The 144179-nt window shown below is 39.7% G+C and overlaps 2 protein-coding genes across 4 annotated transcripts; both read right to left on the reverse strand.

Moving 5' to 3' along the window:
* Nucleotides 1-60974: 60974 nt before the first annotated feature.
* Nucleotides 60975-80167, reverse strand: kcnj3a (potassium inwardly rectifying channel subfamily J member 3a; the record flags this gene model as incomplete). Its single annotated transcript, XM_079170945.1, has 3 exons — nt 60975-61570; nt 78339-78555; nt 79490-80167. 3 exons carry the CDS (start codon nt 80165-80167, stop codon nt 60975-60977), a joined length of 1491 nt encoding a protein of 496 aa, XP_079027071.1.
* A 10247-nt stretch (nt 80168-90414) lies between these two features.
* galnt13 (polypeptide N-acetylgalactosaminyltransferase 13) lies at nt 90415-120070 on the reverse strand (the record flags this gene model as incomplete). Of its 3 annotated transcripts, XM_079170530.1 has the most annotated exons (12): nt 94888-95073; nt 97504-97533; nt 97816-97950; nt 98612-98710; nt 100780-100919; nt 102670-102850; nt 103899-104016; nt 104744-104914; nt 107121-107328; nt 107730-107896; nt 110210-110378; nt 119929-120070. In XM_079170530.1, the coding sequence occupies 12 exons, from the start codon at nt 120068-120070 to the stop codon at nt 94888-94890; spliced, it is 1746 nt and encodes a 581-aa protein (XP_079026656.1). The 3 variants fall into 3 exon arrangements, with proteins under 3 accessions (XP_079026658.1, XP_079026656.1, XP_079026657.1); XM_079170532.1 differs by lacking the exons at nt 94888-95073; nt 97504-97533 and adding an exon at nt 90415-90555; XM_079170531.1 differs by lacking the exon at nt 97504-97533.
* Nucleotides 120071-144179: the final 24109 nt, after the last annotated feature.

Below are 144179 nucleotides of genomic sequence, written 5' to 3' on the forward strand. Positions count from 1 at the left end.
ACAGGCCATGGAATGTAATGCACCTGAGCGCACTAATGGTCAGTGGGTAACTCCTCCTCCCCAACACCACCACTGCAGACACCAAAGGAGTAGGAGCCATTTATAGATCATTCCCTCGTCTCCTCTTGCCAACATGTTCACCTGCACTTGCTAAGATATGCGCGGCTCTACTTGCCAGAGATATCACTCCAATTGGTACGATTTTCCTTCAGAAAGAACATAAAACCTTGTGATATATATTTATATTAGAGCCAGTTATTGTGTCTTATTAATCACAGCAAGAGGGTTTTATTTTCCACAACACAAAACATTTATCATGCACATGAAATATGTTTCTTGTTAGCATTAATATGATCGTAACACAGCAAGTGCAGTCGATATGCCATGAGAGAAAACGAAGCTCCAGAGGAAATAAGTGATTCTAAACGGTGCTCTACTTTATGAAACTGTGATCCAATATTGCATCTAACAAAGAGGGAATACATACCCTACCCTCCTCCTCCTCATCCCAGTTTTAGATGCCACAAAGGACTATGCTCGTGAAGAGAAACATACTCACAATATGGGCTTACAAGTTCCTCTGGGTACAATTATACCATATCTCTCTAGTAACAAGTGGCTTAGGTAAGGGGGACAAGAGGACAACCCCTTCAGTGGAAACAATTTAGCCGTCATGACTGTGTGGCAGGACCCAGTCCTGTTTGGGAAGCAGGCTGATCCCCAGAGTCAGAGGATAATCTTGTCCAGCCCAAAGAACCAATAAATCAATCTGGTTTAACAACCACATTTCACAGACCTCTGTTTAGCTCTATCAAAAACAACAAAATGAAACATTGGTGTGGGCTTTTAAAACACATTTTTCACCATGTGACATCCATAAACACCAATTCACAACAGGAAAAACATCTAATCCGATTACTTCTCTGAACATTTCACCGTCTTTAATTAAGCTAATTAAAAATGGTAAATTTGTCATTGCTGATGATGCCAAAGAACTATAACAGCTGCTTGATAAAAATGGCCAAAGACAGCTCAGAGGATATTATAACTAAGTTTATTCCACTATCACCTCCAGGATCATACACACAAAAGACGTGTTTATTCATTAGACTTTTAATAAGCTGAGGTATCAGAGCAGACACATGCTGGGGTTGTTTGTGACTCACTAGGAGGTAATGTAAAGCTAACAGGGGCTGGCAGCACCTGTGCCCCCACGTTCCAGCTGCCAGCGCTGTGCCGCGGGGCCCAGGAGAGGCACATTAGCCGGGGCTGCGACTGGAGCTCCACTAGCCTGGTCATGCTGGGGAAATGTCAGCCGCGAAACCAGCCAGGTCCACTGAGCCCTGAGCCTGGCTCTGGCGCCCAGCATGACTCTGACATGATCATGGACGGCGGTTGTGACACATGTAAGCAATGACTCCACACAGCTATCTGATCAGCATTACGCCACTGTCAGAAGGCTCTGACTACGGGAGCGTGATGAGAGCTGTGATAGGGCTCCCTCTCTCAAATGGGTCAGAGATAGAGGTGGCCGGTCCACCTCCCTGAAAGTACGCAGCACTAAACACTACCTTCTGTGTAACAACAGCATTTGATGTGTATGAAAACACTCAAGGAGTCAGACGGAAATATCTGGTCATAATCTAATTCATTCATTTATTTTCCATTAATCTATTTGTCTTTCTCTTACTTGATGTATTTATTTTTAATGAACACACAAGTCGGATTTAAAATACACCAGGAGTAAAACAAGCATTATTTGTCATAAGCCTGTGTGTGTGCATCAACCATCAATCATTGCCATCAGAATTGCCACAGTCTGCTGTCAGGGCCTATTACTGCTGAATTCATTTCCCTCAATTAATTCAAAATCTAACCCCTTGGCAGCCACCAATGTATGCTTTTTTTTTATATCCATCCACCCACCTATTTGTCAAAATGGACTCAGTGACAGTACAGTCATGCATTCATTATAAAAATGAGAAACAATAGTGCACACATATCATTAATTAACTCAGCATTTAGAAAAGACAAATATACAGCGACAGCATTTCTGCATACACTGTGGTCTGGACTCGAGTCAACATCTCAGACTACGCACTTGGATATTGCCAGAAACATTCTATTGTTCAACATTTTTCCCAAAACAATCTCGATTACAAAGAAGAACCGTTGTCGGATAATGATGTTTGCTGACCCCACTCATCTTTAATTTGACTATTTTTCTGATGACAATGAGCATATAAAGCCAAAGCCCACACATGAGATCCCATCAGTTAAGTAAGAAAAGACAAAGAAATGTCATCAGCAGTGTAATATTGCTTGATCATTTGTCTTATCTAACGCCCCACCCTCTACTCATACACATAGACATGAAGATAAACAACAAAAATATAAAAAGTACATAATTAATAAACAGAACAAAGGGCAAATATCCTTATCACCAAGGCTACTGTATCCGTTTTGTCTTGACTTTCATGCCTAAAATGTAGCGTTTAAATTAATTAAGCTTGAACAAGATTTAACTTCAGGATATCATTTGAAAGTATAATTGCCCAGAGGGATTAAAATGGACTCAGTGGGCTGTAGTGTCACCCCACTGAGCTCCCCATGTTGGGAAATGTCCAATTTTAAAGATTAATTTGCATCTTTGAGGAGAAAGTCTTAATCTCAATCTTTCTCAAACGTTAAAAGATGAAAAAGTAAAATAATTTGCAATCAGATGCCACTTGACTAAAATGTTCACCATGCAGAATTCTCGATTACATTCTTTCCTGTGCATGATTCCAATCACTTTAGTGGCTGTGCAGGGAGCATTTCACCGTGTATATTAATTACACAGGGACTTTGTCATGTGAGGGTCACAGCAGCCATGCTTGCTAAGCTGGGTCATTTAAACTGGGAGTGCAGCTTTGTGAGCCTGCTGTGCACATCACGGCCTCAGTCAGAAGGCAAAGAGCTGCAGAGATAGGTTGCTGGTGTGATTACCGGTTCAGTAATAAATACCAATTTTTCAACGGCACCAGCAGAACTCCTGCGTCTAAGCAGCTCACAATAGGATTAAAATACGCCTATTAGACTGTGTTCATTACATATTAGAAAGTTAGGACCGCCAATTATTCTGCCCACTTGTAGCATAAATTTATCATTTATTTATTTATTTTAAAAACTGCGAGGGAATGTAAATCACGGTTATAAAACCTGCACTATTGGTTATTTAGCACCACATTATATTTTCCAAGTCTGAAACATGTTTTTTTAACAAATATATCACTTTTTTTGTGTAAACCAAACTATTACATTTGCTTCCCGTGCAGTGCCTTTGCCACAAGTGTTGGTTGACATGAGCTCATGTGACATTTGGGAGGAGGGACGGGCATTCGTCGTGGATGGTTAGGCTTACAGCTATGACTCAGCTTGTTGACGTGTGGGACATTTCTCACATCTCTTTAGGCAAACACACCAAACAGCTCCAAATTGCTCCTAACAACTCCCAGACCAGAAGAAAAGGGATGCTCCTCCTGTTATTCCAAGAGCCACAAAGTTTGCACGTTTTATTTCATGCATTTCGTACATTGTTTGGAAACTGATGCATGTTTCAAAGAGAAAAGGAAAAAAAAAAGAATTCTACATTTTTGACAAACTTCTACAAGTATAATAATCCAAATGTTTTGGGCTCCTTTCTTTCTGTATTTAGGAATGAAATCTCCCAAAGTTGTGACCAGACATAAAAAAGATGATCTGCACAGGGTTGATTGGTCATGTCATGCGATATACATATGTCAATACTTGCGTGTCTAAATGTGAAGAAGTAAGGACTGTTCATTGAGATTTTATATTCGTGTATGAAGAATGATAACTGGGCTAGAAATACACAGCACAAATACTATTTTCCGAGATATTTGCATCAGAAAGACACACCTGGAGCTCTATTTCCTTGAAATAATTACAGTTGTACTGTTATGGCGGTCATAATTCATCCTCCTCGTCCTAAAATATTTCCTGTGTGAAAGAAAAATCTCAACACGCTCATTCTAACGTCCATAAAGCATTTTATTGTTCAGTGGGAAGCATGAATTAGGCCCCACTCAGTATGTAGAAGTGATACCCAAATCATGTGATGTGTCCTTTTGAGGCACACCTAACAAGTTTCATTTCTGATTAGCTCAGCAGAAACTGTGATAGTTTACCTTGATAAATTAGAGGAGGCAAGATTTAATGAACGGAACATGGAGGTCACCTTTGTTTCTTGGGGTGATACAATAAGAAAAAAACAAACAGATTTTTCTTACTGCCACATGCCTCTCCTTAATAATCAGATTTCTCATCCTCCTCGTAATAGAGGGTGCACAGAATCTCATTACCTCCTCTAGCTGAGGGGAGAGAGGCAACACTTCTTCTTTGACTTCCTCTGTAAACCGGGGAGGGGAGGGAGAGGACGGGGCGGCGGTAGAGAAAGCATGGGACACACAGAGTTCTGCTTATTTGCACATACATCGACATCCCCTTACAGATATGGAAATGATTCAGGCAAAACCCAAATGCTAAAGTCGACACCATTAGTTTTCCACTTCATAATCTCCACATGGGGCCGTTAGAGGGATAATGTACCATACAATACATGGTTTACTTTTAATTAATAGGGAAAACGTATTTTGAAACAAATATTAAATCTAGATTAATGTGAAAAACCTCCCAGCTCTTTGTAAATGTAAGTCTCTGCTCCTTTTAAAGAAAGAGGGAACACAGCAAAAACAGTCCACTTGAGGACAAAACAAATCTAAATTCAAGCGCCATGAAATTGTTTGATGGAACAATGGGAGATTACAAGTTAATTCTTTTGATAAATAAAGGGATAGGGTTGTCATCCTGTCACCAGAGAAGAGACAAAGTCATGCTGGAATTAGAACAAAATATTCAAACTGAAAATATAGGGTTCATATTGGTGTAGCTGCTGTAAATATTGTTCTTATTTGTGAAACAATTAATAGATTAGTTGATCAACTAATTTGTTGATAATAGAGTAATTATTTAAGTAATTTATCAAGGAACAAGAGTCTACAGCCACACTAACTGCTCTTTGAGGCTGTACTTATAGGCACAGCAACGTTATTATGAATCCAACTGCTTTTTCCACACCCTGCGTAGTATTCAAGCGCTAGGATTGGCCATGCATCATGCTCGCCGACATACTGGTAGCCCGATTTGTTCAAGTCCTTTGCCCTTACCAATGTGCTATTCTGACCTATACTACTCAAACTCAATGCGTAACCTTAACCAATCGTCTCTGCTTCAACTCGCTTCACGCAGGGCGGGTCTTGCCAAGAAATGCACTGGGATTTATTGTAAGGCGGCAGAGCAATGCTTTAAACTAAATGCTAATGTTGGCATGCTAACATGCTCACAATGACAACGTTAACATGCTGATGATGATCAGTTGTAATGGTTAATGGTTGTAATGGTTAGCACAAAATGTTAAGTGCATCTGATGGGAATGTCATTAGCTTCGCAGGTATTTGGTGATAAACCATAATTGAAACTTGGCCTGATGATGGCACTAGAGGAAAAATGTCAGTATTATTCATCAATATATGAATGTCTGCATTAAAAGATTCTTAGCAATTCATTCAAATAGTTGTTGAGTACAGTCTGAAGCAAAATGATGGACCGACCAATATCCTAATCCCTAGAGCCACATTGCGAGCATGGCTTCACAGTATAGTTTTTGCGCTTCTCTTTTTTTAAATTATTTAAATTATTTAAAAAGATGTATTTTTGTGCTTTCGACTGTTGCTTGCACAATTTGACAACGTGCTGTCGAAACATGTGTGTGATTATGACTGTTATTTGTAGACTAAACAATAAATACATTTGAAAATAACTACTACCACTACTATGCATTAATGGATAATTAAAAGAATCACAATTTACAGCCATAGTCGGTTTATTTTCCCACCTTTTATTGTCAACTGAATACAAGGATTCATAAACGGTGAAAAACAGATTATAAATGTCCAATCATTAGCGTCTTTTCCCCCTTAACTATTTAAGATATGTTAAACACAAATCCACATAAAGCACATAACTTCTATTCTAAACTCCGACTGTCTGCCCTGTAGTTATATAGGTTTCATACATCAGACTTCTTCTAGGTTTTAAAAAATATGTTTGATCTCCTTTGATCATTCTTCCATGCGACAGACCACAAAGTAAAAGCAAAAGGAACAGCTCCTCCACCACCCAAAGTGGCACAGTGCAGTATAACCCTCTGCATGCTCTGCTCTCTCCAAATGCCAGACTTTATTGCCAGGTTGAGCCCTGGTTACACCAATCTGCACTTCTTATATCCCCTCTCCCCACTTCCTTTGTCATAAATCCATCTTTCCAACATCACAAACTCCCTTGATCAACACACTGCTCCGTTCCTCCTTTAACTCACAAGCATACATGTCGGCCAAGCCTTCCAGCTGAAGGGGTGTTTGTTCCGTCACCGATGGTGCTTCATGAACACTGTACAAGTGGCTCTTCTTTTCTGAGCACATGGGGTGTTCCCACTCCCCTAAGCAGGAGGTGACAAAGCATTTAGCAGCTCCTCTACAGTAAGTGACACATTTGGCTTCAGTTTGCATTAAGCACAACAATTAATGCATGTTAATTCTTAATTATGCTAATTCCATTTGAAACGGGCTGTGAGGTTCTGTGAGGGTGGCTGGGTGAGAGCGGACGCTTTGGCGACATGGAGTTGTTGTTTTCTCTGGTAATGCTCCTAGCACATTCACATGTCCTCTGGTGTTAGGGACCCTTAATGAGGATGGAAGTTCAAACATGACATGCTCTCGGCTCATAAAAATAATTGGGCTGTTTTTTTTTTTATCTGCCAAAAAAGAAAAATAATCGGAAAACAATGTAATATATTTGCATGAATCCCTACCAAAATTTACAAGAGCACTTTAAAACACCATGACTGTTATTTTAACACAAAACAGTGGTGCAAACAGGACACTCTGAATGGCTTTTAACTGCTGTAATAAACATAAACAATGAACCGCTCTGTGTATATTGTAGTTTTAAGTAAAAAATTACAATGTAGCTCAGGAACTTGAGATATTCTTGTAGGAATATGCTGAAATGATTCTAACTTGACATGAATTAATGGGGGTTTAATGTATTGATGGCTGTCTGTGATTTTGGAAAGCAACAAAAGGGTTTCGCTGGGCAAATTACACTTTTGGGAAACTGTACTCTGCCTTCAGGATTTCAGTTTACGACCAATCTATTTGCATCTATCTAAAACGTACTGTAACACATGAAAACCAAAACAGGTCACCAAAGAGCAGGTTAAACCGTCTCCGTCTCTACTGTTAATACGCTTTAGGTCACTGATGAATCTCAGAGACATCTTGCTTATTTCGGCTCTGAGATTTTGTATTTTGGGGTTCGGCCTTATGCCTGGTCAGAGCTTCACACTCAACATCATAATTCCCCTGAGGAACACAACAAAGCCATCTATCTGTCTTGTGGGTAATGTACTGTACACATGTGCTGTAATGAGATACAACGAAATCAAACCAAATTGTGTGAACAAATGAGTGTATCTAATTTTCTAATCTTTTTGCTGTAAGCAATTTTAAAGCAAATTCTATCAGATCTTTGTTTCAGAATAAATGTGTCTGTGTCCCTTATAAGCGTGCCATCTTATTAGGGCAATTCCCCAACCAGAAACCTGCAAAATGTGCACTTTTGATTTTACAGTTCCATAAAATGTCTCTAATTCTCTTTATTCTCTTGTGCTTAGGGTATTCAAGGAAAATGAACAAGACATGGTTCGCACTGTTAAAGACTGTGGCAGTCGGAATATTTCACCTGACACGAGCTGTGCAAGTCGCATGGCACAGCCAACCACAACTGGGCCATTAAATATATGTAAATGAAGAGAAACACAAGAGAGCCGGGTATAATAGCACGCACAAGGGAGAAATGGATCCTGGGTAGTGATTAATTTATTTGATGATGCCTCTAGTGAGGAATTTTAGGTCACAAATGAAGTGACAGGATGACAAATTACCATTTTAAGGAATTTACTGGGAATCATTAATTGTCAAGTAGTTTACAGCAGGCAGAGAATATGGAATAAATGTAGATCTCTTTCCTTATCAAGGATTTTATTCTTTTTAGCACTTGTATTATATAAGATGTTCTAACTGAACAGCAAATATATGTAGAATACAAAAAGACACAATTAAATAGTCGTTTGGTGCGAGGTAAAAAAAATTATGTTTGAGGTACACAAGGAGCGTCAGCTTCTTAATCTGGTTAAACCCGGCTGTGATTGCACATGAAAGTTTGTTATCTACAATGGCACTCTTGCTCTTAGCAACACGAAACTTTGTCATTTGACTTTTAGTCTTCAAACTTCTATTATTACCGCTCTGTCACCAATTCAAGGAACGCCATCAAGCCAGAGCAAACGCAGTGATTTAGCATGCCCTGTGTATCATAATCATATCATATTGTTTCTAACTAGCTCAACAATAATTCTGATTCCAGTGTAAATCAACACCTATGATGCTTTATAGTTTCAAGCACATGTCTAATTAAGAAAAGGGTTATACAGAGTGATGTAAGGCCTGGCATATTCTGTAAAGGAAGAAATGTATAGATTGCTTCTGGCATCTTTTAAACAGTTTGGCTTTGTCACTGACAGAATAAATCAATTCATTAATTAAAATTAAGCTCATGTGTAAAAGACGGTATCATAGTTTATTTAAGTGTTAAAGGAGACAGATGCTCTTTCAAGAGTCGCTGTCAAGCTTGTCTGTCCTGTTCACTCTGCTGCGTTTAAATGGCTTTTAAAAGCCAGTGGTAAAAGAGAGCCGAGATGACAGGAGGAATCTTCACTGCATGTATTAATTCGACAGATTCCTTGATTCCCCTCCTGGGCTCCTCTGGAGGACCCAATGCTTCAGCGACTCGATGGTGCATTACAGTAGGTGTGACAAATATCTTTGGTTTAGAAGTGCTAGTGGTATGTTGGTTCACAGATGACATTTCACTGGGACGTCTAAAAACACTCATAATTGTACTTTCCAAAAGGGAAGCAGTGTCACAATGTGGTCCCAATGATGTGTCCCTAAGAGGAGGCCACTCTGTGTCTGATATCGTTATATTTGTTTTATGTGGAGCATTATACTAGAGGAGCAGATTTCACTTTGATTAGAAAATTTAAATAAAGCATTGCATTTGAAATGGCGATATAGTGACACAAAAAGCTGCTGAAAAGGTTAAATGTGTGCAAATACCATTAAATGCAATTTGGTTAAACAACATCTACATTTAAACAACAATGTGGAGCATAGCTCACCATTCCTCAATAGCTAAAGTCAAACTGATTTTTTTTTTCTGTTAGAAATCAGTATTTTTGGCCGTGGTGTTAATGCTACTTGTGTACTTATTTGGTCGAAATGGTAATTACCAAAAAGAAGAAAAAGAAGTTGATAGGGTTGAAGTTGTGTTAAGTTGATTGCTATTAGTAGTTTTGATGTATTTTATGCTGGGAATTAGGAAGTTAAACAGGTCATAATCTCTAGTGTGTATTTTATATTCCTGTGACAACATCTCCCTCAAACTGTATTGAAGTTTCTTGCCAAAAACAACATTTTACAAGATTATATTTGAACACATCATGACAACATTATTATTTACCATTGCCTTTTATTTTTACTGAATAGAGCTTCAACGCATCATAGTGTAACCTCAATGGAAACTCCTTACCGGCTCCCTGATTATGCCAAAGAGGACTGTGCTGCTCACAGGCTCCTAACAGCTAAACAACTAATGTTAAGGAATCTGCGACTAGAAAGCATTAATGACCTCACTTGAACTTCACAAATCAGTCATTCCTCATCCATTGCGGGGCTTTCGAAGCGAGAAAAATAATAACTAGAAACAGGGTGTTCGACAAAGGGTCAGTTGCGCGATGCAGCGCTAGTGGCCAGTTAGGACACACTGAGGCTTGCTTGATGGCATCGCATTCAGTTTGAACACGGACCCTATCATCTAGAGACACAGTCTCATTCTCAAGAGACCTGATAAAACTTGGTAGCCACAAGGGGGCCACCTGCAAGGGATATTTGGTGACCACAGAGTAACTTTGTGTGGCCACAGGCCATCAGGCCAAAGTTAATGCCAAATGTCAACAGTTTCCACAAAAATAAGTTAAAAAAAAGATGTATCCTCTTTTGAAAAATAGAAAGATTATGCACAATAGGTACAGTATCATTATAGTTTAGATTTTATAACACAAAAGTGACAGAAACTCTTATTTCTGTTGAACTTTAATGTCTGCTTTAGATTGCATATTGAGGCCTTGTTGCCCATTATATTGTATACACCAGATGGTTTGTTACACAGAACCACCTGAGAAGCCATCATTGGAAAATGTTTGGGAAAGGGCCGGCACATAAAAAAAAATACTTTGTGGGTGATTGGATGAACCACTTGCCAAAAATTCTTGCCGAAGCCAGTAGGGACAAGAGCCAAACCTTATTTTGCATCGAGAAAAGCCTTCAGTTGTTTTTCTTTACTTTTTTTTTTCCAATGATGAAATACCATCCAGTTCTGATATAACTGATGTTATTGCAGCATCTACAGTATGCAGCCATTGCTGTCGATTTGAACAGTCGCCTTTCTGCATCGCCTCGCACACACCTAAACCACACCCGTACCTGACTCCTCACAGGATGCCGATTGGTCAGTGCACTGGCTTGCCGGACACAAATGCTTTACTCGAAGCCCGACAAGATGGATTTTGGTGCGATATGTGATCCATAGATTCACATGTGATTTAGTGACATTGCGAGAATCCAGCTGCCGTGCGAGGCTTTGCTTGTGTTTGAATTTTCAGACCACTGCAAACCAGGCAGAGATACAAACAATCTATATGATACAACCAATATCAATAGGTACAATTGCCCGACAACTTTCTTACCCATAACATTTCCTGGACGCACTACTCTTGAATTATATCACAGCACAAAGAAGCAGTGCACTCTCTTTCTCTGTCCCAGAATGCATTAAATCAAATATCACAGTGGACCGACTTAGTGTTTCTACCATAGATCTGGGTTATTTTGCTCACACGTTTCCTCTAGATTAATTACATGAATGATTACTTTGCTCAGAAAAGCAACACTCCTACTGAACATAAGTCTGGCAATAACACAACAGCCTATCACAATTCACTGGTGCAGACACAGCCTATTTTTGCTCACTACGCAAGTATTGCATTAGAGGGAAACGTGGAAATTGGATGCTGAAATTGAAAAGTCTTTTTTGAAGAGCTAGCTCCGCAGAAGAATGAACCAATTCTCTTGTTCTCTTTCAACAGTCCAAAAACAAAAAAAACTGATTTATTGATGATCTTATGGGGTGGTTAATCATTTGTCAAGAAGTTTGTAGAAAGACTCAGAAGAAAACAATGTACGTTTCTCGTAAGTGTTTAATTTGAATATTTCAGTTCTGAGAGCAAGCCTGACTGCTTTGAGCTGAGAGGTCATCCATTTAGAGTTGTACTTGACTGCAGTTATTAAGCTGAAAAAGGAATTACCAAAAAAAAAACAGTTTTAACCATTTTAACTTCAGGCTGTCATGATTTTAGCAGAAATCTATGAGAGTGTGTAGAGATATAGACAGATACGGTACACAGAGAAAGGTGACACATAGACAGTATATATGTAATCCATTTCTCCACTGCAACACCTAGTTTATTATTTTGTTTTTAACCAGCGAGACATGGGATACTCTACCTCTGCATAACCTCTGACCAAACCTCTTTGGTGTCACAACTGAATGCATGAGTGATCAGGGTAATGTTCACACTCTGCATTGGATACACATTGCATGTACCATGAAAGTGACTATGGGCTTCTTTCCAGATTGTGCCCAATTTCATGGTGCTATACACACACAGCATCAGTTGATCAGTTGTGGATAGTAACGGCAGCAATATAATGGAGCATTTTGCATTTTAAGTTATGCAGTGAGTTCTGTAAGTAGGACTTGTGGCACCAATATTTTTAAATAAAGACAGTAAAGCATCACAGACATCCTGTGTGTTTTAAAGATGGGACGGTCTATGTACACATTTATTGGGAACCTGAGAACCTACTGAAATCATCTCTCCCTGTGATGCAGAAGAAAAAAAATGGATATTCTCTCTCTCTCTCTTCCCTCCTCTCCTGCTCTTGGCCTTTGTGGCGAGAATAATAAACTGAATGCAAGTGATGTGTGTGGTTGTGGTTTGATTAACCTCTGCTCCAAGCTGTTGCTCCACACAACATCATTGCCTATTGACCCGCAGGTGCTCAGAGGTAGGGCTGGTGTAAAGGTCTGGAGATGTGGGACTAGCAGTGGTAACAGGCCCCGGCCTAATTGTCTATTCTTTGGAAGCTGAAGTTATTGGCAGCTGCCACTGTCTCAACCGTCTTAGCTCTAGCAAAACGAACCAGGGCCTGCTAATTGCAATGGCCTTTTCATCATCTCAAATCAAACACTTTCATAGAAGCCAGGAGAGGCAGCATCCTCTCAGACCATTAGTGAAGTACTGTAAGTATAGCACTGAGCTGGACAGGCGCATCACCTACACCACTCCCAGGATGTTACGCATTTTCCCTCACTAGCTATGGGAGTATTTAGCACACAGACCCGTTGACCTCCTCTCTCTCTCTCCTCACCTGAAAGCCATAACCCGATTTTACCAGTCATTTAAAAGGGTGGTTGGCAGGAGGGCGGATAGCAGCTCGGATGGCGGGTGTAAGTGAGGGGTGTGATGGCGGTGTTCGGCAGTGCTGGATTGTAAGGGAGGGCAACTGGTCCTCCTGACAAGAGATCAATACTGTCCTCAGAGTGGCTGGAGTCAAGCTGCTGGGTCTGACAGGGGGCCGTGTGGCGTAATTGGATCAGGGGGCGCAGCAAGTCGCCGGCCCACCCCCCCTTCAGTACTGTCACAGCTGTCACATGTCATCCCCCTGCACTGCTGTCACCCCAGGAGGCTAGTGGTTCTCTCCCTCTCCCCTTCCCCTCGCACCCATGCAAATGTCCACTTAGCAGATGAATGCCGCCAATATTAGGCACATTCTTCATGCTTTTATGCAAAAGTAAAATCTATGTCATTTGAGAATTTCATGGAAATAAAGTCACCATTTATTCAGAGCCGAAAGGGTGAATCCGCCTGTAAAAAGTGAAAATGGCTTGGTTCAGCTTATTAATAATGGAAAGAAAATAAGGCTTTGGAAAAACAAACAATGAGGGAGTTGAGGATTAGAGGGGGGGGATGAAAAGCGAAAGAAAAAACTTTATAGACAGCATAATGAAAAATCACTCACCTGTAAATTACCTCATATAACTCACCAGCAACACTTAATCCAAAACTATTGATTGACTGATGTGTAAACCCAGCCGAATGTCTGTAAATTGAACCCTGCATTGTGAGGTGTGGGTTGTTTTCCAATAAATATTGTAGCACCATTGTCAGATAGGACTTAAGTCGATAGATCCTCAAGCAGAAGAATACAAAAAAAAAAAAGTCCAGTATCTTAATTATCTTTATAAAACAATGAACTGCATGATCACTTTAATCTGTCATTTTTTCAGCGCGGCACAAGGGAGATGATGATTGATTTCAATAGGGACGACTGTGTGCTGCAAAAAGACAATAATGGAGATAATGATTGTCTGCTGTTAATCTAGTCCTTTAAAAGCAGTGCTCTATTAAATTCCTGAAGGATACTGAGCATGTTTTGTCCACGTGACTAAAACAGTTCTTAAATCTGTTTGAAAGCTTCAGTAATTGTTACCATTTCATCAAAAGCAGCCTGAGCGTATTTGGGATAATCACACATCTTGTGACAGACGCTGATATTTCCGACTGCAGACATCACAGAGCTAGGTGGATTAAAGACTAGTTAAACATTAAACAGGAATCCATATGTAAATTTACAGCACTAATTAGGAGATGCTGTCTGTGATGTTATCCTCCAAGAGACTCTCTGCCCTCAATTTTCACACACTTAATCAAATTAAAAGCTTAGGAGCAGCATGATTATCGGATTATCACTGATACATGTACATTTCCTTTTAGTTTGGGCAAATAATGGGAGGATTCTCGCACAATCTATCCGGTGGCTTAACTCACTGTTTGTTTTAGATGTCTATATGGTTTGTGTCATACTGAATTCATCCCATTTTACATCCTATTTTCTAGAAACAAAATCTAGCTTTTATTTTGTATTTTTAAACATATATTTACACAGTGGCTTGATTTTTTACAACAGATTACACTAGACTACAGTTAAGTCCCATTTTTGTACATTTCTGTCTCTCATGAGGGGATTCGATGTAGACATTGGTTACGGTACAGTTCAGATGGCACTGCTTTGATCATGAGGCCTGAAGACTTATGGACCTGAAGGCTGGAGAGGCTTTTCACACAGGCAGAACACGTTTCATACATGTACACGCACACGCTGTGAGGTTAATACACTGAAAGAACATGCACAAGTGAACTCACATAAACACACGGGCGAAGCTGAATCACTGTTTCACTGATCTATGACAGCAAAGCCTCCTTCTGGGACTGCACGTTCACCTTGGCAGTCTCAACGGTTCAGCGGCCCCAAGGATGTGGTTAACAAATAGGGAGAACGATTTCCAACTTCAGGGCGGTCGCAGACTTGTGCTAAGTGATCTGTATTCCCTGTGAATCTGCTGTTCCTTAACCCTGTGAAATTAAGAACACTTCCTGAAACTCGCCCCCAGACCTCTCACATAATACAAAATTCTAAAAGCACAATGCATCAGTGTCCTAGTGTAATGTAATATGGAAAAAAAAACGGCCATAGCAGAGCAAGGAATTTTCCTACCAAACATTTCTTATGACTATCTACATTATATATGCAGGAACCGCCTACTGTGCCACAATATGCCAAATAAGATGGCCGTTTAATTTATGTTTTTTTTGTTCTTCTGTCTCTCAATTTTGGAGGCTTTTCTCCACAGTAGGAATTCCACAAGGCTATACCCAAGTTTTGTCAAAGTGTTTTGTGGATATAATTTACCAGATACCACCTGCTGTAAGACAGTTAACAGTAAAAAGAACAAGGCTCTCAGAGTATCGAGGAAAGTAAAGATTGGCAGGTGAAAGTGAGGCTTACAGGCTGACCTACACACAAGACCTCTTCATCCGTGACTCATAATCACTACTCTGGGGGAGTCACATGGTCTGCTAAAAGGCAGCCAAAGCCATTATGGGGGTGCTTAAAACTCCACTTAAAGATCACTTTATAGCCTATTACTTTAACTGTGGTTAGGTATTTACATGACACCTCCAGCAGCTTTTTGGTTTGGTAATACATTTGCTTGTGGGTAGAGCATCTTATGTGACTGTATGCTGTGACAAAAGTAGTCAACATCCAGGCAACAGCTATATAAAAGGTGCAGTGTATTTCTGATCGTCTGCTGAAGATCGCAACGCTGTATTAAAGGATAAGATGATAAAAGGCCAAAGATTCACAGATGCGTGGGACAAATATATTTCAATTTAATTTCATATATTGTTAGAAACAAAAATACATTGGCTTTTTTTTTTTTATAGAGCAAAGCCTGAAATGCTCCATATTTCTTAATTTCTTGGAGGACGTTTGTATGGTGGCATGAAACGCTGCTGCTGTTACACTGTGTATTACATGACCTGGGCCTGGTCCCCCAGCAGGGTAAGCTTGGATCAGTGGAGACAGCCCCTACCCTGGGGTCAGCTGCGACCGGCACGACTACACCACTGCAACGTGACGTGGAGCCGGGGCGATGGTGTGTAAATAAAAGGGAGAGAATTGCGAATCATGGCTGCAGCGAGCGGAGCAGCTCAAGCAAAGATGGTTGCCCGCAAACCTGACTGGGAGGTGGTTTGTATGTCTGTGTGGAGGTGGCTGGCTCTCCGGATGGGGAGGAGAATGACTACCATCACCACGTCCCTCTCACAGCTTCCCTCTGGCCTGACAGCTCAGGCGCAATTCACCCGGCTGCTCACTGCTGACATGTGGCTTAATCAACCACATGTGCACTAATGAATGGCCATATGAAAACAATTAAAGCTATCAGACTGGCCATGGCAGGTATTCAGCTGTTAATAATTCAAGCTTTTTCTCAGCTGTTTAAACATATCTGAGAAAGTATGATTTCATATACTCACAGTAGTTGACTCTGGACACTTCCAATTACAACTTTCATTTTTCCCTGCCATTTTAAATGTATGGTAGATAATCACGCCAATTAGAAGGCCATTATCAGCCATTTTCTGAGAATTAAGCTACAGATGGATCAAAATTATTATTTTACTTCAATATTTCAATGTCCTGCTCTGTGTGAACCCCATGCATTGTGCAAATGTCTCCTGAACAAAGGATTACAATCAATTAAACATTTATGGAAATGGCATCGCTTCCTGTAATGCCGGGCTATTTCCCTTGACATTTTGCACCTATTATATTTTCAGACATTTGATGATGTTCCTGACTCATACTTGGACTTTTTGATAAACAATGACATGTACAAGACTGAGACAAGGTAACCGAGCGTCTGTCTCTATTTGAGACAGTATCTCGGTTTCCCCACAGTTGGAGGATTACAATGAGCCAATCCTGAAGTTTGTCAGAATCTGTGAGAAATGTCAATAATTAACAAATCATGGGCTACTCAGAGAATAATTACAATCATTACCTATTTAAGTTTCTTTAGAAAGGTGAGCATTGTTTATTACTTTGAAGCTTGTTGCGTGTCAAAAGTGGAACGGAAGCAAAGAGAAATACTATATACTACTATATATTTTGCTTTAAAATGCTTAGGTAAGATTATTGGTGTTTTTGTTCTTACATTTCCATTCCTTTGTGAGCCATTCTTTCAACCTCCAGCTTGAAATATGCAAACAGAGTAAAGGAGAAATTTGAATTTGTGTAGGGAAAGAGCTCATGGGTTGAACTGGCAAACACCTTTATGACTGAAAAGATTCATATCCTCTGTTTATCATTCATATCTGTGTTTATGCATAATACCGCTTCACATTATATGACTCAGTTTAATCAACAGGACTTATGTGAAGCAGACTCCTTTTCTGCCAGAGTTTGTCTAATATGAGTGAGGCCATGGGGAGAGGTTGTCAATGTTTGCCAGTGGGTTTGCTCATGGATGAGACTGTGATGAACATCTCCCCTCTCTATATGCAGCTGTTTTAATTCCCAGTAAAAAGCAACTCACTTGCCAGTCAAAACTTTGACATTTTTTTGAATATTTCTCACAAAAAGTAGTTTTTTACGCATTTAACATACAATGTCAGTAAGCGTTCAAACTCCATATTTGAATAGCATATAATCTTTTTGCTTATGATCTAGCAGCGGTCGTTTCCTATCTTAAAGAGGGATGATCAAACAGTACTCCTTCTACATCTCCCTTCAGTAATGCATTATTTCAAGAGTAAATCTTGAAGTCTTGCTTGCCTTTGTGCACATTGACAAAATGTTTATAATTCATGCCATTACTCAGAAAAAAGAAGGTTTTGAATAAACAGCATGGTTCATTCCATCATAATTCTTTATTCAACTGGCATATCATGGGAATTTCAACAGTCATAGCAGATTAACCTTGTGTGTGCTTTCTAAGGGCCCCTCTTTGATACATTTACATGCATCCTGATCAGAACCCTATTTGGTGAATTATTTCATTTCCATTTTTTTCTCACCAACTTGACCTTCCTCTTGCAAAAATAATCACAACTGTAATTTTGGAATATTTAGTCATAGTAATTATATAAATAATGAATCCCCTGAGGTTGGAATATTGCCAGTGGACCATGTGCACAGAGCATGTCCTAGCCACCTCTCTAGTAAACAGTGTATGTGTAGGACAGGCTTCATATATCCAGAGTGAAGAATCACAACTGGAAGGTCATATTAGGTAACATGAAATAAGGAAAATGGGTATTTTCACCTCCCACTGTAATGGAACGTGAAATGTTTGTTGCACTGGTGTAGTGCGAAAATGTCACAACTTCAGTTCTGGTGAAGCTCACAAGTCCACCTTAAAATGAAACGGATGTGTTGTACAGATTGTTGAACTGGATTACATTTAAAAGTCACGGCAACAAATAATAGTGACGATAATACACTGTAAGTCATATGTTATATTTTACAGCTTAGTCTATTCAACCAGTAATCTGGACAGCATACAGATGATTAATGTCTACAGATAATTTGTAATCTGATAATCCACAGAGAAATCCTGGAGATGTTGCATACGCGTGAATAAGAGGAACATATGGAAGAATATTTGATCAATAATCTGATTTTTCCAGAAAAGCAGAATATTCACAAAACAAGTAACATTTGGAGAAATGTTATTGCAATTTTGACTTCTATATGACTCTGCAAGTTGTGTTATTTAAGAAGAGATAATCTGTTTGTATTTCCTTTTTAGTTTGAGGTGAGTAATAATGACATTTATGTCTTTGAGCTTTGAATACTGCTGAATATGTAGTTGAGCCGTTTCTCTTTTGCTTCCCTTACAAAGAGCTGTGATATCCTCTATGTATCCCTGACGGTAACAGTAGTAGTAGTAGTAGTAGTAGTACCACTTTACATGACGTGGTTTGTCCTCTAAAAGGGAAGTTACTGACATTGTTGAGGGATAAGTGAACACATAACAGAGCAGTGCTTGTGATACTGCTTCACATTGGACTCTATTCACACCACTTAAAAAATGCGTAATGGTATCTCCAGGTGTAGCGCACAATATACAACTGTGTGATTACAATATCCATATGCACTGTGGTAACCACAGTATGTAGAGGAAGATAGGAATCCTCCATACAAATATGAAAATCAACAGTGTTCCCCTATTCCATATATAATCAGTCAGCCCACTGCTGGAGGAGATATCAGCCTAGCTTTCCATTTGCTGATAGTGGCATGCAGCGGCATTAAGAAATCACCCTGAATGTGCCGGGGTAGATAACTGAACATGTTGGGTGTCTACAGCAGATATATTTACACAAAACAGGGAGCAGACAGGGTAGATCTAATTGACTAGGTAGCAGTTTGCTGAGGTTGGTACGGCAGGTCTCGGAGTTGAGTGGATGAGGGGCTTACAGAGAGGCCGTCAGAGAGCAAAAGATTAGTGCTGACGTCTCTGCCACATCAATTACAACCCGCTGCTTGGCTGGGGAAAATCCCCACCACTGTCTCTTCAAGGCCACCAAGCACAAACTGGGTGTGTCAGAGGTCATCCAAGGGAGGAAGCGCAAGGCCTCGGCCCTCCCAGTGGGAGTCACTCCTGTGGGCTGGAGGTTCAGAGTCCCCTGTGGAGGCAGGTGCCACAGAGAGTTTCACAGCAAACACAGTACAGCACAGTAGGAGGGGAGTGGCAAGGATGGAGAATACAGCCCGGGCACTGCTCTACTCATTCCGTTTTCATGGTGTTGCATTAGACGTGTGACAATGGCATTGTATCATCGTACTCTGCTTTTGCATTCACTTGTAGCTAACAAATCATTATTATGTTTTAGCTCATTTAATAGTTCTAAAAAATGTTCAGTTGTACACATACGGTGAATAAAAATAGTAGAAAGATAATGAAAGTTCAGTTGCTCAATATGCGAAATATTATTAAATTCATGGGGGAGTCGTGCGGATGAGAGATTTTAAACGTTTTTTCCCTTCTTAAAAACAATGCAAATAGCATAGAAAGTCCTCTGTCATTGCCAGGCCACACAATTGTAGTAAAAGGTTTAAGCTACGCTGCTGATAAACCCAAATGACCTCTAATTCCAAACACTGCTGACTCCAAAACATATACGAGTCTCCGCTAACACGAACACAATGTGTTGGTGTGCTGGCCACCAGGCCGGAACTGCATGAGGCCATCACACAGAGTTAGCCTGCCTTCTCTGTCTGCCTTTTGTTGTTGTTGGACCAGTCAGAACCCCCACCCCAATACATCTAGATCTGCATCTCTGTCAGTGGGGGGCTGACACCAGGCATTAGCCAGCGGGGCCTCTGATAGCACCAACACTTCACCTTCGGCTTGAGCCCCTACCAACCTCCACCAACAAGCCCAGCAGCACAACGACTGGGGTGGCCAAAATCTTTACAGACCACTAAACTCTGTTTCTTGATATCAGCGTTATTTTAGCTGCGGTGTCAAGAGAGGATTATTCTTACTATGAATAAATAAGCCATTGCTCTGCTATTTACTACTGTGGTATTACATTCATTTTATTTTCTGCCGTAACCAGTCTGGGAGTCAAGAGGATTATCTAATTATGTTATATGTAGGCCTACAAATACTGCCATTCAGACAGTCATATACATAATCAAGCATAAAGGCAAGACATAGTGATGAGGCACTAAGAACAACAATCCTTTAGTTCCCTAAAACATCTATATAACAGGACTTCAGAGACTGAGAGAATGGGATCATAATCCCATTAACTTTAATTAGATCTATGTGATGCTCACCTTTCTTCTGTGACAACAAATTAATGATAAGCCAAAGAGAATTAAAACAGTGGTAAGTGAAACCCTTTTCTTCCCCCCAAGGCTCTCTACTGGGTCCCAGCCTCACCTAAAAGCTCATGAGAATTTAGATCAAACCCCTCCTGCGTAGAGCTGAGTGAGACCAGCCATAAATTGCTAATAGACTAAATGAAACGAGGTAGGAGGCTCCTGCTCTTCCGCAATTACCCCTTAGATGTAGTCATTCATATCCCTGCATGTCTCGTTTCATCAGGATAGTGCCAGCATTTTGTCAGGCTGTCTTTGTTGCACAGCCCTGGGTTGGTTAGAGGACTGACCATGGTATCGATATGCAGGGGAGCATTTGAAACAACAAAGTGCCGTTTGACTGGTCGGTCGCTCACAAGAATGGCACCTCTTCCTGCCTTTCATGTAGGATGGGTTCATATAATCAATTATTAATCAAAGTCAGGTTTTGAAACTCAAACTCAAAGTCACGTCTGCCAGACTTAAGTATCTCCATGTGTTTTTTATTTGCTTGAGCACCTTTTCATGTCTTTATTTATGATGCTCTTACAGTATGTGTGTCTGATGAGCTGCTATTAAGGTACATCTTCATGCAGCGGTGGGTTAATTTTTTGGGGGGGAGATTTATACTCGACAAAGGACACATATTATGACCATGAATTACTACAGCTTAAATCAATCGGTACAGCACATCCAATCAGATTATAGGATTTAAAATGAAGGGTTGTTCTTTTTATTAATGAAGCTATGTCGGCAGTATACCATACAACGTTATATTTAGGTGTCTATTTGGTCAGAAATATTTACATTTTTTTTAATTTTATTTTACTTACAGCAAAAAAAACTCAAATAATTTTAAAGAACCAATTAATAATACAACATCTTAAATTAAACAATATAATAAGATTAAGGACTATGAACTGCTTTTAATATGTGACGAATGTTGTCTTCTATGTTTTTAGTGTATAGCTTTTTATAATGATTTTAATATTTGTAAAGTGTCTTTGAGTATTTTGAAAAGCGCTCTATAAATAAAATGTATCATTATTATTATGAAAAAAAGACTAAAGTATACAATCTATTGCTACATCAATTACATTGTATTAATGTAGAGCTGCCACCTCTGAGTGTGCACGGTACGCTGCTGGCCTTCACATTGTGTCTTTACAAAGATTATATCAGGATTAACCCAACTTTATTTAGAGCCTCTATCTTTTATTGCCCCAAGTGTAAAGATATAGTAAGCTCACCTTGTACAAACATTGATAATCAGGAACATCTGACATGTAAATCATGATTCATTTATCTTGTTTACCCATAACTAGCACAGGATAAGGAAAATCTAGCTCTTATAAACCTCTACACTTGTTGTATCGTTCACTTTTCAATAGAATATCTCTGGATAAAGACCTATGAATAAATATTGTGCCACTTGCAACTCAATTTAACCATTTTGATAAAGAATTCATCCATTGTTTGGGAAACTCCAACTTTTCTGTCCACCTTTTATTGTCAGACAAATTGAAGTGTGCACTGGGAGGAAGACCAGCGGTAAACACAGAGAATCTATTTAGCCATCCCATTCCAGGGCTGAGAGGAGAGCTGGGCCCTTCAAAGGCAGAGGCAACAATGTGAGTGACATCAGGTCATCCGGCCTCCTCACAGTCACCTGGCTGATAGAATTGTTCTGGGGGGAGATAGGAGGGACCTGTGAAGCACAGCTTTTTTGTCATTGCCATATCTTGTGATTGATGGCTCCATGGCCGCAGTGAATCTGCCCTTTTTAAATAATGTATGTTGCCCATCGCTATGGACAAGTAGTTTATAACCGGGTTATTTTTCCATTGACTGGAGAGATCAATACTTTAAAGACATGACATTGCCACTAATGAACTACTTAAATGGCTCTCTGGAGTGCAAAAGAATGGCAGTGTTTACTCAAAGCAAAGAGTGAAAACAGTTTTATTAAAAGCTGCATTGTTCTACTTTGATGGATAAAGTGTGAGCAAAAAGAAAGGTGCAGGCTAGAATTGAGGCCAATCACTTTGAATTCAACATGTAAGTAGATTCTGCAATCCAAATAAAAACAATAGCCCCTCCATTGCCACATTCTCAATCATTTTAAACAAAACATTATAATATAATATTTAGTATTGAATCGTGATAGGAATCCACATCTTGATGGGACAAAACGGTATGATTAATTGCAAGGCATCTCTGCTAGATTGAATTAGACCGTTGTACCCAATAAACTGATAACTCAGTTTATAATCCAAGAATTAGGGCGTGTAATTCCCTAACAAAATTGTTCAGTAGAGTTATGTGTTGTAAATCAAGAGGCCCTTGTTCATTCTCCCTCTAGCAAAGTGACAAATTAGCCAAACAATAGTGTTTGAATTCTTATTAAAGTTGATTAATTCATATCATTAGTTGATCACACAACAGCTCATAAAATATACTAAATTAATTTCTTTACTGTGATTAATACATGAAACACTTGAATTAACATCAATAAATCAATGTGTGAATCAATTACATTATCATGTTTAAATACAGAGCTAATAGTGTACATTAACTAGCAGCGTAGAAGTGATCATATATCATTTGGCATTCCAAAGAGGAAGAGCAGAGGAGCATCCTTAAATGATCAACGATGAAAGAGATCCAACTCTGACCTTAATAGGTCCCAATACATTCTGCATCCTGTTGCTACTCTGAAACCAGGGTAAGTTATCTAACACCAGGATTCAATGCAAACCATGCTTCCTTTAATCCAAGATTTATTAAATAGGACTGATTACACGGTTCCTATCAAATAAGTAGCAATGAGCTGCTGGAACATGGAAAAGATGTGAAAATGACATACATTAAATGCAAATACTGCAAGTATGGCAGGACATCGTGGGATGGATCAAAGCTCATCCCCTAATTTGCACATAACCAGTTTTCCTATATACTACACTACACTGTAAGTTTAACTTTTTTTTACATATATGGTAAGTGTACTGAAAGTAAAGTAGAGACCCTTCAGACAAGAGTCGTCATCCAATTTAGCACTTGGAAAGTGTCTTGTATAAGTGACTGCCTGCTGCAATATGAACAAGGCAGCTATGAAAAGCATGTCAAGGCCTCTTTGTGGTTGCACTGCGGAGAGCTACAGACATCGCTGCTCCATTACAGGGCTGCTGCAGATGTGAGAGGTCCTCTCAACCAGGTGTTGTGTGGATCAGTCAACAGAGTTAACGTGACACACTTTGTAGAGAATTACACCTCTACCACAGCGAGCTTTGGGCCTATATGGTCTTGCTAATAAACCTGGACCTTGTAATGGCTGTCTGATCACTCAAACGTAGGAGCAGCAGCAACGGGAGGACAAGGAAATGTCAGCCAACACGGATGGAAAATGTACCTCCACCTTTGTTTAAGGTTCATGTGGGCTGAGTTTGATTGCTCTCTGTGTTTGTGCCAGGGATTGGCTTGTTACACGTTATATGGGCACAAGACTTGACTGTTTTTTGTAACCACTCGGGCTGCTTAGGAACCTGGCTCTCCAATATTGAGTTTATGAATGAAGCTATACTATACCTTAAGAAGCAGCCCTGCACCTGAGCTGAGCGCAGGAATAGTGCATGGAGTTGTATAGAACTGATCATAATGACTCAAAAGCAATAGCTTGCAAGAACATTGCTCTTTTGCGAAAAATGCAGACAAGGACGGTTTAACCGAAAGGATAAGGCTGGCAATATTCTATATTTTGGTTATTGTCAACAAATCTCGCGAAAGACCAATAGTGTGTTAGTCCATCTCCAGTGTTTCCCACACATAGACTTTACTTAAGCAGGCAGCCCAGGTATATTAATGGGAAGCAAAGTATATTTGGCGACCCATTTTAGCGTTTTTTATGATTATTTATCCTTCCAAGTGAACAATGCCATCTGAGATCGATTAACTAGTTTACAATTCCCTGAATAGAATACATTTGAAGTTCACAAATGGTTAGTAGCCTATCATGAACTCCTCTGCACAAATAAACAAAGTCCCAAACTGATGCATTCTGATAAGTTAGGTTATCTATGTTCTTAACACAAAGCTGTCAATCTCACAGACCCAACTTTTCAAATAAGTTATAAGCAAGCATGTAAAGAGTCTAGCTTGTAAGGACAGCTAGAAGTAAATGTTTAAATAAACTCTCCAACTTCCAAAGCCCATTTCTTCCTACTGAAGACATGAATTCTGAAAAAAAAAATCCACAAACATTAAAACAGATACTAGGCACTGTATAGTTTACTTAGAATGGATTGAAATCTGCATTTCTTTTTTTTTTTGGGGGGGGGGGGTATTTTCAATATCTAACAATGAGTCTATTGCAGACACTATATCAGGCCTTGGCTACACAGGCAATCATTCTTTATTAGGGTCAATATATTGTTGGTTTTGGAAAATTATTGAATACCACCAGATTTAACCTTTAAATGTCCTCATGGTTAGTCTGTGGTTATCTATTGTGACATGATATCATGTGGCATGACATCTATCTTTGACATTGAGAGGCACCATGATGACATATGATTAATAATGTAACAGTCTATTATTTGAATATTACTAGAATAAGTTCCCTGGGTCGATTAATTTTAATTTTAGGCATTGATGTGTCTAAATGTTCCTCTTTTTGAAGGCGGACTCTTAAGATCATCTTATAAAAGGCATCTTAAAATCTCCAGGGCCAATTCAAACGCCACTTGACAAAAGAACCGTCTTTGCTACGGATGTAACAGCCAGTGGTCTCTTCTAATCTTCTTCCATAGCTGCTCCCATTGACTCATATATATCTTTTGATATCATAAAAGACATACTTACAAATGCATAACTGAATCCAAATGCTTACCAACTTGAAACAATCCATTATTATAGAGGGGATGGCATTAATTCCTTCTCTTGCTCTGAGAATTGCTTGATGCCTCAAGATAATTTGCCATGTAATTCTTTTCACCTACACAGATGCGCTGACATAAAGTACATGCTTTTTTTTTAAAACCCTGATAACGGCCGTTAATTCATCAAGAGTAAATAAAATGTTTAGTTGGGAAGGGACATTAATTATCACATTCATCTGCTTGCTGCTTCCAAACTGGGCTATAATGAAATGTGTTGTAATAGAGATTGCTGTTGGGGAGGCAAGCCGTTTATGAATCGCTAGAGGTGCAGCAGCTGCCTTCCCCCTTGAGAGATAGAAATTTATGCCGTACACCCCGCTGATTGTTGAGAAGGTAAAGAACCAATAGCAGCATGTTCAGAGGTTTAATTTAAAGTGTGTTTCTCACTAGGCTGCTCACAACACTTAATTAAACTCTGCTGTTTTGGCAATGACAAATGCTGTGGTGCAGGAGGAAGCTGGGCTGCTGTGACTGAGAGGCTTTTGTAATTTCTCTCATGTGCAGCGATGGCCAGATTCAGGTCAGAAACTGTAGAATTAGAGAACTAAACAAGATTTAGACATGGGGAATGAGAGGGCAAGGGGGTGGGCGGTTACAGTCATTTCTTTCTCAGGAATACATCTATTTTTCTCTCTCTTTTTTTGTGTCCTCTTACTCATTTTTGGAAAGTTTTGTCATAGATTTATGAGGGTTGAGCTTCTGAGCCTGGTTTTCTGCGCTTATTGCCTTTCACACTGATGTTTCCTAAGGCATGTGTCTGCTTGATGGAGACTTCAACATTTTACTGAAAGGTATGATGAATAAAATGAATAGTAGGTTCCTGCACAGCATATTGTTCCTTTTGTTTTATGACAGTCTGATCTTTCTATTAAGTCTCTTGGCATGATTTTTGATTTGCCAAACCATATTTTCACCAAAGGAAGCATTACGTTTAAAATAAGCAAGTGTGAAATTTAACTTCAGAGGTCTTGCACACAAAAACATCAAACTGGAGGCAGTCAACAAACTGACAGGGAGTGACTAATAGCTTTCTTTCAGGGTAGAAATCCAATTCATGCCAAACAAAAACCTTATTTTGTTTCTGTAATGGTATGACTGTATTACTGTGCATTTCATGAGATCCATTTAAAAGGTGGAGCCAGTCTAGCACATAGAGACTGCAAAGCCTTGCCTGCTGCTGTGTTATGAAGTCGAGGAACTCTGGCTACACTACCAGGAAATAACCACAAAGATGCCTGCGAGGCACAAACAGGAGCTGGAGCATTTCATTCAATAATGTAATCCATACTGTTAAGTAAAAGACCTCAATTCTTATGTCCTGTTTTATTACTTGGAGCGAATGGTACCACACATTATGTTTTCTGTCACATGCCAATCTATTTGCACACCGCTTTATCACAACAGTATAAATAAGTAGTGGTTTTACAGGCTGTGTAGGCGAGAAAATACAAAAGTTGCAATTATTCAGCTTGAAAATGTATTCCCAACAACACAATCACCGACATCATTCAAACATATCAGAAGGTTTAGATTTGATTTGATGTCATTTAAATATACGCTCTTGGTATAACATAATAATAACAACTAACATTAAATGTTCATAAGCTACAAATCATCAAATCTGTTTCTTATTAACAAATCTACTCCCTATCATAGGATTGTGCTTTTTATAAAAAAAATTGAATTATTATTATTAATTAAAGGGAGCACAATTGGTCATTTACATTGTACTAAACTAAACTGTGAACACTGACTAGTGCAATACATTAATATACATGGACAGGCAATTATAACGGTCTTCATTATCATGTAAAAAAATACATCAGTTCACTTTGAAATGAAGTAATTTCACTGAAGGTGAAAATGTGTGCTAATCCAGAGCATTAAATAATAAAAATAACAGCATATGCATATAGGAAAAAAAACATTGTATTTACCATGTTTCATATAGGGGATGCAAACAGCTCCATATGTATTTTGGTGTTCTGTAAATGCCAGGGAGACACAGCAGCATCCGTTGGAGTTAACGGTGCAGCACTTTTGTGTTCAGTAGCACAAATCATTAATCATGAGGCCGGCCATATTCTTGTAGTGCCTGTGCTTTCATTACTGGGCCTAATTAAACAGTTCTGTGAACTGGAATCTCAGATTCCTCTGTTACAGATTATCATTAATTATGGTGAAAGTGCTCAGAGATGTTGGACTCAATTATATTCTGCTCAACCCTGGCAGCGGGGTGATTCATTGTTCTGAGCACTCCACAGCCGTACTGTCTCTGCTTATCACCAACCTCCACTTTTGTAAATTGGGCTCTGCCAGCCAACAAACTAAGAATTATGTGCTGCTTTTTTCATTACAAACATGTTGGAGGAGCACAGACCAATTAAGGGTGGGATATTTTGTGTGGAGTGATGAGGCAGGCATTGGTGCAGGGAGATGGGGGTTGGAAGGGGGGATACTATGGGAATGAGCTCACCAATGCTGAAGTTGTGGCTTTATTACCATGCGTGGTGCAGCCCTCCACCAAGTGTATTGACTGATTATGCTCAGCATACTTCCTCAATATCTCATAGCTCTCCGTACTGTAACGGTAAAATTAGAATTTGGACTGAATATTACGTTGATATTTCTATGCAAGTGCTGTACACACAGATTTCCATTGTCCTGTAGGAGGGTTTAAATTGAGATTTCTATTAAACTGGCAGCTATGAATGCCTATAGCTTGGAGGAGAGCGTTAACTTTTCATAATATCTGTGTATGACATGCAACTTTTTTTTTGCAGCTGAACAATGTCAATATTACTTCTATGGTCTTATGTAGAGTACGTGGGGTCTGTGTGTGAATGAGATTATTGGCCACCTCTTTTTCGGGTCAGAGAATTGAAGAGGGAAATCTGAATTAAAGAGAAGCAGAAGTTCCAATGGTAAGCTTAGGCTTTAGCGGTTTGCACAATTTCATATGCCGCAGTAGGTAGTGATTTTAATATATATGAAAATCAGCTGGAGCAGTGTGCATGTTTCTTATAAATCACCGGAGGGAGATGTTCACATGCTATACAAAGCAGGACTGTATTCGTTTCCCGTTACTACAGTGTAGTCTCAGTATGGCTCACAATAAAAGATCCGTCTCAGTTCCATTGTTTTCAAGAATTGAGAGAATAATGAAGCTTGCAGTAAAATGGATACATGTGAGAGGAAAACAAAGAAAAATCTGACATCAAAATTGTATTTAACAGTATTTTTGTTTAGTTTCTTAAAACTATGGTTGGTCTAATCCCATAATTCCCCAGTCAGAGGAGGAAGAAATGGGATTGTTTCTTCTAGTGACATAGCGGCAGCTCATTGAAAATGTAATACACTACTTCCAAGTCACAGGTCAGCTGGCAATCTGAATTTTAAAAGGACTGTGAATAATATTCTATTTTATTTTGAAAATGAACTTTGTGGCCTCCATCATGAATCCAATATATGTCTTAATCTTCTGGGCTCTTGAAGCTTGAAGCTCTGGAAGAAGGCCTTTGACATCTGAACCTAATAAGGAAATCACTTGTTTTCTCATCCATCTTCACATTTTTACAGGGGCTGACACGTAACAGTCCTTTATTTTAAAAGTAGCTGATGAAGCATAAAATATGTTAAATATTAAGGCTTTTCCTCTCTTTTTCTACTTACAGTACATTAAACGACTGTGTTATGCAAGAGGTATGAAATACGAATACAGAAATATACACAAAAAAATCATTATTAGTATTAGTATAATTATTTCTATGCAGTTGTACAGTACAGGTTAGTGTGCACAGTGTATCCTTAAGATGAAAAGATTAACATCCAAGCTTCTATTGTTATTCTGAACTGAACATGGCTGGCAGTGGCAGTGAATTTAAGCGTTAATTACACACTAACCTTTTCAGAATGGATATTTAGACACGCTGTGTCCTGCGACTCTGAATGTTCAGGAAATGAAAACATCCAACGACCAATCAGTATCTACTCACATTAGCATAGCCTTTTAAAGCCCCAATGCCCCAAAACATGCCACAGAAATCCTCTCCTATTTATCTTAAAATAGCCACTTAACTTTGACTGACACTAATTCTTACTACATGGAACTGTAGAAACCCCTTCATTTCCCCCTTCTGTCTCTGTCAGAAAATTACAAAAGACAGAGTTTGTGATGTCCCCAATGTGAAAATCCCTTTATTCTGTCAGATTACAGCATTTGATATGACGTAGTGCGGCATTCTGGCATCACATGCCTGCCAGAGAGAAGGGACCTGTCAGCAGCAGAGGAGAGCAGTGCAGATCATCACTCTGACTGATCCAAAGGCCCAGAGACTGTCATCTCCTCCGACTGTACAAGTCAACACAAATAAAAGTGAGGAAGCAAAAGCCATAATGGCTGGGAGAGATCCAGGCTCATTGTGGCCATTACTTTTATTCAAACCTTACAGATGACAAGATGTGAAAAATGAGCCTGTGTCTAGTCGGGTGCCCATTAGTGAGTGAGCACATTATCTCCCCTTTTTCACATTGAATCTCCTCCCTGCATGCAGTGGCAGATGCTCCAGAGGAGTCACTCACTTTTATGGGCTTTTGACTGCCGTACTCTTTTAAATACAGGGGCCTGCACCAGGCAGAGATGACGTATGGCTGTCAGCGCTCTTTACCTCACTGACATATGCCTTCAGTGGATCCCTCCTTAAATCTTCTATCTAAAACTAAGGGGGACAGCTAACCTCCTCCCTCACAGAGCAGACAATCATGCATCAAATTGATTATTACAGCAAAAGGACGTGATTTCTAAAAATCTCTATTACCAGATAATTATAGTGCAATTTACTTAAGTACAGTCTAAAGTAAATCATGAAATACAATTCCCCAAAGCCTTTAAGAGTTATACTTACAACTTCAGAGGTACTAAACCTATGAGGATTTTGGGGGACAATAATTGTAGATTTGATAGAGTTGACAAATATTCATACTGCAGTATACATTATATATATATATTTTTTTTTTGTAAGTTTTGATGTTAACAAACATCAAGTCCAAGGCTCTTTTTCTTCACACCTCTAATAGTCGTTAAAACACCTCCCCCAGCTGATGAAGGAAAATCAATTAATTTGTCAAATCACTGTGTTCCTGTCACATTGTTGTGGCTGTAACTGACATGATGAACAAGTGCTTCATCTGTGCTTCGTCCATCTACATTGTGAGAATTTCACATCACATAAAAAAAATATATATCAACTTAGAGACATTTTAACACCTGGACTTACATCTTTGACTCAATCTCTACTAAATGAAGCTAAACTAACTTACAACCATTTTAGTTTAAGTTTGTCATCCCTTTCTCTAATAATATTAGTGAATGAATACAGTGAGACTTCCATTTACTCCATTGCCAACAACATACAGCTGATCTTTTCACTGCTCATCAAATCACCAAGCAGACTAATTGGGAATGTGTGAAATAAATACAAATATGGAAAAACATGTATACACGTAGAGCCTTTTCTCCATTCCGAATGGCCGGAAATGCACCAGTGCCACAGTCAACAAATATTCAACAGCATGGAAACCCCCCCAGGAAGGTTGAACCTATTTGAAAATAACTGCATTTTATTCTACAACGGCAAATACATCTGGATGCAGTAATACAGAACAAAGCTCAGAGGTTGTGGTCAGTGACAGAGAATCCTGGCTTCTCTCAGGCATGAGTATGAACCAGACCCGCTTGGTTCAATCTAATCTCTGACAAGAAACAACAAGCCTTTGGGACACCCCTGCGGTCCACCTCTATACCGCACAACATCATAAGCAGCTCAACGCAGGGGGTTAGATCTACTGTAGCTGTCAGGGGAGAAATATGTTTCCATTTTACAACTTCAGTGGCAGAGAAGACCATACAAATGCTCCTCTATTTCCCTGACTATTGCTCACTCGTTTGAATCTCTCCCCTCTCTCTTCTGCTCCTGTCAGTTTTCCCTCAGTACACACACTCAAGGGGTTCCCTGGTGACTGCGTCCCATTACTATCCTGAGAATGCTGCACAACAGAGCTGCACCGCCACAATGTCCCCAGTGTTACCACTCAAATTCCCACATTGCCAAGTCAAGCACTGTGCAGGGCAAACTGGATTTGTTAGCCAGCACAGTTTTAACTCCTCACTTCTGTCATATTAAAACTTCAAAATGGAAAATGCGCGCACCATAAGTGACTGACTACTGGAAGGTTTGACTCTGTTTCAGATCACAATTTAGACAAGCTATTTCAGCAACCAGGTTCAACACTGGGCCCGGGCAAACATCAAGACACTAATTCAATTAGAAATCATTTGTATTCTTTAGTGATGCAAATTACTGGGTACAAAACATCCTCACAATTTTGATTAGAAAAGTAACATAACAGTCAACTTTCATTTCAGCAGCTATTTCGAAGTAATCTTGTAGAGCAAAGCTTACTGAAATGCTAAGTCAGGTTTTTTCATAAACCCAAATCCCAGGTTTGATATATTAAGTTCAATTAATTACTTCTAGCATTGAGTTCGAGCATTTTTAGTTTTTCTCAGTTCATCATACCTGAAAATATAGGCCTGTTTATATTCGGCTAATGATAAAAAATGACATCACAGATAGATACATGTTGGCCAATAAGATATTGTAGTACAAAAATGATTTACCAGAGAGCAATAACATGTTTATTTTCAACCGTTACAAAGGGCACACATATCTTATCTTGGTCACATTTCTTTAGAAAATCAAAGTTTATTATGTAATACCTTTACTGTTGATATCATCAAGGCCATGCTTGGTTATGCACAGTTAAGTACTGTAAAATGGTTTTAAGGAGTTTTAGTTACAGATACAGCATGGTTCCAGCTATCGGTACAGTCTGTGTTTATCCAAGTTACAATGATTCCACGAGGATCTCAGGCATGATTGTGCTAATCACCTGACACACCTGATTTCCTGATTCATTTTCTCCATTCATCTTGAGCAAATGTAGCGACAGCTTGCAAACTGTTTGTTTTGAGTTGTCAAAAAGGAACCAAAGGCATGTATCAACATGGAATAAATGCTACTGCAAGATGTCACCAGCTGCACATGATATGATGAATTACAATCATATGTTAATCAGCCGGAGTAGCAGTAATGGGTTGTTTACACGGCGCTCCATCACAAACCTTCTTGGACTGTTTTCTCATATACAGATACGGATTCTTGAAGAGACAGGAGGACACTACCGCTTTGCAATACTAATGTACAGATTTAAGTTGTACTGTGTTTGTTTTCCAGCAGCATAGGAGCAACTAAAAATGCATTTATGAAATAAAATGTCTTTAATTAAAAATTAACCGAGTTTGTTGATGCGTTTATAATTACTTTGTTTAAATCTGCCTGCCTGTTTTTGTTATTGTTACACAATATGTAAGACATTTGCTGCCAAGACCAAAAAAAAATGTCATCCTTCATCACTCAGTGTATTTCTCTCTGACATGCATGCAAAGTCATTTAATGCATGTGTGGGTGGGGGTCTGTTGTGGACGGTTGGCCACAGAGCAAACAGCAGTAGGTCCAGCAACAAGGTCAATACTAGCGTAAATACCTTTGTATTTCCCCAGCCACCAACAGTGTTAGATCCTGCAGTTTGTCCAGCAAACTTACTAATGACTGGAATAGCCTCACTGCTTCACTATTGTTTTCCTTAGTTGGGTGAACGAAAAGGATAAAGCAGGTATATCAACAGTTATTATTGATGCTGTTATTAAAATACATACATGATTTGTAGCCTATTCAGTAAGAAAATCCTTAAAGAGTCTTAGAAACAGGGATGTCTTATTCCAAGCCTGTTCTACAAAAAATAACTGGATTTTCTTTCTCCAAAAGAACTTGCATTTATTTTGGAAAGTGTTGCTTCCTTACAGTATATTATTTTGATAGTATTGGAAAAACCCAACTGTTTTTTTATATGAGAAAATCCCCCCAAAAATGATACTGTAATAAAAAAATTTAAAAAACCTTAAAGTGGCAATCTTGACAGTTTTCATGTAAATAGATATCTGTTAATTATATCTATCGCCAAAGGAGGAAACACAATGGGGATTGAGCCTATAGCCCAATGATGAAAGTATTGCTATATTTATACATTTGCAATATTTCAAACGTGTCTGTAGCGACATTCACTCAAATAGAAATTCTAAATCAACCAGGACTAAATACAAATCTGAACAGTCAATATTATTATCAGCAAACATCTTCATGAACATACATCCACAAATTAATATTAACGGCAAACGTCTTCGTAACCTAAACAAAAAGCATTATCCATCCGGTCATATCCCAGTTAACAGTGAAGTGGATTCAGAGTTGTCCACAAAAGAACCTACTCATCAACTGACACTTTTGGTGGTGCTATCTAACCTGCATCCTCTCGGTACAACATCTCAAGTATAGTGACGTTTGCGAGTCTTAGCTGGAGGGACATTTAAGATTTCATCAGCGCTTCTCAATGAAAATAGACATGTTCTCTTAGGAATGTATTAAACAAGTTAAATTCCAAACAAAGTCATATTTTCAGGAAATTAGAAAACAACAAAATCACTAAAGTAATCATTGCAATTTATGAAATATGTAGAGGGACGCTTATGCTACTTTGTGTAAATAAATGAGAATGAAGAGTAAATAGAAACATCACAAGCACAGACAACCTTATAAACTATACTACAACTAAATTGCTTCCACACTCCATGGACTCAATATGCGATTTAAAAAGAGCCTGGCGGTGGCAATATTCCTCTGATATGGTGTTTAGTTTTAATAGGAACCCTCAGCTCAAATATGAGCTGACAAACACAGCAAGACAAACACAGTCTCTCTCCGGCAATGAAATATACACTATCAAATAGACCTGTACCTTTTTGAATCCGCTGTGTGGGTGAAACTAAAGCGCAGAACAAACAGCATTCTGATATGGCTTTGAGGGTGATAACAGCGTCTGACAGGGTGGAGAGAGCAGGCTTTGGGCTCGGTGCGAAAACACAACCTGTGATTGACATGATTCCCTGGCCTTAGAGAAGTTTACCTTTTAATAAGAGCTCAGAGAGGCCCTCTCAACAACCTGGTCCAGGCGCTCACCGACAGCCGGCGACGGCTTGGGAGGTGTACGTGCATGCATTTATGTGCGTGTGGGGGTTGCTTTTGTGCATGCATGCGTGCACATGTGTGTGTATCGACGCACACGTGTGTCTGTGCCCACTTGTAGCAGATTTCAATCAAGGATTTCAGCCATGCCCAAATATCCCTTCTCTTTTGGGCCAAGTTGTTTGAAGAAAATGAGTGGATTCAGGATCAAGAGCCTTTCTGGAGGAATTTAAGTCTGTTTGAGGATTATGACTTCTTCATCCTGTACAAAGCCTGCAGAGAGAGCTATATGCTAGCCCTTGGAGGCAAGGCTTACCAATGCATTCCAGACGGTGATATAGAAGTGATAAAACCCAGGACAGATATCATAGTTTTGGGCACAGATCTTCAAAATAAATAGGGGAGTTGAAAACTTTCCAGTTTAACTATAAGAGTTATACAGTGCAAGACTATGCATGATGAAAACGTGGCCCTTAAACATAATTGCAAGCCAGCGTACTGCCTTTGTGAAATTATGGGGACATATCTTTGTACTTCTAACTTCTTAGTTTCTTGTGGATCATCTCTGAAGGGAGCTCTGATCAAATCTGTCATTATTTACCCTGTTTACAGCGTAACCTCAAAGCAAAACAAGAAATCAATAGAAAATGGGGACAAATTACTGTAAGTGTCAATATTTAAGACAGCTGAGATAAAGGGCTCTCAGCCTGTAATAGATTCTTTCCATTTACTTTAAGCTTATCGAGCAGAGGGTTCGTCAATTGCTGATAAGACCATTAGTTAGTTGTTGATAAAACAATTTAGAATCATTACAATGTTAAACATAATAAATGGAGGTTGTTCAAAGGATAAAATCAACACCTAGCAATTACACTGCCTGTTCTTTTAGAGTGTATTCATTTTCCCTTTGCTTTACCATAAACTTAAGTATCATTTCTGTAGCCTCCGAAAGATTTAAGATATACAGCAAAGTCCACCATGTAATGTGAGTGGGTCTGAACGTGTATTGCAATAAACAATAAACATTCAGACACCAACTTACCTTTCTTGGCATAATAGACTAACCCACATCTGTGTGAAAAGGGACAGCCAGCACAGCGGAATGGGTGGGACATTTTGATGATGTGTATGTGTTATTATCACCAACAACATTATTATGTTGTTAAGCCCATGAAAGTTTAAATGACTAAATGCCTGGAAATATTCTGGGCTGAAGGGTTGTTATGCAACATGCTACACAACTCACTTAATTCAACACTTTTAAACAAAGACGAAGACACACTCATCTCAGCTATCTCCCAACAGTACGAGTCTCAAGAGAGTCGGCTTTGTTGAGAAGGTTACAGGACTTCGTTTGACCCCAGAGCAGTGTGACTCTTGGAACTGGGGCTCTGCTGTACTTCACACTTATATCTTTTGTTCTTGATCAAGTGCACCCACCCCCATACAAAATACAGCCAAACAGACCCGAGTGAGGTGATCATCCCGGGCAAAGGAAGCCATGAACAGGCGGGAGAGAGGAAGTAGCATCTCCTACAGACAGTCGCAGCAGGGGATGGACTAACTATAGCCACATCAATGACTAACTCTCACAGCAAGGACACCTCCCTTCACTTTGAAAATAAAATAAATTAAACAACAAAGGGGGACACTGACATTCACTGCCTTTCAGTTTATTGCACCAAATAACTGCTCGTCGTACGTCCAGCACAGGATCATTGTCGAGTTCAGCCGCCAGTAAGACAGCAGTGAAATGAAAAAAAAGCATTTCCTTCCCAGCAGGACTGATGATTTTTATATGGATTGTAGATGAGGCAGAAAAAGTTCCTTCATCTACTGGCCTAATATGGTCATTCCAACACAGGAGGAGACCCATCTTTGTACTTCTTCAAGCATTACATACACAATCAATAATGGAAAAATATACACTGCGAAAGGCCTTAGCAGCCCACAAGCAGCATTGATAAATGATTTTGTGCCAGTTATGACAGCAAGGTGCATGCAGTGAAGAGAGTAGAAGGCCTTTTTAATAGTGCAAGGAGAGAATTAAATCAAACCCAGGAGGGCCTCCACTGGAAAGGAGAGATGCTGCATCTCTCTGCTCTAAATCACAGCTCTACTTAAGCTCAGCCCTCTCTTTCCCCATTTTTCTACATTATCAGAGGAAACCTGTCACTGCTGTCTATTGGAAAGTTTACAAATCATGATTTATCAGAGAGAGGATCTCTAAACACCTGTGTGAGAAAATAAGCATCCCTTGCATTATTATTTACAGGCCAAAAAGTTTTTTTAGTCTTTCTTTAAGTTAAGAAAGTATATGAAAAATATTGTAGATATATTATTTTTACAATATTTTACATTTTTATCAAGTGCTTAGAGGAGCTGTATTTAACATTCTGAAAATCAAATTAGCAGCAAACTATTAACTATGTAAAGATATAGTGGAGTAATTTACTTAGTAACTCTCCCTCTTGGTGTGTTGTTATCCGAGCTTCTACAGCAGTTGCAACTGATAACGCTGTCCCGACCGACAGCGTCACTGCAAAAGTGTAGCACCCACCCTCCGGTTCCCCGTCATGTAAAAACTGTTAGCTCTGTCAGCACTTGCGCTGTAGTTTGCACTGTTATTGCTATTAGCATCGTTAGGTATGAGCCACCAGCTTGCCATCTACATGTTGAGAGCCGTTGAGAGGCAATCAAAATGCTCCCAATCTCGGATCTTGCCCCTTTAAATGTTTGATGAATACCTTATAACAGAAAAATATAGAAAAAAAGCTGATGATATACAATACAATTGCCATTTTCACTATGGCCTCTGAGTACCTGTAATTTCATGTACAAACAATGTGCTCCTTTAAAGTCCTCAGTGTAAAACCCTGTAGATCACAGCTCCTTATTATCCCAAGATGGGAAAAATAAAAACGGGGGCTTAAGAAGGAGTGAAAAGTTTCCAAAGGTCAAAAATTAATCAAACTCATTACCTGTGGAAGAGAAGGATCCTGGTAGCTGCTAACTCGTTTAGCAGATTTTTAACCTCTATTTTCTTTTCCAAGGGGTGGAGATTCCCAAAGGAGCAGACGTCCATGACTTCTCATTGACGACAGCATCATAATGATCCTCCGAGGCCTGATTTTGGAAACATAAACATGACAGTTTTTGAAAACAGAAGCAAAAAAAACAAGCATACAGCAAAGTCTATATATATATATATAAATAATAATGCCGTATTTAACCGAGTACTGTATGATATATAGATAAATGTCATTATATCATACAGTACTCGGTTGAATACGGCATTATTATTTTTAAAACTAAGACTTTATGCATCAACAACCTAAACCACATCCCAGTTTTAGGCCACTTTGTGCAATGAAAACAGGCAAAGCTACACCAGCTGGGGAGAGAAAATCCTACTGGCCACCAAGGCTAGTTGCTACTGCAGAAGAAAGCCACTAAGCACAAGCCGTATAAGGGAAAGAGGTGAACCTAGGGTGTTGGGCACTCAGTCCACCGTCTGGTCTCTTTTCCTAATGCAGAACTTTCTCTACGCAGGGCTTCTTTTTGAGGAAACACATTGATGAGAGACAGAGGAAGATGGTTGGATATATAAACCTGAATAAGCACTAAGCTTTCTATGTGTAGGAAATATATTAGAAAATTACTACTGCAAATATCTAAAACAAATACTAGCTGTCCAAGGTATGTAGAGTGTGTAAATATATGTTGCTGACATGTTGATTACCTTGACAAATAATTAAAAACAAGTATATAATTAATATTACAGATTAACTGTGAAAATATAAAACGATCATGAAAAAGACAGAAAAGTGGACATTGTATTTGTACATTGAATATTAAGATTTTATAGGTTGACATAATTAGCAGGAAAAATATCAACACATTTTCATTATTTGTTTCCCTTAACACTTCAGTTTAACACTTTACATTTATATATAGAACATATCTGAAATAGGAAGTTGAAATTAATCTATTCTAAAATCAAGATCATTGCAAATTGTTTTCTCACAGGGAAAAAGATACGTGACCCCATTTAGAGTAATTTCTCACGCATAAATAGCTATGAGCCTAATTTGAGCTGATTTGGGTTGTTAGGTTTATGGGCTAAACATGCTGAATGTTTGACGGTAAAATTTGGCCACGTAAAGACACCATCCAGTTGGTAAAAGCCCCCATATGGTAACACTGTGAACTGGTCTTCAAAACCTGATTAAACCTACATAAACAATTAACCTCTTACCCCATCCCCTTACTATTTAGAAAAGGGAGTTTAATTTGAATATTTGTATTCAACAATTAAAAACAACCTATTGTGCAAAAAAAGCACAGTAAACTGCCTTTATGTAATGTCTTGTGGCCTATGCATATTAAAAAAAATATCATTTGTATTAGTAGTATTACAAAAATAGTTAAACTTGAGTCTTATTTCCTCCACAAGAAAAAATAAATCATAAAAAAACAAGAAAAACATTAATGCTCTAAGGGAAGTCCAGGCTGTAAATGTGCACAATATTCCACATTATATACATGTCATTTCAGAGTGCACTCCAAGAGACGCAGTGTCAAATCTGTGTGACAGATTTAGGTGAACGCTGGTGAAAGGAGCCCTGCGTGGGGAGAGCGGCTTAGGGCTGACTCAAGCAGCCAGTACAAGATCTCCAGCAGGCAGAAAGGAGCCCTGCTTACCGCAGAGCCACGTCCAGCCCACCACCACTGACAGCCAAGCAATAACCCGACACCGTTGCCATCTTCTGACTGCAGTCACACATGACTTTTTGTGTCAGCATCACACCCTTTCACTTTATACTAAGTTCGGAGGCATTGCATTTGCTAAAAGATTGGCAAAAACACAAAGCAAAATTAAAAAAAAATTTTTTAGAATGCAACAATGGCCATGGTAAGCACATTTTAAAAAATGTATACGAACATATCTAATTATCTGCAGACTGATTTGGTGGATAAACTAAATGGAATACAGAACTTGAAGTGAGAATTGAGCCCCTGTATGAGACATAATAAGTATGTGGAGGTTTCATATGTGGCGCTGTTTTTCTTTATTTCTAGTGGAATGTCTCCCTCTTTTGGGGACTGCTGCAGAAAGAAAGTAGAAGACAGCAATTCCTGCAATTAACAATCATCTTCACCTCAACAGGCATAAAAATAGGAAGATGATAACGGCCCTTTTATTGCATTATAATTGAAATCCGTGGATTTGAGTTTTTGCAACCGAGGTGTCGACCGAATGTTTTTATGCTGTAGGTGTAAGCAGTAACTTGCAGTAACTGAATTTAAATATTATTTAGCTATCTAAAATCACTGGGGTCAGGGGGATATTTTATTTTCAGACGTGATGAGATGTCATAACTTTTGTTAGTTTGATCACAGTTGATTAAACTAGTTAAAAAGGTATGATGTCACTGAGCACTGGATGATGTAAATTCATTTTCAAATCTGGGAGCTCCCTGACATCTAGTGGACAAAATCTAGACCGTCTCTGCTGCAGCAAAGGCCAGCTGCACCTCAAGTGCAAAGCTTTGAAAAAGGCCATACATGCACGGCTCAAACATTCCCAAATATACCACTTATAGTAATTGGATTCCAATATACAGTGCAATGACCTAAAGTATCCAAAAAGTTCCATCCATATTCCAAGATTATGGATCTATGAATTATCGACCAGCAGTCTTCAAAGACAGAAAACTGCGTGCCTTATAAGGCATACATTATTTTGTCATAGCATATTATTTCGAGAAAATAAGAAATGCATAACAACACAGCTCTAGATTTTGCAGGGTCAGGGGAGCTTATGCCCACCGGACTAGAGCCAGTGTTGCTAACTTGTGCTTGCAGAAGTACACTCATAGGCCTACTTGTTTAGGTTCTGTGGTACCAGGAACTGACGAAGTCACCATTGCACATCATAATTCTAATAATAATGTACTGTGTTTGTTTGTTGGTCTTACAATGTCGCCCACTCACCTGCACTCCTACATCTTTGCTATGTTTGTATTAACAACCACAGGAAATAAGTCCTGACTCTGTGTGGCATCCCAGAGATGTTATTGTTGTAGTCCTAGTTGTAATGCCCAATAAAGTAATCTAATAGATATTACTATTTTACACGACGTGCTTTAGTAGTGGTAGTACTGTTCAGGACAGCGGCAGAAGGTTCTCCAATCACTCTCGCATTATTCTCAGTTAACAATATTGAACACGGCACTTAAGCTAGTACACGAAGAACTGAAAGCTTGCTATGATCAATACTCAGACTCAGTTCAATGGGGTGAAATTCAAGATTAGAAATTGTGAAAGTAATTGAGGTCAAGAAATTGCTAAATAGAGGTTAGTTTATACAGTATAGGTCAATAATTGTTAATTAGCGAGACATCCTGGTCATAGGCAAATTACCTGAGAAAAGGGAGCAGAGCTGTTTGCTGCCGAGCAATTAAAACATATTTTTAAAAGGCTCAAAGGCACAGTATCAAGGCAGCAGGTGAAGGTCTTGGATATAGTGCACAACAGTCTTGTAGGCAGTAAAATTAAAGTGTCATATTTACCTAACCAGTTCAAGTTCTCAATATTTCGGTAAAAGGCTTTTTTATTCGACATGGAAATGTGGATGGATTGTAAATGTCTGCAAATTATGACTTAACATTACAACTAATTATGGCAAATAATGTGTGTCAATTATTATTGTTTTTTCTTAAAAGGATAGGATCAGATTTGTTCAAATCTATTTTAATACAATACTCACATTCCCATATGAACATTGAAAGAGTTATTGATTGTCATACTCTTGTTCATACAAGATGTAAATGGGGAATTATTGACTCAAATAGCTGGATTGGATATTGATGACAACGGGGCCAATCTAATCCAGTCAATTCTGTTTATATAAAACATTGTATTCCTGTTGATGTTTAAATCAATATGTTGCTGCATTAAAAAGGTTTACAATTGCTGTTGATTTTGAAGATGTATTATCAAGTTGCTGGTGTATGTGTTATTGTTTTAATAATAAGTAACACTTAAGGAAAATTACATCTATGTATCCTTTTGATACAGCTTGTTTTACAAAGTTAAGAATGCAATGTAAACATCATGCCTTGTGTTACCTTACACATAAAAGATTGGTCCCGGTCACTTCCACACAGTGAATCATCTTATTTATCGGCGCTTGGTATCGGCTCATACCCAAAGCCCAGGTATCTGTAGTATCTGGACTGAAGAAGCTGGATCTGTGCGTCCATAGCTGTAAAGAGGTTTCGCTCTGCTGTGATTACAGCAGGATTACAGTGACAAAATACATAGTGATTTCAATACATAGCCCAAGTGAGTATTATATCTAACTTGAAAACATCTGAACCTATCCTTTCATGATATAGGAGGACAAAATATTCTTCTCAGAATATCTTGACAAAGGACTGCAGCTGAAAATTAGCCGTCTGGCTAACACCGGTACATTGAAAGAAATATTGATTAATGTGTGCTGTCCTGATGATTGTTGATCTAACGAGATAGATTTTGTCTCAGATTTTGTCTCACTACAAGGACCTTGTGGTGAGATTATTAAAATATTGTTTTCAAGTTCAAGGAGGAAATAATATTCTGAGTATGTCTTGGTGAATCTGGAGTCATTTTGCCATTTGTGCTTATAGCTCCTTACTGTAAAATAGTCTTTCAAGTTGTACCAGCGTAGCATAGCATTTCTCCATGGTGGTTTACCATACCAGGAATTATCTTTCAACCTTATCATGAGGGCTGTGAATTGGCATAAGATACGGTGCGTTCCACGATACACGTGTCACGATACACCGCGATATATTGCGATACAATACGATACATATTTCAATATACTATTATTTCTTTAATGTAACTGTAAAAATAAAGCTGAAAATACTAATTGCTGTGTACCACCTGATAATACCTTAATAACTCAGGGGACAAATTGCATCAAGACTACTTCAAAGGGTATTTGTATTGCATATAGTCACTAAGCAGAGAACACACTAAACTGAAATGCACTTACATGAAAATAAAGTGCATATTGTATTCTCATTGTGTCACAGAACACTTTTTTTACTAAAATGCACTTTGCCACAACTTCATTTGGAAATAGAATACATACGGTATTATTTTCGTATTGTGTCACCGACCACTCTTAACTTACATGTAGATGCCATGAACATCATATGAAATAAAGTGCATTAAAAGTAAAGTTGTCCGTCACTATGGCTGGGTCCTTCCCATTCATTTATGTCCCATTCTTCCTGGTTCAGTTTTCAGTACCTCTGCGATGTTACTGCCTGGGCTGCTCTCTCTGCGGGGGGAGCGATGTTTTGACGCGTTCCATCACCTCTTTCCTGGGCACTAAACTGCTACATCCATCCTGTGTCGGCAGCAATGATTCGGGATCACATAGCGCCACTCTGCAGTATACGGCCGCTTGCTTGTGAGATGCCATGTTGTGATTTTGGCCGGATCATGTGACCGGTCGGGAGGTCACCGGCCTTAACTTCGAAGGAAATAGGCAGCAACATCTCGCGGTACAGGGGCGGAGCAGGGGGTTGTTTGACACAAACATTTTAAAACAGGATGATTTATTTTTTTAATGTTTCGATAGTAGTCGCGGACATACACTATTACATACACTATTGTTTAAAAAATTGGCGCCATAGTAAGCTATATCGATATTTTGCACAGCCCTATTTATCATTAGTTAAACCTTCTAAAAGTTGGTCTCCACAGTTAGGCCTTCCGGTTATACCTGTCTTGGTGTCATGGCAGCATCCATCGACTTCACCATCAAGCTAACACTTACATTTAAGCTAACTTAAGTTACATAAATGTACTGTTTCAAGAGACAGCAGAATTCTTAGATAAAAAAAAAAGAATTAACCTGCAAAGTTTATCAGACCTCAGCACCAGGTCCTGTCTATATTATGATAGTATAGCCTTTAGCCTTCTTGGTTTTACTTATTTGTATTTCCTTTTTTAATTATTTATGTATCTTTATCATCTTGGTTTGCTTGTCTGTCTGCTTTGCTTTGCCTCTGCAATGCCATACCTTTGTGGTGAAACACTTGTTACTCCCACAATTTCCACTGTTAGTTTTCCTACAATACAATTCTGACAAGTCCATACTTTCTCACATAATGTACAATATTTAAGTGATTGTTGATATTGCTGTTCAATTTTGGCCTTCAAAATCATAAAACTGTCTCAATAACTGACACTTCAACTGAAATGTCTCATTTCTTAACTGCTTTCACATTAACTGACCCCTCAACTACCTTCAAAGCTTCCATATCAAGTGAACCCTAAAGTACTTTTACAACTTCTTTCTTTTTTTTTGCCATTTGGCACCATGCGCAGTAGAGGATGGGTGGTAGTATTAAAATAATTGGTACCGCGACTTTATGAGTAGAGCATGGCAAACCTATTGCAGTGCTAAATTCCAATAAATAGGTAGCGCTAGGGAAAAAATTGGTAACAAAGTTATACAAATGCAAATTTCAGTCCATTGGTGGTGCTTTATGAAAGGTGGAGCTCTCACTGAGATCCAAAGGGTTCATCCTTTAGGAGCATGATTGTATTCAGAAAATATAATGGCAGTCTATTCTACTGTGTGTGAAAATACTGGTATTTTGTTATATCTTATGTGAGGTCATTCAAATGTTTATGGTTAATCCTACAAAGACCATGATTGTCCTTATAGCTATTTTATGGAAACCATGTGTGAACTGTTGGAAAAACCAAAATTGTGACCACACGGTGGCACTACAGGAAAACTTTTGAGATGTTTTTACAATTGAACAAGTTTGCATAATGCAATCCCCTAATGCTTCACAACTATGTCATCTCACTTGTAAAGTAAACTACCTCTGGAGTCTCCTTTTCTCCCCACAGGCAGAGGTTTGAGTCCTGCCATAACTGGTCTTGAATGTTTCTCTTTTACAGTACTTGCTCGGCTCAATTTTATACTAAAAAACTGAAGTTGTTGTGAAAATTTCAGACAACATAATTGCCAGCAGGCTGACTCCCATGGTAGCAAACCGGTTCCTGTGGTGCCAAAACCTTCTGGACATGTATTGTATCAGACACTACACTGTAATATAAAGTTATGACAACAGGACAGAGGCAGAGAGAGAGGTGGCCAAAGGGACAGTTAATATATACAGTATATGGACCTTTTACCCAAACAAGGACAGGGGCGTGGCAAACACATGATCTGTGAAGACGGGAAATATTGGTCCAAAGTAAAACAAGAGGATGTGCATAAAATGTATTGACTTCATTTATTGAAATGATTATGCTGTAACACGTGGCTGATGTGTGCCGTGTGAGTCTTCTTTATTTTAGTTTTCAAGGTAATACTTTATATTCAACAAGATAAGAAGTTGAAGATTAAGTCATTATCACACCAGCTGCCTGGGTCTTTAATCTTTGCTAAGGTATAGTATCCTATCGTGTAATGTCTACTGTGTGTGAAAAAAGTTCTGAGGTTCTGTACTTCTCTTTACGGAGAACCTGGCGACCTTTATGTGGACAGGAGAGTGCTGTCAGTCATAATACCTGTCTGCATAGATGGAGGCTGATATAGAACAGTGACACATGGTTTGAAGGAAACACATCCAGGAGACTACACCAGCCTGCTTCCTCTTCAGCATGAAAGTGCCTGGGGAGAGTGAGATTTGAGGAGATTCTCTGGAGAACTGCAGGGGACTGAGAGTGCCAGCTGAGTATCTTCAACTGAAGTGGTAATTCCGCAGAGAGCAGGCAAAGACGCCACCTGCTTACTTTCACCCATCGACTGCACCACTTTGTAGGCTTTTGTTGATAGAGGAAATGGTTCTTATCATTAATGCTTTTAGGATGAAACTGTAAAGAATAAAACTGCAACACAGTTCTTTAGTTGGAATTTACGGACATGTTGACAGTTCTCCCTCTGTGCACTAGATGGCACTATTGTCCTTATAATACGATTGTTAAACCCACAATCAAATCTGAATGTCCTCAAATCAGTATTACCGAGACAAGCACTCAGCATATCTGATACAAACAAGTTAAAGATGGTTACACATTACTACATTAGGTTTTTATGATTATTCTGGTATAAATAGTTCCAGGTTTGGTGTCATTAATGCAAGTTTCAGTAGCGATGGATGGTCATAAAATGACTTGATTGCAGAGCAAGAGAGAAATGCTGTCAACACCATAATGAACCATTGAACACAGCTGGTTTGGAACATGGTTGTCACAGATTGTTGCAGCAAATTATCATATGGATATTTAAATAATTAAAACGGTGACACCACCTGTGAAGATTACGAAACCGATATCAGTAGATTACATTTTTCATGTTTGTAATTTACTCAAATGCAGAACCTATCAAGGCAAGAAACAACATACTGTATGTAATTTGACATCTTATACAGTACATGTCTTTCTTTTCTTGTGATACCTCCTGACACTGTCAAAGTGGTTTGCTTCATGTACCTGGAGTTAATATCGCGTGTTGTCATTTTAAATGAAGATGCATGGTGCTAACAGGCTTTCATCCTGCAGCCACTTTGCCTTCATATGTTCTTGTCTTACTGAAGGATTACCTTGCATTCTTTTGCATGATCAGACATGCTATAGGTTCCCAGTCTTATGCAGAACAACCATTGTAAACATGCACAGTGCTTGATTGTGCTTTTGAATTATTTGGTATTATCGGATCACAGAGGAATAGACTTTCAAAAGACAGAACATGGTAATCCAATCTGTTTGGAAATACCTGTGAAAAGGTGATTGAAAGTGTCAAGACAGCCTCGTTATAAATGATTCAGAAAGCAGGAGATGTATTTTGTACAGAGTGCCATAGGAATACGGTGTACAACACACACACACACACACACACACACACACACACACACACACACACACACACACATTTGCAAAATGACATAGAAACATTGACTACTGAGAGTTTGCCTCTGTTGCTTGGCTGCTTTTTTAAGGTCTAGGAAGGCCCTCGTTACCTAGACTTTCATTTGCATTGAAAAAGTAATTGTATGCAATTCTATGCAATAAGTAACGTTTTTGTTTTCGACCCAACTCTGCATGAATGCCAGATTGCATTAGATGTATACAGCGTGTCCAAAATGACAAAAACAAATGTTGTTTATAAAGGCTGTATAATTGCAGTGCCTTCACTGCTAATGTTTTTTCTACAAGATGGATTTCCTCTTGGGCCAATGTAATCTGAATTATTTCTCCACAAATGTGATATGAGCCTCGGTGTACAGTGTGAACAGCATGGGGTATTATGCAGGAGAGAGAGAAACAGTTTCTCACAACCTCTGCGGAGCAAGGTGGCCCGTGCTCCACATCAAAATGGAAAATCTTCTACATCTGACAGAACTCGTCTGACAGTAGAACTCATTATACTGTAGGCGACTCATTATCTGCTCTACCTGATGAGTGTTTGTCTGTGTGTGTGTGTGTGTGTGTGTGTGTGTGTGTGTGTGTGTGTGTGAGCGAGTGTGTTTGCCTCTGCTTTAGCATGTGTGTGTGAAATGACATTTTCCCTTTGAGCATACATGACAAGGCATTGCGAAGGCACCGTGTTTTATCCAGACACAATGCGACCATCGAAGGACATGTCAAGTTTTATAAATTACCCACAGCGACAACAGGGAGAATGGAGCTCAGTGTTTTACTAAATGTGACAATTCTCTGACCTTTACAGCATGTCCATTGTTGTAACGCACACGCATCCTCACATTTTCACTAAATTGTGACGACCTCTCTCTTTCTCTTCGCTTGAACTTTCCCCCCTCTGTATGTTCACAGGCGTAACTCCATCAGCTCTCGCTGTGACTCTGACACCTGCTCCCAGGTTTCTGATTTAAATAGGTGGCGTGGGTATGCTAGCAAAATGCCACGTTTTGCATTGGAGTGGCTGTAAGGATGATATTAATTAGCATAATTGCAATGGCCATGTGGACTGAGATTATTGTGTGGCCGCTCGGCTGTCTGTTCTATTGTAGCCCCTCTCAGAGCCTGTGGATTGCTCATTGACTCACCCAGCAGTAGCGTTTCCTAGCAACGCCTCTTGAATGTACTGTACAGTACTTCCCCATCTCATGGGCGCCTTTAATAATCTGCTTTGCTATTTCCATGTAAGCTTTGTTAAAAGATGTATGGTGCATTCGAAACTGTGCCGTTTTTGTTCAGTGTATGTCAGTTTTACAGTGTGTGTCGAAAGGATAACATGCAGTTGTAGTGTAATATGTACAGCAGGGCTTTTTTAATGCGTGCTTTTCATACGACAGGAGAATTAAAATGTTGCAAGAATGCAAGGTTCTGTACAACGAGGAGAAAAAATGCTGACCAGCATTCAAAGCTTTGAATGAATTGCCCCGGAATGATAGCAGTGTTCTGTTGAACAAGGGCTTTGACCCAGGCAATATGATTTACTGTACCGCACTCCTGATAGACAGTTTTAATAAGTGAGGATAATTTCACTGAGCGACGTCGTTGTCATGACGGAGCTGGCTGAATGCACACATCATGGTGTTACACAATTCAACTGTGTGCTGGCCTCCATCAGGTAGAGAAATGCTGCGCATCTCAGCTAATGATTAAATGCAATAGTCCAGGATCGCAGGTTCACAGTAGCAGTCTGTATAACGCAGGAGTGCATTAGCACGCTGTGAGCTGAGGGCAGGAGGAATCGAGAAAGGTTATCTGTTTGCAAGTGATGAATCCTGACATAACATGTATTGTTTTTGCCTGAGTCTGGTCATGAAATTTATGGCCCATATAAAGGCTCCTCATCGTGTGGCTGACAGACAGTATATTCTCCTGGACGGGAGATCATGACTTCTGTTGCCTCGTGAAATTGCGACTGAGATCTCTCTGAATCACCATGCAGGGAATCTGTCTGCATGTGGGTTGGTGTGTAGACCTCAAAGAGCAGGTCTGGGCATGGAATTGCACATTTATTTACCCTTTTCCGAACCCTCACCTAAATCACCTTACCTTAATCCTGGATGATATGTTTGGATTCCCACTTCAGTTACTAAAAATAACCTGGCCAATGCCTCCGTACGCAGTCTGCAGGGTTTTGCCACATCAGCTGCTACAATCTCAAACTAATTCGACATGTATACATATTAGGGTCTACAGCTTCTCAGCATGCAGCAGGAAGCCTCCCGGGAGTGGAACATGTTTCCCTGCATCGCGTTCACCTTGCTGCTCGTCCACCTCTGCCATTGTTTATTCATGTCTCATATTGAACTTCCTCTCCCATCATCCAGAGCTAACCAAGACCCACGAATGCTGCTTGACTGCAGCATCCAACATCCTTGTGTCAGAGCCAGAGTAAGCTCCTCTAATTCTGTTTAAATTCTTGTTTTTAATCTCTCTCTCTCTCTCTCTCTCTCTCTCTCTCTCTCTCTCTCTCTCTCTCTCTCTCTCTCTCTCTTTCTTTTATTCACCTGTTTCTGTCCAGTGCTTTTCCCTGAGGTGAAGAAGATGTTGTCTCCCATCTGGCTGACTTCACAGCAGACTGACAGTCTGTTGCAGTCCTCTTGTGACTCCCTGGTGCATAGTGTTCCGCCCACTGCCAGAAGCCCCACTGAATTAATCCAGCCATATTTCTTTTATTGCAACCACTGAAAAGACACCTTGTAGAATTTGGGGGAAAAAAAACCCACTACTTTGTTGTATTAGAAAAAAAGATCCACTTCTTTATCCTGGTATAACACAGCACAATGCTCGCTGACTGTATCGGAATAGACCATTTATTAAGTGTCTGGGATAACAAAAGATGTTAACTGAGTGTGCAGTGCAGTTTGTTCCCTTTGAATCGACAGTCATCTTGCGTGCTTAATCGCTCTTTAGCGTCAGTGACAGCGGGGAAGAAATGTGACACTGATATTACCCCACTGAGATAAGATTCTCTTGAAATCTGTGCCTATATTTAATTTGATTGCCCCCCTTCAACATCACATTTGGAGCCACAGTTTTACAAGGGTTCCTAAGATCCTGTGACTAATGGCTGAGCATATGGCTTCCAGCATTAGTAAATGTTGTCCCTTATATATTCACAAAACACATTTTCTTTTAATGCACGTTCATGGTGCTGAAAACTGGGTGTTGTGTGTTGTGTTGTTGCCATGCTCTGATTAAGAGAATTGTACAATTAGATAAATGCAGTTTGAGCGTAGATTATGCCATACATCAACAATTTTAGGTCAAAATATTACAGTAGATGTGCTGGATAATTATTTTCAGTGTAACCCTGCAGTATGTCTTTATAAAGCCATTAGGAGGCACATTTCCTGGACCTGGATGCCTGGTGTTAATGAACCACCTCAGCTGTCCACTGTGGTTACTTTCAAGGCCATATGGCTCTCTTTGGGCGAGGATAAAATGAAATGAGGAAGCATGAGTCAGCAGTGAGAATTCGCAGCGAGGTGATTAAAGGTAGTATTGAAGGCACTTTCTGGGGGCAAAAGATTAAGACGATGCTACTCTCTCATCTTCCTCAAAGCCAGAGCCATTTGATGTGGCCCCTACAGGCTACTTGTCCACTGCCAGCTTTTCTCGGCAGCAGATCACAAATGAAAACACACATATTCAAACTTGTTTTGATGAGAGTGGCTATCATTAGACGATAAATTGAAAGATTGGCTTGGCACATCACAGAGTGCTTTTGAAATTCCTCCTGCTGAGGATCTGGCGACAGAGAAGATTTTATGTGTCCGGAGCCAAACATTTGCAAATATATAAACTATCATAGTTCTTCTGACACTGGTGTAGCTGCCATTACTATAAACTGTGCATTTATTATCCAATAATAAGTGAAAGGAGAAAACATATAATTACATTACCATTAACATACAACAATGTTAAATTGCTAAAAACATTGTTTTCATTGAATTTATCCTAGAACTGACTAGAACTAACACACAAATTGACTCTGCAATTAGATGGAATGCCTCTTAACCACTTGGTCAATGGGACTTTTTCTGTTTCATGTAATTGTAAATGGAATATCTTTAGGTTTTGAACTGTTGGTTGGTCAAAGTTGCTTTTGGTTGTGGGAACTTGTTTTTAGTGCATTTTTCTAAACTGTCTGGCATTTTATACTCTAAAATACAAATTTAATTGAATTGATTTGAAAAGAAACAATGAATGATGAAAATAGTCATTCCTTGAATGAGATGGCGAGTAAAGCTAAAATGACCCTGACTCAACAATCTTAGTTTTCTCCTTTAAAACGTGAATACGTCTGTACAAAAGCCTTTTCTTTATATGGTAATAATTTGTACCTTATCAGAGGAAGGTCAGAGCCTGTTCAGAAACTAACACAAGCTGCTTCTTGAGACAGCTTGTTTGTGAAATGCTGTTCCATGTTGGATGTGTGATCATAAAATGTGACCATATACATTGTATGAACAATACAGTATATGCGTGGGTGTGTGCGTTGATGTGCATGTTTTATATTGAATGAGTGCATGTATGAGCAAAAGTGCCTGAAAGGCCTATTACATATTTCCCTTCCATATGTCTCAGGGGGATAATCATATTAGAGTGAGTCACACTTGACCTCCACTGCAGAGGATTTAAATAGATCATAAATAATGCTGCAGTGTAGTCAAATTACTGATATGTTGATAACATGTTATGTATGTTTGATAATATGCCATTTGGACAGCAAAGTGTTCGTAATGGCCTGTTATTTATGAAAAATATAATGTAGAAGGACAACTATTCATGGCCATTGTTAAAGTTTAAAGCTATAGAGCAAAATGATTATTCATCTAAAAGGTTGTTTTGAAGGCATTCGTACAGCTACGACTGCTTTAACTGGTTTCCTGATGTAGAGATGGCTATTGTACTGTACGGAGATGATGCCACTAGCACAGATACATTAAACATGAGCCATGAGCCGGCACTGGAATAAAGTGGAACAGATGGTAAGCATATTTTGAGCTGAGCCAGAATGAATAATTCCCCCAACTGATGACACAGCAACGCCAGCAACAGCTTTGAAAACTCCTAACTTGTTGTGAGCAAAGTTTAGGTTGTATACTCAAGTCATCTTTTTTTGTCTTTATGTCACAAACCTTGGACTGACACATCTTAAGATAAGTTTTTGGACAGATCCAAAATGCAAAAACATAAAAAAAACTGTGAATATTATAAAAGTAAACACTGTAAAAGGAAAACACAACATCCACAAACTTGTCTTTAACTGTAATCCCTTTAGTCTGCACTCCCCTCGTTGTGATGATCTTTGTAAACAAGCTGTTGCTGTGTGTGACATTCTGCTTTTACAGCAGCTTAGCTTTCCAGGTTCAGATGCTGGATGTTTGTCCTTGAGGGGACAGCTGCCCTCAGACCTACCTGTCAGTTTAAATAAAAGGTGGCAGAGCATTTTTCGGTACATTTCCCGGAAGCACTCGGGGTATAATCCATTTCAAAAAGGTAATATGCCTTAACAGAATCTTTTCTGCAAAGTGACGTTAATGTGTCCATCAAATTATCAGGTTAAAGCCTTTTTATTTTTAACTAATGCTTTGACGAATGACTTTTTCATGGAGTCAGCAAAGAGTGACATGTCAAGCATGTTATTATATATCTGCTCCCATGTTCAGGAAAGGCCACGCTTTTTGCTACACTAGTTCACTGACAAGTACGGTTGTGACGTACTTTCAACCAGTTGCTGTCCATAAATTACACTCAACATTAACTCCACCAAACAGCCTGTTCATGTCTTATTTTGTTGACGTTTAGCTCAATCTTTGCTGTTTTTTCCTCTTTCCCAATGACGATGGGCTTTGACATTTGATGCTAAGGAACCCCACCAAACCACGATGGTCATTATTTCTCCAGTGTGGGAATATATTTTGCACCAAAGTTTTGTTTGACTGCATTATGCACTAGAGTTGCTGAATGATTTATTCCGTCTGACAAGTAGCCCATAATTGAATGTAGCTTTCAAACGCAATGCTGTGAAAGCTATCACACTCTCCCACGTTCGACTTCATTGCCTCCAGCAAGCCCATTGCCCATTCTACCCCAATTAAGATTGTTTCTCTGTGTTATTACTTTCAGCATAACTCTCTCATAATGGCATACGGGGAACAGGAAGGGTCAAATGCAAATTTGAGCAAACCAATTAGGTGGTGTTTTTCTACAGCAACACTTCTCATAAGAGTTCTGTTTTTAATAGATGGCCATGCCAGTCATTCAGTTATCTGGACTTAAACAGATGGAGTGTTTGTTCCAGTTCTGTGTGTATGGAGAGGCTGTACTCATTCTGACTGCGGAATAGAAACAATTCCGCTATTCATATTCATAATCTCCTATTTAATCAAGAAACTATTGATGTGTTAAAGTGATACAGATTAAAACACTTCGGTGAATTATCTGAGGGAATTTCCGTTTTGATACTCCTCACACGTACAGGAACCTTGTGTAATAAGTGACCTTAGTTCCCTTCACTTATCTCACTCTTCATTGTCCTCGCCCCTGTCACCTATTGATCTCACCAGTCCTTCCAAATAACAGCAGGGGGAGGATATTAAGCTCCTCTGTGCTTATGTGACCCCGACGAAAAAGTAAGACAGAGAGGGAAAGAAAACAGTGCTTCATTCTGCAACATTTAGTCCAATCAGCTCCCTGAGGCTGAACGCCGACGGGGAGGCTGGGCTCCTGTGGTGAAGGAAAGTGGAGGCTGCACGGCTGCTCTATTTTCTATAGAATCAAAAATGCATGTGGGTGAAGTGCGTTTTGAATTACATACAGGACTATGTCTAACAAATCCATATAGCCTACATGGCTGTTGAGCATCACAGGTTGCTGACTAACTGGTATATTCATCGTGAAGCATCCAGCGTGGAAGATTAACGGTTTGAGTCTGTTCAAAAATTCAACCGAGGAGACACAAAATTCTCACTTTTATTAATGTTTGGTTGCCTGACAACAATTTATGCCCAAATAGTACAGATTATTTAATAGCGATTTTACATTGTTTGCGATTCCTTATATCTGAGATTCACATGTTTTTAGCATTGTGAATATTAACTCAGTAAGAAAATGTTGTCATGTTGTAATTGCATAGCTTACAGCCGAGTGTCGGTGAAACAGTGAACAGTGTCTTTTGGCAGCATGTAAACACCTGACTACTGTACCTGGGGAAAAGAGCAACCCTGTTCGCAACCAATGGAACAAATGGAACACAATGTAGACTCCTGAAATATTCATCCCACTGCCACAGCAGGCACTCAAGACAATGATGAAGCGAATGACCAACAGCGGGACGGAGGCTTAGCCCAGCCAAGTGAAACCACCTTTGAAAACTGTGGTTTTACTCCTGGTGCTCAAAATATAGAGAGTAGTCATGAATCAGAAAATCCTCACTCCTATAGCACAAAATATATCTACATTTAAATTAAAACATGTTAAGTCCTCGCATCGTGTGGGTGCAATGTATTCCGATTGCAGTTGCTAGGTAACAAGTGCTTCAGGGGGAAACCCTCATTATGAAGTATTTAAAAACGCGTCATTGATTGCTAATTTGCAGATAGAAGTATTTGAATACTTATCTTAAATACTAATACCCACTTCAGTAACAGCTTGTAAGCATTTAATTTGATTTCTTCACATAATTCTGATCTTTTTCTAAAGCAAAGCATTGCTCTGGAATTGCCTCTGAACATTTGATTTGTTTCTACATGTAGGAGGATGTTTACGAATTGTAGATCAAAAGCTTGTGTACCGTATGTCACGCTTGCAGAGGAACAGAGGCAGTTACGTACTATCTCTTTCTCATAGCTTCACTCTTATCAAACAGTTGCCTCCACAGCCAGAGCTGGGGATGCAGCCGAGAATCCGCCACCCTCGTCTGAACAGGCTTATTTTTAGCAGTCATGGATTGTGAGAGAGCACTTGTTTTATTTCAGTCCTACTGGCTCTGCCTGAAGCACCACAATTATTTGGTGCCCTTCGAGTATGTAGTCATTCTCCTGGTGGTAGGATTTATGAAGGTTCACTGCAGCTCACAGAAACATTCCTCGTGGCCACGGATGAGCCTGTTTTTTTGCTCATTCTTTAATGTCACATCAGTGAGTTAATGATGGGGAAATGTGTCGCCACTAGAGTTTAATTATTCCACAAATATAATACAAATAAATATCTTAGCACAAAGAAGCAATAGGTACAAAATGATTACACGCGCACAAGAAACGAGATCAAACCGTACATGTTTTGCTGTGGATCACATTCTCAACTGGACGACATGCTGTGGCTCCCCATGGCTGGAAATGTTTCTGGCAAAGGAGGGCGACAGTTGCATCTCAATGCAAACATTAAATAGAAGGGAGCAGATAAAGCGAGATCGTCAGGCAAGCAGGCTCAGTATTCTACCGAGAGAGTGGGCTCGGTGTGATGTGTCCTCCTCGGCTCCTTTTCCCTGCGCTGTTGGCGACTAAAGCAGAGATAGAATTTGACTCAGGTGCAAACTGAGCTGTTTTGTAGACGCCCACACCAGCCCGTTATCTTACAAATACAATACACCAGAGACAAGGCATCTGTTGTGGCTGTGTGTGTGTGTGTGTGTGTGTGTGTGTGTGTGTGTGTGTGTGTGTGTGTGTGTGTGTGTGTAGGGATATGTTTTATTTTGTCTGTAATTGTATGCCGATGTTTAAAACGAACAGAAGACAAACAGATGATAGATTTTTAGCATCCCTGTCTGTTCATGATGAAAACGTCTAACAATACACTGTAAATAATACATATTATATATAACATCAAAAACACTGCAAGTGTGCTATCTTGTTGGCTGTTGCGTTAGGCTGTGGCAGCTGTTTCCACACTGAATTGTCCGACCTAGAGGGAAAGGTGTAAATGTGAAACAAGTCATGACAGAATGTGACAAGAGACAGGACTTTCCTTTCTTCCCCCATGGTATTCTCTTTTACACTCTCTCGGCCATTTTAATCTCCCCCTCAATACCATCCCTTCCAGACTCAACTTTGATCACTGTCATTTTGCAAACTTACAGGATTGGAAGGATTGAGACAAATGCATTATTCATCTCACACACTAATTTGGGTCTCCTCTGTCTGTAATGCACTTCTCTCATCTCCCTGTCACTTTTGTCTTTGGCTCAGTTGGCTCTGTTGGAGGACGGCACTGATCTTTGTAATGGACTGCAAAGTTTAAACCAAAGGAAACTATAACAGAATCACTCTAGTTAAAAGAATATGAATTAACATTACAATTTTAATTATTATTATATATCATATTGTATTTAAATGTATCGGTTTGTTGATCTTCGAGAAAACAGTGGTTGCATTCATTGTTATTATTGCCCCACTAGTTATGTGGCTTCAGTTTATGTCGAACAACAAACAGCAATACCACCCTTGTATTTGTTTCATGGTGCAGATATTGTCTAACCATGCACCATCATGATCGCCTGGAGCTGGAATGAGCGCTAAGCTTTCCAACCAAACCTTCACTTCAGTGAATCACACCCAGAGCTCATGAGTCTGGAGCTGTTGCAATAAAAATGAATTGGAAAACACTGCAGAGGCCTTGAAAAGTTGATTCGCTCACCATTCAGATGGGCTAAAGACTAATTTATTAAAGTATGTGGCAGTGACAAATTCAGTCAGTCCAACAAGGTTACATTTGTACCCAAACAGCAGGGCTAATACTGACAGATGACTGAATGATATAGATCTTTTGGATTTCCAATATGTATGATAAACATAAAGAATCACTGGTGCCGTTGAGGTTTTTGTTCCGACATGGCATGTAGTTAATAATGATAATGGAAGCAGATTTACCTCTCAAACTCTCAGTCATTTTTCAAACAAAGGGACCTTTATTTCAGACAGAGGTAGACAAAAGAAGCCTTCCTATTTCTAGCCAGCAACTATCGATTTTGTTAGCAGAAATGTTGCCAGCAGATGCTAAATAAGATAACATCAGGCTAACATAAAGCTTTTTAATGTTGCCTATCAGGGTGTTAAATATGCTCTTAATGGCTGATAACATATATTATGCTAAAAGACAGAGGTTAAAGGGGCAACAGGGAAACAGAATGGCTCGTCAGCTGGTCGAAGAGCGCCTGAAGCTAGAGGAATGAGGGAGGCTGCAACCCACAATTTCTGTAACATGTCAATCCGACTCACACACCCACTTCATCAAGTGCTGGGAGGATGTGAGAAAGTTTGATTTTTTTTCCTGTTTCTAGTATTTCTGTCACTTTTCATGTGTGAAACTATGTGCAATACAAACGCCTTCCAGGAAACACTGTCCGAACGTGTGAATGGTTATCCCCATATTAAAAGGAGTATTGCATGCATCTCCCACGGCCGACTTTTCTCTACAAGTGAGACAGTTTGAAAAACACTTTGGCTTTCCAACATGTTTGACTTCGTCCTAACCAGCTCTTTTTGAGAGTAAACCAACATTAAAGTTTTATGCCTCGGGCAAAAAGTCAGTATCCTTACCACTTGATGATCCATGTGGAAGACATAGAAATAAGAAGATATTTTTCTTGTATTGCAGAGAGAGTCCTAGTATTACAGTACAAATACATACACACATACAGACATACAGTACATTCTGCATATTTTCATGTTATTCTGACATAAGCCTTGTTGTCTGGCTGCTTAGGACTTTGACAAGCACTTGCGATGACAGATTCATGCTTTATTGTTTGTATTTTTGATATGTTTCACGTTTAACATTACAGAAGACAAGCCTTTTAGGATGAGTTGCAGAGGGACGAGTGTGAGCTTCCAGGACAGAGCTGCAAACGTTAGTTGGTTATGGAGAGGGATAAACAAAAAGAAACACCATCCAAAGCTTAATAGGCATCCAGTACCTCATTATGGTTGCTAAGCGGATTGATTGATGATTGGAAAATCACCGTTCATGGGGAGGGGCTTAGCAAACTGTCAATTGGATGGTTAAAAACTAAAAAGCTTTTAATAAACATGGGCTGAAACATATACAATGTTTTCCTTTTTTTAAATGACATGATGACAGACATGTTGCATCTGAAATGGTCAACCAGGCTGCAAGGGAAATAAAGCAAACCACTGTAGCTATGGGAAGCAATTTGCCTTGTTTTGCAGTGTGTCGTGCAGTGCAAAGTCACCAACAGTTCAGTCTTATGTTGCACCATTCTTCATATGTGATGCGTCATAACCATCTTGACGCTGACACATAGTGATGTGGTGAGAGAAGTGTTCAAACAGCCAGTCAACATGCCATATGTCATTTTGAATGTTCAATGAAGTGTCTCTCTTATTGTCCTTTATAACAACAAAGTAGAGTTTTATTTGCAAATGTCTGCCTTGGAAAACTGTTTCCAAAGTAAATAGATTTGATTGTTGGAATCAATTGGATTCGAGTAGAAGTTGAGAAGGGAAATAGAGAATGCTGATCTTTCAGTGTAAATGATGTTTTATTTGTCCTGTAATCTGCAAGCAACACCAGCTGTTTTCTTTGCTGCAGGCTGAGTCTGTGTCAGATAATATTTGTCAAGAAACCTGATTGTGGAAATTATCAAAATATCCCTCAAAGAATTATATTTTTTATGGAATTTTAACAAGATTTAAAACTCTGAAAAACCCTTTTCTTGCCTCCTATACAATCCTCCCACATCTTCCAAATACACTTGAGTTAATAATTTTTGTATTTAAATGCTATTTCTGTGGAGAGGCATTAATGTTAATGGAGAGGCATTAATTATCTTCCTGCTGGAGAGACCTCACATCACCGAGGACAAAAACACAACAACAAAAAACAAACAAAGTGACATCTAGAGCAAAGCTCTCCTTGGTGGTAAAGGGCGAGTGTTTTCTGGCAGAGCAAGTGCTGATTTAACGTGGCTTTAAAGGATGTGCACCCAATCTCCAAGGTGTCAGAGGATAATGCCATCAGTAGTTTTGCTATTCTGATTGATGGAGTTTATTTGAGAGATTCAGAAGAAAAGGTTTTCTTAAAATAAAAACAGAATCAACCCATCTGCCTGTGATACCTACAGTCATGGCACTGACTTATCTCCACGAGTCCTTTAAGGTATCTCCTGAACCACCGTTCAGTTTTTGACAGCGACAAAGGGTGTACTGTGAAATATGACCAGCAGCAGTGATTACACAGGGTATGATCAAAACAATGAGAGCACAATAATAAAAGACTTCTCGCAGTGACACTGGCTCTGTTTCAATGCGGAATCCTTTATCTGGCACAGTTTTGCTCCAGATTTAGAAATAGATCACATCAGTTTGCAGTCCTGCATGTGTTGTCAATGAGGCAAGATAAATGTACAAAAATAGCAAGAGCAATCCATCGTTAATGTTGTGTCTTTTGTGTTTTTGAAAGAAGGTCTGCAGACTTTACCACTGATTCTAAAAAGATACAACCGCCTACATCTCTGCTCCTGAGATTTTTGATATGGTTTTGGTCCAGTTATCCACTAGAACACATGTTCAGTATCAGTCGGCATAGAACGTGATCATCCAAGTATATCACTTTTACTGGGGCTTTTTGTCTCATCTTACAAAATGCATATAATACATGCACATAGCTTAGTTGTTAGCTTAGCTTAGCATAACCACTAAACACAGGGGGAAACAGCTAGTTTGACTCCGTCCAAAGGTTACAAAATCTGCCTATCAGCATCTCTGAAGCTCACTGATTAACATGTAGATGGACTTTTTTCACCCTTGGACAGACCCAAGCTAGCTGATGTAAAGTCTGTATTCTAGGTTAAGCTTTAAGTCAAAATTGTTTTGTGCACAGTGGTTTGAATATGCGCAGGTTTTGGTTAATATCAGATTTATATATCAGGTAGATTCACTCGCACTGCCAATGCCGGATCTTTACAGTGAGGTAAGCATGTTGTTGGTCGTTCATCATTATGACCGCCCCCTGTAATAAGTAATACATTTTATTTGTTTGAACGGGTAAAGCATGCATTAGATCTAGTCAAAGTAGCAAGATGCTAAACAGTTAGGTTAGATCTTTATTCCTGAAGAGATTGGGTATCATACAATGTATATGATGCATTTAGAGAAAACCAGATTATATGGCATGGATTCAGTAAACAGGATGAATATGGGGCTGTGGTAGACCCTGTGGCTATATAAAGATTATAGTCATAATATTATTGCTTTCATCACAAAGGAGGCAGATAATGGGCCCTTATTAAAACAAAGGTTATGATTTCCTCACAGGGCCCACCTCTTAATCTAACAAGTAACACCTAAGTTGAAATTCTAATTGAGTGTCTTTTATGAATGACCACACAGCCCTACTATATATTTAGGTTGATTTTGTTATATGATGAAACAATTGCAAAAGAAATTGCACACAGAACTACTGTCCTAAGCAGGTGATTTATGAGAAAAATGCCCATAAATGCTGTCTAATATCACAGGGTGTTATATAATGATTGCTTTGTGCTTATCAAGTAAAAGTATTGACTCTTTCAACTTAAGTGTTACTTTAATAAGCAAGTGAAAATTGTGTGGGATTGTGCCCACTTCAGACAGGTCATATGATGCCAATAATACATTTTCAAATGCAAAATGCATCATCCAGCAACATATTCTGTATTTGATCAACTCATAAAGTCATAAAATCGCACATGGTAAAATAGTCTATATATGAAATACCAAAAATCCAGCTGTGAACAAACATGAAAATGGAAACAAGGTAATATAATTAAGGCTAAACATCTTTGTCTATTACCTTTGTATAGCTAAGTCAATAAGAGGAGCATGCAATCAACGTAACATTGCCACAATTTTACATTAAACAACAAAAGCAATCAACTCAAAACAAATGTATGTGCCTTTCGTCACCACAAATTAGAACCATGTAATGTAGATTTTCCACGTTGTAAATCATTATGGCTTTGTGCAATTGTTCACTGTCTGTAAAATCACAGATAGAATTGTTATTGTAAAATAATATATCAATAAATGTCATGCCAAAAATTATTGAGATTCTGCTCTACATGCGCTGTTTCTTACATGCCAGATTGTGCTAATTGTACATCATCCTAAAAAAAATATCAGAGGTCTTTCATAGCATGTGCACTTTCATCCAGGGACAAATGTGCTCAATTCCGTCACCCTACTTTATATAAGGTATATGTGCACATTTTCTACATTTCTTTTCATATAAGAATATTGTCCATTAATAAATTAGGGATAGTACAAGGTAGGGAAACAAAGGTGGATGGCATAAGTTAAAATATGTCGCCTGCTCTATGTAAAGCGATCTGAATTCATCTTTCTGAGTTTGGGCGGCAGGTGTCCGTCCATCCTGCCCCCTCCTCCCCCAGCCAGTCGCTGCAGTTTGGGAGGTAAGTCCGCCACAGACTTACTCATGGTCTCCGTGCTGATCTTGGAGGTCTTACCCATCAGCTTATCATCAGAGACGCCTGGCACAGAGCTGATTCGCTGCAGCTTCATGGGCAGGTCTCCAAAGCTGTAAGTCATCTCCGAGGTGGTGGAACTCATCCTTAGTAGCTTCTTGGGCAGGCCTTCCCGCCCTGTGATCTTCTGGAGCTTGGTGGGCAGCTTGGTGGTGCTGTCATTGTCCTCCAGGGTCTCCAGACAGTCCAGAGAGCTGTTCTTCTCCCCGCTGTTGCACAGGGACGGAGCCATGAGGGGCGAGGAGAGGAGCAGAGCCTCTTCCTGCTCCTTCACGCTGTATGGAGGGGTGGGCACCTCGAACGTAGCGTGGAACTGAGAGTAGTCCACCTTGAAGAAGCCTTCCTCCAAGGAGATAACCGGGAAGAAGCGGTGTCCCCACAGAACCTCGTCCTCGGTGTAAGACGTCCTCGCTTGGCAGGTCATCCCTGTTAAAAGGAAGAAAGAAAAAAAAAAGACCATTGAGTGGATGAATTGTCAGATTTAGAAGTTCAATTTGAGGCCTCAAAAACGATGGCAAAGGATGTGTCACTCTTGGCACAGATCAACCCAATAAAGACTGAAGATGAAATGTTTCATGACTCTAGTCAACAACAGAGGCCTGATTTAATTATATGATTGGCATCGTTCCATATACAACAATGCAAACGAAAATGCCTCAATGAATAAGAACTTAATGTATTACAGAGCCAGCTACCTAAATAAAGCTTAATGGATTTTTTTTTTTATTACTGATTTCCTGCCTAACTTGAAAGATAATTAAAAGTTATTTGTTGTATGTGTTTTATAAGAACGGCTATTTATTCAATGACAGTGATCCTGTACATTTCCCCACTGCGGGACTAATAAAGGATTATCTTATCTTATCTTATCTTATCCATAAAAGACCCAATTCATTCTGAAATTCCTGTTCATAAGGAACTGTCAATGCAATTAAAGCTATACCGACTCAAATAGCTGGATCGGATATCATGAATGACGGGGACGATCTATTCAATTCAATTAAATTTGTATACATTATATTAGAGCTGCAATAATTAGTCCAACTTGACCCACTTGTTGCTGCATTAAAGATGTTTACACTATAAATGTAATTCCTGTTAAGTCTGAAGATTTCTTTAACAAATTGCTAATATATGATTTATTCTTTTAGTAAGAAATAACAATTCAGTAAAATTGTATCTATGTATTTATCTGCTGTGTTTTGTTTTACAAAGTTAGGAAAGCATTGTTAAAGTCATGCCTGATGTTGCCTTACATATGATCTTACAGAATGACCTCAGTCTCTTCTACACAGTTATAAATTAAACACTAGTGTCGGATGGGTGCATAGTGTCAGCTGATACACAAAGCCCAGGTGTGTGTTTGTGTTCAGGGTTGTCTTTTTATGCACTAATGTGGAAGCTCAGGGTAAACAAAACAAAAAATAGGTTAATATCAAATTTGTAACTGACCGACCCACCGACAAGAGTGATGCTACAGTTCAAAACTGCTTCGAGTGAAAAACACTTCTCCACATCACCTCTTATGCTACTTAACAGTTCAGTCCACACCTTTAGCTTGGCTGGTAACCACAAAAGATAGAGGATTAAGATAATCAAACTGCAAGAGCGCCAGCAAAGGCTTCAGGAGGTCTAGCTCACACAAAATTTTCTTTTGAGCTTTCTGACACAAGAAAGGGAATCCAATTAAATCTAAAACATAAAAAAGCTACATGAAGTATCTGTTACATAACATTGTTCAGCTGGAGAAAAGCCAAAGTGAGTCTGATAATTTAGTAAAAGCGTTAATTTCTCTCATTTACCGACTACAAATTAAAACGAGATATCCTATTAAGCATTTTCTGGGTTTGTGTGTGTACCCATTAAGTATGCTTTGCAAATTCGGCACAAGATAGAAGAGATTTATACACTTCAAGCAAATGTTCCCTCACACGAGACTCTGAATTAAATCCCTTCTTAAAAACTCCCCTCACGTCTTTGGAAGCAAATGAATGCAATTAGCAAAATCATGAATGATCAACAAAAAAAGTTATTGGATGCTTATTAGTGATTACTAATCACCACTATTCAGTAGCTGCTAGCTGCCTGTGCGGTATATCATGCTACATTGCTCACAGCAAAGCCCCATTCATCTTGGCCTATACTATTCTAATGAAAACAGCACTTTCTTACTGAAAAGGAGCAAAGAAAATCTATAATTAGGTTCACATCTTAAACAAAACACTAAATTGGTTCTATCAGTCCCAAAAGCCCTTATTTTAGCAAAGAGGAATGGCTGGGGGCACTCATGTTAAGACTTGTTGAAATCCATTAGGAAATCAACGACAGCAGTAGCTTATTATCAAATGTTTTAATTACCAGCTTAATATTGTTCTGGCAGCGACAGTTGGGTCAAAACTGGGATGAAGCGCTCGCTCACAGTCAGACACCGCTGCTGATTGTGAGGATGTCATCATCGAAACTGGAGGCATCTGTGATTCCACCCTATTCCCAAGGTCATAAAATAATTCACTGATAACAGCTCGGTACACAACCGCAGATGTGCAAGAGACTGAACATCAAGTGCGTTCTGGGTATTCACAGTATTACTTCTGCACTATTGCTTTGCCGTCCCGGAGCCTTTAGGCATACGGAAGTGTGTTGCAGTGAATAAAGCGGGCAAAGCTAATGAGAACTTTAGGGCCAAAGCGCTTTGAGTTATGGAAATCTTATTGCATTGTGAGCCTTTTAAACTGCCTCCTGCCAAAACATAGTCACCTTTGATCATCAACAGGTTACATTTAGTGATTCTGGTGTAAAGTGCTCTGTGTTTTGGTTTTAAAACCAACTTAACCACCACCAGAAGTCAGCCGTACCTGCTTTATTGAATAGTAAATTGCTGCAATGTTAACTGGACGCCCATACAGTAAACACAGGGCTAGAACGTCGATAGCTTTACTTTTGGTGGTGCATGATCAGGAAAAAGGTTGGAACAAGTGAAATGAAATTGTGCCTGAGGCAAAAGGTTGCTACAGTAATACACAAGACCCGAATAGATTCATCTTACATCTATTAATAATGCTCTATTGTTCCTGCAGATGGTGTAGGAGTTACTGTAAGACCTCAGTCTCTGGAAAGACATGAACCCTGCTGGCATGGGGCTCAATCCCCCTTCTCCAGAGCCACTCAACCCCACACAAAAAAGAGGAAGAAATCTCACTGATGTGGATGGTCTAATTAACTGTACCCTACTTCAAAAACTAACAATGGCACTAGACTTAATCATGATCGTTAATATGCATTTACTTCGCGTACATTATTCAAGAGCTGATGCCTGAGCCGTTGCATAATCATAGACATGGTTGCATCACATATGTACAATTGTGTTGACAAAGATAAGCTGCTCTGCTAACACCCACATTCATATGGCACGCAGTATAACAGACACAGCAACAACAGTGAACTGCGTGCCTCCACGTTCACTCAGGCCATGACACAGTTTGAAACGTGATGGAAACGTACGCATTATGTGGAGAAACACGATCGACAGAGACCTTGAGATCAAACAGAGTACAATTTACCAGCTAAAAATAGCACAAAACATTAAAAACAGATTAATATGTTTTCTCAAGTTACTGAATGTAATTCCTAAAATAGGAATCCAGTCAAATGAGAATACCCATATCGGTGTGTATTTCGTATTACTGCATGGCAAAGGCTTATGTAACTCAAAAATACACGCCTGCCCAGGACTCAGTGTTTCTATGGAAACAAAACTGTAGGAATGTGTGCATGCGACAGCAATAAACCTCTTCACTGCTGAGTTTGGTCAAAAGTAACAGTGGCAACACAAAACAAAAGTCTCTCTCTCAGATCACGACATCCAAACTCAACTCAAAATGGATTTTCCATTCAGGGAACGGGTGAAATCATCCTTACGGCTCCAGAGTCAGACCAAAATTGTTTTACTGTCTCTGAAACGTGACCTTTTTTTATGACACAAGAGGTAAATCATACACTGACTTCTCATCAGTGAAGCACAAAACGAGTTTCTCCCTTGTCATCTATCATATTGTCTTACATCTGTGTCATCTTCATGGCACCACATTCGATATCGTGTGAGCATTGTGTCATAAACACACATGGCAGGGGAGAAACAACAGTCCTATCCTATCTCTGCTGCTGTTTGCTGCTGGCAACATGTAGCTGAAGGACTTTACACCAGTGAGGTAGAAGCACCTTAGAAGTGTGGTGTGCAGTGTTTTCACAGCCAGTTAGAGGTGTTGGTAACATCAGTTAACATACAGTATGTCAAAAATGTAAAAAACCAAACAAGCACACACAGCTTCAGTTGTTTTTTATACACACTTTTTATACTCTGTATAGGTACAAGGAACACTGCGGTAACAATGTCTTTAACCACTCTACCACCAGGACTATTTCAGGGTAATAGCAAATGATATTATTAATATACTGGCCCAAAATGACATCATTACTTACATCAAGTTCTAATGAAACATGAAAAACAAGAATCAACACCAATCAACACACATGCAGATTCATTCATTTTTCTACTCACTAACAATAAAAAAAAATACAGTTAAACTCCACAAGCTCTATTCAGGGAAAGAGAAATGCTGAAGAAACCAGGAGGGAAAAACATCATTGGAATCGATGAAGAGGCAATTCCTCATCCAACCCATTAGGACAGAAATGTGAAAGTCTGTGGATCCAGTACACTTCTCAGTAAATGGTTATCTGTTCCCCTTTGTGATAAGCCAATACCAATACATTTCAAATCAATGGAGTGAGTGGCCCTCCTCAATAAAGTGATGCACAGTAAGAGATTCTGTACCACCTTGAGTAAACAGCAATGTTCTGGTTGTGGTTTACCATACACATATGTTCCAGGGTCAAACAAACACATGTGTGTGTTAAAAGAAATCCTTGTGCAGATAACGATTCCATAAGAGACATATTACGACACCGTCTTTCCTGCTAGAAGTTTTATCAATATGCGAGGGTATTTGAAGGCTCGGTTGAAATTATCATTTGTTATCAGTTGTTATCAGTGTTACACAATAGAGCAGAAAAAGTCCCAGAAAAAAACCCTAAATGATTATAGTTACTTTCAGGTGAAAATGCTGCATTCAAAACTGACTTCAAACTGCACTAATCAATAATTGGACACTAACAATGTGTAGGGGTGAAAGGGGTCACTTGTTGTATCAAACCACAGAAAAAGGCTGCATGCCTCTGCAGAGCATTTTAGAGTTTTTCAGTCTCTTTCCTGTTTTGATTCACTCTCATCAGTCATTTCCAGCAGCAGCAGCAGGAGTGAAACAGCTCTGAGGAACCCACTGTACTGTACACTATATACCTGCACCAAACAGCTGACAGACACGGTCAGTGACTAGCTGGGGAACAAAGTGGAGCATTTAGCAGCTAAAGAGCCATATATATTTCTCTGTCTCCTCTATAGAGTTGCTGGAGACCTGAACAGAGTTAAAGGAAAGGAAATAGTGGACTTCCTTTTGCCAGGTGGCCAGAATCACAGCTATAGAATGCTAATGTTGCTCTAAGCCTGCTGTAGATACAATTAGCCACCTGTTTGCTCACATATTTACTCTAACAACGTTGTAAGGAGTAGATATGTTAATGTTGTATATATCAATACCGTCATAGGTAACAGAAACAAGTATTAGAGTAAAATGTACTTGAATTTTACAAACCATTTATAAATGGATCGCTTAAACATCTTTAATGATCAACCTGTCACATACTGCAGTTCTTATTTTTACATTTTACTGTTGAGATTAAACTTGTATTGTTGCTGTAAAAATCCTGTCTCTCCAATTTGGGGCTTTTCCAACTCTCAGATGGATTAGTGTTTCTCATTTCACCAGATCATTTATTTATTTTTTTCACATCTACTACAAAATAATAAAACCTAAAAGGGAAGTAAGATTTTTTTTTAATTTTTTTTTTATAAAGCACAAAAAGAAAAAAAGAAAATCATCCAAAACATCTCGTAGATCAACGATTATCAAACAACAATTATTAAAGTAGAAAGGATATGTAACGGCAACACAATTAGATAATAAATACTGAAAATGAAAATTGCAAAACTGCTAATAATGTGACATATCAAGAGCTGCTCCATGAATTTTTTTCATAAAACTATATCTTCAGTATAAAGGACAGGATGATCTGACTGACTGGCCAATGCAAATCTTAATCCTACACAAGTGTGAAATCCCATCAGAAGTCCCTCATCGCTGAAGTTCACCAGGCAGTTCACTGCTTTCATACTGTATGCAATAACCATGTGACAGCATGAGCGGCATTAGAATAATCCTCTGCTGAATCCACGAATTCAAGACAGATGTAAAAAAAAACCAAATGCATCTCATTGAAGGTATCTTCAGAGAGCAAATAACAAAATAATAAAAAATCATAGAAGAAAAATGTTCTGCATCAATGTGTGAGATTTTTCTGCCATCTCAGCAACAATCATGTTTTTAAATGAACTCTCCAGGCATAACTCAAACTCATATGTGTTTTTTTAAAGTGAATGAAGTGGACTTTGGGAATGACTATACACAGCACTGAGATGGGATGTCTGTCCGGAGATTACAGGTTCTCTACCTGCACTGTACAGTGTTATGCAATATTTCACAGACTCCTATCTGATTCCATTATGGACTGGAAAAAAAAAAGCCAAAGAGGCAGGAAGTGTCAAGAATAAACTTTGAGATTAAGTGGCCCAAAAGTCATCTCAGCTTGAGACTCTAAATAAATGCACTTTCCTTTGATAACACAGAGCTGTTTGCTTCTCAGGTCCAACAAAGTGAAGCAGCCGTGCAGTCAACAGAGTGACAGCGGAGATAAAATGGTTTCTTTGGGGGTTGGAAAAGCACTGTAAACTCTGAGGCAGCCTGCCAGTGTTTCTTGATAGTAGCTAAAAAAAAACCCGAGCCTAAGTGGTATTCACTGACTCTCGTCTAAAAGAAGCTCATCCAGGTTGTAGAAGGATCATATCCGTTTGGTGCCTGGCTCAATCAAATTCTCAGCTGCAGATCTGTACCTGACACAGTGAGAACAGAGAAAAGTCAGAGGCCAGACCTGAGAGCAGAGATCCATTTATTACACACACTCATCATTGCAGTGCTGTCAGCAAAGTCCCCTGACTGTCTATCACACTGTGGAATCAGCTCAAGTGTTGTGTATGAGAAAAATGCGAGCAAAAACAAGCATGTGAATGCGGATGCTGCACATGCAGAGCACCGCCACACACCACGATTCGTCCTGCTCTCATTGTCGGGCACTCGCTGCAGCCAAGGGTGTCCACAAAATGCCTTTGCTGCATCGTTGGATTGTGAGGAGCAGCAATTAATTCCAGACAATTATCCTGTTCTTCATATTGCAAAACAGGAAGCAGAATTCCCCTTTGTCTTGTTTCAGGATCTGTGTAACAACATATTAAGCTGCTGCGCTGAATGCGGTACTGTAAAGCTGAAGGAGAGGAGAGTACAAGGAGGCTGGGTGGTGCGTTTAAGCTATACTGAAGAGAGGAACGTTCAATTCACAGCTCTGAATAACGTGGTTCTTAGTGGTTTGGCTTTTTACAACTGACTCGTTACTCTGTTCAATGTTACAAAGGATAACACAATACCTACATACAATAGGGTAAACAAAAGATTAGACAAATCAGATTTTCATACAGATACTGTTATTGTGCCCACAAGTCCTGTCTGATCATCTGTTTCTATGGTGACCATCATCAAGTGGTAAAGTGTAGAGAAATCCACAAGCCTTCAGTGACCCGTTTTTCACAGTTTTACTTTTTCAAAGATGGAAATAAGTCCCCTCCCTCTGTTAAATACTGTATTCCAATGTGATCCATTTGTGAAGGTGCAGCTCTGGTATTTATTCCACATGCAGCACTGGCTGAGCAATGAGAGCAAGGAGGAAGCTGATGGAGGGAAAAGGCAGGGGAAGTGCACTGCTGTGGGGGAGGGGAGAGCCTGGATGCTGAAGCAATTGCTTGAGTGTGGAGGCTGGTGGAAAGGGAAGGGAATCAGAGCAGGGGCTGCCAACCATCTCCACACAAGGTGGGATGTCAGGCGGGCTAGAGGAACATATGGCAGTAGGCCATTAACTCAGCCAGGAGAGCGCATATTACCAAGTGAAGGCAATCTCAATACTGCTGTAAAGGGAACCAGTTGAGCATAAAAGCACTTGATGGATTTCCTTTAGGCCAAACGACCACTATTGGTCATACAGGAAAAATCGCATGGCATCCAAACCAAATGGAGCTATGACTGACTTGCTCCTCATTTTGTATTGAGTGCAGAAATGATCAGAAAACCATTTTCTCTCCATGAAACAGACTGAGTGAGTGAGAGCTCTAATCTCATATTGATCTTGAGTATTAAATCGACTTGAATCATGAAGAGGAGTTACAGCTGAAAGCGGGGACACAAAAGAGGGAATTTTTAAGCCTGAAGAGATCTCAGACATAGGTGGTGTTAAAGAGGAGTAACTCGCTGGTAAGAAAGCATAGCTCTTGTTTTATCAAGTTTGTCACTTGAGTGTGAGAGCAGATTATTCTAGTAAATTTGAGCATGTCTGAGTGACAAAAACAGAAAGAGAGGAGTCTCTGGAGGTACTTGCTAAAAGACAGGTCTTAAGAATAACATGCTCATGTGGCTCTGTGTTTAGGCCGCAGGATTGATTCACCCACACTTAAGAGACGGTCGCAGCCCAACCAATCAATGCTTGCCGGTGACCAACACTGCAAGTGCATCACAACCTTCCTTATGACCTCCTAGGCAAGTGGAGCCACAATTGTATCTCAATTATGGCCATGTAACACTTTGCCCCAAGTGTCCATCCTCCATCTAGACAGGGGTTAATATCGAGGTCTACAGTTTTTACCATAGTAATTACCAAAAACAGCACGGGGCGCACGTCTTCTAAGATAAAGACAACCAGGACCTAGTCAATTATTTCTCACTCTTCTCAGCGTGACATGAAGACTGAGGCGTTATTGGTGAATGCATTTCTGGTGATTTGGTCACAACAGTTCATCCAAGGTCTGCCACCACACCTCCTCTGCTGGTGATTTATTGCCATCCAACACGGACTTGACAAATCCCTAAAGACACAATTACCTTGCTCCCCCTTGGGAAGCCAGCACAGTTCATCTAAAAGGGATAATGAATCCAGGATGTCATCGCCGGTTCGCTGCAATGCCCATTATGTGGAGTTCATCCCCAGTGCAATTATTGTATGTACAGTAGACATAAGAGGTAAATCTCACAGATGCGATCCTAGAATACCCCTGTTTGTTTATCTAAAATTAGTAAAGCTAATTTCAGCCTTACTCAAAGCAGCATGCAAGCTCCAGCAAACAGGGCTGCCCTTGTGTAATGAGTGTAATGAGTTGTTCAGCAGATGCCAGTATACAGTGGGTGGACAAAATATCATGAACACTTTTACAACGTAATCATATCCAACAGTTTTGCAACAGATCTTTTGTGAAGCTAAAGTTCAGTTAATTTGTCGACTTTGTGACGTGTTGACTCGTCTCTGTGGTGATTTTGAGGGTGTATTTTTTGTTGTTGTTGCAATGAACTGAATTAAATTGTAAATATAACTCCAATATACAGTATATGTAGCATACAGTCCATTACAATCCAGTATAGCAACACTATAATAAAGACTCATAAAATGGAACACACTATTCATTTTAGGACTATTATAATATATTTCATTTGATTATATAGATCTTCATAATTGTATATCCATTCCATAATAATATAATGTACTATAGCATTTATATTAAGCAAACCTATGAAATCATTTCCAATGTCATTTCAAATTCACGCTGCTTTACTGTGTAAAAACCCAGTGGTGGAAGATTCTTGACTCAAGTAAAAGTACCATAATGTAAAAATACTCCACTACAATTAAAAGTCTTGCAATTTACACATAATGTGCTTTACTAGGACGATTACCAGGAAAGTGTATGAGTATATCATTGTATTCAGGTCCACACTTGTGTATATTCACACCTCTTTGCGACACTGCTAGCATTATCCATATTTGTCATGCTGAGATATTCAAGGAAGATAGCTGAAAAATGTGTTGTTGATTAATTCAAATGAACCAAACGTATGAAACACATTTTAACAAGTGAGCTGTAAGGTATCCAACGTGGGGCTTAACGCTACACAGGTGGAGCTCAGCAGGGACAGACACGTCTCTCCTGAGTTCTCACCCTGAGCACATTAGAATTAATTGGAAACTCCTGCTCTCACCGGATCTGCAGCCTTAGCTTCCCCACTGAACCCTCTTCAACTCTTTGACCCCCGTGGCTGCAACAGGGACAGCCGCACCGGGAAGGGAAGACACACTCACGGTGTAATGACTCAGAATAAATTACGGTCAGTTCCTCCAGAGGACGGCACAGACTTGACTCGTATCCGGGGTTCACTTGCGCCGCTGTTTACTTAAGCTCTGGAGCTCCTGACGTCAGGCGACCCCAGACCTCCGGGGCTAGGACCTCTTACTGATATGATTGAAACTATTAGGCCTCCGGCACAATAGAAACGTTCTGCATTTTCATTTCAATTACTGCTACTCATGATAAAACACAGATCGGGTCATGACATAGACTGCTCTGCTAATCAGTGGCAATAGGCGTTTCAAATTAATTATGCTGACTGTCTGGACGGAGCAATTATTATTCCTAATTTAATTTCTAAATATACACTTTATGTGTATTTGTTGCACAACAGTTACTTAATTGAAGCTGTGATGATTATCATATAACAACATTATTATTAGGTCAGGTAATTACTTTTTTATTTACCTAAACTGAGTGACAAGAGTCTCTTTAATGCCTTTTTTTAAATAAAGAGTTAATATATCTGATCGTATATTATTCTAGATCTTAGATCTAGATATTTTCATACTACACAGGTCTAAACACAGACTTCATTTAAAAGATAGAGTGGCACAATTTCAAATACTAAGCAGGTAGGCAATTCATTATTCAGAGCTGCTTTCTCCAGTCACATACTGCATTTATGCACACATGAATAAACATTAACAGTTGATCCAGTCTATATGCAACTAACCCCCTGCCACCCACACTCATTTTAAAATGAGCAGATAGCTCGGATATTCTATTTTTTATTCCATAACACTGCCTTGTAGCAGTATGAAAAAGAGTGGGCTGACAGAAATCTTTCAAAATAATCAAAATCAACACGAGACGTTATCGAACAGAAGAGACTTTTTGATATTTTTCCCATCTTTTGCCTAATAACCAAATCAAGAGATGAAGTGGGACGCTGTGTTTCGTGTACATCACACATTCAGGTGGAAAATCATTTAGAAACATGGGGATTATTAGTTAGTTTGGTAAGCAGCGAGTGTTTGCCTGCGGTACAAATGTGCTGTGTTACCAAAAGAGTGAAATAAAGTCCATCTGAAAATTCTCTGAGCAAACTAATTCAAACATTTAAATAAACAACAAGACAGCAGACTTTATCATGACGTTCACTTCCTAAAAAACCTTGTAAAAAACATGTCTAAATATGACTTATTTGCAGCGTTTTATTACACTTGCCGTGAAATGCACGGCAAGTGTAATGATCACCCTGCACACATTTGCATGACAGTCACATCTCTCTGAAAAGAAAAGAGGTTTGTGTTAATGATAGAGTTTATCCTCGTGAATTATTGCTTTTCGTAGCTGATGAGTAAATTTAAAAACACTTTGCAGAGCTGGTGAAGATCTGCGACTATATGAGACCCCAAACACTATACAAAATTTCCGGGATAGACTGATGTGCTGACAAACCTCTTTCTGTTGAATGAGTGAGTGAGTTCCTCGCAAAATAAATCATCAGCTTGTTTATGCTTGTTGGTTATTATTTCTTTAAGCTGAAAACTGCCTGGTCTTAAATTATATAATACACATTAGATTAGATCTTCAGCATACGGGATCTGCAGCGTTCAGATAGGAGTGTTGTGGTGTAACTGCATCATGTACAAATCCAACACTGAAAATCATTACACTGATTCGTTTCATGGATGGAGGAACCTAAACGTCTGTCGCTGGCAGCTACAGTTTATTTTGGGTTCCCAAGAATCAGCTCCACTAATGAACAGATTGCCTCTGGCTTGTTTTTTAAGCCTTTGCAGTGTTGAACAGCATTACTGGTGTTAATGGGACACTTATCTAAACTTCTGATGTATTTTAAGTTGGTAGTAGTTCAGAATCAGCTGGTGAGTCAAAGTCAGGTCAAGACCCTGCAAATCTATCAATATGTTACTATATCAAAATGTGTTCATGATGAACTTGATATATTTAGAAGAGGCCCTTTGGTAGAAACTATTCAATAAATGATTACTCTTTTTAGCTGCTCCTGGTATTGTGCATGCTGGCTCACTGTGACATTAAGTGCATTTCATTCCACCTGTTTGCACATTTAAGAAAAAAAGAAAAGTGGAACCCTCCATCAACAAAAAATTGAAAATATTGCAAAAATATTTTTACTCTTGGCTGACAGGGAAAAGTTGGAGTATAATGGAAACAGACTTAGTGTGAATAAATTACGACGCACAGTACATGAAGCATGTAACTTAAATGTTCACTGAAACTTCGGATTAACTGAGGGGACATATGAGTATATGGAACAAACATAAATACCATATTTTCATCATGTTTTCTACATTGTTAACCACCGTTTGACTGGCGTTCTTTGTATTACGTCACCCTCTTCTTCTGCAATGGTCTGTTAGCAACAGGCTGGAGAATTAACGCCACTAGCTGATTCTCTTAATGCACTGACTCCTAATATTTGCACAACAGTGATGGATGGAAACACAAATACATTTTCTTTTGCAGATTTCCTGGAAATTTCCTGAAAAATGCATTTGCTATGAGTTCCAATACCCATACTACCATACTATTTAGTATGCCAGAAAAATATTTAGTATCTCCTAACACAAAATACGTCAAATTCAGTATGACAAAAATCGCTTTTTGCAGTATTCAAGCCAGCATACTTTTCTGGGTATTCCAACCCACAATCCTCAGCACAGCAGATATATGAGCAAGAGGGTCAAAATTCAAGTGCAATGTTATGAGGAAGTAGTATAGCCCAACTGAATGCACAATGCCTGCATGCGTACTATGTAAGGGCAGTTGCAGTATGTACTATAAATAAAAGGAAAAAGTATGCTAGTTGTAACACAGAGTCAGATGGGAACTTAGCTACCGTCACAGCTTCCTGAGACGCTAGAATAGAACTGAGTCATGGTCATGTCATTAGTAATGTCAGTGCCCGATTCTTCCCAGCTGCCCAATCCATTCTGCACATGCATGGGAGAGCACACCCAGTATGCGGTGCGGGAAGAGCCTCCCCTACTCTGCCTTTGATTGGCTACAGGCTACTAAACATTAATGTTAACTATGATGCTAACCAACCCTTTAAAGAACTAGACAGGCCACGGGAGCTCGCGTTTTGTTCCATTAGTCTGTTAGGCTACCCGGTTACCAGCAAACAATGGTAATATGTTAATGGTTATGGTCTTTATTATTTACAGTTATCATATTATTTCATTAATAAATTCACTTCTGATCATTGTTGAGGCTAAAAATAAACTTTGTAGATTTTGAATATTGTCAGTTTTAAGAAAATGTAAAATTGATATTGATAATATGAATATTAATTATGACTATGGTAGTCTCTGATAAGCCCCACTGTGCTCTGCTCCTCCGCAATAGAACCACACAGCAGGGTCTGTGGGCCTGACTAGCCCGCTGACTAGCAATCAACCCCTGCAGGAGTTAGCTTCGCCTCAAACCAATTTATTGAGCTTTCTTAACTCCGATAACATCGGGACAATTTTGCAATTCGCCATCAATTTTAGTAGATTTGCAAATATTCAAAATCTACACAGTTTATTTCTCACCTCAAAAATGATCAGAGGGGAATTTAAAAAAGCATACAATAATTAAAAAAAAGAATAAAATAAAATACTTCAGACAAAGTGAACCTTCGAACTACGGGACAAAGTTAGCGTTAGCGTTTAGCAGCCAGTAGGTCTTCCAGCAAGGCTACAGAGTAGAACGGAACATACGCAGAACAGATCATTTTTATGACAAGAAAAAACGGTCTGTGAAAAAAGAAGCCTGTGACCACTTGTTACAGAGTTACACAGTGTTCTGAATTACCTGTATTACTCATTACCCTGACTTTTGCTAAATCTTCTTTATTTGAACGTGTTTTTCTATGGTATGAGTGCTACATTTATGTAATGTTACTACTCCACCATACTACAAGTGAGCAGAAGTTACTGCACTGCGGACTCTGTGAGAATGTAGAAACGTATTGTCCAACCATAAAATCTAGCAGGTATTTATTTTTGTCACAAAATGTTAATTCATTTTATTAATAGTACTGATCATAATTTTTTCCCGGGCTGCAGTCATTACTTGTTATTCACTCTGGCCGTGTTCAATTCCTCCTTTGTTATCCAAACAAAAATCAATGCCTGCAATGCACAAATAATGCAGGAGTACCTGAGCTTGGGGTTATTGTGCTGAGATTCACATTAACAAAGCAACAAGGGGATGACGCGCTCACACACAGAGCCTTGCATGCATATTTGCTCTGTAGCCAATGACACTGTAACTCTATACTTGTTGGGGAGTGATGTGGTTTGTGTTGCTTTTATTGATTGTTATTGTGTCAGACATTATCCCTGTTATTGCTGTTAACTCAACCAAAACGTGTTACTACAGGCTTCTTGTTTGTGCTTTTCTTTCTTACAGCTATCGTGTTTTTGCAGGGCAAGCATTCAGACGGCATGTACAGTACAGAGCAGTACAGTACATTAATTGCAACGTGATGTAAAGCCAATTCATCCACAGCAGCACAACATCTTCCGTAAAAAGAAAACCAGACGCGATACCACAAAACCACAACTGTCATTAGTCCAGAAGAAAATCTGCTGCTACCAGACATACATGTCTGATTTGGATGGTGTGTCTTACTCAGGTGGTGATCAAAAACACATCGGGCTCCTCTTCAAAAGGAATAAGAAATAGCTCGTGTCTTTTTATATAATGGAGAGGCCACAGCAAAATGGAACCATTCTATATCTGTGCTGCTCCACGATACACACATTTTTCTCTTTTCTTGTGCATAAAGAAAACTTCAGTCAGTCCAAAAGATTAGATATAATAAATGCAGTACAGAAGGTTACTGTGTCAAAAAGGGTACACTGTTGTTTGTTATTATCTAGTAGGAAGGACACAGAGACAATGATCGTGTAGCTTTAATCTGTAGTGGAAAGTACTTTAACTTGTGTTCCAGACGGTTTTCCACACATAACAAAAACAACAACAACCTAGATCTGGGGAGTTGGACAGGTTCTTCACTAGTAAACACCAAGCCTCATAAATATTTCATCTTATTCTTTCTCTGCTGTAACACCTGTTCTGGCAAGCACTCCTCACAGCAACGCCTCCGTGTGCTTTTCATATTTCAGAAGAGAGATCCTCCTTAATACCACGCCATGTTGTCAACAAAGCAATTTAATTTAATGTTCTGCTTTGCATGTTTGCCTGTTTTATTACTGAAATTGCGATATGATTCCTATACCATAGGAATAAAAAAAACAACTAAGTTTAGGTGCAGTGCTGCAATCCTGAATACTCAAGGAGAGGTTGCCATGGAAACAGAGTTACATTGGCCAGGAATGAAAGCGTCTGAGGATTTAGACTTTCACTGTACATCAATTTTTAACCATAGATTTGTTTTCACATCAGCCTTTTCCACCGACTTCACATGACCACAACTGCTCCTAAAAACGTGAGCATAACATTCCCAAACCAACCAGTTTAATCAAAGCTGAGATTGTGACTATAATACTTGATACGAGGACACGCGCTGCTGTGACAGTCACTGTCATACTAAAAATACCCGCTAATATATGAATGATAATTCAGTCACATCGCCGCAATGAATATTTCCATACCTTAAAACCAAAGCAACCTGTACACAACAGCAATTTTACAATTACTCTCATCAAAAAAAACTTTGAAACTACATGTTTACTGGTAATTAATTGGATTAATAGATAATCAACTGAGAGAAAGAAGAAACAAAGAAAGAAACAGTGAGCAGATACATTTATGTTGGACATATCCAACACTAAACCCAAACTGTACTCATACTCAACATTGTACATTAACATCTATATGCACCATGCTTGAGAATATGTCAAATCTCATCAAATTGACATAAATGCTTTAGTCATAGACTGAAGAATCTTTACGTAAGTTACATCTCAACTGAATGACTTAAATGAAAGTGCATTAAATGATTCAAACTATCTATTAGGAACTGAAGATCTTTGCTAATTGCTATCTGCTGTGTCAGTCTTCCTGTCACATCTCCACATGCTGTTTTCTCTGAACCAACCTATTACAACTGCTCCTCTGTTCACTCCATAATCCTAAAGGAGCTCTCCCCACACTACACAATATATCAGCTGTGTCAAATAAACGGTTGAATTCAAAATGACCACAGTGGAGAATTTTACTCCGGGCATTACTCATCTTGTGGAAATGGAATTCTCTAATTCCAAAGGGACCATAGAAAGCAAATTATTATCCCCTCAGAGAAAAGCAGCCACGAGGTAAGCGCTGCACGGCCACAAAGGCGTGAGGAATTGAATTTATTTCAGATGCTGGAGTTTGAAATAGTTTCACAACTCTCATGTGGTTTAAATCTTGCCTCAACTTCCCCCGAAACCCAGAAGGTGTTTTAATGCATGGATTAAAAACTGGTTCACTCGATGCCTGCAACATAAAATGGATCATCTACGATGTATAATGTTCACCGCTGCTATTACTTGCATCTATGTGTGCCACAGAAGCAAAAATCAATAAAATGCAATAAAAAGGTCAACAGTGTGTCCATTTGGATTTATTAACACCTAATAGAGGTCAAAATTATCCATGAGATTTGTTGCAGAAATCGATATTGCAGCACTTCAAAACATTGTAACTGACAACACAACATCTTCAGCTACTGTACATTTAGCCTGCAGCAACAACATGCAGCAAAACAAGCTCTCAATGTGTAACAGCAGGCCTATTTAATGCATGTTTGCTTTTACTCACCTGTAGTCTCTACTATTCCTTCCAGTATCACCACAATTTCAAACTGCTCTGTTTGCATGGACCTCTGGGAGAGGTCGTAGAAGGGGCTTTTGGTGTCAATCACATGGCAGATCGTGAGTGGTGAGACGAGGAAGAGCTGGTCTGCCCCGGTACTGAAACCCACGTCCAGCTCCAACTGATCCAGCGGAAGAAACTCGCCCTCGGGCGTCTGGCGAGACTAAGGAAGCGTACAGGATGAGACAGAGATGTTGAGTGGGGGAAGGAAGGGGTAAGACAGACTTATCTACAGCACATCAGAGCCTTTGTTGGAGCTTTTCACATGTACATGCAATCAGAGCAACAAATCAACGTATCAGAGAAAAATGCTATAATTTCCTTAATTGACATTGTCAAGAATATCCAAATTAGAATGTGATTTGATGTACCACCGGGACTTAAAATGTGTCATATTTGACACAACTGAATCAAATCCACTGCTTTAAATTGAGTTTTCTCTGGATTTGTCTGCCTTCACCTGCTGTGTCAGCACATGGAATTAGAATTTATCAAACTGTTTTAATAATTTAGATGGATATGGTTACAGTGGGCATTGGGGGAAACTGAGTTTATACTTACCTTCAACTTTTTGGGAGCCTGCATTTAATTCCCTATATTATTACTCTATTCCTATATATTACATAATAATTGGTGGATATTTGTATTGTAGAGTATTTCAAAGTTTGTATACGTTTACTAAGGACTTTTGTGAAGCCAGGAGGTGGACAGCAGGGCAATCCATAGATGATGTTCTCCTAATAAGGGACAGCAGCACATTTATACAAGTTGTATAACACATTACCATTTTAAAACAGTTGGCATATGAACAAAGTGTTCTTCTCGAGTTCTTATAGGGACAGGAAGGTCTCTTGGCAAACTTGACAGATTTCCCCCATCAGTTTTGGAAAAAATGTCTTGGTGACTTATGGTCTATTTGTATTTATTTACAACATTGTAGTCATGGCTTAATGTTTAGAGTGGGCTTGAATGTCAGTGTGTAGGCCTTTCAGCATCAGTTACCTAAAAAAGAAAAAAGGCATGGACTGAGCCATGATACACAAAAGGAATAGAACTAAAACAGTCAATGCATCCCGACTAAAAGTAGCATCACTTACTTTCAGCAATTTGCAGCGGATCTGAGCAGAGACCATATGGCTGTTACGCAGGTTGCCGACCCTGAACATGAGAGTTAGTTTTCCATCTCGCATAGAAATCACCGCGTGTTCACTGAACATTAACGTCTCGGCCCTTTTCTTGGGCTGAGACATCTTGATGAACATGCAGCCGATCAAGAAGGCATCGACAATTGATCCGAGGATCGACTGGAAAAGAAAGAGAATGATCCCCTCGGGGCATTTGTCTGTGATGTATCTGTAACCATATCCTATAGTGGCCTCGGTCTCTATGAAGAAGAGAAAGGCTGAGGGAAAGTTATAGACATTGGCCACACATGGAGTGTACTTGTCATTGTGGGCTCTGTTGAGGTCTCCTCTGATGTATGCGATGCACCACCACATAGACGCCATGAAGAGCCAAGCGACTGTGTAGGTGAGGATGAAAATAAACAGATTCCAGCGCCATTTCAAATCTACTAGTGTTGTGAATAAGTCTGAGAGATATCTACTGGTTTCACCACCCAGGTTCCCATGCTGGACGTTACATCGCCCGTTCTTGTCCACGAACCGCTGCCTCTTCCTCTTTTTCTCTGGGGGAGGCTGGTTGAATCCAGACCCGCTAGATGAGGTGGTCACTACCTGATAATCGTCCCCAAATTTCTTTCGAAGTGCAGACATACTACGATGACAGCAGCGAAAGAAATAACAAAGGATTCAGTGAAATAAAAAAAAGTCTGGGTTGTAGTTGCTGCAGTCGTTAATGCCCGTGCGCAATGTCTCCTCTTTGGAAATAAGGCAATAAAAGTATACTGTCTTCACCCCAGTTAGTCTTGCACCGTCCTCTTTCGCCACACGCTACTGTTGCCACACTCTACAGCCATGAAATGTCAATAATGGAAGAGTAGATTACAAACCCCGAAGATGGAAGCCATATGAAAGAAATAAGCGACCCACAGGATAAGGTATCCAAACGCGCCAGTCACAGTCCAGGTTTTTACAGGTTTATCAGTTGCTGCGTCGTGGATTACTCATCGCCCCTGAAGGTTGGGGCTATATCGACCTTTTCAGAACTGTACTCACAGAGTAAGTTTTCATGCGAAAGTTCAAAATCCTTCCGCGGCGCAAAAAACACCAATATCTCCGCGTAATTAGTCGCTGGAAACGGTTTCCAGGATGAAACGTCTCTGTGCGCACTTGCGTCTGTGTTGGATATGATTCGGTTTCCAGCCCTTCCTTTGTAATCTGAATACATATGAGATGAGTTGCATCCAAGCATCTGAATGCAAAAAAATGACGAGATAGAGGAAGAAAATCACTGTCCCACTGTCGTCATTTTTGGCTGCGCGCATCGACGCTGATTAACAGGCTCTTTTCGGGCACCTATTCCCTTCTCTTAGAGAAATGTCGACTGGATTCTCATGGTTCAGCGGTAGAAGATCCACCAGACGCTCTTTTGGCCGCTTAGATCCCTTTTTCCCGTCGATTTCCCTGCGCGGCTCCTGCGCACTTGAACAGCTCCAGTGATGCACTCACTGTTGCCTAGTGGTACAACAAAGACAGACAATTTGGAGGAGGAGGGAAGAGGGTTCGCCTGATTTGACAGTTTTTTTTTTTCGAGTGATCAAATATGTGAAACTGCAGCCAAGATGTCATGATGACTTTCAAATAATCCCTCTAAACGCCACGTTTAGCCTTTACCAAGACAATGAACAGGATGCTGGCTCTTTATAGCATTACCAAATTGGTTTATATGATTATAAAAATGGGGAAAATAAAATAGCAGTATTTCACAGCTTTATCTCTATATTAGACACTGCCAGGAAGCATCCTGTGTACAAATATTTCCATTGTTCACCTAACTTCCTCTCTAATATACTGTATATGCAGTTCATGGTAATGTAATGAAAAACATGTCTTGCATCTGTAGTGGACAATAACAAATGCGCCTTGTTTACCGATTGTTCTTCTGGGTCACCCGTGACCCTTCCTCCATCCCATGGGTGACTGCACCCACTTTATCCAGTGAATGCTATACACAAGAGATCACAGTAGAGTGACACGTTCTGCAGGAAAGCTGCTGACACTCACAGCAAACTGTATTAGATCTCAGGGGGGACAAAGAGCTGCAACCAACCTGGATGCACTGCTCAGAATTCACTCATCGTATTACCAAGATCATGGCCACAGAGGAATACACCCACACCATAGTTACCCAGGCTGTCTCTCAAACACATATGAAGCAGGACGAAGAACATACCACCACCTCTCTCACACAGTTTAGCACCCTCAGCCCCTCTACCTTTCTCTTCCCTTTTCCCCTTGATATCGTGCTGTTGTGTGTTGCACTAAATCAACATGTTCTGGCTACATTTCTCCCTGTTAAAAGCACAATTACCTTTTAATTGAAGAGTCACTGATGACTGCAGCTTTGAAATGTACGTGTCAATTTTACTTATTCATTTATGTTATGACAGACAGTTTTAGCTAGAGACAAGGAGACAGCAGCAGTTTGGGGATCAATTTTGGTAATTTTCACTTGAGAAAGAGTAAATCTCCGTAGATAAATATATGAAAAACTCTTTCAATTAAACCTCCTTACTTCTGAATCAAGCTCATAAGTCATCCACTAGATACGGTTACTTGCACCACACAAAACTCCATGTGAATATGAAGCAGAGCTCTTTTTTACACTCTGTTGTCATGTCATCCAATATGCGTTGATCTTTTATATGCCAAGATACTGTATATTTCTACAGCAGCTCGTTTCCTTTAATCTTTAACCTTATTAGGATCCAGTTTTTCAGCTCACAGGAATCAATATGCTGTAAAGTCAATCTGGTTCCAAACGAAATCTACCGCTCCTATTATCCAGCAACTCCCTGTGGTTTACGGCATGATATTCCATGTTCAGTCTGAGCTCAGAGTGCCCTACTGTACAAATGGTAGCTTCTAAAAACAGCACTAAGGCCTGACATAACCGTTTCCAAATGACCGATTGCATGGCAGCGCAGTGCAACGTTGATGTGCCTCCAAGTGTTGTCTGCTAGGCTCTGTGGCTCAGCCCCCTTTGAGGGAGACGGACAGGAAAAGATTTCCCCGTCAGTCACCAGGCCGTCATAATTGCCAGGTGAACGTTAGCTACAGCGTTTGCAGGACTTTTATAATGAGTGCAGGGGTACACAGGTCATCCACCATGCATTCTGGCTCTCATTAGGAGGAAAAGGCTATACTCACATATGTGCGGAGCAAAAAAAAGGCTATTAGTTTGGACTGGCCAATTTTTTTAATTGCTGTTTTTCACAGACTCATTGAAACAAAAGTTTCCTCCACAATTCTTTGCAAAGTATCAGTCCTGCATGCACATTTAGACAAAGCAATTAATTTCAGGATACAGTGGGTGTTGAGACACAACATGTCTGCATTACAGGCTAGTGTTCTTAAATATTTCTCTATAAATATTCATGACTGAATATGCAACAATCAAAGTTTAAAACAAACATCTAGTCTTATTTATGAAGACCTAAACTTAAACTTAAAAACCATAGTTCATTTGCTCATTTGCTTCATCAGGACTGTGTGTACAGTATGTGATGACAGTGACCACGTATAATCCCTCATGGAAAGAAGTTGATTCAGAAAACATTTTTTTCAGGGCCTTTAAGTGATACAGTAACATTTTTGGAACAGACATGGTTACCGAAATGGATTATCGCCACGCACAATTCTTTTTTCTTTTCAAACCGAGCTATTTTCATGTGTCTGAAAAAATCATAAAATACCATTTCTATCTCGATTAATTTCAGGTTCAGTGATAGCCACAGAGACTATTACACAATATACCATGTTTGTACGACCAGGCACAAGGGAGTGTATAGAAATCCTTATTTTAACAGTGATTCAAACACTCCCAACCCCACAGAAACACTTTTCTAATTGTGCTCAACGCACAGGCTTTGTCACTGACAGCTAAATACAAGAAAGAGGTTAAGGTCCGGGCTTGTTCTTGTCACACACCAGGAGGCAGCTGATGTGTAACACTGTGCACTAAATTGGAATATGCAGATTAGTTCTTATCTAATAGCGGTTGGATTTGGAAGAGCTGTACGTTTTGCTTCTACAAAGAAACAAGTTTTTTTCGCATCATTCTCAGAAAACGACTGCTTTCTTCACAACGAAACACCATCTTCCATCACAACTATTGACCAGTGTAGTGTACGTTGTTGGCCCCTCTTGCACCAGCACATGACAAACTTCCGCTAGTTAACTATAAGAAATACTTTGATGATCCTCTGTAACCCATTTCATAAAATTAGCCCGGGCAAACCCTGATGGGTGGGTGGGGATGGGATTGATTTATTAATCTAATCAGACCAATGTAGGACACCAGATGCATTTGTCCTCCTCTTCGAATCAGCTCAGATAGCACTTGAGGTCATCCTTCGAGAAGATCAGCCAATCACTTCAGACAATCTTCTGTAATTTTCCATCTTCCTTTATAATCTCCACAATCAGAGGCAGAGCAGGGAAACCGCCTCAGCTTTGATGATGCTTTGATGGATCTGTCCCCCCCCACACACACACACAAATGCACAACTTCCTCCCTAAAATTTCTCTTGCCGCTACAATATTGATTTTTGAAATTTAAACAAACAATCTCCTTCCCATGAAAGACATGCACTACAATTTTCTCCCCGCAAAGATTCGGTTTTAACAGGAGGATGCTGAAGCACTAACAGACTCTCCTCCATGCTTGGCATGTAATGTGAAGCCGTGCGGTGGATAGGAAGAGCAGCATCTCTAAACCAGTGATTCCACGGGGTACAGCAATTGGGTCAAAATATGGAGCCTCCAAGGGACATATGAGATTGTCAGCATCTTGTGGTAATCAAAGGACATTACAGCTGTTTAACCACAAACTGAACTCTCGCTGGAGACAAAGTAGCATCTGATAATGACAATGATACAGCCACACATAGTCACAGATGAGGAATTATTCTAGACACAATCCTTAATAGCTACACTTAAAAAGTATTGTTCTGGTGTGGGCTGTTGGTTTTTCTTTCCACAGCTGAAGCAAAGACCTTATTAGTTGTCGCTGTGGTCAAAAATAGCATCCAAACAGGAGCGTTTTGTGGAACAGCTCCTGGAGATCGATGATTGATTACTGCACAATTACTGCTGAAAGCAGCGATGCCCCTCCTCCTAATCACTGCTTTCGTCGCTAAAAGGAGATTATCACATAGGAGAAGCTTGTTAAAGGCACTTTCTCCCCTGCGAATCAATAAAAATTACACAAGAAATTGCAAGCATACATCAATTTCTTGGTTGAATCCCTAGGCTGGCGCTGCACATTTAAAAACAGGTACACTACCTTATTCTGTCTGAGCGAGTGTGTGGGTGTATGCCTCTTGTGGCAGTAGATCTGACCCCCACTGAGATACTGACTTCAAACTATGTCTAATTAAAGCTGCTATTCAATGCAGGCGCTCTGGAACTTCATGTCCCCTGAACAATTAAGTGCAGGATTTCTCCTCTGGTCTCAAGTGAGAAGGAAAAAGCAAATCCAGAGGGTTGATCATCCCCTTCTCTCTTCCCCCCAGTCTGCCTCTACCTATTATTGGATCCACTTAGTTGATGAAACCCCTTATGTCGAGCATCGGGGGGACATGCAGACCAGTGACACTTGGAGAAATAGGATGGAAAATGTACAGCATTGGATTGGAAAACATGCAACCTAAAATGCATGTTTTCCAAACATTCACATTATACTTATAGATACCCAGAGCTTATTGTTTCTACTAAAGACTTACTGGCATTTACCAAACACAAATTAGTCAGCACAAATCACAGTCATTGTCTTGTGGTCATGACAACATTGCTGTATGCCTGCAGTGGTCCACTTTGCAAATGGCCTCTGAGGTAGCTTTGCTGTACTCATACCCCAATTCTGCTTTTGAATGATCTGACTGATCGAAAATATCATCAGCTATACTTTCAGATTATCTTCATTTTCAGTAACTGTCAGAGAGTGGCTCTGCTGCAGTGAACCAGACACACATTGCAGTGAATGGTGGAGAGTAACTAAGAACATTTTACCAAAGTACTGTACTTCAGTACAATGTTGAGGTTCTTGTACTTGAGTATTTCAATTATATGCTACTTCATACTTCTACTCCACTTTCAGAGGGAAATATTTCACTTTTCACCGCAATACATGTATCTGACTGGTGCAGTAACAATATTAATTATCAAAGTAAAACTAAACATTAAATACAGCAGAAAAAAAAACTTTTTTTTAAGTTGCGCGTACTTGGGGCCCCCTTGGTTACAGATGTCTGTCAGTTGTCCAACAAAGGATGATTTCCTCTCAAAAATTAAATTTAAAACTTAAATTAGGGTTTTGAGTATTTCTTCCATCCAAAACTTGCATGAGGTGAAAAGAAACGACTGTATGACTCTCTTTTACACCTCAGGTTTCCCAAAACCCTATGAATGTTTTAGAGAAAAACAACAGAAACACTGTAAAATTGATAAAACATATAGTTTGAGGAATAACTTAAAGGCTTTACTGAAAAATGAATGGAGGAATTATACAGCATGGAATATGGTTCTTAATCTCTGGCGAGCCGAGGTATTTGTTTAAAGATCAAAGACATAACCAGAATTATGCTTTATATTTTCCTGCAGAACTATACCACCTCCGTGGTGAGAAGCTCTGATCGTGTACTACCGTCGAGAGCCACAGTGAGCCACAGATACCCACAGATAAGGCCTCCATTAGGGCTGTTATTTTAAAGAATCTTACCCCTTAATGGACTCCCCTGGCCCAGTCACAGACCCACTATCTTATCCTCACAGGCCCAGTTAACCAGCCTGCGTTTGGCTTGCTACAGGTGTGAGACCGTCTGAAACCACAGTTGGTCCTCACAGGGCCCCTGCTGAGAGTGTGGTGAGGCGCTGATGTGTTGTCAGCTCCACAACAACAACTATTAATACCTCTGTAATGGCTACCAAGGAGAGTTTTACAAATATATTTTTAAAGCCTAAGTGAGGGAAATGAATAGAAGCAATATATATATGCAGTGAATTAAGAGTTATTAAAAAGGGAATAGTTTTCTCTTTGTCCAGACTGCAAAAATGATTTTCTCCATTTGGTAATCATTACCATAAACAAAACAACTTTTATAATATCTTATTAAAATAACACCATGATCATTTTAAAATATTGTAGTGTTAAAATGGTTCGTTGATTAAATTAGTTGGACATTTTAGGAATTATTTTGAAGGTGCAAGAAGAAGCTGATTAGCTTAGCTCAACATAAAGACTAGAAGGTGTTATTTTCACACTTTCACACAAAATGTGTTAATTAGTGATCTTTAGAGGTGCTACAATATTTGCTACCTTACAACAGGCTAGCTGTTAACCCTCGTTTCCTGTCTTTATGCTAAGCTAAGTTAACCAGTTATGGCTTGTAGGTTCAGACGTGCAAGTGGTATAATCTTTCACTTAACTCTCTGCAAGAAAATGTAATTCCCCTCAAACTGTTTTTTTATCAATTAGGCCATCGAAAGAAATTATTCAAGAAGTTTGTTAAATGTCCAAGGACATTTTTCCAGCAAAAAATTTACAGAATAAATCATTCATCAATTGATCAAAATAGTGAGGAATCCATCAATAATAAGTGTAATTTGGATCATCCCTGTGCACCACAATTGACCCAATAGCGCTATTTTTTTTTGTGTCCCATTAAGGAAAAGGAATTCTGCCTTTCAGATTTGAACAAAGCCAGAGTCACCTGAAAGGTCGAGCCTTCCTCGCTTTCATGTACAGAATAACGCGCCGTGTGAAGAAGTACCATCACCAGCTGACAATGGCGGGCGCCTTTGCGGATACTGGACAAAGAGGAAGGAGGCACCCGTCCCAATGTCGTTCTTCATACTGCTCTACTGAGGCTGCAGATAAAAGCCCACACATTAAAGCCTGGTAATGACATGTACAGGGGTCTTAAAAGCTTCAAGAACAAGGTTTATTAAACAACTGATGTGTTAGTGTGATGTGTTTGCAGTCGAAGTTTGTTTTTTTTTCTACAAAAAAGGTACAAACAGGTAACATCACTTTGCAACCAGTACATTGAAATATTACATTCCTATTTCAACACCATGCACTTTAGGATAATGAAAAACAATAAATGTGTGTGCGTAATATGAAAGAGTTGATTGAATTTTAGTCTGAATGCCAAGCAGGATTCAGTATTCAAGCAGCATTGATAGTATTTCCCCCATAGTTGCTCCCTCATGTATGTCCGCCTGAGGTCCTTAAGGTGGTCAGAGAATTGGTTTTGTGGGGCCGCTGATGATTTCCAAAACACACCGCAATTTCAAAATCCAAGGTAAGCACTGGTTTTTATTACCACGACTCCAAATAAAACAATGCATTACCTCGTGATCTTTTTACCATTCAGGAGTGTTCAAGTTTTACAGCATCTTAGAAAAATAATTGGTTCTGTATGTACAACAACAACAACAACGATGGTGATAGAAACATGTTAACAGCATTATGTACAGTAACATTGGTTGCCTGATCAACGATGTAGTGACAAGTCACATTTGCATGTGTGATGGGTGAGTGTTGATATACTGACTTTACAGTAACTAAATGTTTGATCAAGCATTAATATGACATATTCATGAGATATGACAATTATTGAATATCAATATGCAGTTTTAGTTGTTTTTTTACGAAAAATGAAAAAAAAGATTTAACATTCTTCTTTTTCAACACCAAAATAAATCAAACATTTTCTAAAAACCAATGAACCAAATAACAAAAAACAACTTTCTAAAGGCACACGTAACTATTCTGTTCCAAGACATCATGATTTCTCAAGATATCGGGAGCAGGAATCAGATTATTTAATGATAACACAGTGCAGTATTTCAGAAAACAGTTGTTATCATTTCGGGGAAAACTCTTCATTCAAACATTAATTTTATCTACTCAAAGAAGAATCTTGATTACTTGCTACTTCCTTTCCTGCAGCCGCTTCTTTCCTTCCACAAAAAAAACCTGATCTTAAAAAACTTCCAAAGAGCTTTCTCAATGTTACATAGGCCTACTGTCATTCCTGTTTCTCTAATCTGGTTGGGTTTTATAGCTGCACTCATCTAATGTGTTATAGATGATGGCTTCAAATCTTCAGGTTAATATTTTTTTCCAAACATTTTAAGAAATCTACCGTAACAACTGGAGCCCGACCAATAAATCGTCCGATATTAGCTAATCACAGATGTCGTATTATCTGCCTATATGTAAGCTGCGGTACAGAAGCGCCAAAGATATGTTTGAGGTATTTTAGAAACTAGTGCAGTGGCTGTTTAGAGCAGGAGGATTGTTTGGCGATGCTTTTCAAGAACGCTCATTGCTCGTTGACTCCAGGGAAGTGAATACGATTTCAGTTCAGAGTAAATCCAGAATTCTGCAGCAAAAGTGAACTGCAGTCAATGAGATGCGGGCTGTAAACCACTTGTTTATTCAAAGCTTATTAATATTGAACTTGTCACGTTTCCAAATTGTACCAACTTCAACATTGCACGTCCTTGGGTCCAGCAATACACACGCCAAGTTTGAAGTAGACCGGATGGATGTTTCTCGAGATATGCAGCAGCGGACACACACACATAAGTAGATTCAGACAGAGATTCCTTACTTAGTAGTTAGATTGTATGTCATTTACATAGTTTGTCTCACAGAGTACTGCTAATTAAACCTTGTAACTGCTTTGTTTATGTTCTTTAATAACTGAATTTAAGGAATCCTTATAAGACATTTGTAATGTTATTTGTTTAGTTAAAAGTCAACCTGAAATAACAATTCACTGTTACATACATTATTTGTTTTCGTCTTGACTTCTGTACTTATTTGGTTTCTAAAAAACAAAAAAATGGGTCTTACGGGCGGCTTGAATCAGGTTGATAGTCAACATTATGTGAGAAAACGACTATGACTTTCCTCAGTAAGCAGCGCATCGCGGACATTGACAGCGCCTCACCGCCCCTAACATGTCAGTTGCCAGCTGCTGACACTCCCACCCAGAGGCTCCAAGCTTAGACACTGTTTCTACAAATATGTCTGCAAAGTGTTTAATCCTCTTTTTAAAAAATGGAAAAATATACAGAATGTCATGAAATATCCTAATAGTTCACATTTTCTTGCACCAAAATTGAGAGCATCAAATTCCAGTTTGACTTTAGAACCAAATATCAGAGCACACAGAGTATGGTTATCGGACATTTCTAACACTCAAATATCAACATCGGTATCCGCTTCACAAATCCAGTATTAGTCGGGCTCTATTAACAACATCACTTCCTGTTATGTGAAGGTAACTCAGACACTGATATGGAGAGAGGATGAGCTGTCTTGTTTTGAGATTGTACCTATAGCAGACACCAGTGCACTGCAGGTACGCAGCACGATGAAGGTCATTTACCGTCGCAGAGATGTGCCTGGCAATATTCTTGTTATAGATGCACTTCTGTTTTAATTGTTTGACAAGCAGCTAAGCGGCAGTCTGAGCAGCGCAGCGAATGCACGGCCAGCAGAGTGCTTTTGTGATTTCAACGTTCTCCATGCACGGACCTCACACATTGCTCTCCCTGCTCGGACACGACGAGGTCCCCAAAGCCCCGGGCTTGTCATGTCGCCTGAGGAGCAGGTGCAGCTTCTCTCAAGCCTGAGGCGAGCTGAAAAAGTAGTCGCCTACATAATGGAAGATAAGCCGCTGCTGCCCGGATCTTTGTATTCACTGGCCAGGCTGTTACAGGAAGAGGTGTGCTGTGGGAAGAGCCACCTGGCGAGGGTGTGGAGAGCCAGGGCCGATTAGGAATGAGGACAGAGCGGTGGGGGAGAGCGGTGAGGCCAGGGATCAGACGCTCAGGGTCATGTTACGGAGCAGCCACTGCTGAGCGCGGCTGTCGTTGCAGTCTCTCAGGGTGGGGACCATCTTGTCCTCCTCGGACGGCATGTCCAAACACTGGTTGCTGTTCACATGCAGCAGGGTGAGCCGCTGGAGAGGGAAGGACGAAGACGCAGGCGATTAGATGTAAACACGGCACATACTGACGTACAAACATACACAAATGCTTTCAATGTATTGTCTGTTTTGAGACTGACGCTTTTCAGCTATAATTTCCCTCTACCTGCCTCTTTGACTGGACTTCTGGAGAAAACTGAATCCACCTGGGTGACGGAGATGAACCTTAACAGACGCACTTCCAAATATTGATCTCCCACATTTCACAAAAATACCTTTTCGACCCAAGTAAATGGCCAGAGCTTGTTGCACTCAGTAACTGGAGCTTGAGCAAGAAAAAACAATAAGCACATCAATGGAGCAGGATGTTCAAGTCGAGAAAAAGCGAGAGTCGTGCCCTTTATAGCACACAATGTGCACCGAGGTTGCTCGGAAAATTGAGGCTATTGTTGGCGGGGAGACTGTTGTCATGGCCACTTTACAGGTTTTCTCTGTGAAAACGATTGCTGAGCATCAAAAGCATCAAAATGTTTTTAAAATAAGACTGGCTGCACTAAGCAATATTTTGGTTCGAGAACATTGGACACGGAGGTGCAGTCAGGTGGTGGGACAGTAGGAGGAGGCCAAATGTCCAAACAGCTTAGAAAGTGAACCACCTCTTGAAAAGCCTGAGCAGAGATATCAGACTAAGATGCTAATATATGTAATTATTAGCAAAACAGAAATTATGGGAAGTCACTGCTTCTCGCATTGTTAATAATGTTCACTTCACTGAAACAAAAGGTTAAAGAAATATAACAATCAGGCATACACGCTCACTGTAACATGTACCGTGTCTTACTGGGACAGTTTAATAGAACACAGCCATTATTTACAACCTTCAGCTGATTGTCACACCAATTCATCAATATAATTGATAGTTAATAAATAAGGGCATAACTGTCTCAGATAATGGGAGGTGGATTGAGATTTGAATGCTTCTGACCTCAAACAGTCCCGTTATTTTTTTAGAGTTTACTCTGAACCAGAAATGTCAGAAGACAGAGCTTTTTTAAAATGCCCAGACTGGAAAAAAACTCACCTGTTGTGATGAGCTGAACTCAAGCACCACATGAGCAAGTACCACAGAAATCTATGGCTATCTGCCACAACGGCTCCAGAGATAGCACTCCCTACTAACAACTGGAAGAGAGCTCTCAATGGCCTTGATTAACCATTTGTGTTCATTGCCTCAGAAGTAACACGCATCCGCAATTTTGCTGCTCACTCGAGTTGCTTTTCTCGTCCTAATGATCCGATCCAGAGGAGTAGAGGAGAAGTGGAGAAGCTGAAGTTAGTTTTTAAGGAGAAGCAGAAACACTGCTAAAAAAACAATGGCAAGAGATAAACTGGGAAAATTATGTTAAAAATAAAATTGTAGATGCTACTAAGACTATGACTGTATAATTTTTTTAACATTCAAAGCTTCTATTGAGGGTTTTAAATGAAACTTTGAATGTCTGTCATATTCTGTGACATCACTCTAAACAAATCAATGATCTTTGATCAAAATCCTCAATTCGAATAAAGCACTTAATCAGTTTTAAATAAGTCGTCAGTGCGTTCCTCTCTTTGTGTGAGACAAGCGGGAGAGCAAACAGTTTTAGACAGCAGTGAAAATATTTTTTTAGGTAAAAACGTGAATTTTTGGAAATAATAACATCTACCTGTTTTTTAAAAATAAATGTGGCTATTGGACTTTACAGCGCTCTGGAGGAAATGTTTGGATCACACGAGTCGGAAACAATCCCATACAGCCACCACTGGAATCTAATTCTACAAACAGCATAATAATAATAATATTAATGTAGCCTGATCTTTCTCTGTAATTGTTTAAACAGAATGAAGATACATGCAACAACAAAAAATGTAACTGCGTAACTAGAATTTGGATTTTAACGTTATGAATGAAGCTTTGAAATATTCAGTACAGCCCTAACCAAGACACCTTAATGCATTGCAATGTTTGTAAGCGGAGGGATTTAAAAGTAAACTTGCAACATAACGTATCACAAAAGAAGAGATAACCTTAGTTTCACCTGTCTGCACCGTGTCATTTTCAAACTAAACAGCGGTGCACATATAAAAGAACATCTATAAACACGGTATGCATGCATCATTAAAACATGAGCAGTATTTATCTTGCGGTTGAGGAATATTTCTTCATTAAAACAAGATTGTGCTTTGACTCTTGACAGAGGATATTCAGACTAATGAGCACACAGAAACGCTCAGGCCATGTTTGATCTTAAGCTATAAAACACAAGGGCCTGACATTCTCTGCCTGGATACAAAGAAGTGTGTGCACACACCCAAACAGACACACACACACACACACACACATCTTTCCTGAAGTACACTTTGCGGACCGCCCTACAGGGCACATATGTTCAAACAGAACAAGAACAAAGAGAGCATGTGACGTTCGACCTTACACACCTGCCAAAAAACTAAAGAAAAAAACAAAGAGCTAGCTCAAGACCACAGAGATAAACAAACATTTTTATTTTTAACAGCAGCTTGTTAGGTAAAGAATCCGATATTTGTTTACGGAATTGGCAAATGAGAAGCAGTATAATCAGCAAGTACTTCTTTTTAAAGGCGTATTCGCACATGGAGCCTCTCCGAACTGGAGGTAGATCTAATCTGTCAATCATTAGAACCTGGCTTCGGCAATAATGAGAATAGTATTTTACCATTTCATTTAATTCAAAGATCCAAACCTACTCTAGCTGCAGAGATGACAGAAGAGGAGTATGACGGTGGAAGGTGGAAAAACCATTCCACATTTAATAAAAAAATACTGGAAATGGTGAGGTCTTGTCCTTTGCTCGTAATTATTTCATGCCTCCTGTGGGGCAGAGAAAACTCCAATCTCAGCCTCCGAGCAAACCAACTAGCGTCTCCGGAGCAAGTCGCTGAGTGTGTGCACAGCTGAGACCGGCTAATTAAATGAGGACGGTTTCTAACCGCAAGTCCCGGTTGAGGAACATTATCCTTTTGTCACCAAGAAGCGCAGTGAACTTGCTGAAAGGCACGAGAGTTCCTGTTTGGCGTGATCTTGTGCTGACTCTGGTGATCTAGAGGGCAAATACAAATACAAATACAAAAGCAGCAGATTCCTTTCTTTCTCAAGGCGGAGTCAGGCAACAGCCTCATTTGCTCTAATGGTGCTCTGCTCTTGTGTACTTGCTCTCCTCTGGTGCTGGCTATACCACGAGGACCTCTGAGTGTGAACAGCAAATCAGGCCATCTAACAGCAGGTCACTCTACTGCCGCAACACTGACACACACCAGCAGCCGTGGGAGCTCCTTACCCAATTTACCCTGCTTGCACACAAAAACTGTGGCATGCTACAGTGAAATTGCTCTTTAGTTTTTTGGGAGACACGACGGTACAGGACTCTGAGGTGCAAACAGCATATAACTCAGCAGAAAGGAATGGGCTATGGAGAAATTGATAGACTGGAAAAAGCAGAAAAGCAACAACACTGAAATGGACAGAAATGCTGAGCCAAAACCAAAAAACGTTCCTTACAAAAGTATGTAAATAAGCTGCAGGCCGAGTGGTGAAAAGCACTGATAATTGGGATTCATTGGGTTTACAATATGTGCATGGCACACAGTGCACACAGCTGCTTCGGGCCAATAGGAGAGTGGCCTGAGAGGCCAGGGCCATGAAAGGCAGGTTCACAATGAAGGATCACTTCAAAAGAACTTGCAAACAATGGTAAGCCCATTTCAATTAGTCCTGTACGTAGATAATCAGATACAAATAACACGTCCTCCTGCATCTCGGGCATCATTCACCAGACGCAGCCGGTCCAGCGGACAGCCGGTGGATTTTCACATCAAAATAAAATATTTATGCTGGAAAATAAATGTCAAATGAGATCTAATTTAGCATGAAGACTGGCTAAAGGTCTTGCAGATAGCATATTATACACAGAACCATCTTGATGGGACATTTGTCATTGCTCCATGTGCCTCTGCCCCTGTCGTTTCCCCTGAAAGGTCAGCGGTAAAAGCTACTTAGTGCTTCCTAAAACAATTTGCATGCACATTCTGACTGATACCTGAAAGATCAACATCATAACAACAAGCTCTGCATTCATCAGCCCTCACTGACAAAAACAAGAAAATACAAAAATAAAAACAAGAGCTAAAAACAGCTACGAAGGTGCCTACTGAAGGCCGAAGAGGTCAAACTAATCTACTTCTAACAATGCTCATGACAAACTACACGACTACTGAGCAGCTAACATGACCACCACCTTCTGCTCTCAGCCTAGTTTGTGCTAACCTGCTCACCTCGGGCCCCACAGCTCAGAGAAAATAATCAGTGGGGCTGAAGTAAAGGCGTCTAGCCACTTCCAGACGCGTGTAGTTGTGGAGGAGCCAGGCCTGCATGGGACTTTTGTTACAGGGCTCCACTGTGGGGCCGTAGGTGCCGTCCTCCAGACGGCTGATGGTCAGACATGATTGGGTGATGAGGTGGAGGAAGGTGTGCTTCTGCGGCGGGCCGGGATTGAAAAGGGACAGATGGTAGTGAAGGTTAAGTCCAAGAGTCATTAGTTATTGTTAAATGAATCTGTTTCTTCACCGCCAGGTTTTTACAGATTGTTTTACGGTGATTTATTTTTTTCAATGACAGTTGGACCTAATTCTTGCACACAGTCAGCGTTTATGAAGTCTTTAGTTCGGCTTTAAGTTCACAGTATGAAACCACATATCTTAACACTGAGCCAAATTTCACCAGGGACAACTACCACATCAATAATTATGAAAAACACATTTAAAATACAACAATGTATTTATATATCTGTACAATACAGATAATAATATACTACAAATGATTAGATTGGCAATGCACAGCATATTTTTTAGTATTGGTTAGTGGTTTTGGTTTTACACCCTTTTTGAACTTTTTTTTTGAAGATATCACCTATTTTTGTAGAATTAAAATTACATTCATTTTTGTACTGTACAGATTTTGACATAATTTTTTTGTCTTTCAGATGTTTTTATCAATTTATCAAAATAATCAACAAGCAAATGTTTTGATTTGACTAGATTGGAATTGCTTCCTCTTTTGATTGGTTGATATCACATCAGAGCGATTGCAATAACGACTTTCCGATTTATAAATAGCATAAAGACAACCCAAATGTAACGAAAATGGCGTTATATCATCAATGCACAGCATGCTTGCAGGGTGTTACCGTGGGAATCTTACCAATCTCCACGTGAAGCCGATATTAGTATAGAGGTGTTGTTGTTGTTTCATATTATGTCTCTAATAAACTCAGTGCTGCTGAGTGCTGGCATTCAAAGTCTTACATTTTGACAGCTGACCTATTTTGTGGCTGACACAACCTGACAGCTCTCATTTGGTTAAAAAATACAGTAATGAAACTGTTAGTCTACACTAACGCAAAACTTCACAAAAAGTAGAGCTGGATAAAATCGGCAGATTTTCCCATTTGAACTTAAACTCTCTGAGTGAGTAAGAATAGCGGAATCCTTTTCACTGCCTCTAACTGGTATATTCACCTGTGATTGTTGGACAAAGCAGAGTGAACACATAATTATTTTTGAACAGCTGAAGAAGAGGTAAAGGCTGTCTGTCACGGTTGTGAATGACTACATCGGGAATATGGAGAAGTCAAGTATTCCTGTGAAAGTGAAACCGATGAGCAGATGAAATGTTAATGGTACTGTAGTCACCCAGGATTCGGTCCCTGTCCATCACACTTGGGCTTAAAATAAATTTGGCCACTGTCAGCTGTAAAAGCCCGAATGTTGCTTACAACAGAGACCAGTCCTCTTAGTTTATGAATTATTCAGGTTTTTTTCCATATTAAGAATGCACCCAGAGAACAAAGTGTAATGAAAGGATTTCTCCTAGGGTTTGTTCGCTGCTTGATGGAAAGGCCTCCGGCTTCCTCTCCTTGACACATCTACATGTCAGCGATAGGACATCTCAATCACTGAGAGATAACACTGTATTCAGAGTAGTCTTTTCTAACCGTCTCCCAGCGGTTTAAAAGAAAACACATAAATTGTTAATATAAAAGATCCTTTTTTGTGTTGTATAATCCATAATGTGCTTTGAGTTCTGAGTCAGCAGGGCTTGAGGAGAATATTTGTTGTTGTCGTAGGGGATTCAAAGTGTCTCTATGCGACACCTGTTTCTGTGTTTCAATGAATAATGTCATTGTAAGAATATTACAGCTTTCATAACCAGGAATATTAAGTAAAATGAACCTATGCAGTTTTTTTGGCCTTGTCGGTCATCTAATCTTTGTTTTCATTTTGGTGCTACTATAAATAAACAATGAGTCACTCACACATTTATATGTTGTGTAAATCCAGTCGTGTCTTGCCAGAGTGCATCTTACAGGCCATAAGGTCTGTAATGTGCCACACGACATTGCAGAATGCATTGGGACTAGGTTTGTTTTTCAAACTGGCAGGTGTTTCAAAAATGTTGTACACCCAAGTTATTTCAATGATATGGTAGATTAAATAGCAGAAACAGCACCACAAAAAACACCCTCCAGACTGACCATACAGTTGAATCAACACGTCTCTAAAAAAGAGGTGTTGATTCAAAAATAATTATACATAAATATATATATATATATTATTTTAGCAGAAATGTTGCGTTAGACTGCATTTGTTTTAGATACATGTACTCTAGCGCATTTTCTTTGCTGACCTTTTCGGTAATGAATAAATAAATAGAATTCATTGTAAATAAAACATCCGGCTCAAAATCCATTTTAAAGATTCAACTTCAATCCTCTGCCAAAAATGTATAAACCATAAATCATCTACTCTACTGACACTTACACAGAGATCTGGGGTAAATCACCACACTCGAATCACAGGACTCAAACTATGGAGCAGTATTCAGGGGCAATGACTTGAACAGCTTACCTCAAAATCATATTCCCACTTGCCAACATACTAAGTGAAAGGAGAGAACATTAGAGGAGAGACACAGATGCTGGGGTGGAGAAAGCAACTTCTGTGCAGCTAAAACAAAACTGGCACACAGCACCATCTGGTGGCAGCAAACCGATACTACCCAAATCCTCCCCAATGGCAATAACAAACAACAAACTAATCAATCAGAATTTCATCAAAGTCATTTTTCAAAACATCAGGCATCAGGAAGCAGAGAGTGTCCGTCTGCAATAGCAGCCTGGTTATGGATTATTTGGCTGCTACGGGGAATATGAATCCTACCTCGGTGTCGTACTCGAACATCTGATTGCCCTTCATGTGGTGACACTTGAGCATGACGACGGGTCCGTTGAGGCGGGAGACGTCCAGACAGAGGTCGTCTGTCCTAATTTCTTTATCCGCCGTGTAAGAGAACACCTGGAAAACCAGATGTCTCTCTCAGAAGATGGAACATCAACATCACCGCTCGAAGTGTGTATAATCAATGTGCTGCAAAGTGTCTTTGATGAGAGGTTGTGGGAATGAGTTGCACATACTTATTTGTGATTATATTTTGGTTTACAGCCCTCGTGGTTTTTGTGGTGCCAAGCCCAATTTAGTTGTTATGGACTGTCTAAAATGAGTAGAGTTGTAGTGCTATCTACCCCCTTAACCATGTTTTTCTGTTATCTCAGGGTTACATTGAGATAGTGTCTCGTGTAGTGCAGCTACACACAATGTCCCATAACGAGGGGAACAATCATTAGACCGAAGAAGAGACGACAAAGAAAAACTTGGCAAAAACCCCAACTTGAATTTAAATTGAAAATCGGTGGATTGACTAAAAAACTTGGCAATTCACACACACTTTGCATCCAACCTGATTGAGCGCAAGCTTTCGAGCGAAGACAAAATGCTAAAGACCATGTATCCAGGATAAAGAAGCATCAAAGGCTCGGCTTGTTTAATGTTAACCTAAAAGAGATTTATTCTACATTCCACTGACAAAAAAATGCTTCTAAAAGCATGTGTTTGGAGCACATTGTGTGCACATAGTTTAAAAGCAGAATCCAGACTACAAACAATACATATTCATCACCTGGTTTCCACCCATGCCGTGACAGTTGAAAAAGCCAACTTTCTCGTTCTCCTTTCTTCCCATGTTGTCCACGCACTGGTTGGTCTCAACATTTCTGATCTACAGGCAGAAAATTAGAAGGAAAAGAAATGATTCTAAGTTACTTTAACTCTAATTTGAAATTAGAAGTCTCTAGATGGGCTAATTTCAAACTCATTAGCAACTGTAACCAAACAGAAGCCAGTCAGATCCTGCTCTATCCTTCTCATTAAAAGTTAATCATCTCTTTTACAACCCTCTTTCTCTGTTGGTTTTCATGAACGTCCTCTTTTTTTATTGCTACTATTTCCGTTTTGGTATAATGTGATCTTTTGATGATAGACTCAGATTTTAAAGCAAGGTGGAAAGTGTTCTACGGAAAGTGGAAACTTACTTTACACACATTTGAAGCGGTCGAAAAAACCCTGACATTTACAGCGGCCACCACAGCCAATGTAATCCCAAAATAATCAAACTAGGGATTTATTTTAAAACTGCAATCATGAAAAACGCATGTTTGTCACCATGTTTTTCTGCCAGGGTCCACTATTTGATTCCATAAGAATTTACCCATATTTGATCAAATCTTTAAAGCTACAGCAATTGGTCAAATAAAAAAATAGTCGTTCGACCGAATATTAATCTGTAACTATTTTGATGATCGTATTGGTCATTTTAGAAGCAGAATGCCAAACATTTGCTGGTTCCAGTTTCTTAAATGTGAGGAATTGAGGCTTTACGTTCTCATATATCATTGTAACCTGATTATATGATGATGCCTCCTTGGCCTCTTGGAAATTGCAGGCATTTCTTTACTATTTCAGAGACGCAATTATTAATCAACAAAATAATTGACTGATTAATAATTATGATTATAATCGTTATTTAATCCTCTATATAACATTCATTGTGCCACCAAATGATGTTAATTGTAATTCTGCCCATTATCTTCGCTTTTAAAGATGAATGGATGAAAAGGGACCGGACTGCTCAGCCTGAGTAACCCCTATCGCTGACTTCACAGTCAACTCAGCTTTCTAAATGAACTTATACATTCACAGAGCTAAAACTGAGCTTGCTCTATACGTCGCCTGAGCAACTTATTATGCCGAACACGCAGCAACAGAACGGCGTTCATAATTAAGTGATATAAAACCTAATGGTTTCAGCTGTTTAAGAAATGCTGACTGTGTGTTATGGAGGAGGATAATCAGTCGGGAGAGGTCTGCTTTAGGGGAAGATGGGAGTTGAAGTGCTGCAGTGGCTACAGAAAGAGAGAGAGAGAGAGAGAATCAGCTTGTACTGCAGTACAGCAGAGCAGCGCAGATTAAAATCCTCTCATCCTCAGCTGCATGAATGTTGGAGGATTACAGGCTCATTTCACCATGAGTTCTTCAGCTGACATTATGGCTATCGTACAGACAGCACACTGCATGTCAGTGCTGACTTTACGCTGTCGACGCGGTGCCATGGGCATCAGGAGGCAAATTCAGGTCACTCAAAAAACTTTTCTGGGTGAAGGGAAACTAACAAATAAAAGGAACTGAAACTTATATTATCTTGAAAACAATTAGCCGTGAGTTCCCACGGTTTAGCTGCAAATTATCGCGCAATTCCCACAATCCCCTTTCTAATTTCGAAAGAAACTACTGTGTATGTTCCATCTCTGCTTATTAAAGCGATTATCTGATGGAAAATGACCTCTGTTTTATACATATTTTCAGAACAAACTTGCTGGGTAACAATTTACAACCCTGTTTGAGTGAGACTCTGACTTATATTTGCACTTTCTTGTCTTTAATAATTCATTTTTGAACAACACAAATCTTTGCCATGAGACTGTGTAGAATGTATACATGAGCCTTATCTCAGCTACCCAGCATTCATAGCAGAACTGTGTAAACATCAATACTGACATCCCCTTGTTTGTTTATTCTACGCGTTCAATACGAACAGATGGGAATGTTTGTTTTTATCTCGTTTCGCCCAGCTTTTGCTAGATTCTGAGATTTCTCTCGCAGCGATATTATCTTTCTGAAAACACGGCCCAGAAGCTACAAGGACATATCTGACTGAATGCAGAGGAAGGCAGCCTGCATCTATCATTTAGCTGCATTATGGGAGATCAGAGTATACGAGAAAGCTCATACTTCACCAAGTGAGTAGTATCTTCTTGGAATCTGGGAGTCTGGGTAGATGTTCTCTAGATACCAGGAAAACGGTTTGCACTTCAAGGCCTCACGGAGGTCTTTACGGGAAGAAACGTCTCCGTAGTCCACCCGCATCACGCCTACAGATGAAATGTCAAGACAAGGATTCAGATATATAACCATCAGTGAATAGCATCAGTCAGTGTTTATCTTATTATTTACATCTTTTAATTCAGAAAATAGAAGAACAGGCGCGATGTCCTGCACCACCAAGACTAAACACCAGAGGGACTCTTCATAAAAAAACAACACTTTGCCACCTTACCTGAAAATATAGCCTGTGTGGGTGGTCAGAGAAGGATCTTCTATACATAAACACACCGAAATCACCTAATTTCTGCAAACGAGGGCGTGCGAGGAAACTAAGTTGAATCCAATTGAAATAAGACAGCTCCTTCAGAAATGCACAAGTTGAAACAATTGTGGCAAACTGTGTGTCATGATGCATGTTATTTTAGCCAACATGGAGACTGCATAATGTATCAGCCTGGATGCAACTGAAGACTGAGGAAGGATTAGACAGCGACCGGGCACAGACACTTACAAACACATTAGGCAGATGGTTTCTCCCCAGAATGCTTAAGGACTCATAGCTTGCATGTAGATAGATCCAGGGTGGTAATTTATCATGAAAGAGTGTGATTGCAATAAGGGAAAATACATTACAAACGGTGTATTCATCCATCAAACAGGAGCCCGACAGCGCAAACAGCACCTTCTGTAACACCTACGTGGTTCTACACTTTAAACTTGGAAATAGAAATTTTAAGTTGGCAAATAAAAGCTAAGTGCTGAAGAACACTCTTCCTCCGCTGGTCCTCCATTTCCCCTTCTATCTCTCCCTCTCTCTGTTGATTCTGAGCATCCTATGTAGCAAATGATGAATAACCTCTTTGATCTTCAAATCACCAGTGCACATGAGGGACGAGGAGGGAGATGCACTTTTAATAGGATCACTAGATGCCACTCCCAAACTCAGCCTGAGCAACACACTGTGTTCCTTTGTGCCAATAAGTGAGGTCTGGCAGCAGCGTGGCCCAGATCATTCTCCCTAATGTCCTGGAGGAACAGGCGGTCATTGCGGGGCCACAACACGCAGAAAGACTCATCCATCACGACCGCGGCTCCGTCTGCACACCTCCCTGTGGGAGAATCCTGCACAACTGTGTGGAGGAGAAGGTCTCAATTTTAGCCATGAGATCGGCAGATTACAGGTGATCCCTCATAGGTTAGCTGGCATCTAAAACACTTAACCAGAGATTTCCGGGACGCTGCTGTCTGCTAAAGGGTAATCACAATTCTAAGTCGACAGATGGAGAGGTACTCATCTCTCAATCTGCACTGTCCTATTGTTCTAGTCTGTCCGTGTCTGTGTGTTTGAGCTTTGTCTAAGAGAAGTCCGTGATAGAGAGGAAACCATCTTTGACAATTTTCTTTAACTCAGATGTTCAGAGGAGCAGTTAAAAATGTGTCTGAAAGAAGAAATTAATTAATCCGTTTGGAAATGACAAATGCAGCATATAACTCCAATGTGAGGCGGAGTAAAAGGAGAAATATAAATTCTTAAATGAGCAAGATAAAAGTCCCATGTCAGACAATGAAAGAATCAAAGAGAGCAGACAAGTCTTTCCTTTTCACACCAATTTGCTAAATCCGCGAGCACATGAGTAGCAAAGAGGGGCAAACGTCTATTAAATCCCTCACTGAACTATACATTCCCTGCAACGTTAAAAAACATGCAGAATTCATGTTAGAACTGTCATCCATGTGTGACACTACTATTCCAGAGGCAGAAAGATGCGGCCAGACAGTGGCTCCACAGCTGTGTACCTGGTGATATGATATAGAAGAAATCTTTGAAATCGTCCATCCAGACTTCGGCCAGGCGCCTGTTGTTTTTGTTGATGACTTGGCCCGTTCCTCCGGGGAAACTGTACGGGGTGGCCTTCCGGAAAACATGGCCCACGTGTGAACATGTTACTATTTCCAACGAGCCACCGCACTGCCAGATCTGCAGACACATATAACACAATGGAGCTTTATATAGCGTGAGGCACGGAAGCAGACAGACACATTACGATGCTCCTAATCTGCAAGCAAAGAGGCTTAAGCAAAGAAACAAGAAACCATATTCTTCCCAAATACCTATATTTCATGTGTTGTCTTATTCAAAATCTCGTCATGATAAGAGTGGATGTGTATCAACTGTAGACCTGATTAAGAAAGAAAGCAATAAACATGGTTTATTGTCTATTGTGTCATTTCTATTCAGTCACGTGAAGCTGCAAATCAATCACTGTGCAATTAGATGTGAGCTAATAATAACATACTGACATGGGACAATAATACATTTTCAAGTCACAATTATTCCGGGGAAAATAATTGTGATTCATGATATTATCCAGATAATCATCGAACTATGCTTAAAACTCTTAAAATGGCACTAAAACATACTGAAATTGCATTTAGTTAAGAAACAAAAACATGTATTACAGATATGTAGGACACACTGTGAAACACAAGCCTCCTGCATAAATAAAGGATAGATGCATTTTAAAATAGCAACATTGTGTGAGTCTGTTCTTTCTTACATGATAACTCCTGATTTTCTTCTTTTTTTTAAATCAGGCTCTATTCTACACTTCCCTGTCATAATAGTGAACACTTTTTTAAGTCACTCCTGTGACGATAATGTGAGTGTTTTTATCGCAATCAGCAATAAAATCCCATCTTGTCCCATAACATTTCTTCCTTTTCCCCCTCAAAACATGAAAGGACATTCTAAGCAGAACTAAATAATGATGTATTTTTTTCTTTTGAGAGGGAAGGACAACTCATTTCACTAAACATGTACTTCTATGATTCCTCTTTTACTTGCATCTTTCCCTCGAATCCCTCACTTGAATCTTAAGTGGAAGTGACTATGATTCAAGCAAAAGATGCAAGTGAGGTAAACATGGATGCAATAAAGGGAGATGGACCCGTTGACATCAACCAACTCTGGGGACATGATAACATCAAGATACTGTAGCATCCCCCCCCCCCGGTCTGTCACTCACTCGAAAAGACATTTCCAGGTTTTCTCCGCCCCAAATATCCATCCCTGGATCGTAGCTTCCTATTTCTTCAAAGTATGATTTGTGTATAGAGAATAATCCTCCTGCCATTGTGGGAGTCCTGCAAGAAAAGCAAAACAATCCTTTTGTAATATTACTTCTCTTTTTGCTCTATATATTAGTACCTTAGTGTAACACTAAGGAACATTCAGAACATAATAAAAGACCAATTTGTTTGACAATTTGAAACAAAGCCTCAGAGGGGCGATTACTTTCATCTTTTAATTCATTCTATGTTAAAGTCGGCCCTTAATTAAGAATGCTGTTTGTTGCTGGGAGAGATTTGCATACAGATGACAAAGTGTCCTTGGCTTTGTGTAGCCCCCCCAAAAAAGGCAACTGTCAGTAGAGTTTCTGCTTTTCTATTTTTGAAATAAATGAGCTCATATACACTTGGGCTTCAACAGAGCACGATCACAACTATCAGGACGCTATTTAGGCAGTTGTTTTTCATCAGTGGGATACACAGAGGAAAAACGATCTATTTATATCAGCAAGATAAAAACGGCACTTTTCATGAGAGGAGTTTGGGAGGAGAAATCTAACTATCCACGTCCCCACTGTAGCCGGCTGCCATCACAGATAAACTCACTCTTAGTTTAGATGAGAAACTGAGAACTAACATCAGTTTGAACTTACAAATATGTCTCTTCAACTCTTTTTTTTGTATTTGACCTCCTCTTTCTTAATTCTTAATAAAAGACATTACACAAGTGGACAGTTAGTCACGCATTCCTCTGAAAAATGATCTAGATTTAGCTCTAAAAGAAAACATTGTATTTGTGTACTTGACAGGCAGAGTTCTGTCCCCCTTGCGTCGATCCATCTCCCGCTGGGGAACTGGGTACCAGCGGAAATTCAGCTTCCAGTTGAATCCACCATAGGTCATGTCTGAGCCTGCCATGTATTCAAACGTCTCGTCGCTGATGACATCGATGATCGGGCACGCCACTGCTGACCTGAAAGACACAATACAAGAAGACACAAGAAAAATACAGTGTAAGATTCAATGCTTATTTATAAAAATACAATACATATAAGAAAGGGAAATCCAATCAGGTAGTGGTTTGTATTTTAAAGGTAATGGAAGCCAAGTGTTGATCTCAACAGGGCTGCAACAAATTACTATTTCTATTATGGATTATTCTGTAGATTTTTCATTTATCATAATGGACAGAAAAGCTGGGTGTTTACTTCAATCACTTGTCGATTAATCGCTGAAATAAGACAATGACCATGAAAAGGCATAGTGGAGCAGAGAATAAATGGTAAATAAACTAGCATTCATACAGCACCTATCTAGTCTTCTGACCCCTCAAAGCGCTGTACATGTCAACATTCACACATCTTCTGTTTGACTAATTACTTAATGTAGTTGAGATGCTATAGCATCAATATAAAAATCTGCATATGGGAGAATCCCCCAAAAATATCTGTTGCATTATTAAAATAGCTTTCAAGCAGACAAAGGTAGAGTACTATTACTAGTATAGGAGTAACAATACTGCTAGTTTAGTCTGTAAGCAATATTTTAGCTATAGGTTGGCTACTGTCAGAAGAGTATCTTAACCAAAAAGGTATATAAAAGTAAATAGCAAAGTCAGTTCTTCAAAAAAGGTCTAATGAGCACTTTTACTCACCTTTGCATTCGGGACATTTTTCAATATTATTGTAAATTTCAAGTGTAATTGTATCATGATAATATAATAATATTTTGCACATTGTATTTACAACTGAGCAAAATTTGCTACTTTTTTTTAAACATAATCAATTGCATTTTGATGAAGAGGGAGCTTCGCCTTCCGGCTCAGCTCTCAATTTACTGGTCGGTCTACATTCCGACCCTCACCTATGGTCACAAACTGTGGGTCGTGACAGAAAGGACAAGGCTACAAGCGGCCGAAATGAGTTTCCTCCGTAGGGTGGCCGGGCTCAGCCTTAGAGATAGGGTAAGGAGCTCGGACATCAGGAGGGAGCTTGGAATCGAGCCTCTACTCCTTCGCGTCGAAAGGAGTCAGCTGAGCTAGTTCGGGCATCTAATTAGGATGCCTCCTGGACGCCTCCCACAGGAGGTTTTCCAGGCACGTCCAACTGGGAGGAGACCCCAGGATTATATCTCCCAGCTGGCCTCGGTATCCCCCAGTATGAGCTGGAAAATGTTGCGGGGGAGAGGAAAGTCTGGGTCAGCCTGCTTGGCCTGCTGCCACCGCGACCCGACCCCGGATAAGCGGAGGAAAATGGATGGATGGATGGAATTGAATTTTGAATACATTTGCCATGAGGTCATAGTGTTATCTCAAAATTGGAAAAAAATGTACAAAACCGATGTCAACCAGCCCTTTCAGCCTTTCTTTAGGTCTACCAAAACAACCTGTATCATCAATCATGAGAACTTGCAGTCAACACACTGTGTACTTTCTTTCTGCGCTCTTTCATCAGTCTGCACCCATACTTATAGACATCAATACATCTGTAGCAGCATTCAGTAAAAGTGTAATGGCTCCATGATATAATAGTCTCAGTCATATGATACTGATTTCTTCCTGAGGGACAATTAATGTGTCTGACCTCAGATATGAGATAGATCGTTATCCATCCATGTCACTCTCACAAATACACACCGCAGATACACCTTGTGTTTTCTTTAAAAGGGAAGTAAAAGAAAATCCTGAAATAATAGCTCAATGCTCTGATGAATAACACCTTCTCACTTTAAAAGAAAATAAATCCCATTTGTCTCTAACAATGTCCTTTTCCACTTTCATCTTGACTTAACCAGCGTCTAGGTTTTAGCACAAAAGTGAAGCTAGAGTAATTGGAGCTTTTCCTCTGAGGCAGCAGCAGAAGCAGACGATGCAGAATGATTATCGTCTCCTATCAGCAGCGTCAGGCTCCAACAGTGTATTCATAACTGATAGTTTGCTGTCCCATCAATATTCAGACAGAGCTTTGGCTCAAGCACTCGATGATGCAACTTAAGTGAAATGTGATAATGCCAGTGTTATTAAAGCATGTTTCATGACTGAACAGGCAAAAGATTAAAGCGATTGAAAATGAGAAGATCATAAGCGCCCAAAGAGTAGAATCCAGTCCTTGTTTCGGTAACAGTTCTGAAATGTCATCATTCAATTTGAAACATTCAGTGTGGTCTACTTTGTCTCCTACCTGTCCTCTCTGATGCGCGCCAGCAGGGGCTCCAGCCAGCCGACAGTACACTCGCAGTGAGCGTCCAGGAAGGTGATGACCTGCCCTTTGGTGGCGGCAGCCCCCCTCAACCTGGCTCTGATTAGACCCGAACGCTGCTCCATCCTCAGGATCCTCACTGGCACCTCCAGAGTCCGCACATAGTTCTCCAGCTTCTTCTTCAGGAAGTCTGAAACAAAACAACAGACATTTCAGCAAAGGTGCACTTGGAGAGCAATGAAATTCAACAGAGCTGAAATAATTCGTCAATTGATTGAAACACGACTTAAATGATTAATTTTTGAGAATTGTTGTGATTTATTTGTCAAAATTTTAAATCTTTGGGTTTAAACTGTTGTTCGGGCAAAACAAGAAATCTAAATATGTCAACTTGGGCTCTGTGAAAGTATTATTACCATCACTACTATCACTATTTGCTGGTATATGTAAACCAAATGATTAATGTATTAATCGAGAATATAATCAAGCTATATTCCAAGCTCAGACTTTGTCTCCCATATCGTTCACATTGATCATCAGCCTATTCTAGCTCAAAATGTACGTTAAACCTGTGAGTGTAGACTTTCTAACCTCGCTCGCTGGCATCGTCGACCAGCACAATCTCCACTAGCAAATGTCTGGGAGAGCGGTTGATGACACTGTGAACTGTCCGCAGCAAGGTGCTCCACGCCTCGTTGTGAAACACGATGACAATGCTGGTGTTTGGCAGCTCATCCGGATACAGCTTGGTCTTACAGCTGATGGAGCAACAGTAAAAACAGGATGAAATCAGTAAAGTAGAACAAAGCAAAGTCAAACCACGCGTATTGCTGAGCTACAGGTATAAGGAAAGTTCATATAAAGCCCCGTCTATTTATCACTTCTTGTGAAAAATCGAATATCTATTGTTTAAGTTTTGAGTCGATGAGCAATTCAACTTGCATTTGAACAGTTTCTAGATAAAAAATAACATTGTGAAGCAAAAGTTTTTTTTTAAACAGTTACTCATCTGTAGTCATCTAACCAGCCCTTACATTCTTGTCAGGTCCTCTTGTGGGGGTCCCAACCCTCAGGTTTGGAACCACTGTTTTAGAGTACTAACTAACAGATTGTTATAATTATAATGACCTATAACTATAACTCCATTTCATCTTGAGATGTTGTTAAGTAAAAGAAACTAATAAAATGTAACATTCTTGGTCACATATTATCCTTTAATCACGTAGAATCCCACACATTTGCTGCTTGTAGCTTCTTTGAATATGAATGTTTTGAATTTACATTTTATACACTATATAATTCATTCACCCTACTAAATAAGAAATCATTTGTAGCAGCTAAACTAAACTAAACCATGACTAATGTAATACCTGAACATAATCATTTGTATCCTTAGACCTTAACCTTAAACATACCCGGTCTAAATATATTGGTCTAAGTCGACAGCGGTTCTCTACACCGACAGCTCATTATATTATATGAAAAGTGTCTGAGAAGAGAGTGTGTCTCACTGCCATCAAATGCTGCTGTCAGAGCAGAAACATTGTCATACGAGATTCACTGACAAATATCTCCAAAGAAAGTAAAGAAAGTAAAACCGGTGATGGCAGCTATGTCAGCACGTCCGCTTGACGGCTGTCTGTCAAAGCCAAAGAGTGAGAATGTGGCAAACTTGGGGCGGCGGCGGCGTGGATGATGTTGAATAAAGAATGAGCTGCATTACAGAGGAAGTGGAGGAGGTGGACAGCCAGGGCAGGAGGAGGAGTGGTGGGAGGTGACGGAGGGTGAAAGAAGCCATCGGAGCAGACAGCATTGCTAGTTCAGTCCTGTCTATTCAAAGTGACAGCACTGACTGACACAACTAGGCCAGGAGGTTGCCTTCAAGACAAAATGTTACTGCCGTTCACAGGCAACGACTGGCCATTCTGCATGGCTCTGGATAATTTCACGACACAGCAGGATACATTTTTGCAAAGCTAAGCTGTGTGCTGTAATAAAACTGCTGTAATATTTATATTGAGAGAAGGATGTAGCCATAATGGGCAGAAAAAATGTTGCAATCAGCTGAATGTTCACTTTTTCTTAGTAAAATAGGTCTTGTTTTGCACTATGCAGGCAAATTTGTCTTTATATTTGCAACGCCACGTTGCCAAAAGTCTTAAGTGTTGGCGTTTTCTTGGTATAGGCAAGATTTGCATAAAAACCTGCGTAGCGTAGGTGTGAAAAAAGACATTCTTGTGGCTGATTTCTAATTGTGCATCTGACTGGCAGAGCCTTTGGCATATACTTAATGAAAGTGCTGTGGAGAACTTGTGTTCAGTTGGAATATTTAAACATGAATCACTTGGATAATGTCTCCGCAAGAGGCGAAAGCCGGTGCATATCAGCCGCCCGAGACGAACGTGCTCGTGTTTCACACAAATTGCTCCTCGGATTTTCATTAAGTGCTCGAGTAGATCTTGAGTGACAGTAAACAAAACCTCAGTCCCATTCTAATGTCAGGCCTAATGTACACACTTGAGGGATCTGATGGATTCTGCATTGAAACGGTGCCCATAATTAGAGATGTCTTTTCACATTAGATAAAGTTATTAAGACCAATAAAATCTAATGGACTCAACAAACTAGAAATTACTTTAATCATCTGAATAACATTGCTCTGACAGTTTAGAGCATTTTATCTGCATCACTGTCTTCAACCCTGTTGAGACTCTTTTGACAAGAGAACGAATCCCTGCTGCCTTGCTGAGGCATCCAGCACATTTGTCTGAATACTGGAACAGTTTCGAGTGAACCTGGCACACAAGCCTGCATACATTAAGGAGTGAAATCCCTAGGAATAAAGACGAAAGAAGGAGAAAACATCAGCCGAAATGTCAGCTTTTTGATATAGAAACATCAGCGCCTTGCAATGTGTGACTGTTGTGAAGTGTACTAAAGTTTCCCGGCAGCGGAGGAGCAGGGCGAGGACTATGTAATACTGCTCTGTTGAGAAGCAGATGTGTGCGTGTGAAGGTGTTAAAGGAGTCAGTATGATTCACAGCATGCATCTGGAAGACACTCAAGCTTACCCATCCAACCTCACATCTGGCAGACTCCTGTTGAGCGCGATCATGTCGCTGGCCATCAGGTTGAACTGGTTAATCTTAAATAGCTCCTTCATTTTCTCCTGGTTGTCCTTGGGGATGTTTACAGCCTTGCCCATCTCCCCCGGACCCTCATGGCTCCGAGATATCACCGCTGTAACATAGCAGAAGCAAAACAAAAGAGTGTCTGATGAGGAATCAACCCCCTTTTTAGTATTATTCTCACTAAGGAGGAAAGAAGTAATGTCAAACTGCATTGCACAATAAATCCCTTTGTATATACGGTCTATCCTTGATAAGGAAACCATTGAAGAGAAGAACTACTTTGTTATAAAAGCCCACTAAATTACAAATGCTCCACATCTCCTCTCTAAATGGAAGTACTGACTGACCTTGCTGAACCCAGTCTGTTGCCAGTGCGCCCTGTTCTAACCATTGGAGAGAGAATAAAACAGTCGTGGTGGTTTTCAAGAACTCAAAGAAGTAAGAGTGCAAAAGTTGAATAAAAAAAACATTATGCCATAATAAGGGAAAATGATCCACATTATAGATATATCTTCGAAAATATACTTCTTTGATCATGTATATCATATATAATTTGCTGTTCTGAGACAAAAAGTGTGCCTCTTATCTTTTTTTTTATTCTAAATTGGTCCATGACAAAGGGTATGAACTACAGATAAATTCCGAGAGATCCCTTTTTTATTGAAAGCATTGTGCAGGGTTTATTATCCGACTCTTCGGGCGGAGGAGAGTGCAGCAAAGCATGCTAGTTCTATCTCGTTACACTCTGTAAAGTGTAATTTTCTATCCTGGTAAAAAGACAGCGCATATAGACTGAATTTTCCAGATCAATGTGCAAGTAAGGTGTGTGTTTTAAGACACAAATTAATGTACTGGCAGCATGTACTGTATACAGGATGTGCTGATATGAAAAGTGTGTTGTACTCCCTTCAATAACACATACAGACAATGTGAGTGCATTCTCACAAAACGTTACTCACACATCAGTGTGGAAACAACAGTGTAAGCCACTTAATACAGACTTCTGCTTCAGCTCTCACCTGGTTGCTGTGGCTCTGGCTAACTGGATATTAAGCAATGCACAATCTGTGAGCTATATATCATTTTAATCTATTAGGAGGTCTTGAATTCTGAGATTTGGGAGAACGTAAAGCAAAATCCTTTCCAGGAGCTACTACTAGTCTTCTTTGCTATACGCTGCTGCAGTCTGATGCCTGCAAAACATCAGCATGGCTGCTGCTGCACGGAGTCAGCTCCCTTTCACCAATGGTAAATAACCTCCCACAGATTTATGACTGCGCTCTCTTTAATAATCTCTCAGAGCAGAGGCAGTGATTTCCATGAAAGGAGGACACACAGTTCACATTAGCTGCACGGTCCCAGGTTAAGAGGATTCCCTACGACCCCTCGTGGAGATCTGCTGGATTGTTAACCTCGACTGATCTTGGTTTTTTTGTTTATGGTGCTGCTGATGCTCTCCATTTGGAAATAGGCTTAAATCTGATGGACAAAGCTGAAGAGCAGAGCTGGATGATTGAACAAAGTGTCCATCAAACACATGCCTCTCCAATCCATCAGTCTATAGGTAAAAATCCTATAGATTAGTTTAAAAGTGTGAAATTATATAGACAATATTTCAATCTGACTATGAAAGTGGATTACTGAAAATAATGTGTAATATCTTACACATGAACTGCAGTGTTTCATTGCATAATTTGTTAGTTATGTGAAAACAATTTGGTAGACCCTCTAAAAAAGTAATTTTATGAAACTTGGCTTAGTTTCGTGCAATTGATAAAAGACGGATCTCACAATATATTCATCACTTCATTGGTGTGGCACTTTCATTGTCATTTCTAGCAACATAACAGTCAAATGTAACTGACTTTGTCAGGATAATAAGGGTCCCATTTAAGATGAATTTAGCAAAAATGTACATGTTTTCCATTTGTGCCAAAGTGCATCTGTCAAAACTGCTTGCTGATTCTACTGGAGCTTTTAACAACAAATTGTCTTTCATTTCCATTGTTTACCTCTTTCACTCTTTATCTACGCTAGCTGCATGGCTCCGAAAATTGTCCGTCAACCGGGCAACCACTTCGCTCAGGAACTGTTTCATGGATTGCCATGACATTTTGTGCAGACATTCATTGTCCCCTGAGGATAAAGCTTGTAGACTTAGAGGATCCTCTGACCTTTCCTCTCGCGCCACCATGATACCACCATGACGGCAACTATTGGCGTCACGTTGGCTATTTTTTCCCTCAGGGTGAATGTTATAACTTTTCATCTAATGCCATCATGTGGTCAAAATTTTTATTTGTATTTGATTTATGACTAAACACCCATATCAGCCTCACCAAGACTTAGTGTTTAAAGCTAATTAGCATGTTACCCCACTAAAAGTAAACTGCAATAGTGAACATGGTAAACTAGATATCAGCACGTTAGCATCGTCATTGTGATCATGTTAGCAGGCTGACTTTAGCATTTAGCTCAAAGCACTGCTGTGCCTTAGTATAGCCAGAGCTAGCATAGCTGCAGACTCTCAGCCATGTTTTAACTAAAGTATGTATTATTTGTGGCTTTCAGTGTGTATTTCATGTCATAGATGAAGCAATTCAGTGAGGGGATACATCAAGGATCTCCTACCTGCAAGAAAGGTTTTGTTTTCAAGCCTTTAACTTCATTTCTTCAGTATTCGTATACCAAATGTTAGCATATTTACGCTGCATTAGGCAGCCAGTTATATTATTTATAAAAGCTAATTGACAACTTAACTCCCTCATTATGACTGTAAACCATTCAGAAGTCAGAGTGAATACATAGAATCTAGAAATAGTCACATGAATCTGGTTTTCTTAGGAACACACATATCAGAGGAGCCTTAGGAAACAAACTCTCTGTGGTATTTTCAAGCTGGACACAATATCCGCCTGACACGGAGCTTTCATTATAAAAGATGGCCGCGATCATCTGGGAAGAGAACAGTGGCTCTGTCTGTCCTCGGCTCAATCAATGTAATTCTATGTCCCTGCCTGCAGCTTTATCCCAAGCAATTACAGTGAAAAGGTTCCCCTCACACTTGCAGGTAATGAGTCTTCTGAGAAACAATCACTCATATTTCAGTGCTGGACAAAAATATAGTGCCACATGTCTCTCTGTCAACATGTCCATTATGTGATTCATTAGCTCGTAATTCTGACAAATTAGCAATGCATGTGCAACTCTACACTCTACAAACAAGGTGTGTCACATATGGTACATGTAAGCCTTCTCTATACAATGTTTCATTATTGAAATGTCTTGTGAGAGCTCAGCTGGATTCTTTGATCCCAGATTTCTCTTGTCAAGGTGCACTCAAGGCCACAATCTGCATGCAGATTGTCCTTTTAACTCTTTTCATTCTCATTTACTTTACAGGAAAGGGTCTGTGGTGCACAGTTGGAGGCTCCATCACAAGCATCACTCTCTTTCCTTCATACTTTACCTCACCTCTTTCCTCTGCTGCACCGCTCCGCTTTCTTCCTTCGAGTCTGACCCAGCTGGCATTACATTATATATCAGAAAAGCTCCCGTTGAACACAAAACCACAGCAGGCCATGAACAAAACGTCCTGCAGAGTACGGCCTCGCTGTCCTGATTTGCAGGGATGCACCGATATCGGTCCAGACGTAATAAGCTGGGTCAGATATCGGTGACAATGGGGCCAATCTATTCAATTCAATTGTTCAATGTTCAAACTACTTCATTATATAGTGGAATCTTATTTACTGTGTGAGTTTGGACCAAATTCTAGCTACATTTAAATCATTTAAAGCTCCTTTTAATTTTCAAGATTTTTTACCAAGTTGCTGGTGAATTATCATGTTTAACAATAAATAACAATTCAATAAATGTATTTATTTGTTATGTTTTACAAAGTTAGGAAAGCAATGTTGAAGTCATTGATTTGCCTTGCACATAAAATAATGATCGCAGTCACTTCCACACAATTAGGCATACAACTTGAATTGTAACTTGAATTAAACACTTGGATCGAGTCGGTATACAGTATCTGCAGATACCCAAAGCCCAGGTATCACTATCAGGACTGAATAAGTCGGATCGGTGCCTCCCTACTGATGCACACCTTCACTATAACTGCAACATACTGTCTTTGTACACAACTCCAAGTGAGGTGATGCTCACATAAAGATCAGAGATTCAAGGCAAGGATCAGAAGATTTGTATGACTTGCAAGTGTAATACCTGCAAAAGTATGAGTGCCCGGAGGGGAGGAAATTCTAAAGAATAATTTACAGTTAGAATTATATTTTTGTCTAAAAAAGCTAAAAGTAGCATTCTGCAAAACAGCCTGTGGTGTCTTCTCACCTCAGCTCTATGTGTTATTGCACATGAGCAGCAAATTGCTTTTACAAAATGCTCTAAATGATTTATTTGATAAATTGTTTGTTTTCACTGTTCTCGCTGAATGAACACATCTAGACTACAGTTAAACTTGTGTATATATATCTATATAGATATACCTATATCTATATAGATATAGATATATATATTTACATATGTGCTGCAACGCAACAGTCACTGAATTACATTTCATTTTTCAAAAATATCAGACTCTTTATGGGGCTGATTGTCATAAAAAAAAATTAAACTGAGTTCTATCTATTTCTGTGCCTTGCAGTGATGCAACACACTATCAATTCAATATGTTGAAAATGTAAAATTCCATTAAATGTCCATTAACCAATCAACTCTGTCAGTTGATCAGTAGATGGTCTTGTCTCCATCTCTGAAACGCTTCACCGATATCATCAGACTGTCTTGTTGATACGTCTGTCTTCCTTTTTAAGGTTGCTTTGCCATGTAGCGAGCGTTTGACAATGCTGGAACAGCAACTTTTCTTGCACAATATTCCGCCGTTGAATCAGGAGTTCTGTATTTGCAGAACCGCCAATGGGAAGGCCCTCTCTCTGACATGACCTCTAAAGCCTGAAAACAGAGCCAAGAGGAGGTGCAGAAGTCTTTCTCTCAGACCACTTGAATTATAATACGGTGATTATGGAATTGTTGGCCAATGATGCTAAAAATACACTGCCTACGCTAGCTTTAATGCTCACAGAAACTGTAGCTGTCTCAGGGTAGATCTCCACAAATCTCAAGCCAGCTTATTGAAACATGCACATGCAAATTGCAAACAGACTGATTGTATAAATTCCTACTAAATGGAGTCAATAATAGAAATCAAAACCAACTAGAAAGTTAAGTGGGTGAATTTCTCTAAAGCGGTGTCTAAACTAAAAGATCAACTCCACTGATAACTTCTGTATTTAAGCTTTTTTTGCTCTGTAGTGTCCTTAAGTGTGAGAAAATAACAACGATGATGTATCTCAGATTGGGATTTAGAAAAGAAACAGAAAGCTTATTACATGAACTCTTGGCGTGGAGTTTTCTTTTCTTTATTCTGTGTCCCCCAAGTCCACCCATTGTATGGAAGAGCAGTACTGAATTAGCTACAGTGTGTTGCAAAAAAGAACGGAAGACTTCACATAAACCTGCTGCTGCCAAGAACCTGTGATGACATAAGTCTATGCAGCATTCTTTCCTTTCCACATTATTATATTACTTTACCTTAGTTTGTCAAACAAAATGTAAAACCTTACATAAACATAATGGGCTGGGCGACTGGTCATAAAGTTAATTATTGTCAAACTGAAAAACACTGATTTCAGGAGTGCATGCACTAAACAGGAACTTAAGGCAGACATTCTTTACAAGGTTATTATCAGCCTAGTAATGACCTGTGTGGGATCACTGCCCCCCCCCCCCCCCTTGTCTAAAATGGATGCAATGGAGTAGAAGCTGACGGCAAACCATGACGTCACACTATAGATTTGTACAACTCGTATTACAGTAAGTACATTTTTAGCCTCTTGTAGCTCATTGTATTGGTTTAACGGCACCATATATACTGTATGGTACAGTCAGAGCCACCATAATCAACAAATTGGCAAATGTTTCCAGCAAGAAAGCTAAGCAAACAGATACTTTCCTCATGAGTTGGTGAAGACCAAAAAACCAAGAGTAAATGATAAACGAACATTAGTCAGGTGGCCTGAAAGATTATTTAAATGAAAGCTGACTACAACCATCTCTGCATCTTCTGCATGTGTAGACGTCACTGTACGTCACTTTGTTTACATTTATTTTTTCTCCCCAGCGGCCAAATATTTAATAATGCACCTTAAGGATTCCATTCTCTTTGACTAAACATGCATTAAAGGTGCTGTATACAAGATTGGGAGCATTTAGCTTGGCTCTCAACATGGCGACGGCTGAGCCGGTGCATGGCTCACAGCTAACAGGGCAAACAACGGCTATAGTGCTGTCAGAGCTAACCATTGTCCATTGTCAACTATTGTCGATCCGTGGTCAGTACAGATCCCCCCCTCACCGTTCGGCACGCATGTAATCTCGTAAAATGTAGCTTTGGCGAGAATAAATCCAGCTGTTTGAAGGAGATGTTTTCACAGCAACATAAACATATATTAGAGATGAATTATGACCTGTTTACAATACCTCTAAACAGCATATAATACATTATTCAAACTGCTAATGACAAGATTTGTTTTAATCAATTAAAATCTTTTATTTCCTAATAATTTGAATTGTGTGTTTTTATATAGTAGAGGAACACTATAGATGACTGTAACAAAGTAAAAGGATGCAAGTTTCACTAACTTCAGAGCGGTTGAAATTATTTTTGGGACAAATGGAGCCTTGTAGACCAACTGCTATAATCAACCAACAAAGGGTTCTGTAATATGGATCATCAATGATCGGTGATTAGTATCGGCAGCAAAAAAACATGACCAGGGATCTCTGAAAGTTATAATTGCTCCCTTTTGTCTTTTGTGCTGATCCGATATTTTATCCAATCCGTGACTCTGATCCGTGACATTACTCCACTATATTTACATGGCAAATAGTTGTTTGCTGCTATATTAATGTATAACATGTAGCACCTTTAACTGAATGGTAATCAGAGTAACCTAACAGAAAAGCTTCAGTAATGTGAATCAGGCTCTTTAATTTGGGGCACAACAAATAGGATTTAAACACCTGCAATGTTACAGAAAACCAGTGTCACCTACAAAAATGTCATCCCTCCACTCTTTTACTTAGCAAATCATCATATTTAAGCTATTACATAAGCAAAGTAACTCCAATGTAACATTAGACTTTGGTATGGTAATCAGTCTCAGTAGCTGGCAGCTCTGCCTCATTCAACCTTAAAAGCAGCTTAGCGAGCCTCTTAGAAACCTGCTTACTGCAGGGCATGTGAGGAAATGAACTCTGCTAAAGCGGTACTGTGGTTTAGGTTGATCTCTGAAACATACCCAAACTAACGCACACACAGAGATTGTTTCAAGGTTACAGTGCATCAGTGGTGGGCCGTCAGGGCCAGCAAAGCCTTCTCTGCTGGCGTAAACAGAATCACAAAGTTACAGCCATTTTATAATTTAATAATGTTTCATAAATACTCTACATGTATTCTAATTATTTTTCCCATTAGCTTATTTTCTAATTGCACAGCTACTGTCTTCCTCAGTTGCTCTGCAGCCTGCAGCGCTGCTTCCAGTGCAGCTTGTTTTAAGTAGAGCTTTAATCTAATCAGATTTCACCTCTATTTCTCTAGGTAAGAAGAGAGCAAGGAAGCCTTTGCAGTTTAAATAAATGGGGACGATATTGTTGATTGTCATAGTCTTCAACCAATCAGATTTTTAGTTTGACACGTTGGGCATATTCTTTGACATGTCAGAGCTCTCTAGGTGGCCTACAAGTACGTCAGCATTAATGTGCAGCGTGATTGGTCAGTGGGCTAGCGTCACTGTTGTGAAGCTGAAAGCTAGCTAGCAGAACTTAGTAGTAGTAAGTGGTTTTTGTAACACTCAATGGCTTTGGGAGTTACTGGCAACGCCTTTCTGGAGAAGGATATTTCCAGAAAAGCTGGACATCGTAAGAAAGGGTCGGCCAACCCCACAGCTAGCAGCAATTACGATTACGATAACGATTTTCTATCGTGTCGTTTTTATGATATGGTTAATATTGTTCCCACTGATGTGAATAATATTTGAATGGCCCATGCTCTTCAGTGTGTGGCGTAATGCGTGTTTTAGCGCCACAGTTTTACTGGATTGATTTGTGATGCTTTGTTGTCCTATAAATATATGTGACTGGTATATGTGAGTTTGTTCTTGTCATTGTGTTAATTACACTGATTTTGACTATATGCATTGTCCGTTAATGACGATGCATCCCGTCATGCGCGTATTCATGTATCTGTTTTCTTTTACAAAGCAAGAATTATGGTCTGGAGAAATGGGGATTGTGTGGCCATTGCTTTAGCCCTGTTCAGTCAGTAGGGAACAGCTGCCGAAACGCTGCGGGGGTTAGCTTGTAGCTTGTGTGCTGCTGTTGTTGTCCTGCTAAGCTAGTTTAGCATAGCCTCCCAGAACACACATGCCTCAGCAGAGTACAATGTTTTTCTTCCGTGGTGGGCGTGTCAGACAGCACGTTGTCTGTTACGTTGGGTGGGTTGCCAGGTTGAGCGCAGTGGCTCCACCGAGAGAACATTATATTTCCCACAATTTAAGCTTCTGCATTTTCCAAATGCACTAGTATTATTCAAACGTATTGTTCGGTTCGTAAGCCTCGTACCGAACGGTTTAATACGAATATGTGTATTGTTACACCCCTAGAAACAAATAATAACCCGTAGCTGTTGCGTCATAATGAGGTTATTAGGAGGTGGTTCAACTGTAGTAGGACAGCACTGAAGGCCCAGGTATAAAATGCACGTCCCTTCACTGCAGTGCATACTAAAGGTAAAGTAACTGGATCTTTAGACGTAGAGATTCATTACATCACAGGACAATCATACCAGTGCATTTGCATTTTTCACATGAATAACCACAAATCATGTATTTGTGACATTATTGTCATTGATTAAAAATGGCATATATTTTTCAAATTGTTATGTTTATCTGACCTTTCAGGCAAAGTTATCTCCTCAATTAACTTTATCATGTTAATAGGATTTGTGACAGTTGATGAAGATTAAACATCCTGGTGGAATAAAAACGTTTTAAGTCTACAGCTTATTATCCACAGTAAAAAGTTGTATTGCCAAACAAAAGTCTGTTTCCACAAGATCTAAAATGCACGGTACAAAACAAAAAAGGGAACTATCTTCTGCAAGGTCTAAACGCACTTTTCTTACGATGCCGCAAAAGCAAACTTACTGTGTGTTCCCTGATTAACCTGATTATTTTGTGATACAAGCCTTTAAATTAACACTAATGTAGTTGAGATTGTCTGAACACCAGAATAGACATCTTAATGTGATTTTCATTTGATTTAATTGGAGAAATTACTCGAAAACGTTATTACAAATTAAAAAATGTATCATTACTCAAAGCAGTTTCTGACCAGCTCCCTTCAATATATCCCAAATGGAGATGGACTCGATTTTCTCCCTTGGGTCTTTTAACCTAAACATCTGCTAAAGCCAAGAATTAACATTCAACTTGCTCTTACACGTCTTCAAATTCACTCACTGTAAACCCATTTTGTTTCCTTATCACTCTTTTCATAAAGGGAAACAGAATACTCACCTCGCAGGGCCGGGAGCAGCGAGCGGTCTTTCCTATCGTCACATTTGTTACACTCGCTGAAGTAGAGCAGCAAGAACACATCCACCAGCACCCACACTAAAGAGGTGGTCAGCACCACCTTACAGTAGGCAAACCGTCGCATCACCTCCCCGGGACGTCAGCCAGGAAAGGGAGGGTCACAGCGAGTGCTCAGGAGCGCTCAGCCTGCTGATGAAGCGTTTCAACTCTGGAGACTGGGTGAGGAAACAGGGAGGAGACAGAGCAGGTGTGACCAAGAGGCGTCATCCTAAGGAGAGAGAAAATACTGAGTGAGAAGGTGGAATTTTAAATCGAATGACGACAGGAGTCGCGATCATTACTTTAGTCTACATGCTGTCATTCGGGACGAAAGTCAATCATTAAGGCCAGGATAACCTCAAACTATCAAAATAGAAATAAACATGATTTCAGCAAAATCTGTGATTAGTTTTCACTTTTTTCCAGACTTCATCTTTATGCATTTTTATAGCTCTACACAATTACGGCATTTTCCCATTTATTTATTTAACTTTTCAAACGTTTTTGTTAGTGGAATGTCACATTACACAAAAGGTAACAGTAAGTGTAAACTGCTTCAACAGTGTCATCATAAAATGTATTAGTTACGACGATGTCGTACGACGTGTACATCACATACAAATGACCCCAGTAAGTTCCACTGCAGGGAGGTAAGCAGCTTTGACATTTAGGAGAAAAAAAGAGAGAACTGGTCTCAAATCACAAATCAGTATCGGCAGATACCCTGAGTATGTACCGATGAGGTGAAAAGGATGGCTTGGTGCGTCCTATTTGACCAAGATATGTCCAAAGTGAGACAGTTTATGGTTTAGAGTGTATGTAAAGGGGATGTTTGGCATTTGTGTATTGCAGTTTATTGTTAATTATCACCTCGCAATTACACCTATACCAACATAATGGGCAATGAGGTAATAGAGAGAGAGAGAGAGAGAGAGAGAGAGAGAGAGAGAGAGAGAGAGAGTATAGAATATAGAATATAGAGTATATGAAAATACATTATTAGGCCACACAAACCTCATATAAGAGGTATTGTATTGTGTTTCTGAGAAAAACAAGGCACATTGTGGATCATAATGGTTACACACTATCAATTTAAAAAGAATCAACTCATATTATCACACAGTTTACACAGTGTAAAACAGCACACAGTGCAATTTAGCCTCTGCTGCCCGGGTAGCAGTTTGGGGGCCTCGTGCCATGCTTAAGGGCACCTTGGCTGTGCTCAGGCAGCACACTGGCACCCGTCCAGCTACTAGTCCACACTCCTTTCTTGGTCTGTGAACCAGCCAGGTTCCTCAGACTGATCTACTGCCGTTCTCTGTATTTGTCACTTGTACCACTGTATCTGAATTACTGTGTGGAGGTGTAAGGGTAACACCTAGACAAGCACATTGCATGCATTATGCATACTACAAAAAACAACCATCGGGATAGTAAACAATGTAGGATATTGAGAACACACTTTACAGTCACACACTTTGAAGTTCATAGATCTGGTAGATTTAACTTCACAACTTAAATGCAAAGCAACATTGCTGATGTTGTTGTTATTGTTTTTCATATGAATGATGAGTATGCATATATGTGATTCATATGAAGTTAATAATTTATTAGCGTTATTTAAGTTATAGAAACGGGTCGGATCACATAAGTGTTTATTTCTGCCTACTCCTTTTCACACATATATGTATTTATTTGCACTAGATGTATACTGTTTTTACATTCTTGTTTTGTTTTCTTATTATTCTTTTTCTTATGTTCAAAATCAATCTACCAAATATTGGACGATATACTGGTCCAAATGATTTATGTGTAAAGCTCTAAAATACCTATATGTTTATATAATAGTAATAATGCCAACTTGAGTTTGTAAAGGTTGGTACCAGAAGACGGTGACCGGCAGGAGTGAGGTCCACCTCAGGCTTTATTTCTCCTTTTTTTATTTAATAAAGTTTTTCTTATCTTTGGTATTGTCTTTATTTTAAAAGGGGAGTTACGAGTGTCATTGCCTTTGGTCGCACACAGAACTTACGGGTGATGATCCATTGGAAGTCAGAACCAACTTCCTATATTGGACTGTCCCCAAAGCCTCCACATTTTTCCGTTTCAAAGCATAAGTGAATGCTCATTTCCCCTTTACAGACTTCTCCCACTTCATCAGTAGTGCTGCTCAGACCATCTGGGAAGCTTTCACACCAGAGGCAATTTGTGGAGGTTAGATATCTCATTGGCATGGAATGTATGCCTCACAACATTTCTGATGAAAAACAACATAATTTTCTGTCAAATAGGATTTCTACTTGACTGAAATTATAGGTTTTTGTTGACTGAAAGGCTTATGAAAGTATAATCAGAATGGAAGTGGGATGATGGGGAAAAAAATGCTCAGCCACAGAGAAACAAAAATACCCTTAACCCTTTATGCATTCAGAAATATATCCGCTACAATATACATCACACATTCTAGTTTACCATACATACTTGTACATACTGTATACCTTAGTGTGCATTTAACTGCAAATGCATATATGTAAAACAACTTACCCCACCTTTGACTTGTGTGACTTGTGGAAAATGCCTGCAGCATCCCCTGTGGGGAATCTGACAGTTTCCCTTATCTTTCACTTGCAGCATAGTAATGATTTTTGCACTCCAAACACACACACACACATTGTCCTCTCCGCTCTCTGTCTAAATGTCCATCATAGGGTCTGACACCGCTGCCCTGGGCTAACTCTTATCTCATTCAAAAACAAGGCAGCCTCCGTCCAGCTGCATCAAGAGCTTCAGACTCAGATCGCAGCATGGCGGACAGAATTCACACAACTTTCACCGACATCTCACCAGAGTAGATAGACATCATCTAGACTTCGAAATAATGAGTCTAATCAAGACCAAAGTCTCAGTGAAGTAGCATATCACCTCAGCTCACATATCGTAAACAGATCTATGATGATTAAGTCTGATGATGTCTATTTGCATCTCTAACCATCTGCTTTGGTGCGTCAGTGGCAGCAACATGTTTGGGTTTGGTACCACCAACCGCGCTGCCGGCAGCTTGCTGGAGTCACGTCCGAAGAGGTCTGAGTCAATTAGTCAAACCATCTGCAAAGAGGAATATTTCTTCACTGCTGTGCACGGCGCTAAATACAAGGCCCTTCAGTCTTTACACGCCACTTTTTACAGTATTGTCAAGACAAGTGTAAACCACCAGCAGGCATTATTAATTGCTTCATGGTGTGACAGTTAATTGTTCTGTTAGCAACTCTCTTTGTTGTGAAATGTCTGGTGCAGCGCTATGAGCCAAATGTTGTATTCCTCATTTATTCAATAGGAGGAACTGTATGCAATTTGCTAGACTGTTAACTAATTACTGTCCACAGCAATACAACTGGACTTGACATTGAACCATGGCAGTAATATGAGCGGAAAACATTTGATGACAAAGCTGAAATAAAAGTGAACCGATCCTGCTCCTTAATCACGAATTCACTTGACGTGTGGCCAAGGTAAGGCAGTTTTCTGACATGGACAATTGAGGGATTGACTGCAATTTTAGTGCCTCGCTCATTGGCACTAAAGAGAGAACATTGATATGCTCAGACCTGTCAGGGTAGGGATTCAAACCAGCAACCTTCCAGTCACCTGCTGTCTCTGTTGTGAGGAGCAGAAAGTGTAGCTCAATACTTTTTGAGTGCAGAACAAATTGTGTCTGTGCCATTAAGAGTTGGAAAGTGTTGAAAGTTGGCACTGAATGATGTGTTGTATAATGCACGTTGACCAAACAAATGTAGAAAAAATAACTAAAATACTAAAAATTAAAATACATTTTGATTGCTCCCTTGCTTGGTATTAAACACTCATATACAGGTATCATGGTAGCGTTGGCATCAGTATTGAACCATGCCAATCTGCCATAAAGCAGGAACAGGAGGTGATTATAGAGCTGATCCCAATAAGCCCATTAGGCCAATGACTCCAGCTTCTTTCTAACACAAACACAAAACGATTACATTTACCACTTTTAAAGGTGTGATACACAGTCAGCTGTACTGTACACACACATATGCATGTATAGATTCGATAGTGATTATACTATTAATTGTGCGATGTGACAAGAGATGGAAACAAACATTGTAATAAAAGCAGTGAAGAGCCAATGAACACAGATACTAAACACAAGGTTACCTTGAATGGAGTATAAAAGTATCCATTGAATCTACTGACATTATTTGCCTTATGGAGGGTGTGCACGCGACAGAAGAAGAGGATACTCTCTGCTTACCTAAATTATGGATGGAGTGAACCAGTGACCTGTTCCAGCTTCCTCTCGGGCAACGTGTTGAACGCAGACAACATGACCCGATATACAGTACAATTAGCGGCTGAATCAAACTGGGCGAATAGCTCCTGCGAACGCACAACGTCTCGGATCGATGCCTAAGTTGCAGTCCATCTCAATGCAGAGTAGTCCACAATGCAGTGGGATACTGTCCGTCCAGTAAAGCCTCCCGTGGTACCTGTTTGGACTCCTTGATATGATCTGCGCCTAGTTGAGCCGCAGTAAACCGGCGAACGCGACCAGTCTCCATTAATTTTCCCCCAATTCGTTTTACCGCAGATGCAACGTATAGTCTGTGCACGCACCTGTTCTCCGGCAGAATATTTTAACGGTAGAAGGACGGGGCGAGATAATATTCTGCACAATCTAACCTCAGCTCAGACCGACCTTCAAAAATGTCTCGTTTCTGGTCTCTGATTGGCTGAAAGCGACGTCGCTCATGAAATCCTCTCGCGGTGGACCAGCACGGGCGTCTCGTACATAGGCGCGTGCACCGTCCATCGCAGGCAGAATACAGTCATTAGCACAGCGATTTTAGTGTAAAACATGCAAAAATGTTACATTTTGAATGTATTTCTGTTTAGAAGGGGAAGGGAAACATAACCGTATTACGCCTATTAATTTCAGGTATACGTTGCTTTTCATTTAGCTTAGGGCAACTAATAACATCATATTCTGACCCAACGTAGATAGTTCTTTATTCATACAGTTAGCTGGAATAATGAATGTTAATATGTGTTAAAATACTCTACATTACTTCCTGGTTTGAGTTTCTAGTTTCACCTGATGCATATAAAAAATCCCCCTGGGAGTCTTAACACTGTTGATGTTTGTTTTCACATTTATATAAGAAGAGGCAGTCGGTTGAAAAATACTGTAAAGTAATTTACAGTGCGTCAGTGGTTAAATTAACACTTAAATCGACACCAGAAATTGCGTAGGACATGGTGTGTGTGTGTGTGTTTGTGCGTGTGTCATGGACCAATTCATTTAAATTGTGAGATTGACACTGCTGTCGACATAGCAGCTGTTTTAAGGCAGGCCTTTGCAGAATCATGTTGAACAATGCTGCCATCTGCTGCTATGGATGAGAGACATTCACGGTTGCGTTGGTCTCTGGGCAATGTAGTAGCCGAGATCAAATGTAAGTCGATAGCATTTAATTAACATTCAGCACAACTCTGATGTACTTTCAATTAAGTAAATTACCTTTTTTATTTTAAAGCTGGGACTGTCATTAAATTTAAATCAACTATAATCCAACAGCTGGCTAATACTACTGTGGTAGATGCACTGTGAGATAAGGCTAACTAACATTCATGATTGCATATATAGATAAACAAACATTGTGTCCACAACTGACTCAAAGCATCCACTAGATGTCCTAGTTCCTCTTTGGTCCGGAGAGGGAGTAAAGCCTCACGGCTTTGTGCAGTTGAGCAATTACAACTGATGTCTAATTATAATGTGTTAACCACCACTATCTAAAGCACGTCTTTAACCTCTCATTGTCGTTGGTTAGCTATCATGGTTCTGTGTGGAACACAGTAGTTGTTGGCACATTTGTAGGAAAAGCACAGGTGTAAATAATAAAATGAATGATGGCTAAATTATATTTAGTTGCTTCAGTTTCAGGGTCCTGAGTGTGAGAGTCACTGTCACAATCGCAGGAATTATTGTGTGTGTGTGTGTGTGTGTGTGTGTGTGTGTGTGTGTGTGTGTGTGTGTGTTTGTGTGTGTGTGTGTGTGTGTGTGTGTGTGTGTGTGTGTGTGTGTGTGTGTGTTTCTTAAATAGATAGATAGATAGATAGATAGATAGATAGATAGATAGATAGATAGATAGATAGATAGATAGATATGCATAATTGCTATACTTAAAGCACTGGTGCCCAATGTACATACATGATATATTCATATACACACATAGCAGGCTGTACAAACACACAAACAGAACATGATGTACTTTAGAGTGTACTTATACGTGCCTTGGTGGACACTCGTGACACGTGTGCAGTCTGGTCGGATGGCGGCGCTCTTGCTGTGTCGCAGTGCCACTTGTTGTAGCCAGCTGTCTGTCTGTTTAACCGGGGGTTGGTGGATTCATTCTGCTCTGAAACTGGCCACAGACCACATGAAATCTTCAGTGATGCGATGCCAAAGCAGCTTGTTCAACTCCAGAAGAGCGCAGTCTGATCCGAAGGAACTTCTTCAGTTCAGCTCCTTGTCGTCATCTCTACTGCTCACTTGATGACACACTTCACAGGGATTGTTCCAAGCGCGTCTTTCCCTCTCTGCCTCTCACGTCTCTCGCACTGAAAGTTTGCTTTAAAAAAAAAAAAGTGGAAATGAACAACACCGGGTTCAACCAAACGGAGGGCGGACTGCTCAACAAGACCGAGGAGTTCTTCTGCTGCAACTTTTCCTCCGTGGTGACTGACAACGGCTTTGTGGCCGCCGCTCCAGACGAGAGGAGCCTCTTCGTCACGAGGGTGGTCCAGATAGCCGTCATGTGCGTTTTGTCCCTCACGGTGGTTTTTGGCATATTTTTCTTGGGTTGCAACCTTCTCATAAAGTCAGAGGGAATGATCAACTTTTTAGTAACGGACAGGAGACCGTCTAAAGAAGCGGAGGCAGTTATTGTTGGAGCCTACTGACTGCCGAGGACCTTTAGTAATTTGAATCAGATCTGAGGTCTGGTGACAGATGGGAGGCGATGCGATGATAAACTGCCTAAACAAGCCCCCTGTTTTCATATTGGTAATTAGAAAAAACCCTCATTGGTTACCAAACCGTGCTGGTGGCTGCGGCTCACAGAGTTTCACCTCATTCCTTGGGCTTTTTATTGCCAGCAAAGACTCATTCATTACCAATTACAATAGTGCGTTTAAGCCTCTTTGACTATAAAGTATTCGATCAAGCACTGTTGTACTTTCAGTAGTTGGAGCACCGTTTGTCAAGCAGCATCCTTTGTCTTAGAGTGGCAACGTCTCCGGATTTGCTGTTTGAAAACACCCTCTCATATTGCTAATGCAATGGAGAAATTAATGTAAACATGTACTGTATGTTGTATGTGTTTTTGCATACAATATGCAATGTATTAATCGGTGTATTTCTCTGGATTTCCTGCTGAAGACTGTATGAGTGTCTGCGTGGGTGGTGGAGAAAAGCCCAGCATGCCGTGTATCCTGTTAATTGGAGTAAATTCGTTCTGTAATTAAAGTTTTCCTCTTAATTAAAGTCTATTTTTCTTCCATGAATATTGCCCACTGCCAACATGATTTAGATTGCACGAAGAGCTATTTGATGCTGATACGTTTCAGAGTCATGCTGCTAAAATAGAATATGTTATTAGTGCTATTAAAACCAACAGGGAAGTGGGTGTCTTGTGAGCATCTGTTTATTCAAATGGCATCAGGAGCAATTACTTGGGTATACATGTGAGGAGCAGTGATTTTTGAATGGAGAAGAAATGGCTTCAAACAAATTTCCTCTCCCCCCCCCCCTCCTTAAATAGTCACAATCTTACTGAAAGTCATTTTATCTTTATTAGTTAAAGGTAGTCCAAAAATCAAATCCTTCCTATTATCTGAGAGCGTTTTGTAAACTTCCATTTTCTGACCGGGTCAGATTTTGATCAATGCAGTGTTTTACGTCCGTCCTCCTTCCTCTCACAGCATCTGTTGTGCTCTGCTCCCGGCTCACCTGGACGCCACTCTCCCCAGGGTGAAACCGGCTTTAGAAATGACTTCTCTTGTCAACCCGGGGAAGATGAAGCCACCTGGCAATATGCTGCTGTCTGATTGCCCACCTGTGCTCCACACGCAGAGTTAAATAGTTTGAATCTTGCTTTTTCTAAAAAAAAAAAGAAAAAATGTCCTTCACCTCAGTCTCTCCATCCTCATGTTCCGCTTGTCATGGCCTTATTCTGTCTGACGATGGATGGCTGCAGCTTTTTAAGTAACACTGAATACTGTCTCAGGCCACACACTTGAAGTCCTCATGCTGTATTTAAAGAAATGTATTAAATCGTCACAAAAAGTATTGATTAATTAAGGGTTATTACAACAGTACTCTGTGTAAGAAGGCAATGTTCAGTTTCCTGAGGCCGTAGTTCATAGATTTGCACTGGATTACAATTGTGTTTGTGTGTGTGGGGGGGGGGGCTCCTCTCCGGCTCAGGCTCCCAGCTCTTAAACTGTACTCAATACAGCAAACACAGCACAGTATTTATTACTGTAATGAATTGTATTATATTTTTATACTATGTTTTTATCGTGTCCACCTTATGGACTTTCAGCCAGGACATCATAAACTGCACATTTCTTAAATTATCTTTATCCCCTTATTGTCTTGCCTTAAACTAACCTCCAGGAAGGAAATGACGCATGATATCGGTTTAAACCAGTCATGTTAGAGCAAATTCAAAGTGGCAAGTTAAATGGATTCTATCATTTTATAATCACAGTGAATACATGTGCACTCATATATCAAGCTCTCACCTCGACCTAAACTAGCAGATACATTTAGTTTATGAATCAGGTAGGATTCTGCATAGCTAGAAGATTAGATAAAGATTATCTAAAATTAAGACTTTTAAAATGAAAAATGAAAAAATATATAAATAAATCAAAATCTCATATAAATCAGACGAACATTTCTGGCTTTCTAAATTGCAAAAAAAAAACGTCCTTGCTAAAAAATCTATTAATCAATAACCTGCCTTAAATGATGTTGCCTTGAGTATAGAAGAAGTCACACCATAGTGTTTCTCTCTGCTTTGTGTGATTGCTTTCATTAGAAAGAGCCGGGAATAGCTCCCAGTAAAATGTATCGTGGCAGCAGCAACAATCTTCGGTCTGCAGTTCATCCCGCGGTGTCTCATACACATTTATTCAGACTGGATTCTGATTGATATCAGAGAGCCTGTAAGAGGTGGATGTAAAGTTGGAGGTTAAAGTAAAAACATTTCTGAAGGAGTTTACCATGGAGAGTCAGTTTCTTGATGGCCAGTTGGTACTGCAAACTCAAAGATTGCACACACCTGTCACACACCAATGCTCAGAGAGATTTAGGAGATTTTAGCAGCAGTCCTTTTTTCCCCTGGCAATCTTGCTGTCAACAAAATGATAGTCCTCTACAGGGCTTATGAGAAACACCTCAGATATTTAGGAATGTGTCGGGAGTTCAGGTAATAAAAAAACATGGTTCAGTTCACAATGTTTGTCTGGTTTTACAGTGTGTGCTCGCATGTCTTCCCTAATAGGCAGAAAACGTCGAGGGTCGAATAAGAAAAACAAAACAATCCCTTCTCACATTTTACCTGCAGTCAAGTTAGAGAAACCTCTATCAAAAACAACGTCAACATATCCAACGACTACTGTATGTGAGCTGTGTCCAACTGTCACAACATCTGCAGGGTGTTGATTGTGAGCTAAAAGAGGCTTCAATTCATGGCTTGCTCTCCTGTGATTGGCTGTGCAGTCGAGGTCCAGTCGATGAACTGGATGGTGACAAAAAGCTCCAAATAGCAGCGAGGCAGACACAATCATCTCCCCTGTTTACTGCTACTCTCGCACAGCACTTCATCCATCCTTCCTCTGCTATGTTCTTATGTTACTTCTGCTATTTTGTGCTGGGAGATACACATCTCTTAATGTGGTATATTGTTTATGTCTGTATATTGTTTGTTTATCTTTTTGGTATATTGTAAATTGTGGTTAGTTTATATTGTGTTTTCCTCCACTGTATCTCTTTTGATGCCCACCACATTGATTTTCTACAGTGGTTCTTTAAAAGGCAATTCTGGCCCTTAGTAAGATCTTTGACCTCAGTGGGAACTACACTTGTGAATGAGACTCAATAGATTTTTTCACAGGCTGTGAAATGCTGACATTTCCATCAGCAGCAATGCCTATTCAGTCTGAACCAAGCTGTTGCCGACATCATGTGGCATCGAGGTTCTGAGACAGCAGCAGTAATTGCGGAAGTCAAGCTGTGATAAATCCATGCAGACTAGTTTTGAAGAATGATTCCATTAGTTGACATGTTTGATTCCAGTTAAGGGATGAGTCATGGCTCTGTTGATTGTTTCACATCCAAACCTCACAGCGATTTAACATCTGAACAATCCTGCCACTCACACTTACTATAATCCATTGTGTGTGTGTGTGTGTGTGTGTGTGTGTGTGTGTGTGTGTGTGTGTGTGTGTGTGTGTGTGTGTGTGTGTGTGTGTGTGTGTGTGTGTGTGTGTGTGTGTGTGTGTGTGTGTTTTACAGCTCAACGGCCTGTAAATGTACCTTTTTTTCATGAGCGCTAATCTGCACCGCACGTATTCTTTAATAAGCCCAAACCCAAGCCTCACAAACATCCCAAAACATCACAAACGCCTTATAGCTGGAAATTTCTTAAATTTGAATCTCTGGTTTGAAACTTGTGGCACAAGTAGTACAACAACTTAGTAATGGATTTAGAAAGAGCTGTTAAAACCTAATTCAGATAGTTCCCTCAAGAGTTGTAAATATAGTTGTAGAGTTGTAAAGAGATATTGGATTATATGTTGTGACTTTTAGCTTGTTGTGGAGTTCTGCCCCACGGTGGTCAACAATAACTGACTGATTCAGGCTTAAGGTTTAGATTAGTATAAGGGTGGGGTTATGCATCCAGTGGTTGTAGAAAAAGTTAGGGCAAGACTCCAGGAAATGAGCTCAAAAAACTAATGAACTCTTGTAATGAGAGGCTTTAACAGATTGTCTAAACATAAATAACATCCTATTTCAATAATATTTGCCTTTCTTTACACAAGTGACACAATGCCACATCATTATAGATGATCAGCAGGACTTACTCACTGCAAAAGTGTAACGAGTGTTGCTTGCTTTAGAAATAATAGCTGTGATGATTTGATATTGACCCTGAAATCCATTTCAATTCTTGCGTGAGCGTGTTTCAGGCTATATTGACCTTCTAATCATGCAATTCTCTGGCAGCTACATACATCAGCTTCACCACAGCCATGTCTCTGAAAGCAAACTATTACTTTTGCTTTCAGCGGAAGGTTTCTCCATAAACCATCACCACAAAAGGTAATAACCTTTTCAAGAAAACACTCAAACGCACAGATAGAGTTTCAAGTGGGTGTTGTTGTTTTTTTGCTACAGTGAGAATAACTTTCAAGGGAACACTCACTGGTGAAGATTTTGTGTAGCTACCATTTCTCAGTGATATAAATAATATAGTATATACAGTATACAGGTACACTTATTTCCCATGAGGACAGTGAACAGTGCTTTCATCATCATTTTTATCTCAGTGAAATTGTTATCACCTGAAGTATTACGCAGCCACCATGTTCTAAAGAGCTTAAGATGACCATTTTGTACAGTACACTCTGCAAACATACTCTGCCACTCAGCTTAATGCCCTTGAGCCTAAGTAAAGACGCCATTAGCTGTCATTTTCTAAATCCACTTCGACATTGCAAACCACATTTTTAATGCGTGTTAGGGTATAGCTATCAATAATGTATGGCAGGTGTGAGGAGCAAAGCTTCCTAATCATTCAGGAAGATGTTTAATAGAAAGATGCATTATTTAGCCAACAGCTTGTCTTGGCACACATGACCCATGGACGTGTCTGTCTGCGGTTTATATATCGTAGGTCGTGCATGTTAAGACGACTGTTTTCACTTTTCTAGCATCTATTCAACAAAGTTAAGCTCATCCAAGCCTCTTGTGTTGTTGTTTTACAATATGCAAGAGGGGGTAACTAGACTGTGCTTGTGGCTTGTGTCACGAATCAAGCACGATTTTAATTCCGTGACCAAGTCATGAAACTGCCGTGAGACTGGATTGGTTGAAAAGGTCTTTGAGACAATTGTGTGCAGATTTTTTTTAGCTCTGACAGGTGGTTAGTGTTCATGACGACGCCTCAAGACCTCAGCTGGCTCACACTGGCCTCTCAGATATTGACTCATCCTCAGGCCTTATGCCACCAACATCATCATCATCATCATCATCACCATCATCAGGGTCGCCCCTGAGACCTGGCTGCCGAGAAGCTGTTACTGACACACACATTTCGCTACAGATGGAGAAAAACAGGATTGTGTCTGAAGCAGAACAACATGGTCAAGAATACTGCAAATATCCAATTATTAATCATACTTATCTTTACAAATTCAAGATTTGTGCATTTTGCGTCTTACATACATACCACTAAATAAATAATTGTGTAAATAAAATCTGTCTTTGAGTCCTTTCTGTACTCTTGGATGAGCAAAGATACACTGATGAGAAGTGCTCTCTTCAGACCTGACTGTAGAGATCAGCGGTGACAGTTTGGACCTGCCTGCCAAGTAGCAGTGTCCTGCCTGCCTATGTGCCGCACTCCCGTGCTCCAGCTGTCATCTGCACTCAGTCACTGTACCAGTTGAACCACCCTTGGCTAAGCCATCCTTTACCACTATGTACAGTATGTCTTCCCCTGATCGTCCTCTAATCACAGCATCGTTTCTACACTTAAGTCACTACAGGATTTATGCTTAATGACGTTTTTGTCCCAGGATAAATCTATTTCTTACATTGAAAATCGTTCTTTGTAGGCGATAGACGGTTTTACAGTGTGTATATAAGAAACCTCCACACAGGGGCACCAGGTTCACAACCTATACCGTCGATAATATGAACGATAATCTGATTAGCCAACCGAGCAATGTCCTGTGTTTCAGGTCTGATGCTATACCGTAGGAATTCATGCCTGATGGTGCACCTCCTGGTTCTGTCACAGCACATGATAGTAAGCCAGAGTGCTGTATGATAAAACCTCTACAGGGTCATGACTTATTGAGCTTTCTCAAATTGCTTCTCACAGTGCTGCAAGCTCTTTCTCCCTCAGGCCTGGCTCCATTATCGCCTGGCTCTGCCTGCAGGTGCTCTTCGGTCACATCACTGACTTCCTCCATTTAAGCTATGCTGCAGCTTTACTCCAGAGAAAACAACCATACGACATCCTGCTGACAATCTCCAAACAGTCCAATCAGCAATTCCACCAATGGAAATACAAACACTGTAACATAGAAATTATAATGAGAGTGATACAGTTGAATTGTGCCACTTCCAATGGCATAAAGTTAAGGTAAGTACATTGGAAACGATAGCAACTAACTGAACTTTCTTAATGACAAGTCTGCCTTTGTGAAAGAGAACAATTACTCCCATCTATCATATTTGATAAAAGACAGACTCCTTAAAGGGGAGACTTGGTGAACAAAGATAAGCAGTTGCATTGACAGAACAGATCTGTCATAAAGCAGACGAGATACAGCAAGGCAGGGAGAGAAAATGTGAAGATTGGAAGGAGAAGGGAGTAAAAGCAAATGGGTCAGAAAAGGAGGTGACTTATGAAAATGTTGCTCTCTGACAATGATGTTATCTGAGTGCAGAAAAAGAGCGTCAATCACTCAGGGTCCGAATCATCCACTTCACTTCACCAGCCGTGTGCAACTTCACAGCCACTGAACAGGATGACATTCGAAAAAAGTCACTAATATTACACATCCGGTCCCGGTCCCAGTCAATGTATGGGCAGCAGCCAAACACCAACTGTTATTTAGAGTACCCATACATGCTGAATCCGTTGTGTTATTTCACAGCTCTACGTGCCAAAATAACAGTGAATAATCCAGGAAATGGATTATTCACTGTGAAAACTGTGTTAACAGCTACAACCACCCTGATAACATCTTAATTTTAGATTTATTTTATTATCTGATATGAGTCTGTGTGTGTGTGAGTGTGAAAGCTTTGTCTCCTGTGCTCATATATGCTATGAGGGTCAGCATCACAAGCACAGGAGTGTTGCAGGAGTGTGACATCCCAGCCTAGCAGAGCCACACCTTTACAACACAACGGCTGTCAGAAGCGATCATTATCCAGACCGCCACAGTCCAGGAGCTGCTTTCTAAAAGACCTCTGCTGTTCTGTTGTCCTCACTGTTTATTCTTACAAATGAAAGGTCAGCTGCATCACATGACCAATACTGTCTGGGCTGTTTGAGTGTGTCAGATTGCATCAGCTCATGTTAGCGGTCCCACAAAGCCGAGTTTTGTGGATCATTCTGGGTATAGTTTTCCGTTAAAATGTGCTAAGTTTGACACACCGCAAATGATTACCTTTCTATGGTGATGCCGCAGTTCACACCAGTTCCCCTTGAACATCTTCTGAAATTTAACATAGCATTTTAATCAGTAATCACAAACATGCCATTTAGCGTTTAAGTAGCTCTTATAAAATGTCATAAATGAGCCACAGCTCCTCTAACCAATCAAGCATTTCAGATATGATTAGCCTATTCATGACTATCCTATGTGACCTCATTCCATTTACATTGGGACTGAGCTGTAGAAACACCCATTTAAAAAAACAAAAAACAAAGCCTGGCTGTTATATTGTGGATTACCCATGCAGCTGCTTGAGTCACCACATAAAAGGTTGGATCTCAGGGCTTTGCAGCAGGCTAGTGTGTAGATGCTTTGATCTATTTCTTTGCTTGTTTTCCCCTCTTTGTAACGATTAAACGGCTCTCTGGTCCCTGTGAGAGGAAATTGATTTGTGATTAAAAAGGGGAAGAGAAGGAGAGGCTTCTTTGTGTCCAAACAGATTCTCAGTTGTGTCGGTGGCTTTTACAGAATAGAGACTAGCCGTGGCCGTGACCGGGCGGTGACGTCAACATTAATCCAGCTAAATCGAATAGTGCAGTTTAAGTTTAAGTGTCCTCACTAGGATTTTTACACTGCTTTGAAAAACAATATGCTACTTGATGACTATGGCAGAGAGTAACTTCAGGGCCGGTTTACAGAGATCATCTGACAAAATAAAGGTTAAAGTGTAAGTCCACATTTTTTCATGTCTTAAAGGAACAGTTTAGCCCAAAATCAAAAATACATAATATTCATCTTATGGTACTCCTTCCAGATATCATGACCTGGTTACTCAAGATAATTCCCAGACCTTGTTGAGCAGTGTTATGTAGGAGCAATTTTCTTCCTACCAAACTACACCCATCCACCGTGTCATCGCACGGAAGAAAGAGTTCATGTATACTCGATACTGCTAGCCCAGGGCTTTATGTATACAATCCATGTGAGGATAAGAAAAAGAAAATTGGAGGAAAATGATGATATTTATGTGTCTGGAGATCAGTCAAAGGCTGAGCTGAACATAGTAGGTGTGTACTTTGCTAGCTCGATTACAGCTAATATATGTGCTGTCGTCTGATTGTTTAGGGCAAATAAACACCAACCACAGAGATGGTCCTGTGGTCAAATTCACACAAATAAGGCCAGCCAGCATTCGCTTTGCTTTCCGTCTGACCACACGCTTATTGACATGTGTGTTGTATTAAGATAGTCCTGAAAAATTCTATCTAACAGAAAGTTGTCTTCTAACATCATGCAGGCTTGTGTCCTCTTTTTCCAAAAGCTTTGTGTTCTTCATCCACAGTTTAATGACAATTTTAACCTCCATTTTTGTGGTGAGCATAAAAGACAGCTTAATATGGATGGAGGGACAAAATGGGGAAAAATATAAGCTAATTAAAATTTAGGTGGCTTTGTTTATTCAGGATTGGCATAAACCAGGCAGGTCTATGAATGTAAGGGAGCTCTAATGTAGACATACTCATTAAGTTTAGATATAGAGGTGTTCAGAGTGCTAGCAGCATGCCACGCCATTGCTGCTGTGAGAGAGGTGCGAGAGCGCCATGGCCGTCATTAATCTGAACCCTGTAGTCGCAGCCGACCTTGGCAGCTGGTGTGCACCATTTTAGTCTGACTTGCTGACTCTGACTCTGACCCCCCCCCCCCCCCCCCCTCCACCACTGATTGACCTGATCACATCCCTTGACGACGCCTCAGGGCTTCACCTGACCGATTCTGCCTTTCACTACACCTCTCATCAAACATTTACCTGTCAATGGGACTTTCTCTGGTGCCTGACACGGAGCATCTGTCCTGTCTGTGTCCTTTTCAAACCTGTAAAAGTCGTATCTGTTGAAGTTGTATGTGCTCGTTGACAACTTAAAATGACATGAAATCGCATTTCTTTGGCACGTTAGTGTTGTTTATTGTTGTTAAATTATGTCTGTGCAGTAGTTATGGTTAGGGAAGCGAAAGCCACTAAATCTGCTCACCGGCACCTCTAAAGCTCTAAGGCAAGTCGATTAATGAGCTCAAGAGGGGCTGGTGGTTGGGTTTGGTTATCTTCAGGCAGATCATAGCTAGTTGCTAAAATGATTGCTTTGCCGACTAAAGTAGAAAACAAGTAACTATTAAACCTTTGAAATAAACATATCAGAGAGCAACATATGAATTAAAAAGTGTTTCTTTGACAAAAGAGGTTGTGTGGCTCAGGTTCTAGCTGTTTGGCAACACCTGGAAGCTGCTTGACATCCTCCCGGATCCAAATTCCACATATATGTTTACATTAAATGTATAAATTTGTCATTGTCTATACTGCTATTTTGGTGATATTGAGCTGTAAACATAAAATTACCTTGACTTGACAATGCACTGTACATATTATTTTTACAAAATTGTCCACTAATTTGAATCACGTCCAAAACAAATGTATTTCTGTCACCAACAAATAAAACAAAATTAAACTCCAGTCACTGCCTGTTGTGATTGTTGGTTTCTGGGTTCAATCTTTAGTTCACACACTGCCCAAACAAAGCCTCTTGTTGCTGCCATCCCTCACGTTGACGCCAGCAGTTTTCATGGGACTTTCCACTCGCATGCACATCAACCCACAGCCTGTCACGTGTTTTGCTGAACTGAGAGCAGACAGGAACAGTTCCACAAATTTGTGTCCCATGTGGTAGATTAATAACAGCACAGACAAGTATCCCTTATACACTGGCAAATACATTTACAAATAAGTAGCCAGCACAGCAACCTTGCCATGTTAGCCCAGTTCAACAGAAACCCCTTCAGCTGCCAGCCAGTAAAGGCTGAGCAGGTCCCTGTTGGAGCGACCCCTGGGCAGCGCGAGAGGAAGCAGCGCTCTGCTGCCTCCCACTTTCATCACGCAATGCATATCAGAGTGTCCCGAAACAGGCAGCCTCTGAGGGGGGTCTCTTCGTCATATGTCAGACGCATGGACATCACTTTGTCTGGGTATTTGAAAGATTATTATATTTGGTTTCCAAAGATTTGCTCTAAAAATAAGTCAGCATGGTGCCCTGCCATGTGAGGTTATTTTTACACAGCAGATGTGATGCACAGGGAGTGTCATGGCACAACATGGGCTGATGATATTGCCACCTCCTTTAATCTCAAGATGATATCGCAACAGCGGCCGTGGTGAAAGGACTAGAAAGAGATTCACTTGTCTTCTCAGGCATGACATTGCATATGTGTTTTTAGGATCAATGTCTTTTGACAGCGAAGTGACAGCAGTCACCCATGAAGCCCTGAAGCGCTGGGCATATAGGGGTCAGTGAACTCCAAGCAATCTCAATACAAGCAACACACACATATACAATACAAAAGTACATGCACACATACGCAAATAAACTGTCGGAAGAGGCGTTGGCTCTGACAGACACTTCTGGAAGTGTATGACAAGCTGTCTCCATTACGGTCTTTTTCTGTTGGTCAGCTGCTGATGGATTGAAACCATAAAAACTACAGGTGACATTTAGAAAATTGTTCATTTCATGATGAAAATGTAATAACAGGATTTGAAATGGAGCTTGTTTAAGCAGGAACATATGAGAACTTCATGATGAATAAAATCAGATCTGTCTCTCTCTCTCTCCCTGCGTCTGTCTCTGTCTTTTTGTCCCCCTGGTGATCAATGGTCTTCTGTCCTCCCCTCTCTACCTTTTTCCATCTCTCTGTGAGTGTCACTCTCTCTGGGGTCCTCTGAGTCCCTTTGCTTTCTTTCAGCCTGCATTGTGGTGACAGCAATGTCAAAACACATCAGCTGAATCCCGAGCAGAGCAGGTTTCAGTGCCACCAGGTTCTACCACCTGGCTCCGTGAATGCAAATGGGAAAATCTCTCACGTGGGGGGTGACAGACACCCACGTCTTTCCCCAAAATGACGACATTAAAGCTGCTCCCACACCCAACAACATTAATGCATTGTTTTTGTAATCAGTGCTTGACAGACTGCTCTAGGCAAAGAGGAACATAAATTGAACTATAATAATATCCATAAACGGGATAATGTGTTTACTGAAGAATGACGGTTCTGTAGATAGCAATGTACATAGCAACAAGACACCTGGAGACAGGGAGAGATGTAAAAGACAGCAGAACTGCCATAGCAAACAGGTAATGTGATTACCTTTTAAATTAACATGCAGCACATTTTCTATGGTGAACTGACTTGTGAAATGTGTTTCATCGGAGAACAATGCAACCCTGTTTTTCTTTTTGCAAACATTTGGGAGTCTATCTGCAATCAATCAGTCTTATTGTGGTTGAATAGGACTGCTCAGCTCATGCCTCTGGTCGGAAATAATACAAGTGTGCACTGCTGTTGAGTGTCTCGGTACTGGTTTGCCTGATAATCCCCACTTTATTTTGTGGCATCCAATTTCAGAGGCTCTTCTCGAAATACTCCTTTGTGGGTACCTCCCTCATGAAGATCCATAAGAAGAGAGCGAGGACCTGCAGCTTTAAGACATGTAAATGACATCATGGGGGTGAATATAGAAACTGCTAATTGTGTATAGTTCTATAAAAAGCACCAGTGTTGAATAGTAAAAACAGATTCAGGTGCAGAGCTTGACAGGTGCAGACACTAGAGTAGGATGGAAAAGGTTGAATGAGTCACATTCAATAAATAAAAGCTAAACTTCCATCACATATGATTATCAGATATCAATAAGTTTACGATTTATTAAAACCAAGTGAGACCTTTATTGGGTAAACCTGCAAACATCTTCTGATGCCTCTCACTTCTGTTAGCTACACTAATCAATAAATACAATTACAATAATAATATATTAAGACTGGATAAAACAACTGTGATGTGAAAGAGGTTGCTCATATTGTAGTGATGAACCCACATATAGTTATCACTTGGATTTTGTTATAATAGAATGATTCATATTTATTTAGCATTTTAAGCATTTAAAATGCTTTGACTTTGATGAACATTGATGCAGGACAGAAATTAACAAAAAATAAACTATTTCAAACGAATCTAAAAATAAAATTAAACATTGAATGACAAAAACGGTGAACCAAATATGTTTGCATGGGCTGTTTTAGACACATTAAAGATTATTCTAAAAAATAATAATTATTTTAATTTGTAATCTTTCTCATTGTACATCCCCTGTAAAATTCAGTATTCTCTATCCAATAATTGACAAACTCCACTAAAGCTTTGACAGCATAATTTCCTCTGATGCTACACTCAGACAAATAGAACATCTCTGAGCAAAGATCACGAAAACATTTTGCAGAGACGGACACTCCCATTTCTTAACGAAGATACCATAAATAGCTGTGAGCAGCATACTGTGTTTTCCTAGAGGGATGTGGGGGGTGACGTGCTTCATGGGTTTGACAAACTGTCAAATGATATAAGCCTTTGAATGCAGGCTCTGATTACTGGCAGGTTGGACAGATTTGACAGAAGGCAACTGACACTTTGACATGAGCTTGGACACTAGAGTGGAATCTGATAGATGGTGGATAAATATTCAGCTGTGGCCTGTTTTCTCTCTCCAACCTAGTTTTTGTCTGGTCGTGCAGAGACAACAAATTGCTGTTCTAAGGATCGTTCTTTCCTCTTCAGTCCTTTAATACTGAATTAATAACCCCAGCTCCTGACCTTCACTTCCATGTTCAGCTCTAGAGATAAAAGCCATCACGTCCTTGAGAGATTCTTGTTATGGAAATGAGCATGTTAGTGGATTTATGTATGTGTGGGCTTGCAGATTTAATGAGTGACGCTAACAAGGAGCAGCTGCCACTCAAACATGAACGCCACAATCACTGATAATGCATGAAGTTTCAATCAGTATACTTGAAACAAGTGTAAACCAGTTACTAACAGACTAGTGTTAAATGAATGCATTGTTCATTTCAGTTGATGTTGAGTTCGTGAAGGTGATCATCACCTTAAATGCAGCTGCCTATGAAAAGAGAGAGAGAGAGAGAAACCTAAAATAAAATTCAGACAGATGAAAAACTAAAGCAAAAAAATTATTAAACAACTGAGAAAATGTAGCAATTGGATCTATGCAAGTATACTGCGTAATACAATTACATGATCACAAATACACTTTAAAGCTTCAGACACTCAACTGGCCAGCGTTTCAAGAGGAATGATAATTATCTTCATTTGTATCTGTGGGAAAGAAGTGAAATGAAAAGAAAGACAGAAGTGCGACCGTTCCACATGTGACTGAGAATGTCAATATGATCAGACTGTGTCATCTAGAACACTGACGGGTTGCAGTGTATAAACCCCTCATTACAAAGAGTAATGTCTATTTAATAGTTCAGTGGAACAAAAACTACAGACACTAGTAAAAAATGTTTATGGTTCGAAGACTCATCCGTCACCAACTCAAGTGAGCAAATTCACGTGTGGTGTGCAATAAAAAACTGTACGTTTGAAAAAGATGATGTTACTTTGAACCAATGTGATTATGCCAAAGTCCTGTATTTATATCAGACTTAACGTGTTTATTAATCATTTGTTGTTTGTGTAATCAGGAGTCGGTAATGGATGAGGGACCCTAGATAGAGTGTGACAGTGAAGTGTCATATTAGTGCTGTGTACATCATCAGAATCAGCACTGTGTTGTAATTACTAATCATGCTCAAACACACCAATCATAGACATGAAGTCAATGAAGCTGTCTTCATTTTCTGACAACTTCTCACTCATGTTGCAGCTGCTGCTACTTACGCTTTGTTGACTGATTTCTCCAGCTCCTCCTGTAATAGTTTCTTATTACCCTACAAGCTGAAGGCATCTGATGCTATGTGCATGTGTCTGATATCTCAGTGAGATGTGTCAGCCGGGTACGGCTCTGTGTAGCACAGACTACTGCACGGTCCCAAAACGAATCCAGCGCAGCTGCTTAGACTCTCTCGAGAACACCCTCAGGAGCACAGCCTATTCCACCAATCGTATATGTTCTAAATGTTCCTATACCTTCTGACATAAATGTCCCTCACAGAGCCACGTTGTGGAAATGGTTGCACTGTACTGAATGCAGCAAGATCGGCATAAAATTCCCTTTAAAAAAGTAGAGAGGAATACATAACTTACTAGTTCTAAGGGGTCATTTCTTCCATCAGGTTTGGACCCTCTGTTATTCCTGGGTGCAATAGAGAATGTAGTTTTCTGAAATTAAAACTTTTTTATTTTATTTCAGAGCTTCCATGGCAAGTTTAGGATTCATGCAGTAGTTGATATGCTTTTCTGTGATTTGTATGTCAGTGTAGGTTACCTAGAGAACAACAGCATTTTGTTTTAGTGTTTGTGAATATTATTTCAGATTTTACTGCACTTATGTTTCTGTATTTGTATACATGTTATAGAAACAAAATATGCAGTGTAATTACAATAGTCGTGACTCATGAGTGACATTGCTATTCATAAATCCTAGCTAGTTGCCGTTGTAATGTTACATTTTCACAGGTAGTTATACACAAATATCAATGCAAAGAGGATTTCAAGTGTTGCTTAATGTCAGGAGGCAAAGAACTTTATATCATATCATATTTTCCTCATCTGCTTGATGTTTACTGCCTTTATTCATGATGACATAATGGTGCTATGGGGTCATTACTCTCTCTGGAAACTACCTATCAAGATGACCCAGTAGATATATTCGTCTCTTGGTGGAAGGCATGGCAGGTGTCTGTTTTGATATACATCCTAGTCAGCGTTTCCAGATGTTTGAGAAGAGTCAATCAATGCCTGTCAACAATTGCTTGGTCACAAATCTGATGAAATGGTGGATGCCCTTCCAAAACTTCATACCTTTGTTTTAAACCAAAGACCAAAGGTGCCAGCCAAGAAGGTCCCCCAAACTTAACAAAGTAGTTGTTCGTGTGCCTTAATCTAACCAAACCTTAACCATAGTATTGTCAAATAATAATGTTATTTGAAGCAGTAATATCATCTTTTCTGTCGTGGTGTCAGATCCTGCTGGCCAACAGGGTTAATCACAGCATCACACAAATCTCCAATTTGGGATTTGTTTTGTGTTTCAACAAGTTGTTGCTGGGCAACAAGGGCCATCTAGTTTGTGAGTGAAACTATGTCTTCAAACCATATACATGAACACTGGAGGAAACGGTACCACAGGAAGCAGCTTGTTGTTTTTCTTAATTGGCTGTTCATACACGTAATTAAATGAAAATCCCCAATGTTTTTCCTGGCAATCTCATTTAATTTATTTCAGTTTATTTCAACAAACCTCTGAAATATCCCCAAAATCTTGTGGTGTACTTGCACCATAATTCACATTAGTGATCACAAGCAACTTTTAATCACCATAGATTGACTCAGAGGCCTTTCAAAAGAGGCTTAGAGGTTTATCAATTTCAATCAAATGGAGACATTTAAGTTATATTCAGTTTCTATGACAGTGAACCATCGTATATATATATATATCAGCCCAAACAATAAGTTGTGCATGTATTTCTTGTAAGAAATACATTTTGTCACTGTTAATTGTACTTAACATTGTACTGATAACGGAAATACACCGTAATATGAACAACAATTAATGTCGTCATTTTAGCATTTATTACTTTTAAAAAATGTATTTGGTCACTGTTAAATGTACTGACAACGGAAATATAACATATTCTAAATATAACAAACAGCCCCGTATTTTCTGCATTTATTATTTGTAATAAATATATTTGTCACTGTTAAATGTACTAACTATTAGGTATACCTAGGTTTATCAATTTCTATCAAATATATAACAAATTGAGTTGAAATACAAGAAGTTAGTGTCTCAGTTACCTCTTGACCCAGTGAAGTGAGAGTGATATGGCTCAAGGGAAGACAGTGACAAACAACTCAGCAATGCTCTTTTAATTAAATGCCTTTCTCAAGTCTGACAGGACAGACCTGTGGTGTCTGAGCCGCTGAGAAACAGCACAAAAGGATTTCTCAATGTGTGAAGTCAACAGGATTGCAGCAGCCTAAATCAGAGTCAGTGGAGAGATGGCTTCGGCCCAACTGTTTCCTAGAGATAAGGGGAAACAGAGCATTTGTATTAGAGCAAATTAAATAAGTCAATGAGAATGACAGTTAACATGATATCTAATTAGCAATCAAGGATTGCCAGATGCCGACACGTTCAGAAATTTCCGAGTTGGCTAAAAGGTAGCACTGAGGAACTGTCAAATTCCCCACTTTAGCAGCTATTACTATCACAGGAAGAGAAAAGAACTCAATGTTTTCCTAAAAGCTTAAAAGTTTCAATTATTTAAAGCATATTTTTTAAACATATTCATATATATTTATAAAACAACAACCTCTAAGTGACTTATTTGATGCACAGCTGTGCTCAGTAAACAAATCAGACCCAGTACTGAGAGCGTAATGTGAAAATGTAGGACCCTCACTCGTTATTACTCAATTTTGATTACAAAATAATAATGACCTTTCACTACGTAGTGAGAAATTGCTTTGCAGGTTGGAATAATTATAAAGACAAACCTCTGAAGAGAGCAGGGAACAACATGAGATTGGTTCTTCACATTCCGGTGGCAGCTCAAGGCATATATTTAATGAAATATCAAATGTGTCAGCGAGTTAGAGTGGTGGGGGATTTTTAAATGGAGCCACCCCACCTG

This window comes from Pholis gunnellus (genome assembly GCF_910591455.1).
Source record: "Pholis gunnellus genome assembly, chromosome: 12".
Classification (NCBI taxonomy): Eukaryota; Metazoa; Chordata; class Actinopteri; order Perciformes; family Pholidae; genus Pholis; species Pholis gunnellus.